The sequence below is a fragment of the Tachypleus tridentatus genome, chromosome 13, assembly GCF_004210375.1.
Source record: "Tachypleus tridentatus isolate NWPU-2018 chromosome 13, ASM421037v1, whole genome shotgun sequence".
Taxonomy (NCBI): domain Eukaryota; kingdom Metazoa; phylum Arthropoda; class Merostomata; order Xiphosura; family Limulidae; genus Tachypleus; species Tachypleus tridentatus.
In genome coordinates, this window is record NC_134837.1 from 95,085,928 (window position 1) to 95,230,106 (window position 144,179).

At 34.0% G+C, this 144,179-nt stretch overlaps 2 protein-coding genes and 1 long non-coding RNA gene across 3 annotated transcripts in view; 2 read left to right on the top strand and 1 right to left on the bottom strand.

Moving 5' to 3' along the window:
- The window catches only part of LOC143238707 (insulin-like peptide 7), an 18,990-nt gene extending 13,294 nt beyond the window's left edge, over positions 1 to 5,696 (top strand). The window contains exon 3 of the mRNA XM_076479172.1: positions 5,230 to 5,696. Coding sequence (XP_076335287.1) covers positions 5,230 to 5,417 — 188 coding nt within the window. The 3' untranslated portion in view covers positions 5,418 to 5,696. The remainder of the gene's footprint in view (positions 1 to 5,229) is intronic.
- A 7,864-nt stretch (positions 5,697 to 13,560) lies between these two features.
- Positions 13,561 to 115,683, bottom strand: LOC143236646 (uncharacterized). The gene is made up of 6 exons (XM_076475021.1): positions 115,279 to 115,683; positions 61,620 to 62,394; positions 57,150 to 57,408; positions 22,881 to 23,008; positions 20,229 to 20,296; positions 13,561 to 19,087 (listed from the first exon to the last, which is right to left on the bottom strand). Exons 1-6 carry the CDS (start codon positions 115,638 to 115,640, stop codon positions 18,943 to 18,945), a joined length of 1,737 nt encoding a protein of 578 aa, XP_076331136.1. The 5' UTR covers positions 115,641 to 115,683; the 3' UTR covers positions 13,561 to 18,942.
- On the top strand, positions 74,319 to 97,814 carry LOC143236647 (uncharacterized). Its single transcript, XR_013019640.1, has 2 exons — positions 74,319 to 74,553; positions 97,628 to 97,814. It is a non-coding gene; the product is annotated as an uncharacterized LOC143236647 (long non-coding RNA).
- Positions 115,684 to 144,179: the final 28,496 nt, after the last annotated feature.

A 144,179-nucleotide genomic window follows, 5' to 3' on the forward strand; every position in this document is an offset into this window, starting at 1 on the left:
TTACAATTCTATACCGAGAGAAACGGAGTTTGAAACTTACTTTAAAACATTGACAGCACTCAACAAACATTATCAGAAAAATTCATGATGATGAGAAACCCACTTGAAGTAAAAATGTATCTCAGGACAGCTGGTATGGGTAATAACAATTACTAATAAAGCAGAGAACAACGTTTTTACCTTCTTAGGTCATCTTCACGTTAAGAAGGTCGAAACGTGGTTTTCTGCTTTATTAGTAAGTGTTAATACCCATACCAGCCGTCCTGAGATACATTATCAGAAAAAGCGGTTCTTATGTTTTTTTATTAGTTTTTTAGTTTGATCCTGAACAGTGGACATAGATAGTTTTACACTTTCCGTCACTCCTAAAACTATGATAGGCGTCAAAGAAATAAGATAGGACTTTAACATTTTTAGTAGATTATTATCTCAGTAGAATATTATCACTTCCATATCATTGAAGAATATTGGATGAATTGCTTCATACTGTTGACACTTTTAAGAACACTTTTTAAAGGCGGTTTTACTATTTTGTCCACTTACTAGAGCTATATCACTTTAGAGGGACTGAGAACTCCCTGTAACTACTCCAATCACTTTAAAGGCAGTTTAACCGATGATGCACAAGTGTTAACCTACCTAGGATTAGTGACTAACTCGCCTTGAATCGGAACCGTAATGAGAATGAAATTAGATCAGTTCTCTCATAGATTCAAAATGGTGTATAACATATAGCTGTATATTCTAATAATATGTAATTGTACATTATGGTGTGGAACGTATAACCATGTTCTTAATTATATGGTAACTACTACCGAATGAAATTACCGCATGTCATTGGAAGAAATGTTTACAGTTGTAAGGTTTATTAAAAATACTTCCCCGGTTATACGAACAAAATTTACTTTTAGTGTAGACCATGCATCCTGGAAGTAGCCAGAGCTTTGTACACTAAGAATGTATAATTTTACACTGGAGAACAATGTGCAAGACTACAATTTCACTGCACTATATTATCTATGTCAGGAACGCAGATTTATATTTAAGTTTACTCACTATTGTGTAAGGTCACTTTATTTCCAGAATGCCCTAATCCAGTGCATAGCGTTTCATGTGAAAAACAAAGATGCTACAGTGATTTCTAGTTGTCCTGGAAATTAAAATACGAATAAAATATATGCGTATTGAGAACAGCAAATGAAAGATCATGATCTAATTTAACCACTTCTTGTTCAAAAAGAAGCTGAAGCACGAACTTCACAGTATAATGATAGTAGCGCAGAAGTGTTGTGATTGGCACTTCTGTGAAGGAACAGGTCTACAATAAAGGATGCCATACTGATGATGTAACTTTTAGAAGAGTATAGCATGTTTGTGAAGCGAGTAGTGGTTAAGGGATCTTTGAAGCAGGAGATTCTCTGAACATTACATGATGTGCGTATTTCGCGTTACAGTCAATTTACTGTTTACATTCTCATTAGAATGTGGAGAAATTACGTACACACTGTATAGCATGTGCTCCTCTGAAGAAAAGTTTGTTACGTCTCAGGAGATACGCTTCAAAAAGCTGGTATTTGCTGAAACACAATGTATTAAATCTAGCGAAGAAACCCTCTTCAACTCGCTAGTACCTGTCTGTTGGTCTGGATAAATGAATTACTGTCAAGCATATGCTTTCAAATTTTATGAGCTTGTCCCGTCTGACGAAGAAACTAAATGGAAGTACTTAATGGGATAATAACCAGCCACACGTCATTACGGCGAACAAGCAACATTAAATCACTCTATTGGTTATTTCCCAAACAGTTGGACAGAAAATGTGCGCTTCCTGTTGATATAATGTGTGATTCAACTTCTAGTGCAGATCTCCCAGAATTCGTGCCAGAAAATTTGAGTTATTAGTCATATTAGTAAACACACATACACACGCATGAATATCTATGATACCAAATAGGCAAATTTGTAAAAATACGAACAACGTTATGAAAAGAGAGTGAAGCAGATGCATTGGTAATTCACGTGAGATGAGTTCGAGACTTGTAAGTATAAGATGTGACAAATACAGACCACCAGAAAGTTTTAAATATAAATCTATATCTGACATCTCGTAAATATTCTGTGTAAAGGTGGCTCTCACCACTTGTATGTCTGAAAATATTAGACGATTAATTAGCTTTATGTAATAGTACTTACTGTCTGGCTAGTGCTCAGTATAAAGAATTCGGTATACACTTTTGTATTGAAATTCACATTTGATGTAATTAAATGTAGGCTGTTCTACGATTACTGACTAGTAAAGGGAAAAGTCATTTATTTCACTTTAACATTTTCTCAAAGGTACGTCTTGTGACATTCTAACTACTTTTACGTTCTATTCTAAAATCTAGGCTCGTGACAAGGTACAGGCAATGACTATCACTGACCTCTCCCTTATTTGTACTTTCAAAGCCATTGCAAATTAATGTTACCTAATCCACTTCTGTATTTTCGTTTTTGCTGAGGTAACAAGTCAAAACAGTTGTTTCGAAAATGCTACTGTAAAACTATATTCAAGAGAAGTTCAAGGATATTTTTGAAGTACAGGCGAAGTCTGGTGCTCCATGTTTCCATACTCATGGACATTGATCAGATACTTCTTCCACTTGTGGTAGAAGATTTAACAACAACAAACTGCACTAAAACAAAATGGGAGAGGGTTCGATACTTCATTAATTGCCCTCTGTTAAGTTTACTCCTTCCCCTAAGCTGGTGTATAAATGATCATTGGTTTCAAAATTCAGTAGCTAGTCACTACAGTACTAGCACCAGAATAAGAAAGATCACAAGTGCCAATTGTGGGATGCAAATTCCAACAATATCATATCAATGTCTTTCTACACTTTCAGAAGGAATACTACTAGAGTACCCATACTGCTCAAGCCAGAGAGAAGAAGGAATGTAAAGAAAATATTCTAATTTTTGAAAATACATAAGGTATTATATATAAAACGTAGTGTTTAAACTTGGCAATTAGTGTTAAGTATCCAATCCTCATGTCTTACCCTTAACATGCTTCAAAGACATGAGGATTGGATAATTAACACTAATTGCCAAGTTTATTTTGAACAATGTGAGTAACTGCCGATAGGTACAATCTAAACAGTTAAACTTAAATAACTATGTATACAGCAATAAGAATCCATTACATAAACGTATTATATACGTATTATATAAGGTATTTTATATGAAACGTAGTGTTTAAACTTATACTATGACTAGTACCAATGCAATTTAACCTTTCATAATTTAAATATCTGTTGTTTGGAAACTTACTGTGTCTTATTTATTCTAGTACGTTCCTGTAATGGATTCTTATTGCTGTATACATAGATATTTAAGTTGAACTGTTTAGATTGTATCTAACAGCTCGGGATAGCCAGGCGATAAGGGCACTTAACTCGTAATATAAGGGTCGTGCGCTCGAAGCTGTATGGGCGTTATAATACGACGATCAATCCAACTATTCGTATCCCAACAGTTGGCGGTGGGTGGTGATCACTAGCTATCCTCCCTGTACTCTTCCATTACTAAATTCTGGATGACTAACGCAGATAAGCCTCGTGTAGCTTTGAGCGAAATTCAAACCAATCATATTTAATCTTAAACATGAATTTTCGTTAACCATTATCCTTCATTAAAGTTTTTAGTTCTTAAGTCCTTCGTATTCCAAAATTTAGTTTTGATTATTAAGCCTATTTATGTTTTAATTAAGTTTTAATTTTCAAACATTCGTCTAAATTTTAACACCCGCTATTATAATAAGTTTTCACAATAAATGTTATTTTCTTACTTTGAATTTAAGAGTTAAAGCACATTATCTTATAATTTGATGAGGTTATGCGTTATATAAGATACCATGTGATATATGTACAGTAAAGTATAATACAACGTTTTCTAAATTGTTTATATGGGTCATTCCAATACTATGTTATTTGGTATTGCCCATGCATATTTATCTCACTGGGTGGTTTTCATCAGGTCAAGTGTTGTAACACTACATGAAGTCTCGTAAGCCATTACAAATTTCTGTCGTGGGGTTACTTCTTGGACCAAGGACTCGTTATAAATCAGTTAGGCGTATGTCGTTAAGTCATTTATTAATTATCATCACACAAACCTTTGGATCCAGTTTTGCCGTAAAGCCTTAGATTTTGCAGTTATTATAGTTTAATAACACCTTAAAGTAATTTAGTTTTGTATCCATTGTTGATTCTTTTAAGCTGTCCCCTTTGCTCTCAACGTTTAGTTTTTAACGACACGAATCAGTTTGTTTGAATTTCCCGCAAAGCTACACGAGGGCTAGCTGCACTAACCGTCCCTAATTTAGCAGTGTAAGACTAGAGGGAAGGCAGCTAGTCATCACCACCCCCTGCCAACCCTTGGGCTACTTTTTTACCAACGAATAGTGAGATTGACCGTCACATTATAACGCCCCCACGACTGAAATGACAAGCATGTTTGATGTAACGAAGATTCGAACCCGCAACTCTCAGATTACGAGTCGAACGCCTTAACCCACTTTGCCATACCGGTTCCGACACGAATCAGAAACGATTTATTCTTTGACCGAAATCGACCGAAAACTGGCCTTTAAATATATCACCCAATGAAAAACCAATTAAAATTGTTGATCGTGTAACTTATTGTACACTTATTTTTGTGTTTGATAAGTAGTTTATAAAAATCGTTTCTTAATATGTAAGAGCTTTGAGTATTGGCAGACCCCCAATGTTAGAAACCAGGTTTCAACACCCGTGGTGAGTAAAGTATCAATAGCTCATTGTGCATATTCATGCTTAATTAAAACCAAACCAATGTTGGTAACCAAGACTAGAAAAATAATTATATCTGAAGATAACCGCAAATATGCTAAATCGGTTTAAGCGAATTAAACATCAGTAGGTTTCATTATTGGATTCACTCTGTTTGAAAAACACGATTCCAAGTAAAGTGTGCGTAAACTGTTCATTTAATTGAAAAAAAAAAAGTGTTTTGTTTGTGGGATTTATCACCTTATTTCAGCTACACTTAACGCTTAACTTAATCTATTTTTCATGAATGTACGAAGCTTTATAGTTTTGTTAACAGTAGTGGTTAAATACTTATTAGTTAGTAAGCTTTCTATTAAACTTGTATTTCTAACAGAACTATAAAGATGATTCTATTAATTTATTTTTCTTTGATTTACAGATCAACATTCTCTGTTTGAAAACCCACGAAAAGCTCATATTATTTTTCAGGACTACACACCCACAAAAAGGCGTCGGAGGGGTATCAGGAAAGGGGGTATTATGGAGGAATGTTGTCACACCATCATAGGATGCTCTTGGGAAGAATATGCCGAGTACTGTCCAATAAATCGGCGTATAAAACATTAAATGGAGATGGCCAGCAGAAACTCATGATTGACATGAAAATGGAAGTTGTTACATTCATGGGTTTCCAAGTATTACATAAAATTTTAGTTTGTTAAATTATTTTTGCTTTTCGAATTAATATTTTAATAGCACTTTTTAAAGCTTTAAACTTTAACTTTATTTTAACAAATCAAGCTAGCCCGATAGTTACTAACTTTACGACCAACACAACTAAGTTTTTTCCTTTTTTTTTCAATTTACTAGCGGAAATGTACGTAATCAATAAATGATGAAAACAAAGGCCCATTTGTAGAAATGATTTATTCATTTTTAGGCAAAACTTAAAAACATATATTTTGTTACTATGAAACTTAACTGGTGAATAAATTAAAACCATGGCTACTGTATGTTTGACTGCTACTTTAACGATACGGACAAGTGACATGTTCAAGCATAATAATAAAACCAATACTGTTGAGGTATCTTTTTCTTCATTGTAAAAACATAGCAACAACAACAATAAAAATTTGTGCATTGTGCAATATTTATAATATGTTCAGGATAATAACAAAACCAACATTGTTTAATCATCTTTTTTCTCACTGTAAAAATACAGCAGCGGCGAAACAAAACGAAATTATATGTACTGTATACGAAAGTTTGTTTGTTTGTTTTGAATTTCGCACAAAGCTACTCGAGGGCTATCTGTGCTAGCCGTCCCTAATTTAGTAGTGTAAGACTAGAGGGAAGGCAGCTAGTCATCACCACCCACCGCCAACTCTTGGGCTACTCTTTTACCAACGAATAGTGGGATTGACCGTAACATTATAACCCCCCTTCCTCCCCACGGCTGGGAGGGCGAGCATGTTTGGCGCGACTCGGGCGCGAAACCGAGACCCTCAGATTACGAAGCGCATGCCTTAACGCGCTACGCCATGCCGGGCCGTATACGAAAGTACAAGGTGCATCTGGAGGTTTACGTGAAGACTCACCTATTTTCACCAATCCTAATCTCATTTTGAATTCTGTCTTTTTATCTTCTACTGAAATATGTGTTTTGTGCATAAAACGATGGTAATAGTCTTAGGAGACCGGATTTTTGTAATAGTTATATGTTTTCTTTAAAACAAGTAATCTTATAATATTTTATTAAGATGAACTAGATTCAAGAAACATGTAATTGCAATAATGCTACATTACATCTATTTGTGGAGATAGATAAAAATATCCCCCGCTAGTGCAGCGGTACGTCTACGGATTTACAACGTTAAAATCAGAAGGTTCGATTCCCCTCGGTGGGCTCTCCGCAGAGAGCACGAGGTGGCTTTACTAAAAGAAAAACACACACAGATATAATACGGAATTAGTATAAAAGTATATGTTTCTCTAATAATTTCCATATTGAAAAATGACATTTAAAACTTTAATTAGAGATTCGTTGTCAATCAGGAATAAGACACTGGTACCTGTTTAGAAAGTTAATTACAAGCTTTTTTGTTGTTGGCACATAAATCTGCAACTTCAACAGTAAAAAAAACAGTAAATTTATTTCCAAAACTTCCAATTTATAGTTTATGTAATGCTATAATCTAACACTTTTCTAAACAATTTGTTTCTTTAGTTACTGAGTTACTTCCATTATTTTAAAACGATGTAATTTACTTAGTGTTTAGTTATTTTTGGATACAAAACCGCATTGTGTAATCTACTGTGTCCATTGCGAGGAACTAAATCCCAGATTTTAGCGTTGTAAGTCCGTAAACTTGGCGCTGCCTCACCGGCGGACCAATTTACTTAATGAGTAGGCCCGGCACGGCCAGGTGGTTAGGGCACTAAATTCGTAATCCAAGGGTCGCGGGTTCGCCTCCCATTCACACCAACCATGCTCGCCCTTTCAGCCGTGGGGGCGTTATAATGATATGCTCAATCCCACTATTCGTTGGTAAAAGAGTAGCCCAAGAGTTGGTGGTGGGTGGTGATGACTAGCTACCTTGCTTCTAGTCTTATACTGCTAAGTTAGGGACGGCTAGCGCAGATATCCCTCGTGTAGCTTTGTGCGAAATTACGAATAAATGATCTTTAGGAGTAAAATAAGGGTTGAAAGGGCGAGAATGTTTGGTGTGATCGAGATTCGAACCTACAACCCTCAGATTACGACCCTTAAACTCCTGGCCATACCGGGCCAATACAAAAAGTAAAGCGAAGTTACGAAACATAGTGAATATACACCCCTGTGCAAATTAATTGAACCAAATGGTCATTTCAGAATATTTTCAGCATGGCGGCCAGTGTAGGCTCGCTGGATCCGCTGATTTCCTTTAATAGTCATTTTTTACACAGACGGCGTCATTAGCTGTGTTTTGCAGTACGGTCGATCTATTTTTGGGATATATGATGAAATTTTAAGGAATGTTACATCATTCGAAATTGCGTTAGAAGGGCAAGGAGACCAGTCAAAAACAACTTCTTACCAACTCAATGAAGAAAAACGGTATCAGTGGGATCTAAAATACAAGAACTGGACGCAAGAACAATGGAGGAAGATGTTATTCAGTGGCGAGACTCATTTTTCTTCGTACAGGGTCAAAGAAGTCTGCATGTTTGCAGATCTCCAGGTGAGAAACTTCGAGAATCTCACATCAATCAGTTCGTAAAACATCTCTTGAAGAAGATGTTTTGGGTCTTTTTCAGCTACTATGTTGTCGGAGGCTTACATATTGTAGAAGTTATGATGCGAGGACCACAGTACATCGAAGTTTTGCAGAGAAGAGTCGTTCCAGAATTGAAAAAGAGATTTCCAGATGGATCTGGCATTTTTTAGCAAGATCTGGCTCCGTGCCACACATCGAAACTTGTGAAGAAGTTTATGATTACAACGCAAATAAAGGTGCTTGACTGGCCTGGAAACTCTCTGGACTTAAATCCTATTGAAAATCTTTGGGGATTTGTAAAGAAAGACTTTGGGGAAAAGACTGTACTACGAAAGATAAGCTAATTGAGGTGTGGCACCGCGATCCAAAAATTAGTAAAGATTGCAGTCAACTCGTGGACTCGATGCCAAAGCGGATTAATCATTTCTAAAACTGAAGGCGGTCATATCATGTATTAATTTGTGAGTAATTTTTGGATTCTCAGAAAAAACACGCAAAAAAATTGAAAAAATCGTAATTTTCCGTCTTTTTTCAATTAATTTGCACAAGGGTGTAAATATTTCATACTCAGGTATATCACATATTTCATTTACTAAAGAAAACGTACTGTGTGGAATTTCGAATTTTTTATTCAAGATTAAATTAAAATAATTTAATTCTGTTTTTATTTATCTATAAAACTTTAAAAAATAGTGCAAATTGAATTTTTCGTTAAATAAGCATGCAGTACCGATATACAAGATGCAAAATTTTTCTAAATTTTCTGTGTCATAAAAGCGTGACTGATCTGTCTTGAGAAAATAAAAGAATTGTAATTTTCAGTTTGAAGCCCTACGGACACACAAGCATAAACAATCAGATGAGAAACTTTTAAGGACTACAATACAGATGTTCTTAAGTCAACCACTGCATTCACAGTCCAAAGTAAAAGCACATTCTTCCTAGTATTACGGGTAAATTCGCTAGCGTATTTTTGCAAACTAACTTAAAAAGACCGAGCGATATCACTTTCGGACGTAAGTTGCCGGAGGAAAGAGATATCAAGCCAATAAGAATTTCGCACGAAGAAAGCAAAACATCCATTCTTATATTTTGTAGTAATTTTCCTAAGATTCTTTGATGTATCTATTATTGTTTCCTGAATGTGAATTGAAATATAAACATGCCTTTTATGTATTCTAAATTGCTACTAAGTCCAGAAGCAACAGCTTTATTTATCAATTACTAGTAGAATTTTTTAAATTATTTATTCACTTAACAACTTGTACACAAAGGGCTAAGGAATCACGTCAAAGACTGAAACAGATAATCTTATCCAAACAGTGACAGTGACTATGACTCTTATAACACACCTACAGCTGAACGTGTGTGCATGTTTGCATGTTTCGGAAACCCTTATAAACTTAGTTGGGCTAGTTTGCAATTTGTTGGGGTTAATGATACACTGACCTAAATAATTAAAAATGATATAAAAGAGTCGGTAGGCTATATGTATGGATGGCGAAGGTACTTAATAGGCATAATACCAAAATGTACGGTAAAACTCAACAATGGCAGGGACTTTTACTTAAAAAAAGATCATTGTCGAGATGACACTACAACTACTTTATCACTAATGTCAGTTAAACCTAAATCTACTATTATTGTTTAAGTGCAGTAAATGATGCCATCACTTACTTGTAATTTCTAGTAGTAATTTTAAAAAAAAATTGTGTGTGTGTTTTTCTTATAGCAAAGCCACATCGGGCTATCTGCTCAGCCCACCGAGGGTAATCGAACCCCTGATTTTAGCGTTGTAAATCCGGAGACATACCACTGTACTAGCGTGGAGCTTTTAAAAATTCACAATTCTAGTGTAAAGAATGTTATCACTATCCCTTGAAGTTAACATTTTACAAAAACATGGTGTTACTTTAATATAAAATCTTAAGTACAGGGTGAAACAAAAATTCCCAAACAGTAATAGACGGATATTAGATGACTGATACATGTATAATACCCAATGCTTTGAACATTACATAATCGGTGCCTTTTGGGAGCCAACTTCTATATTACCTATAAAATGAAGAAGTAAGCATGCAGTATACATAATGCGAAATTGTATTACACAGGTTCATAAAATAAATTAACTTTCAGTCAGGAGAAAAAATATCACAAACCAGTTAACGAAAAAACATTTTGTGCATGTAAAATGATGTAGGGATGGCAGCGCCAAAGATAATACAAACAAGATACAGGGATGGTATAGCTATGCACAGATCATCCATATATGACTTTCAGTATTAAAATTTCATGTTCACTGTAAAATACATACTAGACTCTAATATTACTGCAGTTGGAAGATATATATATATATTCCTAAGAGTATGTAGTTTGTTTATCATAATGTCATGATTATATTAGGGTAGGCAGCATTGTAGTATAAAGAAAATCAAACCGAGTGAAAGCACGTGAATATTAGACTCTCGCTACCAAGTCGGTCCAACTGACCTACCTCGTAAACTTTATATAGTTGTCCATCTTACATTGTAACATTCAATTTTAATATCGAAAGTCATGTAAGGATAATCTATGCATAGATGTATCACACCTATATTGTGTGCATTCTCTTTGCTATTGCTATCCATACATCAATTTACATTTACAAAAATGTTGTAAAATATACAACTTAATCATTTAAGTAAAAACAACATTTAATTAAGTAGGTTGACCAGGAAACCCTTAAAAGTCCAGCATATGCTGCACATTTTTCAAATACAAAGTTCTAGTAATAAGGCTCAAGAAAAAAAAGTTCAGAAATATTGTAATATAACATACGAAACATTTCCAGTCAATGTATTTCTTGCAGCCGTTTTGTGACAAGTTGTTTTTATCACTTGAATTGGCACTCTTCTCCCGATTGGTTGGAGGTAAAACGTTCCTTCAAAATGTCACCAGTTTGGGAGCATTGTTCAAAACTCAGTTACCTATTACCAGTTCCCAGATACTTTTCAACATACAACATTAAACTTGTTACCGAAACAATGTTTTGATAACATGCTCGAATATTTAGTTTTGTAAAATTTGAAACTAGTACTCAAACTACTTATTTATGTCTGAAAAGGTAAAGATATGGGTGGGTTATACTTTACATATATTTTAATATGAAAGAAATTATAAATACTTTATTCGCAATCTTTTTAAAGTTTCCACTGCTAGTTGTATAAAAATGTAAAATCAATATATTTGATGTAGAAATTTTTGTTTTTTTATTTCGCGCAAAGCTACAGAAGGGCTATCTGCGCTAGCCGTCCCTAAATTAGCATTGTAAGATTGGAGGGAAAGTACCACCACCTATTGAGTTACTATTATACCAACAACTAGTGGTAAAGTCACATTATGAAGCCCCCACGGCTGGAAGGACATGTTTAGTGCGACAAGTATTCGAACCCGCGACCCTCGGACTACGAGTCGAGTGCCTTAACCCCCTGGCCATGCCGGGCCTAATGTACAAAATATAATTTCGTTGATACAATAAAGTACGATATAACCGAAAGCTAAAGAGCATTTTTAATGAATGTTGTTAAAGAAATATATGTGAGAGAAACACTTCTTTGATCTTTATAATTTTATTTGTTTTTGTTTGTTTGTAATTAAGAACAAAACTGCCCAACAACTTATCTGTGTTCTCGCCACTACGAATATTAAAACCCAGTTTCTAGCTTTGTAAGTCTAAACAAATACTGCTGTGCTACTGGTGGTCAATGATTTCCTAAAGTTTTTTTATTATTTCTGTTTGTTACTTTGTATAAATACTTGATTCGTTTTTATTTGTTTGAGTGTTAAAATGAGTTGAAAGAAAAATATTGAGCCATTAAAGTGCTACTCTCGATAAACGATTTTGATAAATTGTTTCAAATCAATTACATGCACTACGAATAAAAATAGTTCTTATATCACAAAACCAACAACAACAAAACAGTCTTAAAACTAAGTTTTAATTCGTGAAATAAAATTGATGAAATGTTCATGAAGATATTAACCTCTAAGAAAATGCACAGCTACACCAGTCACCCCCCTCTCCTTAAATTAAATCTTAAATCTGTCCTTCTGATGGGTAGTAATAAATGTACTTTCCAGACAATTAAAATATAAGTTTTGCTTTCAAATGTATTTTATATTTTAAACAATTCTATGGGGATTACATGTCAACAACAGTCTGTATTTTTGTTTTTCATGAAAGGCATACGAAATTTACAATATATGTAGCAAAGCTATGTAAACTATCAGATTAAGTTTCTATTAAACACACTTCACGTTCTTTAAGCTAACAAAATATTATAGTCAATAAATAATACCAACTGAAATACAAGGATATTTAAGAGTAATGTCCCATATGGGAACTTTAGAAAAGTGGCGAATTAGAGACGTCACTAATATTCTTTGGTTTAGTCACAGACTACAATGATCTGTGCTTCACAGTCATTGACAATATATAGAACGTTTGTGATGCTAAAGTTCACCACCTTCCACGTGGTCCCATATAGAATATAGCTTTTGAATGTTGTAAAATGACACAGTAATAGAATAAAACACATGGGAAGTGAAAATGACAAATCACAATTTAAAGATCCAGTAGCTTGAGTGTTTGTGAAATATATACATTCCTTTTTCACAGAACTGCGTTGCAGAATAGTTTGGATTTTCATATAGTTATTTTAAATAAAATGACCTACAATATTGTAAAAACATTTAGTTCAAGTATGTTTTCAAAGAATGTACACTTTTTTATCAGTAACAATGAGATGGGCTTACTAATTCATCAGATGTTTTATAAATTAAATGAAAATGTTGAACATTGTTCCGCATGTAGGCTACCAGATATTTCCAATTTCTATATTATTTTCAGCCTTCAAAGAGCAAAATTACTGATGGATTTGACACAAGAAATATGTACACAACTGTAAATATGGAGCATTACACTGTTTAAATGGAACCAATTGAGTGCATAACTTGGGGTTAACAAAGTCTGAAAAGATCGTTATGCTTTGAGTATTAACCCTTAAATGGCAGCCATCATCAACAGATGCTGCTACTTACAACATTTCTGCTGTTTAAGGGTTAAAGGTCATTAACAATGAGTACTGTTTCATTATGATACACAATACAGTTTTACCACACACTTCTGAAATGTATTTATATATTTTAACCACGTGTATGAATTATACATTGCCAACAATACATTTCAAAACACTTCATCTTTACTGCTTTGACAAAAGTGTTGCTATTATATCATTAGTTGTTTCAACTTACGCAAATTTTTCTGCAAGTATTGTTTAATACATAAGGCCAATTCAGAAGAGTTATAAAATAACATGCACATTTTAGTTTTTATGTGCTGATTTAGTATACACACTAGTTACACTGCTGAACAATCAAGTTAAAAACAATAACTAAATAAAGTTATTTTAGTTTTCCTCTTCCTGTTAAATTCTCAAAATGGAAAAATAAATAACAGCCACTCACAAACAGAATTACAGTCTATAATTTTAATTAACGCATTTAGACAATACAGCATGTGAAAATAAAGGTCCATCATAAGTTAAATATACAGCACAGTTACTGTTCCAGGTACACTTTCCTTCTTTGTGCAGGAACCATAACAGGCTAACTATAGTTTAACTTACCACAAATACAAACATTACAGGTACAAAATAATAACATAAAACTACAATTATATATATATATACATGAGGTTTCAAAAATAACATCAATATGGCAGTCATTTAAAAAAACCAAGCATCTGAAGTATCAACCTCCAGCAGTTACAAATATTGTACACAAAAGCAATCTTGCTGTTTGAACTTTCAGTGCCATACCCACGTTTGTTTGTTTTTTTTCAAATATGAGAGAACCTGGCCACTAGATACCCGTTCCAGACCTCACATTATACTCAAGTTTAGAAATGAAAAAGCCTCTGATGGTAGCTTTCCTTTCTTAGTGACCAACCCCAGTGATGCATGTGAAAATAAAACACACATTTTTATGTACAATTTATATGCCAACTACACAAACAATCGATAAACCAGCACTTTTAGGAAAACCCATTATTTTTGTACAAAACTACAAGTCTAAGGAGGAGATACAGTTGCAAGATATTATCTTGTGAATCACAGAAACATTGTAGCAGTTAGTAAGTACAAGGAAATTTCTAATTCCCAAATTTGCTTATTATCTAAATTTTAAAAAGGTGGTCCAGTTATGATATTATTATTTTAAACATGCAATAAAGAAAAGTCATACCTAAGTAAACACACATTGTTCTAAGACTTAAAATACATGGACACTCCCAAAGAAAAACATTACTTGTGAGAAACTGCTTGGCATCCATTGAATAATCTATACATGAGCAATAAAAACTTAGAAAATGCATCTTGATTTTAGATGAATTCACTGGATTTTTGTATCAGTTTAAAGTGAGATATACCTTATATGAAGTGCATAAATCAATTAGAACAAGTTTACTCTATTCTGGAAGATGTTTGAAAAAGTGTTTTGAGAGTTACACTGGCTTAAAATCTACTGACTAATGTAAGTTTTAACAAATCAAATTACCCTGAAATTGAGCTGTAGTTTGTTTTTTTAAACATTATGGCTACTCTTTACCAAATTACCAAAAAGCCTTTGAATAATAAAATTATTAACTTCATGGCAAAACTCATACTTGAAAGTTTTTATATTCATTATCTTTCAAGAAAGAGACAAATTTCTGTACAGTAACTGTAGCTTCTAAATGACTAGGCTTGCCTAATGTGGGAATAACTGTCAAACAAAAAAACCTGTGTATCCTACATTAGGATAAGTATTTCTAAAAAAACTGAGCTTGCTTACACCTTCTGAAGAGCTTGGTTTACCATAAATGATGGGCTCTTAGGAGGACATTTGTGTTAAATCTGTGAAAACTTTGTTCCCTACAGAATCTTTTTAACTGAAATTAATACCTTGGAAAGCTATACCAAACTAAAGTATCCATACAAGATCTTTGGAGAAATGATTTAGTCTAAATAGCAACAGTATGTTGACAAACTATATAAGTGATCTAAAAATGTTCCTGGAAGGCTGGACTTTTCTAAAGTACTATTAGTATAATAAAAACTGCATGGACCTAAAGCTACATTATCAGGTTTGTGAAGAACTGGACTTGTGGCAGTGAGATTAGTACCTCAATAAGCTACACTGACACAGAATAAGAAAATAGGACTTTTGAACATCGTTGATAGAAGGCAACTGCTGAAATAACAGCTTAGAATGGAATTGGTGTAAGTTTTCTGAAACAATAATGTAGGTTGAATGGAGTTTATTAAAATAAATTAAATTATTTTTTGAACAAAATAGACCTAACAGTTGATGAAACCTCTAGAAATGACCAATTATATAAATGAATGTAATCTCGATTAGGTTGATTAAGCTAGAGTAGGATATCTGATAGGAAAAATGAATTAGCTAAAATAAATAATCTACCTCGACTAAAACTGGCAGTGTTTTCATAGCTAAATCTTTAGCTTATAAATAAAGGCAGTACTTGTCTACATCATTTCATTTACTCTGAACACATTTGGGTATATTTCTACATTTCCCTTCCTGCTCCTGGCAGTGGGATTGTCTGCCTTTCTCTCATTTTCATACTCACACACACACACACAGAAAATAAGTGACTTTCATCTCCTCAGATTTACAAATAAATGATACTTCACACTAATAAACATGGTAACAATTTCTTTGTACAAGTTTCATGATTACCTCACATGCAGAAATTATTATTACAACTTTCGATAGTCTTAGATGTCAATATGAATTTTATTACTTGTGTAGTTTTCTTCAACTTGTTCTCATGAATATTTCCACCAAGTATAATCTCATTTACTACAGGGTAACACACGTAACAAAACATCACAATGAGACTGGTTGAAAAAAGTACATTCTTAACTGGCCTAGTTTTATCATCTATGCTACCCAAAAGAGATCACACTTTGCATCTTGAGTTTTACACACCATATAACATTTTTAATCGTAAACACATTTTAAGGTTACTATTTTAAACAAGTACACATTCATGCACATTAAATCATCAATGATTAGCTTAAAAACCTACGATAATAGCTTTACAAACCATAAATATCAAAACTAAAAGAATGCATACGTTGGAAAGAAAATTTTCATACCACAGAAAGAAAATAAAATAAATATAAATATCTCGTCATCATCAAGTATAACTCAAAAAGACTAAAGCAAAAATGGAAATTTGAGCCTATTGACTTACAGTGTCAACTGCAGAAGAGTGTAAAGGTATAGCAATGTTCCTAGAGCATATAGCATTTACAGGAACATTCATGTAACATAGCATACAAAGGTTATTGTATTTGCAAGCACGGGTAACACACAGACATAGTATGGTTATGCTATATCACAGGATTGATTTGTAATTTGTGGTACATATAGAGAAAGCTACTGATATTCATAGAATCATACCATGATTGTAGTCAACCCTTTTTTTTTTTACAAGAAATATAATGTTCTTTTCTTCCAAACATGTTACAAATTTCTTCTACACTTACATTTATCTGCAAAACTAATGAATTATCAATGTTTAAGAACAGTTATAATGTACTTGATTCTTCTTCATAATGATCCAGCTTGACATATTTGAAAAAATAAACAAAAACTGGGAATTCCTTTTACATTACACTTCAGCAGGTGACAGTAAAGGAGTTAACTTACTTTATTATGAATCATTGTAAGAAAAACTATTTTAAACTCTCCTTTCTAGCTTTAGAACATACTTGGCATCCCTCTAAACAAAATCAAAAACACTTGGTGTGACTAGCTAGAATCATGGCTAGTTGTCACTCAAGATCTTTGGCTGTGAAGATAGCAATATACTGAATTCTTAACAAATCAAACGTTGTTTTAATGAGCTGATCTTATAAAATTACACTTTTGTTAAATCTTCAACAGTAAAATACAGTTCAGAAGTTTATTTAATTATTGTAACATCAACAAATTTATCAAAATGAAATGTTGTGTTTTATATACTTATTTGTGAGCTTATCAGTCTGTGAAAATACCAACCTTGAAGTAAATTGGAGCAGCACTCTTTGTACTATTATCAGCTTGAGCAGTAACTTTTAATAAGTATACGCATAACTGATAAAGCTGACCCTAAAACAGGATAATTCTATACACAAGTAGCATGGTTCGTAACACAGCAAAACAATAGGATGGGTTATTGAAATTTATTTTAGAACAACATTCTGAACTCTGTCAAAATCTATTAGTTAAATTTACTGGTATAGCTTGTAAGTACAGCATTGAACTAAATTAACATACTTGTATTAAAATCATCTTAGTGACAAACTTGAGTAATGAAATTTGTTTGCTACAGATTAATACATTACAGGTATTAAAAATGTAGTCTTATAGCTTCATGCATTGACTTTATTAAAATGTTTACTCCTTTGTAACCCACAACCATCCCATGTAAAGAAACATACATATGGAACAGCATATCAATAAAACAAACTACTGAAATTCTTCAAGAAGTGAGCACTTATGGTAGCTATGTATGATAAACTGTTTTCATCACTTCAGTTAAGGTAAGTAAAACTGGTTAATATGAATAGAATGCAACATAATGTGTAATACAAAACTACTAGTTAATTAAGATATACTTCCTAATTCCATAAGAACCCAAATCCAAATAAGGACATTACTATGAATTAAAAGTTAGCTGCCTAAAGAACATTATAGTAGCATGATTTAAGGTCAGAACATCTAAAATGTCATAGACTGAGCCCCTATACATAAAAGCATTTTAAAAACATTTTTTTTTTACTTAGAAAGAACTGAAAGTAAACTTAGAACATACTGCCTACAAAACCTATGTAAAAATTAAAGAAAACAAACTTATTATTATAACATTTATGATTTACTGCTGTAAGAATATTATTACTTATCTACAGCAGGATAGAAACATCCTTTGGTACCTTAAAATGCTGTAAAGTTAGAATTCTCTAAGGTTATAATGTTCTTGGTGTGCTCTTGGGGTGGATGATGTTTAAAACCTGATAAAGATATTTATATAAAATCCATAATGTTTAAATACCAAAACAGAACTATTCAACAAGAAATTCTATCTTTCCAATGTCTATGTTGCCTCATAAGTAATATTAAATAAGATTTTAAGATACTATCAAAATAACTCATAAGAAACTATAGTAAAATGGAATAATTACCCAGAAAACTGAAGTAATCTTAAAAACACAAAATTAGGTACAAGCAATAATAAACTTTAGAAGTAAGCTGAAAAAGTACATTATATATCTTGTTGGTCTATATTTCAGTTACATTAAATACAAAATCCAGTAAACTTTCTTTGCAAGTTATGCCTTTACATTATACAATATTACAACAGGTTAGTGGCATTATTAAACCTTATGTACTGCACCATTTAACACACTGTTATTAAGGTAACTTACTGTATTTTTACATCTTAATGTGTCCATATTATCTCCTTAAATATCCTGTTTGATTAAGAAGCTTTAACATCTTGCATCAAAATAAAATATTTTGTACATAACCATTAAATCAATTAATTTAGAAAATATGTTTATTTTCAATCTGTTTATTTATAAGAATGCTAACTCTAGGTGTGGTGATAATACTCACAAGGCACCACACTAGACACTTTAGTATGGTAATTCATGATCAAAACACAACTGTTTTTACAGCATTTACTTGTTCAGCAACACCATGTTGCAATAGTATAGCTTGAAGAGTGAGATCAAGTATTTACTGACCACTAGAGACAGTAGGGAAATCAGAGAAATATACTGTAATTCTATGTTAGCATCCCAGAATCACTTTCTTTTGCATTTCCGTGGAGCAAGTGTTGACAGAGACGGATGTAGCATGTCTAAGGCATCACGAGGTAGAAGTGTAAATGGAATGGAAAGATGGGACATCTGGGCAACTTTTGACTCGCACACCCATTCATCTGGGAAGCTGAAAGACCAAAAGTATTTTAAAGATACACATCTGTGTGTGTGTACATATATATATACACACATGTATATATGCAAAATTACTTTTCTTAATCCAGATAAAATTTCAGAGTTTTCTCATATCTGAATAATTTTCTGATTAGGAGGTCATAAATAATGGCTCTGACTTCCTTATGCACGTGTGTGTGCAGTTTAAAATTTAAAATGTTTGGAATTTGTTGCCTCAAATATCAATTTTCGGGTAACTTAAAACTCTGCATGCATTATTGAATGATAATACAGCAAGTTCAAATGCATTAACTTCAGTTCTATCAAATCTAGATACTAATTTTTCTAACATCAATTATCTAGGACTCACTCAAAGTTCTCTAATTTCTAAAGTGGCCTTGAAAATCTTGAAACTAGTCAGCTGAAATATGCATTACCTCTAAAGTGATTTTCATTAATTATAGACTTTTACAAACCTGCTTTTTTTCTTTCATGTTTGCAATAATAAGTATATGAAATATCTGATACAATAATATTTTACAGAACACTTAAAGTCAGTAGTTTTTTAATTATATATTTTGTACCACAAATCTATAGACATGTAGTCAAGTAAAACTATGAACTTGTTTAGCTTCATGTAACTTCACTGACACTCTTACAAAGTAAACTATTGCCAAAACTACTTAGCAAATCTGGATTTAAGTAAATAACCAACATATACATACAATACATATCTTTATACATCTTTTTTTGCAACAAAATTATTTTTTTTCTATTTCTCAACAATAAATACTAAAAATACTAAGTCTTGTATTATATACTAAACTCTTATACATCATGGAGATTTCATGACTTCTCAAATTACCACAAAATCAGGAAAAAATAAGTCAAATCATCATACAGAAACAAAACAGCACAACAAAATTATACTAAAAAATACAAAATATCAAGTATATATTTTATTAATACTAGTAACAGACTAAATCTATAATGACAAAAAAAAATGAAGAAAAAATATAATAATAATTCTGGATCACAACTATCAGTATTTTTTCTTTCAAATTGCCTAGTTAAATATATTCTGTATAGCATATCAAAAAGAATTAACCAAGTAATGTATTTGTTTTTCTTCAATAAAAATATAACAGACTTACATCTGTTCTGGTAACCAATGCAACAACATTGTGATTTTTCCAGACTTTTCTACTCGTTGCCCCTGAACCTAAAAATGAAAATGACTGAATGGTAATAATATAGCAGTATATCTTAAACAGAAAAAATATACAACAACTAACTTAAGACACAGATAACACCTAAACTGTGAACTAGGTAAATTTGAAATGCTATTACACAGTTTTCTTAGAAAATCCACGTTGGTGAAGTAAAGAATGGCATAACTATATATGCACATTAATATTAACTGTTTCATTTTACCTAAAATAATACCAGATCTAGTGTCTTTGTTCTTTACAAATAAATGTGATATAAGTACTAGTTCTCTTCTACAACTCTAAACCTAACAGAAAGAAATACAAGCCACACCACTGAATGTTATTTAAAAATATTACTTCATCTATTGTCTTTGCATTTTTATCACTAACAGTGATAAAGCAATAGATTAGTACTTACACAGATTATTTAATACATAGGATTTGGTAATTCTAATAAAAAAGTAAATGCTAAAGTAATCTTTCATCAGAGGGGCATCACATTCACTTCACACATGTGCACTGCAAATTTTTATACGATAAGAATGCTTTGTCGACTTACCAAACATATAAATAAAGTAAAGTGTATGGAACTGTAATCAGTGTTGTAATATACAGAAAAGTAATAGGTATACATTTTTTAACCAACTATTTCAAGAATGGATGATGAGAGGTTCAGAATGTTTAACAAGCTTAGATACCATTTAAGAGTAAGAATGTCACTGCTGGACATGTTCTTCAATCATTGGAATAGTGGTTCAAAAATTTACCAACTGTTTTCTCAATATTTTATGTTGGTAAAGTCCAGAAGTCTAAGTTTTTCAAAGAATTTATCTGATGCCTGAAAGTTCTTGTTGAAGAAAAAAAAAAGGGATAAGACAAAATGAAAAACTCTAAAAATTAGCAAGAAATTTAGCAGAGGTCTCATAAAATCATCTAACATCAAAACCAGTCATGTGCTACATAGTACGTGCTCAAAAAATGAGCACGTTCCTTTACAAAAGTCAGAGACTGAGACCAGAGATTAACAAGGTGTAATCCCAAGTAAATAACTGTTACTTTTGTAAACATTTGCATCTTTTCAAATCATAATCCAGTCTTGAAGTTACTGAGTTTTGAGCATTACTCAAACAATGGTAACATATTTTATGAGCACTTTACTTCCAGTCAGTTATGGAAGAATATAGAACTAGTAACACATTCATGAACACTTTATCTCCAGTCAATCCCAGAAGAATGTAGAACTGGTAACACATTCATAAACACTTTACTTCCAATCAGTCCCAGAATAATGTTGAACTGGTAACACATTCATAAACACTTTACTTCCAATCAGTCCCTGAATAATGTTGAACTGGTAACACGTTCATAAACACTTTACTTCCAATCAGTCCCTGAATAATGTTAAACTGGTAACACGTTCATGAGCACTTTACTTCAAGTCAATTGCAGAAGAATGTAGATCATGACAAAACATACTCCTTGTCGTAAGGTGTCTGACCCATAGGGCAAAGGTGGCAGAGATAGCCCTCTATTTTTGTCAGTCACCATTATGCATAAAATATAATTCTTCAGTGTCCTTTCAACCTATAGGAAATTAACTAAGCCTTTAAGTTATGTTCACATTTTTCATGCCACCACCAAGAGAGAGTTAAAACATCAGTTATAACTTCCATACTTTTATGAGCTTTTAGAATATGTTATCATTGGACCTTAGATGAAGAAATTAAATATACTTATTCAATCTTTAAATGGATACAATATCCTGGGGTTTTTATAAAAAAATATCCATCATAAAGCAAGTAAGGCATATTTCAGGAACAACGGCAATTCTTGGAATTTAAAAAACAATGTTAAGTATACAAGTACTACTTTGTTCGGTCGTTTTCATTTCTTTCCCCACCCAATTTTAATCCAAGTTAGTCAGTCATGCTTCTTGCCACACAACTGATAAACAGTAAGAAAAGTGTTATGGAAATATTTCGTACTTGTATGCCGGAAAATGTTTGAAACAAGTACAGTGTACGTTGGACTTATCAGAATTTCCTGTATCGTTCACAAAAACGGCTTACTGTCTAGTTTACACAGATTTCCTGTGCATTTAAAGTTTGTAGAAATACTACTTTTCCTCTTGACAAAAACTAAGATAGAAGTATGAGATACGAACTTTCATTTTAAAACAATAATGGATCTTTTGTGTTCTTTTATCATAAACAATAAAATGTTCTGATACTAGTTAAGAAAACACCCCCACAGTTAACCTTTACCTAAAAAAATGATAAATCTACATTGACATAAATATCAAATATTATCTTCATTTTTATATTCGTACCTTTATCACCAATTATCAGTAATAGAAATGTTAACCACACATCTGCCCGTTTCATTCATCGTGTAAACTTATACGGCTAACAACAGAAATATTAACTGCAAACTTCAAAAAAAAAAAAGAAAAAATATTTTCTATGTATTTTTATCCCGAACAAAGATGGTAACATAAAATGTTATACCTTACAGAGATACAAAATTTTAAAATGGAAAAACAAATACAATACCGTAGAATACAGTCAAATTGATCCTAAGAGATCTGAGACTTACAATACTACGGAATGTGATTGTTCCAGGTGTCTCCTGAACATCCACCTGAGTAGCTGCATTCATTTCCATAAGTTCGTGTTGCACATGTTCCATTACCCCAGCGTCAAAAAAATCTTCAGTTTTGACAGCTTAAAAAACACACAAAGAAGTATCTGTTTGAAAACTAATTTCAATTCCTTTTTATTATACATCGATATTGCATTTAGATTTACGGTTGCTTTTGTGAACGTGAAAATATTAATTTGTGGATACGGCATATGCAAATATTATATAAAGGTTTAATATAAGAATGAAAAACTGAGATCGCAACCAAATTTAAAAAATAATTAACACGCATTTCTTTATATTTTAAAAATCAAAAAATTGCACAGTAACATAACAGTGAATTTTAGATTTATAAATAAAGATATCATAGATACTTTAAACAAACTTATATTACTCTTAATAGATGGCGCGGCAAAAGTGTGGTTTGTTCTTTAAAATAAAATTTATAACGTTGTTTGACATAAGAGGGTAAGGATCACCTGCCATATTTAACATTTTATTAACGCCTTAAAAAATTAAATGTCTTTCTTAATCTTTAAACTGCAAAAAAACATGATGACAATTACCAAATTGTTTTCATAGTGAAAGCTTAAATCAACATCACAGTTCATAATGCCGATTATAACATGTTACTCATGTTGAAAACTTCCCCTGAGAAATATTTTAATAGATATAGCAATAGATTTTTTGTACTTCAAATACTTACAAGCCAACAGTTTCTCCACTTTTTTTTTTAACTAGTATAAAATATTAGCCTTCAGCTATGGGTTCAAAGGCCATCCTCATGATTCACTGAGGCTGTAATTTACTGATCAAGCTTCTCCATTATCTGTGATTACTCTGGGCGGAGTATGGTTTCTTACCTCAAAAGTAAAAATTATATAAAAGTTAAAAACACGTGCCCGTGGTACATGAACACGCGTGTAAAATTTCATCCAGCTAACTTTTGAATGGTAGTACGAAAACAGTTTCAAACATGGCCTCCTCAGGATCTCGTGGGAAGCTGGAAATAGTAAATCCAATACCAGATTCGGGTTCAGCGACTCTGAAAACCTACACTTACACTACCATCGTGGCTGTGTAACCTTTGGGCGTTTTAGTCCACCTTCGTACCCCAATGATAAGGAGTTTACGTCATACTTATAACGACACCCTCGAGTCCGCCTAACAAATTTGGTCCTACTAACTTTAAAGCTGTGTGAGGAGTTAGTTGAAAATACAAGCAAAGTTACGTGCTGAATTAACGTGTGACATTAAACGGTACACTTAGATTTGGTACGTTTCTCTAGTCTTTCTTTAAAAGGTTATGCGGTACACTTACATATCTGTTATATTATTCCATTCACTATTTACACAGTTACATGATACAATTACATGCTTATTATATTTATCTATACTTCATTTAACTCTTAAAATGACTGTCTAACAGCAATTTATAACACATTTACTAAAACTGATGCAATAACATGCAAAGAACATGGTTCAAGAACTGATGATAAGTTATAAGGTTTAATAATAATCACTGGCTTTAAACATTTGTCCTAAAATCAAGAAAAACAAACGATGAACTGCAAAAAATAATAATAAAGAAACATATCACATAGATAATAATAAATACAAACCAAACTAATGATGAAAAACATCTTGAGAAAATATCACCATCTCTGGTTCATTACGGAAACATTAATAGCTTAAAAAATTAGTATTGGAATGGTCAAAACTGACAAAGAGAACTATAATGAAGAGACGTTATAAAATGACAGTAGTTGATAAACCGCCATATGGTTAATTACAATCCTTATCAGTACCTATACCCACAGTTTGTGCACGTTACCCCAATGTGTAAAAAATAATTAAACGAATAGAATTAACATTCAAAATCTTCTGCATTATACATAAGTGTATACAAGTGAAATAAATTAAATACACATTCAGAAACTTCTGTATAAAATACAACAACAACTTAACAGCTGTGGGCTCATCCACCTCACAAAGTGATTCAAAGGACCACTTCTGTGTTTTTCATCTTGGGGATTAGGTTTTACTGCTATAGTTTGACATCCTAGATTAGAAACAGAGCTGTTCAGATGGTCACATGATTTTTGTTTGCGCATGCACAACACAATAGAGCAACCATCCGATCCTGTCACTAGGGTAAACCGTACAGGGGGATTTTGTTTTTACCAAAGGCATAGAAGTCGCTTGTAATAGTCGCATGATAGTATTATTAATACTGAACGATCAATATTGAACTTAAATCTGTATTGGAGATCGAACATAGTTTATTTCCTTCTTTTACTCTCACTCCCAAGTTCATTTAATAGCGTATTTTGAACAACAACTCAGAGCCTGTGATAAACGTACCACTACGGTTGGACATTTGTATCTGATGTTACATTATTAATGCTTAATGCATTCCGTACAAATAAATAATAATTTACAATTTAAAATGTTATAGGTAATACACATACATATTCAAGCTAAATGCTCTAATGTAAGATCAAAGACACTACAAAAGTAAGACAAAAACTTCAAAATTATACGTCAGAACTGTAGCCATACTTCACTTTTAAACATTCTGATTTATTTGCCACAAGTGTGTGGCAGTATATGCTTTGTAACGTTTTCACTGACGATAGTAATATATTTATCGCGTGTTTGTGCTTCCCTATGCACTTGAAAATGTAGTCGCCCATGAATGGGGTCATTAAGTCAGAGTTCATTTGGCATCATGAGATCGAGAAAGTATATTTCCTGGCTATTAATTATAACTCACCAAAAGCCAATGAGAAACTCTGAGATTGCTCGAAATTCCGTCAACTAAATAAATGAACCAGTTGGGAATTACAAACCGACTTTTATTTTTATTTCTTGTGCTTGAAAAAAAATAACTATAAACTCTATTGTGTTCATAATATCATCGCTGGCTTCACATATACACCATAAATTAAATATGTTTATCTAATTTGTACGACGTCTTATAACTCTTTGAAATGTTACATTCACGGTATGAACTGTTTTTACAAATGTAATAGGAATGTTAGCAATATCCCTTTATTCTGTAAATATCTTGGAATCATTGCTAAAAATAAACATAAATCATATTTTTAAGGCAGCCTTAACTCTCACATCGCTTACTACTATACTAAATATACTATATTAAGTTCTGATAAAACATGTAAGGGTATATATAGGTTAAGAGAGACAGGACAAACAAAACGTATTTTCACAAGAATTACAGTGAAGTAGTGTACCAATGTTTAGAAGACGTGTGAAGTAATGGACAGTGTTGAGTTTAAAAGCGGGAAGTTAGATTTTCTTTTTCCCGAATTGATTCGACAGAATACAATAGAAAGTCTGCTATTATGTATCTTTAATGTTATAAATAATACTAATAATCAAGACCTCTACTTTTGGTTTACTTTGTGAAAAACAGAAAAACGTATTCAATCAGTCCTTTAAAATATTTTGCTGCCTTTTATTTCTATTGTGTAACACCATGTTATTGGTAGTCGTTAGATGAAATTACATTGATGTTTCATTTCCGCCAAGTTTAGTAGTGTCCGCAGATTCGCTAATTGGTAAATAACATATGGACAGTAACTCAAAAACAGTGTGAAAGAAGCAGTAAAAAACATTGTAACACCTTATGTAGTTCCTTCTTTGCTTAAAACAGAACGCCAAGGGTTTCTAGTACGACAGCTGCAAGATAGTAATACAAACGATGGATTTTTTTAAAGTGTGATTACACAATGGGTTCAGTGTATGGAACCAGACCAATGAAGATGTGAAACACATAAGTAATCATTAACAACATATATACATATTTGTGTAAACTACAACTGGTATTGTCAGAGCATGTAAGATTCAACATAGTTTACTGAAAAAATTGTTAATTCCCTCCATTCATCCATTTCCTGAGGGATAATGTCATCCATGGTAACTACCCATGCGTATTGAAAACAAACCACAAACGATTTAGGGTAGTGTGTCATGTGCGATTCCACTGAATTAAAAAATACTTAGAAGATTGAAGAAGCGATCACTACGACAGCTAATCTGATCTCATTAAGTCGTGGCCCGGCATGGCCAAGCGTGTTGAGGCGTGCGACTCGTAATTTGAGGGTCGCAGGTTCGCATCCCCGTCGCGCCAAACATGCTCGCCCTCCCAGCCGTGAAGGAGTTATAACGTGACTGTCAATCTCACTATTCGTTGGTAAAACAGTAGCCCAAGAGTTGGCGGTGGGTGGTGATGACTAGCTGCCTTCCCTCTAGTCTTACACTGCTAAATTAGGGACGGCTAGCACAGATAACCGTCGAGTAGCTTTGTGCGAAATTCAAAAAACAAACAAACAAACTCATTAAGTCGCTACGGATGCTGGGTTGTACACAAATGGTACTGTTAGTGATAAGTGTTGTTAAACATCTTCATATAGCTACATGAATATAACGACTCTGTAGGAAAATATATTCTTTTCGCGTGAATGAGACCTGATAGACGAAATACGTGATGGATAAACTGTAACGAAAATCTAAAAATATATGGGTAACTGTAAGTTATTTATTTCTTCTATTGATAATTCTTTGGTTTAAATTTCTTAGTTTCTTAACGATCGTGTGAGCGTGTACTGTTAATAGTGGTGTACGGTATGCTAGTTCAGACATAATGGTAACAGGTAAGTACAAATACACTGAGAAAAACACAAGGACTTACACTTCTCGTACAATCGCCATGATGAAAAAATAATCAGTGATGTCGAGAAAACCCACTTGTAGAGAAATATATATGTAAAAACGGCTCGTTTAGGTTGAGAAAATATTTTACGTAGAAGAGCGAACAACGTTTCGACCTTCTTCGGTCATCGTCAGGTTCACAAAGAAAGAGGTAACTGACCGGAAGCTGACCACATGTTTGAAATGGGTTGTGCAACTGAGTGTCGGAACGTAGAGGGCGGTGTTAGATGTTTGAATATATAATTTTATTTATTTTATTATATTAATATAGGTATAAAGGCGTTCCTTTATATTGGTTTATTTTGGGTTTGAGTTGTTGTATAAGTAAGGCTTCTTTAATTTTGCGTTTGTTTATGTTTGTTTCTTTATTTAGTATTTGAGTGTTTTCTATGGTTATGTTGTGTTTATTTGACTTGCAGTGTTCGAAAACGTGTGAAAGTGACCATCAACTGGCATGCTACATTAAACCAGAGATTTACGGACTTATACAACGAAACATAAACCAAATCAATACTAAGAACGACAGAGACAAAAAGATCTGCCACAACAAAAACTAGAAAAATGTAAGTTATTTAATATTAGTTCACATCTCGCGGTTAGATCAAAATTATATATAGAACGTAAATATATATCGTACACTGGCCATTTTTAGAGCCCAACAAACACATATTTCTAAGCATAAACTTCACTTGCACATAAAAAAAAAAAAGACTGAACAAGTAACATGTCAGGCGAGCTCTCTAAATGCAAAAAGCTACCATATTATAGTTAGACTAAAAGGCACTGGGTTAGAGCAAGGTTATATCCGACTTTCAAACATGTTTTGTAAAAGTTATATTTGATTGTTATAAACAGTCGCAGTCGAAACAAGATACTCTGCAACAAAATATAAACATAAACATTGTGGTTAACAACAACTGAACAATGTTTTAAAGTGTAACTAACGTGGGACTGTTTCCATCAAAAATTGTTAGGATTCGACTAGCTTTAATATTACACAATAATAACCAAAAATATTAGACAAAAAAGGTCATATGATGGTAAAAAAAACACTTATCTCAGCTTAAAACAAAAACATAGCTTCGGCGGTGTTTAAACTACAAACTGTGAACAAAGAATAAGTGGAAGTGTGTAATATGGGTTTCACTCTTGTTTACATTGACGGTACTATAAAGCCACATGTGATATACAACCCAGACTGTCTTAGACAGTTCGAACTGCTAGAAGTTATGTAATAGTATAAGAAATGTTTTTATAGCAAGGGTTAGGCTTTAGGCTTTTTCTTTTTTTAGCACGTAAAATAATAATTACAATGACCTTTAATGTTATTGTCAGTAACACCAACCTATATTGCTACATTTCCACCATAATGAGTAAGGACATTTCCAACACTATAATGCAAGAATTCATAGGGCTCTTACTGTCAAAGTAAAATTGCTGAAACTTTAGCCCAACTGAGAATATTTAAGACTAACGCGACCTAAACTACAGGGTGCTTGGAAGGTCACTGTGCACTTATATATTTATTAAGAGACATGTTTCAATATAGAATACAGGACGTAAATATGAATGACAATTATAAACAATGTTGAAAGTGACCCCATTGGCATCAATACTGGCTTGGATCCTTCTTATTTTGTTTCTAAACACCGCTATCAGTTGCTGGCTTGAAATAGACTGAATAAAATATGATTACAAAACAGCACAGTAACTTTCCGAACACCCTGTATAAACGGACATAACCCCTTCAAGTGTGTTGTTGAGTTTACCACGTCAAATTGAGGCTATTACACTGATGAAATGTTGTCCAACCTGACGTTATGGAAGTTCTAAAACGTTGTATACAAGAAAGATGCTGCCAACTATACGTCACATTTGTAAAGATATGGAATATTTTCAGAAAATGTTTTTGGGGAAATTGGAACGAAAGTAATACGTCACTGTGTAAGTAAAGTCACAATACCCTTTCGATATCTGATGCGTTTGAAATTACGTTATTTCAAACTTTAATTTCTATACCTGATTCTTATCATATTGTATATTATATGATTAAGAACCTCATATAAATGTCGGTGTTTTACAATTTACTCACACTTGTCCAACTAGTTATGTTCCATATCTTATTCTTAATCTATATATCCGTTACGATAAATTAATGGGAATTATTCATTTGCAAATAAAACGGGTAATAGAAATGGGATATGAAACAAACAGAAAAATACTAATACATGAATAATAAAATATTAAATTTATTAAAATATAAAATGTTAAATATTAATATTTTACCAAACCAGATGGAGTTGAAAAACTGAAGCAAATTGCGGAAAGTTCTTTAAAATAACTCTGGGAAAAACAAGGTTCAGTACAACTAACAAAATAATTACAAATATACTCTTCAAAAAAAGAAACGCAAAAGGGATATTTTTGTTATTTTAAAGAGAAGTATATGTAATAACGATACAAGCTCAGAGTATGTGATGTTACACGTGTTAAGGCACTGATTGTCAGACCAAAATGACAATAAAAGTTGTGCACTTTGAAAACGGAGGAAAACATCGGATTTTTCGCCAAAACGCATGCGTGTCCAATAAATTTGTTTGAGAGATCTGCATGTTCTGCAAGTGTAACATGTGCAAAATCCCTATAAAAGTGACGAGTTCTCGGTTTCCATAGCTCAGTGTTAAGCCACCGACACGCAATACAGTTACGCCAAGACTGACTGAAGCACAACGCAACAACGCCATTAGTCGCTTGGAAGCAGGTGAATCTCGATCAGATGTTGCCAGAGCTGTGAATATCCACCCAAGCACCATCACAAGGCTATGGAATCATCACCAACAACATGGATCAACTTGTGACCGTCCACGATCTGGCAGACCTCGTGTGACCACGCCCGCACAAGATCGCTACATCCGGTTACGTCACCTTCGGGATAGGACCACCACTGCGACGTCTACTGCCTCAACCATACCAGGACTGCGTAGGATTTCCGATCAGACCGTACGCAACCGTCGACGAGATTCTTAGGCCCCATGTGCAACTCATCATGGTGAACGTCAACGACGTTTTTTCAACATGACAACGCCCGTCCTCACACAGCCCGACTCACCACTGTCTTCTTGAGACACCACAACATCAACGTTCTTCCCTGGCCCTCCAGATCACCAGATTTAAACCCCATCGAACATATTTGGGACGAGTTGGACCGACGTCTGCGACGGCGACAACCTCAACCGCAGACTCTACCTCAGCTTACAGCAGCTTTGCAGGCTGAGTGGACAGCCATTCCACAGGATGTGATTCGTCATCTCATCGCTTCCATGGGCAGGAGATGCCAAGCAGTTATTGATGCTCACGGGGGGCATACTCGTTATTGACGTTGAGTGACGTTAAACTTCAACTAGTGAGCGTGTTTGCAGACTTTGGATGTTCAGCAGTGAATGTGCAAAGTTTCACACGTGTCATACAGAACTACCCGGAATAAACTTGTTAACAATATGTCTCAAATTTTGCCTTTTGCGTTTCTTTTTTTGAAGAGTACATATACATATATGTGTCCACCAAGCCAGACAAAAATGTTACTTATAAAAATAGTTTCTGCTCTTTCGCTCAAATTAGAGGCTCAGATAAAGTAAACTATATAGGATTGAAAAACTTCTAATAAAATCACGGCGTATTCTTTCAAACATTAGTTAAAATATTTATATACCTTTCTATATCACGTTCCAACGTGATTAGTATTACAATTCCTGTTCGATTTCTCTCTCCTATACGTTCCAACCAAGAAACTACCACACCACCGAACAAAGATACGTCAACAAGGTTGGTTACTCAGCTAACAACAGTTCCACCACCCCAGCTTCGTTTAAGCTCCTGTCACAAAGGAAAATGCGGGACCTATCGTCTGTTCCATAAAATTTGAGTTTCTCTTCCATGATTTAGTGTTCTGTCCTTGTCTTTAACCATGCAATGTTGCGAAGAACTTCCATCAACATGATTACTTATTTTCATATGCATTAATGTGTGTGTGCTATCTATATGCATATGACTGAAAATATTTTACCTATTCAAGTTTCAGTCTTATTCCAATTAATGAAGTTTTCGCAGCTGCCTTGTCGTCACCCACAACTCGTTTATCTAAGATCAAAGTCAATGCCTTTGCATACAGACTTCCTTATTGTAACGAAGTGGGCGTCATCCAATCATTTTCTACGTGTGTTTTCTAGGTTTGAAACTAAGAGAAAACCACGTGATTCGCTGTATAACAAATAATTACTAGAACACAAGTTTGCTGTATAACTGTAAAGAGGGGTATTATTATGACAGCCCTTGGCACGTGACGCCCAGTCAAAGCCGCCAGCTGTCAACCTGCTGGATGTAATCACGTGACGAGCGCTTCGCTTGGCAAAGTGCCCAAGACACATTCACCCATTTATACACAGCTGTCAAGGATACGATTCTTCCTACTGAAAATAAACCACTGGCTTTTGTTTTTCGGATAGCATTAAACAATGAAACTACAAACATAAATCAGAAAGAACCTAGTAATCAGTACATCTAATTAAATATATGTAGTTGTTGAAAGTCAAACTCGAAGGAAGAGTATTCTAACTTGAAATTTATTTATTACACGAGTGCATTCACTATGTCTCAGGAATAAAATGTAGAATGGCAATATTCTAAGTTAAGTACTATAACAATTAAACCAACCCTGCAAAGTATAGACATATGCACAACGTTTGTATCGATGAAACATATTGAAATATTTTTTGTATTTTTAACTCTACTATCCCACAATTTGCACTATCTTTCACTTATAATCACGGGTTTAAGTATGTGACAAAGTAATGTAAGTAAGTACACAAGGTAACAATTCAAAACAACGTACGCTTACGGTCCATAATTTTTATCGTATTTGAAAAAAAAAACTTGCGTAGGCAGCAAGTGACAGCACAGATTAATAATGGAAGAGTTATACCTATTTATCCAGGTGGTAAGCACAGCCTTATAAACAGATCAACTCGTCTCACTCGAATGTGAAGAAATGAATGATAGCTTAATATGATATACAGATTTTAAACTAGTTCCTCAACTTCCCCCCTACCCGATAAAACAACACAACATAAAAACAAACAAGCAACAAAAAACAATAAACTGAAAAACTAGAAATTCAAAGATGCTACACCAAATTACTGTGACTTCACTTTCATAGCAATAATATCAGAGCTGCCACTTCGTGTGGCAAACATAACAGTGGAAGAGCATTCTTCTTCTGTTGAAATAGCAAATTAATTTTTTTTAAGGTGTGAACATAAGTTAGATGTGTGAATGCTTTGAAAACAATATTAATGTGAATGGCAGAATTAAATTATGTGTGAAAACTATACAAATCATAAACTAATAGGAACAACCGTCAACAGTGACAGAATTAGGGTTGAAAAAAACAAACGAGACGTCAAATACCAAATCGGATATTGCAAACACCACTGCTTAAACGAAAGGTCGATTCAGAATTTTCAATTACTGACAAAATTGTTTCCCATTAAGAAGCTCTTGCAAATAGTTTGAAAGAAATAGTTCAAAGATAAAAATCACAAATAATTGTAGAATTAGCCAGAAATATATTTTATTTAAAAACAGGTAATATTTTAAAAAATATCTTGTGTTTGTTTGTTTTGAATTTCGCGCAAAGTTACAGGAGGGCTACCTGCGCTAGCCGTCCCTAATTTAGCAGTGTAAGACTAGAAGGAAGGCAGCTAGTCATCACCACCCACCGCCAACTCTTGGGCTACTCTTTTACCAACAAATAGTGGAATTGATCGAACGTTATAACGCCCCCACGGCTGAAAGGGCGAGCATGTTTGATGTGAAGGGGATTCGAACCCACGACCCTGAGATTACGAGTCGAGTGCCTTAACCACCTAGCCATGCCAGTCCTATCTGTACTGTGCCCACAGCGGGTATCGAAATCCGATTTTAGCGTTATAAGCTACACATACTACCAAACTATCTTCAGGTACAATGTAGAAAAAAAATAAATCAGTGAGTTGGACTCACTGAATTAAAGTTAGCTTCACTTGTAACATACATTTGATATTTCAATACAGTAAAACGACTGGTTAAATGCCACCTTAATATAACAAAAACTTCTAGTTTTCTAATTAAAAATAACGCGTATCGTGAAAAATAAACGAAACAACAAAAGTAATAAAATATATTTTGAATCACAGTACTAACGAATAGTGGGATTGACCGTCACATTATAACGATTCCACGGCTGAAAGGGCGAACATGTTTGGTGCGAAGGGGATTTGAACCCGCGATCTTGGGATTACGAGTCGGGTACCTTAACCACCTGGCCATGCCGGGCCTATCTGTGTTGTGCCCACATAAATAAAGATCTAGATTTACAATAACTCTATCAGTTGTCTAATTTCGTTGAAAGTAAACCTATTCACATTTTGGTGTAATATAATCACAATAATTCATGTACATAACCAAAAATTCCTCGCGCTTTTATTATTATTTTTAAATTCTCCAATAAAAAAATGATTACATTTAATTATACTGCAAAAAACACAGTACGAAACAAAACTCTAACAATATTTTTTCTAATTTATTTTCGGTTAATTCCAATCCTACAAGCACTTAATTTAAGCTCTTAGGGTATATTTCCTACATAAGCTTTAACTATCTGTATTAACATCTTTCCTATGTAGTTATATAGCCACCCTAAAAACCACTCATATCCCTAGTTATGCTTGACTTAGTATAACTTTTAAAACATGACGTCTTCTTTAATGTTCAAAACAATTTACGAGAACAGCTTGCATATGCATTCCGATTCGAAATATCTATATAACTTTCTAAGCTCTTTTAACTTTTAATTGACTTTTCCGTGTGTGTGTTTTCTTATATTCACATCTTTCCTATGTAGTTATATAGCCACCCTAAAAACCACTCATATCCCTAGTTATGCTTGACTTATTATAACTTTTAAAACATGACGTCTTCTTTAATGTTCAAAACAATTTACGAGAACAGTTTGCATATGTATTCCGATTCGAAATATCTATATAACTTTCTAAGCTCTTTTAACTTTTAATTGACTTTTCCGTGTGTGTGTTTTCTTATAACAAAGCCACATCGCACTATCTGCTGTGCCCACCGAGGGGAATCCATCCCCTGATTTTAGCGTTGTAAATCTGTAGACTTTCCGCTGTACTAGGTGGTGGTGACTTTTCTGTTAAACACTCTATCAAATAGTGAAATATATTGAAATAAGTTACATAACTTCAACTTGACATTTTATCTCGATACCCCTACTTTATTTCTGTTTAAAAACTAAGTCAAATTCGCTAATTTTACTTTTGATCGTATCTGTCTCTACCATCAGTCTCATACATCAAGATAAATCAAGTGACTGTTTATGGTCTTAGTATTCCATTCATTATCAGTACAGTTCTGTGTTATCCATCTGAGTTTCTTTTACTAAGGCTCGGCATGGTCAGGTGGGTTAAGGCGTTCGATTCGTAATCCGAGGGTCGTGGATTCCAATTTCCGTCGCACCAAACATGCTCGCTCTTTCAGTTGTGGGGGCGTTATAATGTCACGAGCAATCCCGCTATTCGTTGGTAAAAGAGTAGCTCAAGAGTTGGCGGTGGGTGGTGATGACTAGCTGCCTTACCTCTAGTCTTACACTGTTTGTTTGTTTTGAATTTCGCACAAAGCTACTCGAGGGCTATCAGTGCTAGCCGTCCCTAATTTAGCAGTGTAAGATTGGAAGAATGGCAGCTAGTCATCATCACCCACCGCCATCTCTTGGGCTACTCTTTTACCAACGAATAGTGGGATTGATCGTAACATTATAACGCCCCCACGGTTGAAAGGGCGAGCATGTTTGGTGCGACAGGGATTAAAACCCGCGACCCCCGGATTACGAGTTGAACGCCTTAACCCACCTGGCCCTGCCGGGCCTTCTTACACTGCTAAATTAGGGACGGGTAGCTCAGATAGCCCTCGTGTTGCTTTGCGCGAAATTCAAACAGACAAAATTCTTTTACTATCGCCATCTGTAGTCAGTTTTGTTTGTTTGTTTTTACTTTTTTAAGATTGCAGCGTGAGCGAAGCTAATGCAATAAAAACGAGAAGGATTTGTTTTAGCCATATATAAAGTAAAGTAGCTGAAAAAGTTTAAGGTGCATTTTATATTTAACTGAAAAACTATTGCTATTCACTCGGTCAATACTAACTTCAAACTTGTTTGATCTTATGTATTTATATGTTTACAACGCATCAATTAAGAGCAATTGCAATGACATTGAAAATATGTGAAGAAAACGATAAAAAAAACGTTTGTATTATAATTATGAAAGACCGTAAGACATTTCTTACCTGTCAATTTTTTAAAGTGCTACTTTAAGAAAAAGTGACCATTTACAAACAATAATAAAATGTTTGTTTGTTTGTTTGTTTTGAATTTCGCACAAAGCTACTCGAGGGCTATCTGTGCTAGCCGTCCCTAATTTAGCAGTGTAAGACTAGAGGGAAGGCAGCTAGTCATCACCACCCACCGCCAACTCTTGGGCTACTCTTTTACCAACGAAAAGTGGGATTGACCGTAACATTATAACGCCCCACGCTGGGAGGGCGAGCATGTTTTGTCGCGACTCGGGCGCGAACCCGCGACCCTCAGATTACGAAGTGCACGCCTTAACGCGTTAGGCCATGCCAGGCCATAATAATATGTAAAAAAAAATTAATGTATAAACAAAAAGTTTTTATTATTGTAAGCCTGATAAACAGTAACATTCAAGTCAGGCCCAACCTTATTAGCCGATGGCAGCACAAATATAATGTGGTCCCCATAATGTGTGGCAATCACGGAACTATTCCGCATGATGTGTAGAAATCGGTACAGTAAACGTTCCTTATTCATGACCCCACAATAGTTCCACCATCACTACACATGCTACTTTACTATTTTAAATAGAGTTGGATCTGGTTCCTGTTAAATGGTTGTAGGAAAAAATGCTATTCATCTATAAAAGAAAAACTTTCTCCACGTGTCGTTGTTCCTCTAAACATGTTATAGCGTCGCTGCAGGCGAGCTGTCTTATTCCAGGCTGTGACTGAAATACACCTCAATGGAGCGTCTGGTATACACACCTTTCTTAGCAGGTCGTTTTGTAACCGTTTTTATATTAACGTGATTCCATTTATGACTGTGAATATCTCAAAGCAGATATCATATGATTGAGAAAGACCAAGATTAGCAGATAACAGTTGTCTGTGTGTTGTAGATGATCACCTTATCCAGGTGTCCGAACAACTATGCCATCAAGTGAGTGAGTTCAAATTCTGATGACACTTGGAAGCATTTTTACTGAGTTCACAATTTCCTGCTGTATGTAATTAAACGATGGGTCTCTAAATTAATAAAACATTCAAGTGTTTTATTTTGATCTTCTTAAAATGTATACGAGCAACTTAACAGATCGTACAAGTTTCACAATAGTGAAGAAAGATCAGTTGACATGTTCTTAAGTTTACGTGTATATACCTCCTGGAGAATATCGAGCATTTGAAACTGCAACTTGCTTCAAACTCACACCTAAGACAAGAAACCATTGTACACAGTGTAGGCTGAAGAAATGGTTATTCGCATTTCAAACCACATGACATGAGATGCCCAAGTAACATAAAAAGGAATGGAAAGGAAGCAATGATCTTCACACTACTGTAGCAACAATGATGTTGTTGTTGCGGGATCAGGCAGTATGATGTAAAAATGAATTTATTTCTGGAATTCTTCAGTTCATCACATGGCATTCACATATACATATAATACACGCATACATGCGACACATTTGCAAAATGTTTTGAATAGCGTAAGTACATATTGTTTAAACCATAGCCACAATTCTAAGTTAACTGACTGGTAAAAAGCTGTCAAAAAAAAAAAAAAGACTATATGTAACCGAAATTATAGTTTTTCTATGGGGCCCTGGCATGCTATGCATATAATTGAAAAAAGGCTGGTGGCATTGTTTCATAATAGTGATGTTGCTCTGTCACACTTAAATATATTTTCCATTTATTGTTAAATGATTTTGTGCGACTTAGGTGAAATAAAAAAATCAGTGTTCAAGTGCTAATGTTTAAATGAAATAAAATCGAGCAAGGGGCCTGGCATGGCCAAGCGCGTAAGGCGTGCGACTCGTAATCCGAGGGTCGCGGGTTCGCGCCAAACATGCTCGCCCTCCCAGCCGTGGGGGTGTATAATGTGACGGTCAATCCCACTATTCGTTGGTAACAGAGTAGCCCAAGAGTTGGCGGTGGGTGGTGATGACTAGCTGCCTTCCCTCTAGTCTTACACTGCTAAATTAGGGACGGCTAGCACAGATAGCCCTCGAGTAGCTTTGTGCGAAATTCCAAAAACAAAACAAACAAACAAACATCGAGCAAGGAAATTAAAATTAAGTCTGTAATCGCTTACTAAATGTTTATAGATTTATTTAAATAAGTTTTAAAATTGAAGGGCTATAAAACATCTGCAGAAGTATTAGTAGTACTATTAAAATAATCCACCTACATATTTTATTGTATCAAATCCTTCATACAATGCTAACTTTTGTTAGCCATATTTGTTGTAACCTACCCTCCTCAAATTCAAGTAAAACTTTACCAATGTCTCTTTAGATTGCACTAAAATAAAATATTTGAAATTCTTATATAATATATGACTTTAAAATATTCACACACACACACACAAAACCTTTGCGAATAACAACAAAGAAGTTAATAAACTTCTTAAGGTCCTATTTCTCTCATATTGTTTGGTATTTTTGTTTGTTAGGTTTCGAATTTCGCGCAAAGTTTCATGAAGGCTGTCTGCGCTAGCCGTCCTTAATTTATCAGTGTAACACCAGAGGAAAGGCAGCTAGTCATTACCACTCACCGCCAACCCTTGAGCAGCTCTTTTATCAATGAATAGCGAGGTTGACCGTCACATTATAACGCTTCCACGGCTAAAAAGGGGCGTCCACGTCTGATGGGTAAAGGGTTCGAACCTGCGATCCGCAATTTGCGAGTTGAGCGCTCTAACTACCTGGTCGTGTCAGGCCTATCATATTTTTGAAAAGGTCTAGCACTGGCTGATAAAAAAGATAAGCTCTTTCAATAATGTCCATCGGATTTTGCTTGATATTACTGTTATGCCAATGTTATGTAAACTTTTAAACTTAGTGAAAAGTGAATGAGTAGTCCGGGTTCCTTACGAGCTCCATACGATATTAACACAGTTATATTACATGTTTTTAATTATTCTGAAACTTAAATGAGTCTTAGGCATGATTAAACTAAAGTACCATTCGATTTTTGCGACCACTAGAAAATATAAAAGAGCGTGAGAGAGACGTTTTGTTTGTTTTGTTTTTGAATTTCGCACAAAGCTACTCGAGGGCTATCTGTGCTAGCCGTCCCTAATTTAGTAGTGTAAGACTAGAGGGAAGGCAGCTAGTCATCACCACCCACCGCCAACTCTTGGGCTACTCTTTTACCAACGAATAGTGGAATTGTCACGTTATAACGCCCCCACGGCTGAAAGGGCGAACATGTTTGGCGCGACGGGAATGCGAACCCGCGACCCTCAGATTACGAGTCGTACGCCTTAACACGCTTGGCCATTCCGGGCCGCGTGAGAGAAAGTTTGGTTTTAATTTAGCGCAAAACCATACGAGGGAATGCATCTAGTCATCATCACCCACCGTCATCATTTGGCCTACTCTTTTACTACAGACCTTCGCTTTATAACTCCCCCACGACTGATGAGGGTGGGCATGTTAAGTGACGAGGAATTCAACGAACAGTAGCAGGATTTTCAGCCAATTGCCATTCTTTAATAACTGATGTAGCGATTTCCCTGAAAGGGGGACGAAGGCCTTCTAAAGGGGCCACCTGTTTTAACCACTCGCACAATAATACAGTAATGTGATGCTGTCAGTCAATAGACACTAAAATGACGTCACATAAGGGACTCTTAACGTTGCAATTTGTATTGTCATAAAGTCAGTAAAATTTGAGTATACCTTAAATCACGAGAAGGATTACGCACTCCGTTGGCCACAACACAGTATGACATATAAACTTAAAAAACAATAAATATTTTGTTGTTGTTGTTATTAGTTAAAGGTTGTAAGTCCACAGACATACTACTGTGCCAGTGCGAAAGTGAGCAAAGCAAAAAATAAGAATATTTGTTACTGTTAATTTTGAATTACTTATCCTTGCAACAGAACACTTTCAAGGACCCTATGGAAGCACATTTAGTGCTGAATACTTTAAACAGTATCAATCACAGTTCTGCATGCGACGTTGTGCGATTACTCTTACAGTGACTACATCCAACAATGTCACTTACATTTACTGTTTATGCACGGTTTGCCCTAATATTATGATACTGCAGATATTATTTTTCTATCCTCCAGTTACCGATAAGGCATATAGTCATTACCATAGTAACGCATAAAATTACACAATTAACAAACTTGGAAAGTAGCATATCTTATATATTTATAAGCAGAAGTTAAGGTTTCGAATAGAGTAAGTTTTTTCTATAATGTGGGTCACAACGTCCAGCGTAAACCAATTTATACGTACGTGATGGTACCTTCTAATATGTGATCATATACAAAATACATTAAACTACCAAACTTTACCTTATATTATATTTTCTGAACAGGCTTATTCTTGTCCACAAATAATCTTACTTGTTGCTGACATTGGAATTGATGTTCAGTGAAATAGGTATGGTCGAACATTAACTAAATCAACTTATATCAGCGTGAAATTGTTTACATGTCCCAATAAGATTATTAGCATACAGACCTAAAACTAAAATACGGTTTGTTTTTTTTTGTTTTTTTTGTTTTGGGAATTTCGCACAAAGCTACTCAAGGGCTATCTGTGCTAGCCGTCCCTAATTTAGCAGTGTAAGACTAGAGGGAAGGCAGCTAGTCATCACCACCCACCGCCAACTCTTGGGCTACTCTTTTACCAACGAATAGTGGGATTGACCGTAACATTATACACCCCCACGGCTGGGATGGCGAGCATGTTTAGCGCGACGGGGATGCGAACCTGCGACCCTCAAATTACGAGTCGCACGCTTTACGCGCTAGGCCATGCCGGGCCTAGTTTTCTTATTATTATTATCTGTTTGCTTTCGTGCTAGAAGACCGGTAAACCTGCAATATTCCAACTTCCGACACACGATAGTCGAAAGTATCTGAGTTTATAACATTTCACACATTAATTTCCTTTAATATGATAATAATGCATCATTACGCCACGCATGGCTGGCTTAACAGCGCTCGCCATAGTGTGCGCGTGATACACGTGACTCATAAGTTTACAACCCTAGAACCCTAATTCACAAGTTTTATTAGACTAGGATTCAAACGTTGTAGAACAAAAGAAACGAACGCTTTCTAAACATTCTGTAGAATAGTTCACATTAAATATATATATATATATATATGTTCCGTAATAACACAGTCTTTAAAGATGCAAACAGACCAACGCTTTACCTGCCACCTACAACTTTTCAACAATACTACAATAAAGAAATTACTTATGCTTCAATAATAACCTGAATTTCTTACAGTTCATTACCTTAATGAACCAACGAAATTAATTTAATGCACTGGTAAGTTTGTTTTTTAATTTATATTACGAAAACATAAAACTGTTAATGAACACTCAAAATTAGATATACCGAAGTAAGCAATTAGTCGTTAATTTTTGTTTTTGTTTATAAACTATTTAGGTAATAAAACCGTTGTTCGTATATAGGTGTTCAAGTTGCAATGAAAGCCCATAAAAAAGTAGTCATGAGTACTCTTGTTAGCTACATCTTTTACGTTGTACCTTGTTGGCAAAATGGCGTACGACGTTAAGATAGGCCTAGAACGCCTGCACAAACCTAATTACCTGTCAAGTTTCTTCTCTCCCACATCTCAAGTTAAATCAAGTAGTAGTAAAGCGTGTAGAGTTGTTGTAAAGTTGTATAAGTCAGTATGTTTCCATAAATATCTGGATCTGTGTTTGCTGTTGCGCTTACAGAGTTACTTTGTACAAGTTGATTTTACATTAATCCTAACATTGTTGGTTAGGTTTGACCGTCATTTCTAACGTAGTACTACCAGAATTTAGAACAATGTACAAATGTTTGAGACTATAAAATTTAGAGGAGGAAATAAGGTAATTTGTTCTTGTCACGAGGTCTGGCAGTTGAATTATTTTCACCAGAGATGGGCATTTGGTTATATATGACTTTTTATAACCATAAATGTGAATTACTACAGGTTAATATTACATGATTAAGTTCGTGTTAAAAAGATGCTTGTGCTTCATTGTAACAATTCCAAATGTCTATTCCGTTGTTTTATGTTACAATTGTCATATTAATTAAATATATTAATAGTCTTTAGCAAGTGTTCAAACCACCATGGTAATGAAAAGGGTTTTTATGACGTTTTCCCAACTGTTAAGTCGCCATAACAACCAAGTGTACAGTATTATCAGTCAGTTCAAATCGAATAAATATATTTTTTAACATTTTTATCATAAATTATTACTGTGTGCTTTAATCCATGTGTAAATCATCATATAATAAAACTTGTAACATGTTACTAGGCTTATTTAAAATAAATCAATTTGAAGAGTAATTTACTAAACTTTACATATTATATGAAATGTTTGTTTCTTGTCTCTGCCTGCAGCGAGTATCGTAACCTCCTTTTAGCGTGAGTCACAAGGAAAATGTAATTGGAACAGAAGTATATGTTTTCCCCAAATAATCTTTATTTCGTTACGTTATAAGAAGAAATAAATCTTAAACTTATTCGCATATTCAGACATTTTGATATAGTGAACACCAGTTTTAGAATCTAATCAAATACTCACTTTATACAAGATCCGACAACTTCCTGAACATATTTTAAAACCCAAACAAGATAAACTAAGACTTGATGAGTGTATCATACATAAAAATTGATTATATTTTATCTGTTGTCAAGATGAATAGGTTTGTTTGTTTGTTTGTTTTGAATTTCGCGCAAAGCTACTCAAGAGCTATCTGCACTAGCCGTCCCTAATTTAGCAGTGTAAGACTAGAGGGAAGGCAGCTAGTCATCATCACCCACCGCCAACTCTTGGGCTACTCTTTTACCAACAAATAGTGGGATTTACCGTTACATAACGCCCCACGGCTAAAAGGACGAGCATGTTTGGTGCGAAGGGAATTCGAACCCACGACCCTCAGATTACGAGTCGAACGCTTTAACCTACTTGGCCATTCGGGCCAAGATGAATAGGAAGATTATTTGGAAGAACGTGATATCTTAATGATCTGTCATACATACATATATACATGACGTTAGAAACTTGGTGAACAAACACATCTCCTGAAATACGTGAAATATAGTTGATTTGTTTAATTGCTGAAAAAGACGCGAGAAACTTGGTTGACAGACAAGCACATCGTTCCAACAGTACATGTTTATGTTGGTAATTTTTCACATTGCTCTGTCAAAAGACGAAAGAGACTTAGTGGACACGCACATCAATCTTTCTACAAGTACCATAAATGCCTAATAGATACATCCTGCATTGTTCTTTTCATGCCAAAAATTACTTGTACACTTGGTCATTTTATTGATACTGTCATGTAATACTTGGTCCGATAACTTCTGACTATAATAATAGCTAGAATTCGGCGTGACATTGTCTCCTCATGATGCCAGCTGTCGTTCACATACTTCTTAGTGGAAAACGTATTATCGCTACTTTGTCACCTGCAAAGTTTTTCTTGTTTTGTTTTTTAATTTTACACAAAAGCTACTCGCGAGCTACATCTGCGTTTGCTATCCTTAATTTTCAAGTGATAGACCAGAGGGAAGAAAATTAAACAACGCTACCTACCGCTAACAGTGGGATTTGCTCGTCATTCGTGTGAGGCATTTTAGGCCCCGTATTGAGGATCGCGATTCGAGGGCAAAAACGTGTTAAGTGCTCTGATGGTAAATATATTTAAACAGCCGGTAAAATAATATATCTCTGACAGACTCTTCTTCCCCTTTGAAAGTGAAAACCTGCTAGTTATTTTACCCATTTCACTACTGAATAACCATTCCATGAACTATATTTCTGCATTTACAAATTACTTGTACGCACACTTCTCATATAGCTGTACCGTGTTTCTCCGAAAATAAGACAGGGCTTATATTAATTTTCACTCCAAAATATGACACTAGGGCTTATTTTCAGGGGATGTCTTATTTTGATATTTTAAAAAATGAAGTTACAAAGTAAAACTATTAAACTAACCATTTAAAATAAACTATTATTAAACTATTAAACAACTGATTAATACTTAAACAAACTAATTAACTAACTATTAAACTAATTAATAAATTATTTTTTTTATTTCTTTCCTCTTCCTGCCACTCTTAACTAGGGCTTATTTTAAGGGTAAGGCTTATATTAAAACTATCCCCAAAAATCACACTAGGTCTTATTTTATGGGTAGGTCTTATTATCGGAGAAACACGGTAGCAAGGCCTGCTACAGTTTAGATCCTGCATACTCCGGTTTGAGGTTCCAAACTGATATAAAACAGATATGACAAAAACAAATGAAAAATTGAAATAAAATACAACTGAAACTACGAGCAGTAATAATAAAGAGCTCAGACGTAAAGGTTTTTAATGCCTTAATAATAAAACTAATATTTAAACATTAATAATATGTGTGTATGTGTTTTGGATAGCACAGCAACATCAGGCTATCTGCCGAGTCCACCGAGAAGAATCGAACCCCTGATTCTAGCGTTGTAAGTCCGTAGACTTGTCGCTGTACTACCGGGAGACAAAATTAATAAAACGGTATCATGTGATTCACCAATTAATGTACAGTGGCGTATAACGGTAGCGAATACGAGTAAAATGATTTCGATTACCTTTCCAAAATCAGACCTTTACCCTAAATAAGTGAGTGCTCTTCCCCACAGTGCAAATGCTGTCTCCGGGACTGGGCCGCTGTTGGGTACTCACGCATCATCGTATACAAAAATTAGTTAAAAACTGATACGAATAATTGAAAGTGTTTTGTTTGTTTTGAATTTCGCGCAAAGCTACTCGAGGACTATATGCACTAGTCGTCCCTAATTTAGCAGTGTAAGACTAGAGGGAAGGCAGCTAGTCACCACCCACCGCCAACTCTTGGGCTACTCTTTTACCAGCGAATACTGGAATTGACCGTAACATTATAACTCCCCCACGGCTGAAAGGGCGAGCATGTTTGGTGTGACGGGGACTCGAACCCGCGACCCTCGAATTACAAGTCGAGAACCTTAACCACTTGGTAATTAAAAGTGTAAAGAAGGAAAACACACATGGTTAATAGAATACAGACTGCCTCTTTTCTGTCTGCAGAGTACGAGATATTCATCAAAACCTTTAAAAGGTTTACTCTATGTATCACAGCTATTTAACTACTGCTTATTCACAGAAATAAAGTCGTTTCTTTCTCTTAGTGTGGTATTTAATTATTTAGATGTATCACCGAAGTGAAACTCTTTTTTTTTTTTTTTGTTATTTACTGGTCACAACAATTTCAAACGTATCAACCAGAACTGAACTTGCAAGGTTATAGGTTATATGTGGACTAGGTTCAAAATCACTGTGGACACTCTTAAAACTAGAATTTTTATACCGTTTCACTACAAACTTGTTAAGACTAATTATCGTTTTAAAGTCCTGCGCTTTTTACAACACCAGAACACAAATTATCATTTTATCTCTCATGAACATAACTCGAAGTAAAGTTTTAGTTCAAGCCCTTTTATTTTACACCTTTTTAGCCCTCATTAATATTCCGCTAAAAACGTAATAGCAGAGTTTTAAATTAGTACTTAGCAAACACGGTATGTTTCAATGTTTACTGTCCTTTCAAATATTTTACTTTCAGCCAATACGATTCCTTAATGATGTTCATAAACTAGGGTAAACAATAACATTTTTTTATCCATCAGCAGCTTCGCTTTCAGGTATTATGTTACGTCAATTTTATGGTGACATGACAGAAGTTTAAATGTTACTGGATTTGATGGAGCACATCATATTTGAATGTACCCAAATAATTTTCAGAGCAAAATTCAGAACCGTAACTACGGCGGATCGATTATAACAACTGCTTCGGGAGTAAAAAATGGTATGGAACGGAAAAACGACCAAGGTGGATTACTATGGAATTTACAAGAGGACGCGAATAGAATGGCATGCCCTAAGAGCCACATTGTCTAGCTACAGCTGTGGTTTAAAAAATAAAAAAGAGCTTGTTTAACTCACAATCAACATATATAAAATCAGTATTTGTTTCCTCAGTGAAAGACAAAACATTTCAAATTTTACGGACCCCTTTGATTCCCAGATCCGGGTATACAGCCCAACAATGGCTGCTATAGTGGCAGTACGCCATTGTTTTCTGTAATCCGTTCCTTTATGACCAAGATAAATGTTGTCTCTTTTCCTGCAACCCGAGTCTGACCAATACTAGTTTTTAGCAAAATTTAATCACTTTAAGCAGCTGCACTACTTTACTGTTACTATCATAAAAAATGTTCTAAATGAAATCACTAAGCAAATATTTCTTGACATACAAACAATCCAAACTGAGAAAGTTCATCGTATATCAACCTTAAAAAAAAACAACAGATTGAACGTCTAATGCAACCGAAAGAATTATATACACGGGTAAGAGCTGTATTTGTCGTTAGGCACACAGCCAAATAATGTATTAGGGATGCTACGGGTATCGAAACCAGACTTTTAGTTATAAGCCCTCGGGCAAGTCCGGCAATGAAAAATCTAAACAACTATTCATTTATGAGTGACGAATGGTTTTATCTCTCTGTGTTAACGTCTTTACATCCAGTCCTATAGTTATGTTTAATAAATGTTTATACACATCTCCGCCATACAGTAATGCAAGTACTAGACTAATTTCGTTATGTGGATGATATGTTTTATTTCAAAATACAGTTTCAATAGTAAAGATATTTCTGGAAATGAAGAGCTACTAATTTACAACAGATACCTTCACAATAATTTTGCGACTTTATTATTAAACACCGAAATCGATTACAAACAAAAATTAGAGTGTTCCGAGAAAAAAAAAGGTAAAAACCTACTTTTGTTATTGCGAGCACACACGGCAACAAAGCTCGAGTACCTGTGTAACCTTTTCAGCCTTCGCATCGCTTTACTAAACCAAAATGTTCTGTGTACCACTAAGAAAATATTTGCGAAATGTATTAGTTTTAATCCTTGTATAAAAATATTCTTTGTTTTTAAATCTTCATGTACCAGTGATTTAAAATCGTTGCTCTAGAATGTAACGAAAATTGAAATTGAGATTTAAATTACCAACACGAAACATTTTTTTTAAGCAGTGCTCCTTCTTCGCATTTCGGCTATAGATGTCAGCACTGGCAAAATATAATATCATCTGGAGAAGTCTCAGCTGGTATAGATTTTTATTTCCACTTTCTAAAGTGACATAACTGTGACGTCACTGCAATCAGCAATCAAGGTGTTGCGATTCCCAAGTTTTCAGGTGGGCAGTATCCTAGCAACAGCGATTGAGAGCAAGGTCACCTGCGCACCAGGTGATACCACAGCAACTAGAGGGGCGTCTCGCACCACTTGTGTACACAGAGACAAAGAATAGCACAGGAAGTTACTATGGGTCAGCCAGCTGGTATTGAAGGTCCGTAGAAAGAATATTGCTTTCAGGCACTTTAAATAAGTAGTCACAGCTGGCTTACCTACAAAATAATACAAACGCACACGCTATTGTCCCAGTGAGACAAGGTAAACCGTTCCTGGTTGATTATAACAATAAGACCTATTACAGAGCAAATATCATAAACGATGGGCCAAAATGCAGGGCGTGCACGATATAAATTTCTATACTGTGTGTTTTCTTATAGCAAAATCACATTTGGGCTATCTGCTGAGTACACCAATTTCTATACTACCGTACATATACAAATGACGATTTTGGTGAACAAATGGTTAATCATTTTATAAGCAAAAACGGCTCGTTTGGGTTCAACCCATAGAAGGTCGAAACGTTGTTCGCTCTTCTATGCATATAAATTTCTCAACAAGTGGGTTTCTCGACATCACTGATTATTATTTCAAATGGTTAATCACTGACCACAGGTCATTATCGTTTGATGAGATAAATGTTGAATTTCATTCTATGTTCTTAACCATTTCTATTCTTTCATATAACAGTACAATTAATAATGCAAAGTGAGTGGGGAATATGGGTGCCTAAATTTTATGGATTAAAAACTTTACATCTCATTGTAGAGTTGTGAAGAATATCTAGCTAACCACATCCTAATGTGAGCGATACATAGACGTTCTCTCTGCTATTATAATAATTTCTGTCTAAGGTATTTTATCAGCAAAGTTGACAATTTAAGTTCTTTTGTGTGACTATGATGAACTTCACGTATCCATTGCCTCCAATGTAAAAACATTAACTGAAACATGTTACATCACTTACGTAAGAAATGTTAGTAATGCTTAATTTTTTCAGGTTGTAAACAGTTATTAAAGAATTTCAGTTAAGTTATGAATGGCAGAGCTACACCTGTTGCTCTTTCTCTCGAATATATGTTATACACACACACATGTGTGTGTAACATATTGTGACAGGCATCTCGTCCAACCGGTCTGGTCAGTCTATAAAGTAAAGATCATTGCCTGTCTACATCTAAGGTTTAACAACCTGCTAAATAAGAAGAAAACATTATTAAGACATAGAAAACATGCTTACATCACCAGGTCTATACATTATTTTAGTTTTAATTTGTATTCTGTACAAAACCTAGTTGGTCTAAAAATGGTAAAGTAAGTAAGACTAAAAGTTCGTTGTTAGGCCTAGTGTAAGCCTATTTGATTTGTCTTTCTGTACTTCCCCAGGGTTCCAGGATAGTACTGATGGTAGCAACAAGCGGTCTCGAGATTTTTCAGGCCAAGAAAAGAAAATGTTGATTAGAACTAGAACAACAAAGATATTACTCTCTGACAATAAAACTCACTTTTACTGACATCCATTATACTTACTGTTTTTCGTCTTTGTGCTCTACTACTTGGTTATATTCTATTGTATCTGTGTTTATTCAATACAAAACAACTTGTTTGTCGATATGCATTACACAAACCTCGTCTTGTTCTCACATTTGAAACTAAAAATTTTCTTTTTAGTTTTTTCTTCTATCTGTTGAGCTAATTGTTTTTCTGTCTTGACTTCACTGTTTTTTGGTACATGTTCTAATGCTTAGTGGTGTTATATCTAAATTAGAAGTTATTGTGATTACATCCAACAGAAACAGTTATAGTTATTCTGCCCACATTTTTGTGTATAACTTTTACAATGATTACACTCAACAGAATAGGTGAAGTAAAACACAATAATCAGTGATGTCGAGAAACACACTCGAAAACCCCTAGATAAAATAAGTTACAGTTCTGCATGCAACGTTGTGCGATCCCTCTATAGTAACTACATCCAACAATTCTGAATTATTCTTTATATAAGTAGTTCATATATACATATATATATATTACAAAATGTTTAATGTAAAACAGAGGAATTTTTCCTTGTTTTCACGTGAGATGTTGGTGATGGAGTTTATATGAGAATATTATTCATCATGTGACACTAACCTCTAAAGCCTAATTCACATGAAAGAAGATTGCGCTCTAAGAAAGTGAAACATATTAACTGAAGCCTATCTGAAAACTGATAACGTTTTAAACTACAGTTTTCAATTCGATATATGGTTTTTGTACTTTTCTTTTAATCTGAGGTGAGCGATACGTTTTCATACTGAAAATATTCAATGTGATACTAAAGAACTGCACTTTACACCACTATATTCTAAAATGTTATCGTTTTAAACGTAAATATCTGCCCCTGATATATTATGTTATTTCCCTAAAAGAGGACCTAATGCCGTCTAGAGGAGGTCAGCAATTGCACCACGATACGGTAATGCGTTCTTTATCAGCCGGTCAGTAGACACTAAAATTACGTCATATAAGGGACGCTTAACGTTGAAATTTGTACTGTTGTGATGTCAGTAAAACATGCGTATGCTAGAATTATGCACTCTGTAGGCTACAACGCACCATGAAATATGGACTTCACAAGCAATAAATAAAAATGTTTGCTACTCTTAATTTTGGTATTATTTAAATACTCTTGAAACATAACACTTTCGTGGACCCTGCGGAAGTACGTCTAGCTGTTATTACATTTTGTATAACCACATCTTGAATTTTATTATGCCATAGGTTTTTGTTATACAAGAGTTATGAATGATTGCCTCCATTCTGGCGACCATTAGAAATCAAAAAGACCGTTAACTGCAACTTAACTTCTCTACCAACTTTAACGCTGATCAGGTCAGGATATATTCAAGTACTCTTGCTTCAAATAAACACAATATTTTCGATGGACGAGGTTGATACCATTAATAAAAACGACGGAAACGTATTTACAAATAGCAGTTTTTAATCAATGTTTCCTTTCTTCTTTTTTAGTTCAATAATTTCCTTTTTATTAAGCAGGCGGTAGCATTGCTTATGTTGAGATGTCTCAGATTGTTCATAGAAATGGTATTCAAGTAACTCCTCAACAGATTGTCACAGCTTTACAATATTATATATTGTTTCCTTTTATAACAATATCTATATAATGACTGAATCGCAACTTCTGTAAATATCACAGTAAACAGTTCTTCTTTCGTCTACCTTTTTATTACATGATAACTCAAAAACCAAAACCATGGTGTCAACCAGTTTCACTGACATGACATAGTTTCAAATGAAGCATTCACTTTTATAAGAATTATTCATGGTAAGTAGTAATTAAAAAATAAATATATATTATAATTATAGTATAAACGTTGAAGTTAGTTTTCTTACAGCAAGGTGTTGTACCTTTACAAAGCTTAAAATCAAGGTGAAACAGGAATTGCCAGACAGTAATAGATAAACAATAAATATTACAGTTTGAATTTTATTGTATTTATAAGTTGCTTATAACTAGAACCTTTGTATATCAATTGGAACACTGCATTAAAAACGAGCAAATATATCAAAGATAAACTTTTCAAAAAAGGAAGTAAATATAGGGGATGGCTAATATCAATTCTTCAAAAAGAATACAAACAAGTTATGAGGGGTGGTATTTGTTTGCACGGTCTCTGCCTAATAGCACAGGCAAGAATTAACATACAGCGATATATATATTCAATCATAACTGAGTTTAATTTATCCTATTTTTGTCTGCTAACAAACCACTACACTGTGCACCTGTGATATTATGTAAGAATAATGCAAATACCATCTTTACTATCTTGCTTTCACTTTTTTTTTTTTTTTTGAGGGATTGATATTAACCATCCTGCATTTACTTTCCTTTTTTGGAAAAAATAAAGTTTGTATTTATTTGTAACTGCGATAAAACATGACAACCATAAATGAACTAATGATGCACATCTTGGATCATCTAATTTGAAAAGGAATGAAAGCACGTGAAGTAAGGAAGAAAAGGGTTCTACTTGAATAACAATAACCACAAAAACTATTTTATCTTAACTTTTACATATGCATAAAATGGATTATCAATGTATATCTATTTATCTATGTCAGCCTTTAAATTTTAAGAAATCTATACAGCGTAATAATAATAATAAACTCTAATATTTGTAAAGAAAAGATCATTAGACAATTAGTTGTCATTAAAATAATTAATTACCATTTAGTTTTTGACGTAAGTCATTCGTTATATATTTATAACATTTTTTTAGACACTAAATTATTAATAATGTTACTATGGAAACATGGTTGTGACAACAATTACTTGTTTTCAGTTGGGTCTACCACTCAGTTCCACAGATAAAGTACTATGGCAAGTCGTCTTGCTAAGTGAAATATCACAGACACAGTAACTAGCTTTCCTTCGCTACTAAAGTCGAATAATGGTTGCCCAAAATTATTCTTGATAAATCCAGCAACGATTCTGGCTACCAGAGTACATATATATTTTTTGTTATTCACATTTACTTAGAAGAAAATTATAAAACTAATGAAGAATGATATACGAAAAGCGCCAAACCAATATTCAAACTAATTAAAAGCGATGAAAGTAATACAACAATATCAGCACTCGAATGCTAACAATCCTTAAACAAAACGAAAGACACGAAGGTCAAAAAATGACGTAACAAAAGTACAGTTGAACTTATAGAATATACCCAAGTAATGAATAATGACTTCTAGAGTATTATGGGATGAAACAAACTAGTACTAATTAACACACTTTTGTGGAACCTTTCACGCGTTTGTACGATATATCGTTATTATTTTCTTAATGCGAAGCTACACACCCGATTATCTGCATTATGTCCACTTCGAGGAACCGAACTCCCGGATTTTAACGATGTACGTTTGTAACCTTACCGCTTACACATAGTTTTAAGATGGTATCACAAATAATGGTTGCCAGTGACGTATTTAGGTAGGAGCTAAAGGGGGCTCAGCCCCATGGCCCATATTTTATACTACGTAAAATTACATGGTATGTAGGACCCCCCACCAAGAACAGTAAAACCCTAAAATAGAGATATACGTGAAAGAAATACAACTGGTATTAACATAGCATGTTTCTCTAGCACTGCTCATACTTAGAATTGCATTGAGTACAGATATAATGCTTTATAAAATTTGTCCTCAGATTCGGTTTACAAAATGTGATAGTCGTATAGCAATTATCTGCGTACTTTTCCAAATGTTAAAAGATTTATGGGAATCCTGTAGTGACGGCAACGATCCCTCATTATATATAGTATCAAAATACCAACGTTCCCTCTTTATTATAAAATGTGGTAAGTACTATAATGTTATTCATGGTAGTAAGTTCACATAGCGAAAGTCACAATGCTAGTAGTAATGATACTGATGTCTTTTTAATCCCACTTACAAGGAATAACATGACGAAATTAGATTTTTCATTACTATGGATTAGAAAGATAAAGAAATGAAGTATTACTACTAGTCGCGTTTATAAATCTATTTAAAAATTACCATGACGAGAAGTTAATAATGATGCTTTTTATATTGTTATAAAGCGTATTAAGTCACAAGTATAAAAATAGCGAAGACACTAATTTCTTAAGCCTATTTACAATTATTATCAAATTAATCAGACAATGCTGACGTTCTTCCATTGTTATGAAGCATATAGGTCAAGTGATATAAATAGAAATGACGTTAATCACGTTTTAAGTCACATTAAGATGTCCGTTACAAAATGAGGTACTTCGAAGATATGCTTTTCTATTAGCTATCGTAACAGACAAGACAGTTCTTCCGTCTCTAATCAATAGGAAAGAGGCGTACTAACGCATGTATAGTACTTGACCAACAGCTACATTGAGGCAAAGTATTTCTAGCTCAAATTATAATCCTGCGATGAACAGATGATCATCAGGGGCGGATTCAAGAGGCTCCACCCAGCCTGGGCCCCCTATTTTTCGCCAAGCAATGTTTTTCTTATAATTATGGGCGAACTATTCTAGCGATAGTGGTTAATTGACACGCAACATTCGCTGGAAATTTATTTTAATCAAACTTTCTTACCAAGTTCTGTTACATGCCATTATAATTTTGGAAACAATAAATAACAATTATAATATTTGTGGTGTGTCTTAATTTGCAAATATTCGTGAATTTCTACAATAACTACAACATTAAAATAGCGATTTCGTAAGAACACTTTAAAAAATAAGGGTGTGCGTATGGTATGAAACTTGTTTTAAAATCCCCCCAAACTAAAAATTCTGGATCCGCCCCGAATAAAGGTTCTATATAAAATATCGTTTCAACATTGCTCATTCTTTAGCGTTTTCTTTTGAATTATCTCGTGAAAATAAATTAAACGTCCACTCCATGTAACAATAACAAATTAGCTTTATTTCCTCCTTAACGTTTTTTCACAGGCTTTTAAATTATGTAACTTATTGTAGGCCTACGTTTACAGCCACGCTAACCGCACTACACTTAGGTAAAAGTCAACTTACTTGGACAAAATAACTCAATATGCGCGATATCTAACAGTGATAAAAAGAAGTAAACTCACTGACTGATTCGCCCTAGCAGCTAAAAAACAACCCTTTATCTTCTTGACTGACTTATTGGTATTTATAATATAATCCCTGGTTGCCATGAGGGCATTCCTCCGCTGTTCTTGAACCACTGAATAATTGATTTCAAACTTGTACCTCTTGGCTGAGCATTTTTCAGATGAGTGTTGGGCATCTCTTCTTGAAGTTATTTGAAAATACAACATCCTGGATAACACTTTGCTATACTTTAGAATAATAGTCATTTTATCCTATGGTTTGCAAACTGTTTACACTCTTTCTTTTTTTTTAATGGCCTCTGGGGGGGGGGGGAGATAATGCGTCAGTATTTCCTTGGTTTGGTTCTCTGTAGCACTGTATGTACAATGTTAAAATTGTACTTATAGATATATTGAAGCCATCTTGCTAGTTAACATTCTGTATTACAAAAATTCACCAGGTATTTCAATGTTGCTTGATTTGTTTGTAGTATAAGCTTTGTTCTATATAAATGATAATGAAAATGACTCACAGCATACAATAAGACTTAGTAGATTTTCTGTGTGAACAACAAAGTTGTTTTTACTTTTTTGTGAGTGTTCTCTTTTAGGTAAGATGATCGAACCAGTAATTTTCTATCAAAGCTTATCATATATCCATACATCACATATGGTTATCCAAATCCAAATAATGATCATATTTTTTACAACTCAATCATATCATGTATTTATTAATCTACAGTGTACTGTTTTATAGTTAAAACTAACAAAATGGATGGAATGTCTAATGTTTTTGTTCTGTGGTATTCATTGCTATAGTAGAAAATCACATATTCTTTTTCATGTTGTACTTCTGATAAAGCTTCTCAAACTTCAAAAATCACTAGTATCTTTATCTAAAATGAGTGGATCTACCAGAGGTGAACATGCTGATACAGAAGTAGTGGTCAATTCCTTCTTCAGTTTGTTAAATACTTATTCACAATCAATAGTTCAACAAAAATTATTTAACTTTTTGAATAATTTGTGCAAAGGATGGGCTGACAATAGTAAGATCATAATCTATGAACTTCTTTTACCTCATGCAAGTTGTTTTGTGTAATACAACTTTGGACAGTGTTAGCCTGTCAGGTATGTCTTTCATAAAACTCACCTGCTGATGGAATAATTCTCACTTCTTGGTATTCATCTTAAGATTCTCTTTCATTGGCAGTTATAGAACCTTCTTTAGCCATTCATAAGCATTATCAAAGTTCAGAAAAAGCACAGTCAATTATTTGTTGGAGTGTAGCATGAGAATTACATAATTCAAATGGTACCATGACAAATTACCATAATCCATATCCTGTGGTAAAAGCTGTCTTCTCTCTAGTTGCTTTGTCAATTTTCACTTGCCAATATTCACTCTTAAGGTACAATGTTGAAAACTATTATGATCCAAATAGACTCAATCTGTGTCAAGAGATAGGCATTCTTCTTTGTAACTTTAAACTTTATTCATCTCCTAGTAATCCATGCAAAACCTTGTAGATCCATTCTTTTTTTCCCATGAGTACAACAGGTGATTCCCATGGACTACTACTTAGTTCTATTACTCCTTGTTCCTTCATGGCTTCTGCCTCTTTGAAAGCCTCAGTTTTTTTTGCAAGTAAAAGTACTAATCTGGCTAACTGATATATTGGAGCTGCATATCCAGTACCAATATTGAGAGATATTTTACTTCTTTAACCTAAATCATGAGATCTACTGGAGAAGATGTTTTGCTTTCCATGAGCAAGTTAGTTATGTAACCACTACTACTGATTAGTTGCAAGACCTTCATAGCTCTGTTCATAGGACTCTTGTAAACTGTAAAAGTTCATCAACAGACCTCCTATATTGTTTCTCAGAGTTGACTACTTCCAATGTTCTTTGATGTAACAGTAGTACCTGACAGCCTCACATCTTGCAAAATACCATCCAGTTTTGACTAACTGTATAACTTGTTGTGTTCATAGACCTATTGATGATATATTTATTCTTCAGGCCCACAATAACTCTACTAGCCTTTAAATAATCATATCACAGTGGAGTGTTTAACAATATTATACTGCAGTCAGTAGATGTAAATTTATTTTCAACAAATTTTGGTACAAGTATTGAATTTCTCAGTGGTAAAATGACTGCTCCCTTGTTGTCATGGTATGTCCAATCTCCAGTGTAATAAGTGCCGAATAATGCATAGGAATTTTCTGGTCACAGAGTGTGAAATTATTTGAAAATAGCCTAACCACAGATGCATCTCTCTGCATTAAGTCAATTTCCAAGTATATACTCTTTTTTGTTGCCACCTACCCATGCGTCATGAGACATACAGAAATTTCTTATAGTATCAATCCCCTTTTTTCATCATATCTGGAGGAAGTTTCCCACCTTTCATTACCAAATAAGAGTCCAACTCCTGTAGCTGTAATATCAGTGCAAATCAAGAGACTTAAGTTTAGTTCGTTTTATTTTTCCCAAAGCAATCAGCTTTTGCACCATGATTTTAACATTTGTTTATTTTGTTTACAAATTCCTTTAAATTATCTGGCGAAAATAAATTCAAAGTCCACGTAAAATAAATAATTAATTTTATTTCATTCTTAACGTTTCTTTGCAAGTTTGTACGTTTGGTGACTTGTTATAAGCATACCTTTAGATACAAGCTATCTGCATATTCTGGTAAAAATCCACTCATTTGTACAAAGTAACTCGGTACACTTCATAGTTAACACAGATCCAAAGAAAATATAAACACGCAGACTGATTCACTCTAGTGGCTAAAAAGTAACTCTTTATTTTCGTGATGTTTCACTGCAAATGTCCTTAGTGAATTAACTGGCTCATTTTTATTTATAATTTAATCCTTGTTATTTCACAAAACATCTCGTTTATTAATATTTATGAATATTTTAGGACTAGTTTGATAGCAACGTAATGTGTCCTCTAACGACTATCTAAATTACAACATAAAGATATATATATATATATAATATTATGCACAGACACATTGTTTAGAGTGAACCAGCACGTAATATTGTACGTTTCATGCTAAAAGTGTTTCTATATCTTCTGGCAACTAGTTTTAATGTGTTTGTGGTAATATTTCAAAAATCGATATATTATTTTCTATTATGTTGTGAAGTGAATTTATGGGAAAACTGTAAAATATTATTATGGATATTAGTGATGATTCATTACCTGCCCAACATCTTTGACGATATCGAACCTTTCTTTTTCTGACCAACTTACTAGGGCTTTCATCCTTGGCTCGGCCGTTTTTACTTGCGCTGGATGGGGGTGCGCTGTTGAAGTGAGAGTTGACATGCCTTTCTAAGGCACTCTGAGAAGTAAACCTTTGTCCGCAGCCGTCAACGATACATTTGAAAGGCTTGTTTCCTCCATGAGTTAACATGTGTCTATGCAGCCAACTTAGCGAGCATGATGGCCGATTGTATACCTGAAATACATGATTGAAGTTGTATACATATAAGTATAGATCCAGGAAACTTAATAGTTTATGGTGTGATCATCACATCAATGCAAAAACAACAAAAACATTAGAACATGTGCAATGGCCACTATTACCATACAGTTTTCTAAATATTTCCCTGATTAGTAGCCGAAAAGGTAAGATATAAATTAGTCGGTAAATCATACCCAATAAAAAGAAAGTGTAACTTAATAATTACACTTAGAATATTGATTGGACAAGTGACCCATATTTTGCATTAACATAAGCAAATTGCTTCTTGTATTTACAAGTTGATAAAAAGAAATACCAGCATGTGGTTCTAAGTACAGCTTATTATTAATTTCTGGAGAAGTAAAACACACTATTCTTGAACAAAATTACACTTCACAATTTTTGTCTCTTAGAAACCAGCTAAAGAAAGCAAAATAAGTAAACTCACTTTTCTTTTCAGTTGACACCATCATTTTGATACCTTTGTTCTCTCTCATCACTGTTATAATTGGTCAGCAAAGGATATTAAAGTGCCAATCCTTTTAAACTAGATGTTATGTATGACTGAAATATTCTATGAGGCAGAAGAGACATTATGTACTATAGAGAACAGTGAAACAAACCAATTAGAGGAAGGTAATCTTGATGACTCTCAGGACCAATTGTTGTCACAATTACAGCATGGAAACTAAACAACTGAAACATTCTAAATATTTTTATATCACTAAAGCAGACAGAAAACATATGCCCACATATTGCTACCTTATCCAAACCTACATAATGAACATTATGCTGTGACATGAAAACCTTACCCATACCAAGATAATTAGTGTTGCAATATAACGTGAAAATCTTGTATTTCTCAGACCAAAATAATCAGTGTTTTACTATAACACGAAAATCTTATCTTAACAAACCCAGAGGCATCACTATGTGATTAAAAGATTTGGAGCTTGGGCCCTGAGGTGCAGAAATGTTTGTCATTTCAGTATGATATCAAGCATGTTTTTCTATTCTGATTTTTCAAGGCACTGACTGGGAATTCAAAGGCACTGTCAAGAAGAATCAGGACCTGGAACTTGTTTGCCAGTGTTTCTGACCAAACCTACATAATCAGCGTTTATTATGACTTAAAAGACTTTAATATTATTAACCTTGGCAAACATAACCAGTCGTCACTAAACATCATAGTTTTTTTTAGAATTTTGTTTTCAAAGAAACAAAACTTTTGATCAAATACAAATAACAGTGGAAACTAAATCTTTAAATGATACTTGAAAAACCTAAAGTAAACAGGAAAGAGTATCTTATGAGGTACAACTAACTCAACTTATGCACAAGTATGAATGTGGTTCGCTCAATTCTAACTCTACAAAAAATTACAGAGGTACTATCTTCAACATTTTCCATATGTTGAAATTTTGTTTCTCATGCATTACTACAAATAAGTGTTGTAATTGGTTTGCAGAAATACTCAAAACTAAAAGCAAGATTAGTCATAGATCCAACTGTAGATAGCAAATGTCAAACACAGAAGTCAATTTAGTGAAAAATTTGGAAATCATTCTCAAATGATAGCATTTTTCATGACATAATAAGCCTTCTCTGTAACAAATGGGTATGAACTAAGTCAGACACTGATAAACAACTCTTACTTCATTTGTCTTTTTCCACTAAAATTAACAAAACACATTCTTGATATTTATCATTAATTAATTTTCAAAGTATGCATCATTATAATAGTACATTTTTTCAATTAAAGAGAATATATAATTTTTTAATAACAAGCAAATGTTAAAAGATATAAACATCCTGCTAGCCCTAACTTATTGTACATAAAGTTCCAACACTTACTACTCATAATTTGACTGTTGTGTTTATTATCAGCAATGAAATTGTATCCCATAACAAGAAATAATAACTATTTTAGATTAAGCATTTTAACTATTACACTACACGTTATACACTATCAATTTGAAATATGTACATACATACATGAGCATAAAAAATTCCAAAAACAAAAGTATATAGTTATAACTGAAAATCTATGCTTTCAAGCTACATTACACTTTCTTACAAACAGGAAAAAAACTAACACAAAGATTATAATATAAATACAACTATTTATATGCTTTAGGTCAATGAAATATAGATTTCTGTTTTTACTGGAAAAGCCTTACAAGTTATGAATTGACACAAATTTTCTGTGAAATGTGTAACATCTATATAAAAAGTTTTTCTTAAAACAGATATTATGAAACATTTGTGAAAAAAAGTTAGTATAAAATTGAGAATTACAGATTATTAATGTACACAATCAATCTAAGAATTTTGTAAAAAAAAAAAACTACTTTGGTTGTAAGTTCAAAGTTGTTTTGATAAAATAATTATAAAAAGAGTTTCTAGAGGAAATTGAAAATATAATCATTTGTTTTTACTGACAGATATACCTGTTATATACTTTTGGTCCATTAGCTATCTCTTGTTCCAGTTGATATGTACGTAAAACAGAATTTTGACATAACAGCTCTTGGGAAGAGTTTCTGACAGAATTCAGAACAGATACACAAAAGAAATAACTAGCTACAGGAAGGCTATTGATTTTTTAAATTTATAGCTGCTGTAATTTTATAGCAATGTTTTCTAGTTATATATTTTCAAATATGAATATTCAATGATAGAATGCAACTGAACAGGGTATATATTTTTAAAAATAGAAATTTTTAACAAACAGAAATAGCAAATCTGATTACAAAATATTCAGAATTTTAGATAAGAAAAACAAAATGGTTTAGTAGCCAATAAGACAGATAGATATGTTTAGGATTTTACTGAACTATGAAATATGAATAAAAGAAAAACAATTGAAGCATTCATAAATGAGATGAAAAATAATTAATCCTTTACCTCTTCATAATGAAATAATGTTACATAAAATATATTAATGCACTGTACAAAACAATTAATACAAAAATAGGAACTTGTAATGTTGTAGTTATGAGAAAGCAAACCAACTGGTACAAAATAATGTCAATCATTATTCTGTGGTTCACTGTAATGCAAATCAGAAACAATTAATAAAAATATTAGGAAGTTGTAATGTTATAGCTATGAGAAAGCAAAACAACTGCCATAACTCAGTGTCAATCATACCTTTTAGTTCACTGTTATGCAAATTATATATTTAATAGTAAGTCCTGTGGTAGAAGTATTCTGTAATAAGAATAAGCAGTGGTGAAAAAACCAACCTTTACCTCAGCTACATATTATGAGGATCACATTCTGTGACTCTGTGTGCTGTCATTTGCTCAAGCAATGCTTTGACCAATTTAGCATGTCATAGGTTAGCACTATTATCCATTACAATAAAGTCAGGGTGCTAACCTATGACATGCTAAATTGGTCAAAGCATTGCTTGAGCAGCAGAGAAAGGAGTGAAGGGTGTGAACCATGTGTCCATCAGAGAACAATTCAGTCAAGCAATGTTTGGACTGCTTTTCTAAGATGCACCACATTAACTCCAGATGCTATGAGAACAGCTTTTCAGAAGACTGATTAAAAATGACACCTCAACACTTATCAACACTTTGACTTGGAGCATTTTACATTGTTGTCAGGATACTCTTTATTTTTCATGGCTACAATAATGCATAGTGAAGTGAATTGTCATAAGCCATAAATATGTAAAGTGACCTCTGATAGCCATTCATTTACTAACGGAAGCTTATTATTAATGATATCAGATAACCATATAATTAATTTACATAACAATATGAGTCACATTAATTTATAACACACACACACAAATGTGTGTTTGCACATGTGCAATAATGATATGAAATTTTAGTAACATATGTTAGGTGGAAGTTATTGTGGTACTTATGTTTTAAATTAATAAATGAATACGAGCACAGGTTGGAAAAACTGATAAAAAAATGTTAAATATGTTAACAGTTTTAAACAGTGAAATTTTATTAAAACTCATTTTATCAAATAAAATTTAAAATAAGCTCACATAGATTTATACCTCAGTTCTGTTGTGTTTAATTTAACATTACTTCACATGAAATCAAACTCAAAATTGTTAACTTTTTAATAGCAATGCTTACATGACAAAGATGCAAAGCAGAAAATCAAGGGAAAATAATGAAAAATATATATACTCTATGATTTTCATATCATTTCACTCAAGTTATCATACTTACTTTACACCCTTTCCACAAACATGTGAAATTTTCTCCATCTTTCTGGGTTTCAACATGGATGATACGGATGTGCTCTACAAGCTCACTTGGACAGTTTACTTCAGTAACACAATTTAACCATTTACATACTAAGGGTGACTGGGCTTTTGAACTGGCAGTTGATTGGCTAGAAATTGATGAGGTGGCAGTAGGAGATTGGCTACAGTGTAGTGAGGCATTAATTGGTGATTGGCTAGAGAGTGATGAAGTACTGAGACCTTGGGAAGAAGATGAAGTGTGTGAATATACAGTATGAATATTTTTCACATTAGGCTTTTCCCATTCTTTAACAAATAATGTCGTGTAAGCAATGGTGGCATTATTCTTAGTCTCACTGCTAATTTTTGTCACAAAATGTCCCTTTGATGATACTTTGGAGGAGTTAATTTTATCACTAGAGTCCTTTTTTTCAACAGGACATTCAGTGAGATCAGACACCTTCTTAGGCTGTGGTTGATCACCTTGGAGGAGACTATCCTTTTGATTAGTACTCAAGTGTACAGACGTATCCTCCCGAGAACAATTTCTGACTGATAAAACACTATAGTCAATGCTGTCGAACTCCTCACTGCTATGCGGAGAGTTGTCGTTGGTTTCTTCTGACAGAGAAGCTGGCAGAGGAGGCATAGGTTGAGGTGTTCCTGGAGAAGCTGGGCATTCTGGTGAGCATGGTTCTGAAACACTAGTAGTGTCACTGGATTGGCAGGAGTCACTTCCACCACTACTTACTGCCACACTGACAAAAACAGGAAATTTTTGTTAGTGAGAATATCAGCATTAATAATCAGTAAAAATTATCTTTTTAATTTTTCTTCTTTTTAACCTAAATATCTCCCCTTTTAATACTACACATAATTTTACTTAACACTATGTAAGAAAAAATAAAGCTACTATAGTTTATTTCTTATTAATGCATCCTTAAGGTATTATTTAATTACTATAGTGTTTTGTGTAAAAGTAAATTAACTCAATAGTTTTCATAAATATATCAGTTCCTATAAGTTTAATCTAATAAAAATAACATTAAGAATAAGGCGACAGATCTGAATATGTCCTTTATTAAAAAGTAAATTTTACCTTTACACTTTTCTGAAAAAAAAATTTAATTAAGAGCAATGCATTTATAATAAATAAACTTAACATGTATATGCAAAAACACGAAAAAGCACCCACTCTGATCGCTAACAACACGCTCTACAGCCTCACAGTAAATTTACAGTGTGATAAGTTTCTTTAACTGAAAGACAATATACTGAATCATATGAAACATATTCGATACCTTTTTACAGATTATGACTACTGGTTTCATAATCCACTGAATCTGCATCAGGGAACTTAACAAATATGTCATGTAACTGAATTGCTATAATTCCATTTATTTTTCTTTCTCATGACAACACTTGTGTGTGGATTTTTTGAGGCGTTAAGAGGTGTTTGTTATTCTTTTTCAACTTGTGTAGTATCATATTAATGGTACCAGGAGATATGGCTGTCTCCATCGCAATTGCATTTTGAGATGGAGAATTCTTTTTAATCCCACAGACCTCACTTTGTAGATAAGGCTAGAACCTATTATGATCTAATACCGCCCCTATCTCAACGCGATCGCTTCAAAAGTAAGCCTTTGTTTAGTTACATCATTAATCACGTGACCAATCACATGATCGCTAAGCGTTCGTGATTAGTATCTCGATCTGATGCTGCGGGTTGTGATGCCCCCGCATTACAAAATTAAATAATAATTTATCAAATATTTGTTGTCGCTTTCTTTCGATGTTTCTTAGATTTGTCGCTCGCTCTATATAGCTGTCTACTCAGCTTACATGTAAATACGGCCATGGTTAAGTGTTGTGTCTGATCAGCTTTAAATGTAGTTTCAGCGCTTTTCTGAACCCTTTGCTGTTAGATATTTTATTTTTATAGAAAACATTGAACACTTCTTTTTAAAAGGTGTCTTGTTTTTGACTAAATATTTTAACAATAATGAGGAATAAGTATGCTTTCTGAAAGAATTCTGTGACATTTTTCTACAACTGTGATTCAACGCAAACATATTATCTAAATTTTATATATTTTAACGATAAACTTTTTATCACTTAAGTGTGAAGGTAAAGTGGTATTAGTATAACGTATTTAATTCTGAATTGTTAGGCCTAGCAATGCTGTCAATAGGTTACATGTTGATTATTTTTTCCCAGACTACAATAATTGAGGGCAGTGTAGATCTTAGGTGCTCACAGTTTATGGGATGTGAAAGTTATAAGAAACGAGTTTTATTTGAGAACTCATCACTGGCAAACACTTTTAAGGAAACTAGTAGTGAAGATATGCAATTTTGTTTTTAAAGTTTGCATTTTGAAGAGAAGTTGGAAACTCCTGAATAAAGAAGAGATAATAGAAATGGTAAACTGTGAGAACTTGCAGGGGATATATATACAGTCTAAAATTGATATTCATCTGCTAATAATAACTCTCAAAATTTATTCTCAAGACGGCTGATATGGCTTTTAAAACTTTAATTAAAATGAAGTAGAGAACAACGTTTAGACCTTCTTACGTCATCTTAAGGTTAACAAAGATAGTTTGCAACGTTATTCTGTACTTTGTTTTAATTAAAGTTTTAATACCCATACCAGCCGTCTTGAGAATACATTTTTACTTCAAATGTACTTTTGAATGACTCTCAAAACTAACTTTGAAATAGTACCATTATGACTAAAAGTAGTGGATTTCATTGTATTGGATAGGTTCAATGAAGTTACACATTTCAGCCATTACCCCGTAGAAATGAGGAACAATTTTATAAGACTATTAGAAAGTGTCTCTAAAGAATTTTTTTTTTTTTTTTTTTTAAGGACGTCATTACGAACAACTTGATGAGGTGTCTATGGGCTCAAGTGTAATTTAGGTAGAGATTTTGACGTAAAGTGCTATCATAAGCTAACCTTCACAAGTCAGTATTTTTATTTTGACATTTTCTACTTTTCGAATTTAAAAAGAGCCTAATTTATAACTTAATTCATCCAGCTTATAAAATAGCTCTTTTTCTTCTTTTCATGAAGAAATACAGAACATAAAAGTTGTTTTTTACAAAAAAATAATTTTCCTGAACAATTATTTGATAGTGTCATTAAGAATTAGTTAAAAGGTTTGTACATTTCTAAAACTAGTAAACAAGTTGAAAATAAAGAAATAGTTTACTGTATTTTACCATTTACTAGCATCCATTTATAGAATTACATAAAAATATTAAATCCATTTTGAATAACGTTGTTCCTCACATTAATTTTAAAATTGTGTTTAAACATTTGTTTAATTTAGGTAATTATTTTAAATATAAAAATAGGATCCCATTTACGCATGCTTTACATCATATATAAATTTACATGTCCAAAGCGTAACTTTGGTTACATGGGCTCTGTATACGACGTTTGAACTCGTGTATTGAATAGCTTGTGCATAATACAATATATAATTAGGTGTCCATGTTTCGCCACTGCTTACAGAACTCCAACCTAAATATCGTTTCTAAACAGTTCAACATCTTGGTAAAGTGCATGTAGCAGAAATGCTACACACGAATGAAAGTTTATGGATTAGAAGACACGCCCAAGATTATTGTTAATCAAACAGCTTCATATTTGAATATAAAGTTGATAAACATTTCCAACATTTAGAGGCGGTTGCCCAAACCATGGAATCGACACCGAAAAATGGTCATTATTATTACAATTTGTTTTAACTGGTAAAGCACAAAAACTTAAGCCGCTTTCCCTCTAGAAGATTGTACAGATTATGATAAGGTTAAAGCATTTATTCACAATGGCCTGGCAATGCCAGGTGATTAAGGCACTCGACTCGTAATCTGAGGTTCGCGGGTTCGAATCCCCGTCACACCAAACATGCTCGCCCTTTCAGCCGTGAGGACGTTATAATGTGACAGTCAATCCCACTATTCGATGGTACAACAATAGCCTAAGAGTTGGCGGTAGGTGGTGATGACTAGCTGCTTTCCCTCTAGTCTTACACTGCTAAATTAGGGACGGCTAGCGCAGATAGCCCTCGTGTAGCTTTGCGCGAAATTCAAAACAAATAAACAAAATCTGTTCACAAAGCATACTAGTTAGTACCGGAGGCTTATCGCCAAAAATTTCGAGGTTATTGTAAGTGAGGTAGGCAGTCAGATTCATATGGAATTTGCAAATGAAAAAAAAAAAGTTTATATAATGGTGTAATTCTGTGCATATTGGCAACAGTTTCGACAAACTAAGACAATTATGTTAGTTAAATAATTCTAACGTTGTACAAGTGACGACATCAAAACTTATTTGGATGTAAAGAAAGTTGAAACACTAAAGGAAGCAGCTGCTCTTGCTGATGATTACACTTTAACACATGAAACCACTTTTCATAAAAAAAAAAAGCCATCACAGCAAAATCCTGAATCTATTTAATCCATTAAAGTTGAGGATTCTTTCAAAAAATCTAGCTTCTTTAGTTTGAAATCTTCATATAATCGGGATAAAAGTTCATCAAAATAATCAAAGCTTGTCTTCCATTTTTCTAAAATCCTGATCATATTATGTCCAATTGTTGGCGATTGAAAAAAGAAAGAAGAAAAGGAGGCAACAACCAGAGCGTTCGTGTCCACATGTGAACGTAGTTTTACCAGATCACCGACGTTGTTGATTTGGCCACTGATATAAAAACTTGTAAAGCACAAGAAGCTTATCCAAAGGATGAGCAGTCAAGGAGGAAGTTAGAAATGTTGTGTTTGTTGGTTCTGTGTTTTTGACAAATGACACTGTCAGTGCCACACCCCTTTGTATTTTGTGTGATACTGGGGCAACTCAATCATTGTTGTTAGAAGGTATAATACCTTTGGATTTGAGTTCTGCTACCGGTGAGTCTGTTATTGCTTAGGGTATTGAGGGTGGCTTTGTTAATGTTTCTCTTTATAACATTTGTGTAGCATCAGACCTAGTTTTTTTTTTACTAGTTATGGTTGGAGTAAGATCCACTTTGTCTATTGGGAAACGACTTGGACGGGGAAAAAGTTGTTGCCGAATCCAGGATGGTTAGCGAGGTGATCACTGTTTCACTTAATTATAATCCTGATGTGTTTCCCTCGTGTATTGTGATCCACCCAAGCTCAGACTGAGAAATTAAGTAAAAAAAACAAAACAAAACGAGATGGACATATGTCTAGAGGATGACATTATACATTTGTCTCTGATATCTTTTAGATCCGACTGGTATCCAACCCAGTTAGATAGGACTGGTAACTGTCCTTCTGACGATTCCTCAGTGAGTGATAATGATTGACATGAAGGATCTCGTTCATGTGGTGAAGTTCTTCTGTTTGCTAGAGGCGAACTGATCGCCGAGCAAAAAAAAAAAAAAAAAATATCAACAGATCTCTTCAGTATTGAAATATGCAGTCCCAAAGTATGAACTGGAGAAAGTTCCAAATGGTTATTTTTTCCAAAACCTATCCCACGTTTTGAAGAAACTTCACTCGTGTAATTACTTATTATATTGGGTCTTTAGTAAAAACTCTATCAGGGGAGCAATATTTTTGGCTATCATGTTTGTATCCACTCGATTCCATAAAGCTATTCCTTTGCAAAACATTTCAACCCAAAATATTTCTAAGGATTTGATTCATTTCTTTACTTTTGTTAGCTTGCCCAAAGAAATTTAATGTCAGGATTGTTTCAACAAGTTGTTTATGAGCTCGGTGCTAAACATATCAAAAATAGTGCATACCATCCAGAATTGCAAGATTTTCTTGAGAGATTCCATTTTACACTTTGAAAAATATGATGCAGACTTACTGTCTTGGTAACGAGAAGTATTGGGATGAAGGAGTTAATTTATTATCATTACTTGCTGTTCGTGAGTCAGTTCAGGAGTCGCTATGATTCACCTCATTCAAGTAGGTGTTTGGCCATTCAGTGTGTGTTCCATTAAAGTTGCTGAAAGAACAATGGTTAGAAGATGATCTGAAAGAAATGGGCTTATTGGATTGTATTTCCAAGTCTCGGTCCAGACCCTTACGTGCTTGTGAATTTGAAGTTCCATCCTGGTGAGATGGTCTTAGCATTATTACCCACTATGTGACATCCACTCAAAGGTAGGTATCGTGGTCCTTATGAGGTTTGAAAAGTTAATGATACAGACTATATTGTAAAATACTTGATTGTCGAAAGGCTACCCAGCTGTGTCATATATGTTGAAGCCTTATCACATCTAAGATGCATCCGAAAATATTTATGCCGTTGGGTGCTCGTCTGATACTGATGACAGGTTCTTTGACTGAAACATCTGTAAATTTGAAAATATCGGAAATGAATGCAACATCAAATTAAGTAATTCTGACATTCTGGACAATCGAGATTCAAAACTTGGTCACTTGCTTCCTGAAGAGAAAAATCAACTCAATTCAATATGAGTGTAAATTTCCGTACGTTTCTAATCAAACAAACATTGCTGTTGATGATGTAGATATAGGTGACACTTCTTCTGTGAAACAATATCACTGTCGTGTGACTCCATTCAAAGCCGGTAAAATGCATAAAGAAATATTTTGCATGCTCGGATGGCATTATAGAGCCCAGTAAAAGTTATCGGCTTTCATCTTCTGTACTGATTCCTAAACTTGATGGTTGGTTCCTTTAGATTCTGTATAGACTTTTGCAAAATAAATGCTTTGAGAAAGACAGATTCTTATCCCATTCTAAGAATGGAGGATTGTATTGATAAAATTTGAAAAGCCAGACATATCACAGAGTGTGACCTCCGAAAGTGATACTTGGTATGTTGCTCTAATTTACAGGGCAAAAGAAATATCTGCTTTTGTTACTCCTGATGCAAAATTATACTAGAAGAACGTAATGTCTTTTCGAATGAAAAATTTTCAAGCAACGTTTCAGCAAGTGATGATTCAGTGTCTCAATAATCTGCAAGATGTTGGAATTTATAATAATGATACTGCTATTTCCAGTGACACTTGGAAAGAACAATTATGTGTATTACATGATGTTTTTAAGAGGCTTAAGAAAGACAGTCTCATTGTAAATTTAACAAAAAAGTGACATTCGTAGAGCCAAAGTTGTTTATTTAGGTCATGTAGTAGGCAATGGACAAGTTTCTTCAGTTCAAGCCAAAGTTGATTGTATTGTGAATTATCCAACTCGTATCAAAGAGAAAAGATTGAGATTTTTTTTGGAATAACTGGTTATTAGAGGAAGTTTTGTGAAAGTTTTGGTGACATCACTGCACCATTAACAAACCTACTGAAGAAAAATCAAAAGTTCAAGTGGTCTGAAGTATGTCAATTTACTTTCGAAAAGGTCAAATCTTTATTGTGCACCTACTCTCTATTAATTGCACCTGATATTGATAAGTCTTTCGCATTAGCTGTTGATGCCACCGATTGTGGTGCTGGTGCTATTTTATTACAATCAAACAACAAAGATATTAAACACTCTGTTTGTTATTTTTCTAAAAAAAACATTTTATTGTCACCAAATAATCATTCTACTCTGGAAAAAGAAACAGTGGGTTTAGTGTTAGCTTTAAAACATTTCGGTGTGTATGTAACTGCATACACAACAACCTATTGTTATTTACATTGACCGTAATCCGTTATGTTTTTGAACCAAATGAATGACAAAACCAGAAATGTATTGTTCGAAATGTGTGTGTGTTAAAACTGTCTATCGCCAATTTTTAATTCTTTATGGAAAGAGGTGTGACGAATTTACTGTCATGTATCTATTTTAATATCAATGTTTGTTTAAGTTAAACTTATATTTATAAATGTAGATGAATTGTACTGCTCCCAGTGTGACAGAGGTATGTCTGCGGACTTACAATGCTAGAAACCTGGTTTCGATACCCATGGTGGGCAGAACACAGATAGCTCATTGTGTAGCTTTGTGTTTAACTACAAATAAAACTTGTACTGTCAAAGCTGTATTGCAAAATTCCCGCCTATTCACTAAAGTTGTAGAACATTCTCAAGCGTAAGAACCAACAATATACGTGTGTATGTAAACATTAATGTATCGTAAGTACTATTGTGCAGGCGGAAATTTCTAGAAACACTTCTCGCGTTTATAGATGTAACCAACACGACGCTCCAAGAGACAGTATATATATTGTTGGTTTGCTATAGTTTGTAAACTATAAACCTCGGAATCTGTAACTGTGATTAACGCTTATCAATCGGAAAACTACAGAATTTGACCAGGAACGTTTATAGATTTCCAAAATTACAAAGCATTTACTTCACAGTAGACTTACAACGCTAGAAACTGGATTTCGATACCTGTGGTGGGCAGAGAACAAATAGCTCATTGTGTAACTTTGTGATTAAATACAAAAAAAAAAAGAAACGTCAACATCACAAAACTTTGTCACCGAGGGTTGGCTCACAAAGGATATAGGGGATAAAAATGAAAGGATTATAAATTTTATAAGTTTAAATTGACTGCTATGACAGGACACTTAGAAGACTGTAGAAAATCAAGATGTTTGTCGAAAAGAGAATATTAGAAAACCAGCATGGTTATATTGAGAAAGATTGGCTGAAAATGTAAAAGTTAGCACTAGGTATTTCTTTAAATATATGAAGGATTAAAGTATTTCTTTAAAAGTATTTCTTTACATGAAGTAATTATTAAAGAAGTAGGGGTTTTCAGGTGTAATGGAAGGGTCATATATGATGATTATGAGATGACTGGATTTCATTAAATTCTTTAATTTCTTAAATTTTTAGTCATGAAGATTTAAGCAATATACTTTGTTCTGAACAGTTTTTACATAAGTCTTACATCAAAGATGGAAGTAGGTTTTGAAGATTTGCTCAAAAATACTTTGTAAAATATTTCAAATGCTGTAAAGTTTTGTTGGATCGTCAACATAGTTTCCCTAGGGGAAATCTTGCCTTTGACAAATTTCACATGAAAGTCTTACTAAAAATTGTATGTAGGGGGATAAGTTGGTTCATTGGATAGAAGGTTGCTAGAGGGGAAAAAGCAGAGGATTATTGTAAATGGAATTCTGTCAAACTGAACTGATGTCACAAGTAAGGTACCTCAAGGCTCAGTGTTAGAACCTCTGCTATTTTCGATCTACATTAATGACACAGACAAGAAATGGTCAATAAATTATTAAATTTGCTGATTATATTAAAGCCTTGGATGTTACTGGCTGTGAGGAGGATGCTACTGCTTTACAAAATGATTTGGTGTATTGGTCAAATAAATGGAAGATAGGTGACTGATGTGCATAGTGTGAATTATAATTTTGATAGCAAGGGCATTAACTGTATACAGAAGAAAATAATCTTGATGTTATAGTTCAGTGTTTCTCAACTGGGTGAATGGTTCACCTTGGGGTTTTGTCTATGTTATATTTATTCTAGTTATAGGTTAATGTATATTTTACTCATAATAAAGAATTTTGCATTTTAACTTAGTACTTGTTTATCTTTTTCCAAACTGGAGTGAGTGAACTGTTGTGAAAACCTCATAGGAATGAATAATGTTAGAAAAGGTTGAGAAACAAATAGTATTTTAAGTTTTATTATACTTTTATATACAAAAATATTGAAAACAAGTCTAAAGAGTTTATAATTTCATGTTATAGTATTAGCTTGTTATGTCATACTGCAGTATTGTGTTCAATTTTGGGATTTGTATTTGTCAAAATGGTTTCAGAGAAGGGCTACTAGGATAATAGCTGAGATGGAAAGGTTGTCACAGAAAAATAAGTTAAGATCTCTGAAATTATCTTCTCTTGGTAAAAGAATGGTTGGAGGAGATCTGCTTGAGGTGTTTAAGACTCCTAAGAGAATTGATAATGTTGATGTATTGTGTTTTTCATACTTAATGGTGGACATGGTAGGACTAGAGGTCACAAATATGAACTAATATCAGGTAGAGTCATTTTCTGCTAAGACACTTTTATTTTTCTAATACAATAGTTGGTCTTTATAATGCATTACCTTCAGATGTAGTGGAAGTGATAAATTTAAGGGAAGGCTCAATAAATGTTTAAATGAGAAGGTCTGGTTTTGGGATTGTTGTTTCCTTTTTACTTTAATAGTTTAGTTGAGTAGATGGACCAACAGGTTCTTTTTTGCACTTAAGTGTTATGTTGTATATACATATATATAAAATATGTGTGTGTTTTATTTTTAGTACTTTTTCTGCATGAACAAAAAACAAAAAGGAAAAATTTAACCATTATTAGTGAAGAAAGTTTTGTAAAAAGTAAATATATGTTTTTACCAAAAACAATAACATCAAACAAGAAAAATGCATGCAAAAATTTCCAACATATGTATTAGTATTGTTTCTTGATTGAAGATCAATACTAAAGGAATATAAATAATGCATCCAGTTTGAATGAAAGGAAATAACAATGGAATACTTTTATGACACTTCTTTTAATAGCACACAAAATTCTAGACAGAGTTAAATAACAAACACCATATTTTATAGAAGAATGCCACATACCAACAAAAAGAATATATAGAATATACACATCAGTGGTTTCCAAACCTGGAGTTGCAGCCCCAAATTAGGTCTCAAGTTTGGTGTGATAAAAAATTGTATGTAACAAACAGATCTGATTGGCCAGCATACACAGACTTGAGATGTCTAACATGGAGTTATTTCTGTAAACAGTTGGTGAACTACTGCAAAACATCGTTAAATGCTGATGGTAACAGCAGTTATGAAAGTTGAGCACAATGAAGTTACTCCATATTAGTCAATATCCAACAGTTCCCCGCTGCTACAGCGGTAAGTCTATGGATTTACAATGCTAAAATCAAGGGTTCAATTCCCCTTGATGGACTCAGCAGATAGCTTAATGTGGCTTTGCTATAAGAAAACACAAATACAATATCCAATACATGTTCATACTGTTTCAATACAAAATAATAATGGATTCTTTCAAATGCACAGTCATTAGTAGAAACTCTTTCTTACATGTGTGTGTGTGGAAGTCACAAACTAATTTCTTGAATATAAAAATACTGCCAAATATTTTTGTTATTAAATTAATTCAGAATGCTATAACCAATATTTTTCAACAGATGTACTTCTGCAGTGTCTAAACAGGTACGTTTTACAACCAAGTAGTACCTCCAAATATTGGATTGTCTTTTTTCCAGGCGTGTATAATAAAAGAATGACAAGAAACCTGAGAAATGATATGCAGCTATCTCAATGAAATACAACACTGATTAAACTAACTTTAAGAAAAAAATATATTTATCAAATTTTTTTTAACTGGAATTTTAACATGTAGCATTCAAACTAAATTTGGAAACACTTTCTAGTCAGCAGCTATATTACATACATATATACTAGGTTACCAACGAGTCTATACAGCAGTGTTAACTACAGCATGGTAATTAGAGTTAAATTTAAACAGTATCTGAGACACAATCAATGGCTTTATTAAGTAACAAATTCCACCAGTATTTCAAAATTCAGCAGCATATTGTATAACAACTGTTATTGTGTGAACGCCTTTCACAAACTTGTGAAAGTTTATTATACTTAATTATACCTGCCTTAACACTTTTTTCTTACTTTTAGTACACCACTCACTTAACCTAGCCCCTTAATAACTTTCAAGAATTAGAAGAGTATATAATAACGCTATTTAAAATACTTGTTGACACTTGTAATGGCTAATCAACATTTCCTACATCCAGCTACTGGAGTACGTCTATCTGACCGAACAGTAAGATTTGACTGTTACCCTTATAATACAATTATAGCCCCTTTTCAGCGTGCCCTGACTAGAATCAGAAGGCTCGTAATTTTCCACAAAAACGCTCTCCCCACTTTGGAACTGTGGTTGTGTTAGATGAACGGCTGTTAAATTCCAGTATTCGTTCAGACAAAAGTGCTCCAATGGTTGAGTCAAACTTATTAACTAACTGCCCTCCCTCCATGAATACTAAACTTTCAATCAAAGTGTGCTACTAATCAAGTTTTCTAACCTTGTCGGTCATATAAATTGTGTTATGAAGTATACTTGCTTAACTAGAATTTGCCCAAATTTATGATAAATGTTTTAGATCAGTAGCATGCAAGTCCCTTTGCCTCTTACTCTCCTGTTTTTTGTCGGATATGCGAATGCTGACTGTATTGTTTTTAATATAGTCGTGTTACTCATTGCAGTAAATAATTTTCTCAGTATTTTCCCCCGAATATTCTGACTGACCGCCCGGATGCATCCTGTATCTATTTCCTTCCTCTTTGTCAGTTTGAGCACTAGTGATTCAGTTGAAAGTTTACATTTAATAACGTATTGGCATTTCTTGTTTCAAAACTTAGTAAGGCGTTGAAAGTGTGTGTTCAAAAATTGTCCGTTAAATCAGTATAGCCTTGAAACGAAATTACGTTTATTTGTATCAATATACCTATGATACCAGTACGTTTGGTCAGAGTTTATATGCTAAGTGCACTTTACGTATATCACTAATTAATTACCGATGCAATGTTATAAACAAGAACAAAACAAATATCAAGAGCAAACCAAACTGCTATATTTTAAGTACAGAGTTAAGGAGAAGAATGGAAGAGATAAATATTATATCGTGCGCATAACTTATTATCTCGTGTGCGCGAGACGTTATATCGAGCGCGCGACGTATTATTTCGTAAGCACGAAATATTGTATCGAGCGTATTACTTACTATCTTGAGATCAAAATATAATTATTTTGAGAGATAATGAGTCGTCTACACAATATAATGTTTTTATCCTCCATGTCTTTCTATAACTGACGTACATATCTCTGAATAACCATAAAAATAAAAGCCAGTGTCCATGGTATCAAATCTGTACTGTGAGGCTTCCAGGTAAGCATTGAAAAGCATGTAAGGATTTTAATGGTGGCGATTAGTCAGTATGTTGATGGAACCAGTTTATTCTAAAGAACCAGTGGAAAATAATTCTAGTGGCGTTATATATAACACTATTTTATTTTATTTTTCAGGTATACTTCGATAATTATTCTAACATTACAATTACACTTACTCAGTGTTTATGCTATTATTATACCACGCACAAGATGTGTAATGTACAGATGTCTGTTCTCGCTGACGAAACGCCCGAGATTCCAAACCGTGAATTTTGAACCACTTTATTAACCTGAGGTGTACTATGGATATTCAGTTGTCGCCGTAGGCTTATTACTATATCTGTAGAATAACTGAAAAACGAGGCTATAACAGTTTGTTTTTGTTTTGAATTACGCCCACAGCCACACGAGTCCCTAACTTAGCAGTGAAAGATTAGAAGGAAGGCAGCTAGTCATCACCATGCACCGCCAACTCTTGGACTACTCTTTTACCAACGAATAGTGGGATTGATCATAACATTATAACACCCCAACGTTTGAAAGGGCGAACATGTTTAGTGAAACAGGGATTGGAGCGCCCTAACCGAGGTCGTAACAGATGGTGAAATAATTTTCGAGGGATAGCAAAATGGCGTGGTCAGTTCATGCTAGATAACGTGTAAGCTTGAAATTGAAGACAACTGGTATAACAAATGTCTGTCCATATTTGGTAATGAATAAAGGTAATATGCTCGATTAAGAAGCGAATAGATACAGTGAAAAATAAAGCTTTACATGGGGCAGCAAAGTACAATATTTGATAGAACTTTATGTATTTATACTACGTTCCCACATCCATATAAATACACTCACACATATATATTTAGACCACCGTTGCAATGGCCATATTTCATATAGATAACTTCGTACTAGGAGACAAATGTTACATCTTTACTTCTTATCCAAGTTTTTATTCGCTTAAGCTGCGTGTGTGACACTGTTTGTATTTGAACCAGTACGTATGTATGCGTGTTATTATACAGCAAAGCCACTTCAGGCTATCTGCTGAGTCCACCGAGGGGAATCGAACCCTTTATTTTAGCGTTGTAAATCCATAGACTTACCGCTGTACCAGCGGGGGACTTGAACTAGTAACTGAGGTTTAAATAAGAGAGAATAAAACGTTGGAAAATTGTGTTGATTGCTCTGTATATAATAAAATGAATATGAATTGTGTTAGATGGCTAGAAACGTCAATTATAAATATTATGAATTAATAGATTGAAACAGAAGCAACACTAATTAGAAAACAAGGAACAATAAAATAAACAGCGTTTTTTGTTTTGTTTTTTCAGTTTTAAAATAATTCTGAAACATTTGTTACGCAACAGTTACGTTCATCAGTGTATGAAATAAAATACTTAACTTCATTACTTAAACCGGTTATGAAGTCAATCAAATAAACAAATTAAGGTACTCCTAAGCTTTATAAGATTAGGCCTAATTTAATCCAATTAAAATTTAAATTGATACAATCTGTTAACTCTAACGTGTTAATTTAAATAAACATGCAACTCATTAAAAAGAAGTTTTCCTTGTCTTATTATCAATTTAAATTATTTCATGAACTTTAAAAAGTTAATTGATGTTTCACTCGAAAGTTAAAGATCTTAGCTACTTACATTGCCCACCACGAAAAGTAATTGTTGAATATTTCAGTGATGTTAAGACCTACTCAACAATGACATACGGTAAATCTACATTTTTATTCTTTGAGCTACGTCACATTTTGAAATATTCTGCTTGCGAAATAAAATTTAGCATAAGCATTTTTCATGTCTGTTCTCCCGCCATTTCAAAAGTGAATGAATGGTGAGCTTTGCCCGTGTGTGCAGGTTTAGAAACGAAGCGCGGGAAGCGTCTACCATAAACGGGAGACAGAACAACGGTCGGGCAGACACCATAGTTCACAGAGTACATAATATTGCCAAATACTTTCCCTAAAGTGAATGTTTTTCTCTTGAAAACTTAGAAACAGCTCCTGGTGGATCTATTTTGTTTAATTTGAAATATAAATTTTCAAGTGTTGTGTGTGTGTGCGCGCGCGCTTTCTTATAGCAAAACCACATCGGGCTGTCTGCTGAGTACACCGAAGGGAATCGAACGCCTGATTTTAGTATTGTAAATCCGTAAACTTACCGCTGTAGTAGCGGGCTACCCAAGTGTTGTACTTATTACTTGTACTTACTGCACCACTGCTACTATACCAATAGTTTTGTGAAAGTACCTGTACGAAAACAGTAGTTTAAAAACAAAATATCTCTCTGTGATAAGTTAATTGAATATATATTTTCAAGGCTAGAAACTAGAAACATTTACAATATGAATCCACACAGTTATTTTTACTTAACATCTCTGTAAAGTTAATGGAATCCTTTTTAAGAATAAAACATACACACACGTATAATAAATTAAATATAAATTGTGTTAGATTGAAAAGAATAGGCTAGAAACGCCGATTACAAATAGTATGAGTTAATAGATTGGAATAGAAACGATATTATTGAGTTTTTAATAGAAATGTTGGGTGTTAAGATAGGGCAATAAACTTTCTGTGTAAGAATGTTTGGGCTAACTGAACATCAGTGAGAGTTATTTCTCCTACTCTACAGCAGAGATTAAAATACATATAAATAGATCTATCATCTGCGTATAAAAAGAACTACCATAATAATTATTGAGAGTTGCGAGTTTTCTCTGTATCGAAACGGTAATGCAAGATCTGTACTGAAATTGCTAATCGTATTATATATAGATATATATACGTATATACACGATCATTATGAGAATTGTAAACATCAGTTTAAACATTTTATATATGATCATAGAGGCTATTTACCGTTTTCACTGACATACGCACACGAGTTATTGAATAAAGAATTTTGATAATATAGATGTGTTTGTGCTGAATTTCGCGCAAAACTACACAAGGCACAAGCCGTCCCTAATTCTACAGTGCAAGACAAGAGGGAAGGCAGCTAGTCATCACCACCCACCGCCAACTCTTAGACTACTCTTTTACCAAATAGTAGTGGTATTGATAGTCACATTATAATGCACCCACGGTTTGGTATGACGGAAATTCGAACCCGCGACTCTCGGATTACGAGATAAGATAGGCAAGAAAAAACTTGTAAATTCAGTGAGAGCAAATTTAAGTTTGCATTGTTATAAGTTACATTTGTGATGTAATTTGTTTAAGTTAATCATTTGCTGGAGGACGTGTGATGTTAAAATCAAGTCCTAGAAGTATCTATAACAAGTGTAAAATATAAATACAACGTTCCGTGAAGGATTGAAAGGTTAGTTAAAGAGTGGGTTGATAGTTAAGGATACAGTTAAAGAGTGTGTAGACGTATTTTAAGGTAGAGATTTTTCAGGATCGAGTACTGAATCAGTAAGTGTGTTATCGAGAATTATTTGCATCTGTGTTTACTATCACGTTTGTTGGGTTATTTTGTACAAGTAAGCTGATTTACTTCAGTTAGTTAACATTATTTATAACGTAGGCCTACAAAATTTAAGACTGTCTGCAAATGTTCAAGCTTGTAGAAACGTAAAAAAAGAAAAGAAAATGTTTATTGAAGATGAACTGATTATTGAATTATTTTCACCAGATAATTAAAGAACATGTTTACAACAATATTGAATTTTATTACGGTTTCATCTTCCATTAACTGATTTTCATGTATATTGAGTTTTTTTCTTTCTTTGGTAATGAGAATCTGAATAACAAAAACTTATTATGTAGCACAGGCAATTACTTTTTATTATGAATATTTTTCTATTGTGGTTGGAGTAACAAATGAAACGTGCTTCGTTGTTTACTTATTCGATAAATTAAAAAATGCTAAATTGCAATATGATACTGACAGGTATTTATATAACTTTCGATACTCTTTTCAGATAAGCTTTTATTTAAAAAATAAGTTTGTTTAACATTTCGTTTTTGTTTCGGGTCGGACCATTTATTTATTACGGTTTACATTACACTGGAACCACGAACCTGATTCATTTAACATTACAACATTAAAATTCCAGAGAGTTTCCCTTAAGCTGGCGAGATAATATTTAACGATTGAATTGTAAACAGTTTGTTATGTTATCAAAAATAGTTGTTTTTTATGAAGAATCCTGGAGTTTTTCAAGTATCAGTTACCCCCTCGGTCTTCTCATTTTGTCAACAGACTTATCTGTTTTAAGAGTTGCTAGATTCATTACCTGATGATAAATTTGTGTTTTCTCCACTATGGTCGAGAAATCATCAATCATGAAGAAGTAAATTCTGACAGTTGGTTTAACTAGCAGGCTATACATCAGTTGAAGTGAAAAAGCTCGCTCGATTATAGTTAATGTCACGTACACATTATCTTTATAAGAGTTTCAATTCATTGCTGAATAAGCGATCCAGGTTTGACATCTGCTGGGTATGAATGATACACATCTTTAAGCTTGAGACCAGTGAGTTTTTTGGGTTTTTTACCTTACACTTGTAAAAAAACAAACAAAAACATGTACAAGTCATGATTTCAGGGTCTCAAAGTGACTCTCCAGCGAACATTTCTGCTGAACATCTCACTATAGAGGCATCTCATACTCTTGGAATTAATATCTGGCCATTTCCTAGGAGAGAAAACCGCAAGCACCGAGAATCGTGAGTGCTTGTCAGGAGTAGGGAGAGAAAAAGAACTTTTAGGGTGTGAGCCTTCCTGAAGGACTCTGTAGGATCCATTGAACAAATCTCCTGGAAGCTCGCGAGTTTTAACACTTTACGAGGAAGAGATAATAACGTATTTTTCGTTTATTTTTTGTAGTAAGTAAAGCGTCAAACAACAAAGAGAACGTTTAATATAAACAGTCACAAATAACAAATAGTCTTACATTTCCACATTTAAAAAGTTTTGGTTACACTGACATCACTACTGTTTTATCATTTAATATCTTTCATACCATGCAAGAAACACAAGAAAGAATTTTAGGCATGTCAAAATATCCTAGTATTAATCAAACATAAAGCTCCACAATGGGCTGTCAGTGCTGCGCCCACTGCAGGTATCTAAACTTGACTTTTAGCATTGTTTTTTGTCAAGCATAATAGGCTGTCTGTCTTGTACTCAGTACGGGTATCGAAACCCCGCTATTAGTATTATAAGCCTTCAGGCTTACTGCTGTCCCAGTGGGGGACCACATAAAGAAAGAGGATTACATGGGAATTCTGAGAATAAGGAAATAGGCTTTATGGTCGGGAGAGGATACAAAGGAACCCCCACCCTACTTTTCAATCTGTTTCAGTCAAAACGCATCAGAATTAGGAAAATGACTCTCAGAAAAAGTAGGAAAATGAATAGAATGTAATCTAGAACCAAGAGCCTCCAGGGCCCTAGGGCGAGCCCTGGACCCCGACTGACGGTCTGTGGTGCACATTCCCTCGCTTCACTCGGTCAAATAGACCTTGGGCTTCCCGCTTTTAATGTACAAAGATGTATATTCATTGGAACGAAAAACAGTGTATAAAGACGTCACACCTCACGCGATTCTTCAGCGAGTGCTCGTAAGCAATTCGTTTGTCTTTTCAACTGCAAGGAAAATAAACACAGTAGATAATACGAACTGAAATGCGTGCTATTCATGTACATAAATATAGGTTTCATTTCCTTGTTTGCTTAATTTTGTCCAAAGCTGTTCAACAGTTATCTCTACTAGCCGTCCCTAATTTGGGGTATTTTTTCACCAACGACTAGTGGGATTGACTGTCACGTTGTAACACACTCATAACTGAAAGGGCAAATAAGTTTAATGGCGATATTTGAACTCGCGATTAAATTGCGAGTCGAGTACACTAATCACTCGGACACGGCAGGTGTTTTAATTCCCTTAAAATTACATGCGTAACAGTATTTGTCGTTCGTTAATATTACTTTGTAAATATGTGGTTGGAGAAATTGAAGGAATAGTTATAAAAGCTATATAAATTGTTATCAAACTTTTATAAACATTACGTATTTATGTACATGTAAATATACACTATAAAGATAGTCGATAATACTTTTCATTGTTTGTTTGTTTTTAATTTCGCGCAAAGCTACTCGAGGGCTATCTGTGCAAGACTTTTGAAGTCACACTGTTTGTAGGCCCGGCATTGGCCAGGTGGTTAAGGCGTTCGACTCGTAATCTGAGGGTTGCGAGTTCGAATTCCTGTCACACCAAACATGCCCTTTCAGCCGTGGGGGCGTTATAACGTGACAGCCGATCCCACTATTTGTTGGTAAAAGAGTAGCCCAAGAGTTGGCGGTGGCTGGTAATGACCTGCTGCCTTCCTTCTAGTCTTACACTGCGAAATTAGGGACGGCTAGCACAGATAGCCTTCGTGTAGCTTTGCGCGAAATTCAAAAACAAACAAGCAAACACTGTTTGTTTGTTGTTAATCATAAAGCTACATAATCTGGGCTTTGGCCGCCGCTGATATTGATACCAGATTTTTAGCGTTAGAAATCAAATTAACAAGGACTTGAATGATTATACTATAGAGTTAGTTAATTTTCCTTTTCTGGTTAATAATACGGCCACGAAACATGGAAAGTAGCAGTAGTCGAAATGTGCAGTTTATTTTCTTAGACAGTGTTAAAACATTTCGGGTCACTGGTATATAAATTTTCAAGTATCATCTCCCAAGGTTTTTTTAACAACTGAATATACAGAAACAGTGATATTGGTTTCTATGGAATACACCTAATTTCTTGTTTCATGCATAAGTACAGTTAGATATATAACTTACAACAACTGTAACCTCCGTCTTCTCTTTTCACTTCTGGTTAACATTATAGAACAACAGTGGAAAATTTAGAGTAGTAGTTCTCTCCATGACATAATAAAACACCTGACTTTAAGAATTACATTACCTGAAATACTGAGAATCATAAATTACATGCTACCTAAAAGCCCCAGTTGAATCTGTTACGTCCCTCGAACTGACAGTAGTTAGAAGTCTTTAAAATAGCCCTAGTGGTGGTGACCCCCCTCATGGCCTCCTGTAAATAAATAAGAAGAGCAGTTGACTTGTATGTATTCGTGGTACAACATAAAATAACCCGTATAGAACAATTTAGAGGTCCTCCGTTTCTTTAATTAAGGAAGTTTCAAACATCAACAGTATGAAACCTAATTCCAGTAACGGTAAATACGTATAACTTTGTACATTTAATGGTACATGTTACAGTACAACAAGCTTCGTGATAGCAAAGTCTGGTGCAGAAACAGTTAAAATGTACGAAGTGTTTGTTATTATAACACGTGCTTTGCGTCATCACTAGAACAGCTTCGGCAAGTACAAAGCCTTCGTTCCAAGATTCTCAAAGAGATGATGGAAAGAGTGCATTCTTTTGTATGAACGAGATATATCTTCTACAGAATTTATTTCTGTGTAAAAACAACATCAAGATTAACCAAAACAGAAATGTCATATTTCTTCTTTTTTTTCTTTTATACGAATACACTTTATACACAAAATATTGACACTGCTTGATCAGACATGGTTAGGGTTATAACAAATCACTGTATGCATGTCTCTGGCAATGTTCATTTGCCCAAAACTGTATAATTTAAAAGTAAAAAAGAATAATGTGTAACGTTAAAGAATGCTTACCCCTGTCAAAAACAGCACAAGTTTTAGAGTGAACTAATTTTTAATTCGTCACTAAAGTGATTTCTTTTTATGACCTACATTTACCGTTTTTTTATGTCTTCAACAGTTTTTCCATCACGATTTCTAAAACTAAAGTTACAGTTACACCCAAAGTAAAGAAAATTCGGATATGCATTTTTTAAAAAAAAAAAAAAAAAATTTTATCTGTTCGAAACCTTTTAAAATACATTGCCTCCTTTTTTTTCTCTGATGATCCGCCACTGATGTACAAATATGTATTGAGGCCACCAACTGATGATGAAAATTCAGCGATTAACACATTTGTCGAAAACATATATTCAGAGATTCACTGGTGGTAAGATAATTATTGGTTTGGTTTGTTTTGAATTTCGCGCAAAGCTACACGAGGGTTATCTGCGCTAGTCTTTCCTAATTTAGCAGTGTAAGATTAGGAGGAAGGCAGCTAGTCATCACCACCCACCGCCAACTCTTGGGCTACTCTTTTACCAACGAATAGTGGGATTGACCATCACTTATAGCGCCCCCACGGCCGAAAGGGCGAGCATGTTTGGTGTGACGGAGATTCAAACCCGTGACGAGAGTTATTGACGACGTAAAAATCATTCACGCTATCATTTTCATAGTTTTATAGTTCTATCTCATAGCAACTAAATAACTTTGACTGGAGTGTGAGTTTCTACCTTACCCAAAGAATGATTTTGTCAAAAACAGAAATATCGTTGCTCGCTCATTTATATACACTTTCGATGGAATTATTGAATCTATACACTTAATAAATGGATGACATTTTCGGAATCTCTGTTTAGTTATTTTAGGCTATACTATTTTTAAGATTTTCCGAATTAAGTAGTTGTAAGTTTAATGCTGTATTGAAACAATTAAATTAAAATAGCTAATATTTTCGGCTTTTTCTTTGTCGTTTCTGAGTTTTCACTAGCTCCCTTGAGATATATATTTAAACAAACTTCAAAACTGGCTACTGATACCAAGTGAAATTCAAATTCTATCAAGGCTATTCTGCTTAAAAATGGTTATTAATCTTTAAACAACAGGAATGTTGTATGTAGCAGCATCAGTTGAGGGATCGCCGTTTAACGGTTAATGTTTTTCCTACCTTATTATTTCGGTGAAACAAGCCATCGATGCCAAAATACACTTGTTGAGATGTACTGGTATCATCATCATGAATGAGGGGTATGATCTTCAACTTGTTTTTTAATAGATTTATAAGATGTCACGTTGAAATAATACACGAGGATAAAGATGGTTTAGCTGCTATTTGTATGAGATAAATAATACATCAATTTAACAGTTTTTGTTGTTGTTGTTCGTTTGTTTGACGCAACACTCGCGCTTTTCTTGGAAAACCAATACTAACTTCAGTATAGATTGAGGCTCATTTGTAGTTTTAGAATATAAACTACGTGATAACATTTTACTTTCCCTGGTGGCAAAAGGTCAGCGGTTCCAAAATTAGCTCTAGTCGTTTCTAAGGGCAAATTTTATTATCTAGATTTATATACAAACTCTGCTTGAGATTGTAATCGCTACTAGATAAGTGTTTATAGACGAGCTTGCTCTTTCGTTTTCTTGTTTTATGACGTTATAAAATTTCTTCTTTATAGTCCAAGATAATACACCTTAAGGACTTCGTATCTTTCAAACAGGTTATTGACAAGAAATAGTTGAACTTTGATCTTCACCTTTTCTAAATAAGGCTTGAGAGCTAATCATCTTTGCATGCAAAAATGTACGGAATATTGTCATCATTTAGTCGATGCTTCTACCAATATATCTAAATTTTAAAAATTGTAGTTGTTTCGTTGTTGTTTATCTCAGATTGGTAAAGCTAATCGTTATAGATCATTACTTAAACCTGTTAATTATTGTATTTGACGTTAAGTTCATGGTAACTCAATGAACTGGGCTTCGTGAAAGTTCCCAAAAGCAGTCTTCTGGATAAAATTCCTTTGTCTTCTGTCATAAATTTTAGTTTCCTTGCATTATTATTATTATTATTGCAATACGATCTCTAAAGCTACGTCTATTCATTTGTAGATCCTGCTACGCAGTTCTGTATTGTCATTGTTTGTATGTGTGGAGTATTACATCAATTTTAAAACGGCAGTAAAATGCATAAGCTAAAACTTTCGATAAAAAGTACATCAAGATATCTATATCCAAATGTTCAAAAAGCATATAAAATACACCTCTCTTTCTATATACATATATAATTACTGCAGGGGCGTAGCCAGTACTACAATGTGTGTATGTGTGTGTAGGAGAGTTTTTTTTGTAAACATAAAATTCAAAAATTATCACACAAAAAATTAGAAGATGGTGCCCTTTTGGTCTTTTCATAATATTAGGGTGTCGTTCGATCCTTTCCCCAACTGCGAGTCGTGAGTTCGAATCCCCATCACATCGAATAATATGCTTGCCCAGTGAGGATGGTATAAGGTGATTATCAACCTAACTATTTGTTGGTAAAAGAGTAACCCAGTAGTTGGCGGTGGGTGGTATTCACTAGCCATATTTCTTCTAGTCTATCATTGCAAAATTAGAGACTGCTAGCTCAAATTGTCCTCGAAATTCAAAATAAACTACACCAAACTTTCCTCCCTCATTGTCACGCCTTTGGCTACTGGAATTTCATAGTCGAAAAAAACAACTGCAAATATCACTCGCTCATTTTCACTACAACTTGTACAAGACAACTTTATAGACAAATGATACTGGTCTCTTTTCTATGTATTTTTTTACGAATTGTTATGTACTACACTTTTAAATTATGTGATTTCGTATGACTTCTGCCTTCCTTCCTTGGCACTGTATGGCCAGGTGGTTAGGGCGCTCAACTCGCAATCTGAGGGTCGCGGGTTCGAATCCCAGTCACATCAAACATGCTCGCCCCTTTAACCGTGGAGACGTTATAATATGATGGTCAATCCCACTCTTCGTTGGCGGTGTGTGGTAATGACTTGTTGCCTTCCCTGTAGTCTTACACTGCTTAATTAGGGACGGCTAGCGCACATAGCCCCTGTGCAGCTTTGCGCGAAATTCAAAACAAAGAAACTTGCCTTTCTTTAATGCACGAAAATTGTGTTATTATATACCGATGATACTGCCCTGGCATGGCCAGGTGGATAAGGCGCTTGACCCGTAATCTGAGGGTTGCGGGTTTGAATCTTCGTCACACCAAACATGCGCGCCCTCTCAGCCGTGGAGGCGTTATAATGTTACGGTCAATCTCACTATTTGTTGGTAAAAGAGTAGCCCAAGAGCTGGCGGTGGGTGGTGATAACTAGCTGTCTTTCCTCTGGTCTTACACTGCAAAATTAGGAATGGCTAGCGCAGATAGCCCTCAAGTAGCTTTGTGCGAAATTCAAAAACAAACAAACTTGAAGAAAGTAAGAACTATTTAAACGACTGGCTATTTAATAGTGAAAGGTAACACTTCGATAGTTTTCAGTATACATGTACCACCATACTTAAAAACGTGCTCTTTTTGAACAAAATTTTCATACGTCTAAAACATATTCAATTTGGCTTCTACTATCATTATTATTATATTTTTCTGTTTTTACAATGTTTAATTGTCAGTGATGTCGAGAAAACCCACTTGTAGAGAAATATATATGCAAAAACGGCTCGTTTGGGTTGAGAAAATATTTTACGTAGAAGAGCGAACAACGTTTCGACCTTCTTCGGTCATCGTCAGGTTCACAAAGAAAGAAGGTAACTGTAACACTCAGTTACACAACCCCTTCGTAACATGTGGTCAGCTTCCGGTCAATTACCTTCTTTCTTTGTGAACCTGACGATGACCGAAGAAGGTCGAAACGTTGTTCGCTCTTCTACGTAAAATATTTTCTCAACCCAAACGAGCCGTTTTCGCATATATAATGTTTAATTGTATATGGATATTTTTCAGAGAATTATATTCCCTTTTTCAATCTCGTTCTGAAATTAGCATAAACATTTTTCAGTGTTTTTAAACCTTTTATAAGAAATTTTGTGTATTTTTTCATGCATCTACCTACGGATGAGTAGCAGATTGAACAGTGCCTATTTTAGTCACGTGGATTGAAAAGATAAAAAATCCATTGTTATTACATGAAATCTTAAACTTAAAATTATGCAGTTATGATTTTTTAAGGATTTTAGGTGTGTATATATATGTATATATATGCGCATGTATGCGCGCGCACAGTATATCTTACTAGTGACTATTTTACATATTAAAATCTAATAACTTCTAAATCAAGAAGATGAATAGAGATATTTTAAACTTTTAGATATTACACCGTCTCTTCATGAGGTTTGTCCATTTTGATGCACCATATCTTCAGAATTTGATAAACATACGTTGTGGAATTATTTATGTCTAGCAATAAAATATAGGACTAAATACATGTGTCCATTGATGCAGTTACAAAGTCAATGGTGTTTACACTTATGTTGGGTTGTCCAGTGCTATTTTTATGATACACCAATCATGTGTCTTAAAATATCGCCTTACTTAATGATGTTCACACATGATTGGTCTGTCGGTACTGTCCGCAAATGAGAACAGCTTTCAACTGCGACAAAACAGGATGTATTTTTTAGTTTCTATCATCATCATCTTGGCGTTGTCTGTTGACAAAACCTCAAATTTCAGTTTATGTCAAAACTATTGGTATATGGTAAAATTTGAAGGTTTTTAAACCAATTTTTCTTTATGGCACGTCGCTATTAATTTAAACTTAGCCACCTTTTCAAAATGAGTACAACCATTAAAAATGTCCTTACATCATAAAAAAAAAAAAAAAATAAGCATTCTAGCATCAACTGCAAACTGACTAAATATTATCTCACAAACCAGTCATGAAATTATTGTTGCATGTAGTAATGTTAAACAATGCAGATAGGAAGAAAAAGGGGAAAACAACTGTACCAATTGGAGAACAGCTTAAAAAGGTATAACTTGATGGAAGTTGGGACCAGTTTCTCCAATTAACTTCCAAACTGCGGATGAAAAACTGTTATGCAAACAAAAGTACAATAATAAAAAGGATTAAAACTCAAATCCACAACATCCCAAACTGCCTTACATTCACCTTCTGCAGGTTGGTTTAGAGACTGATAGTAACAAATTACAAAGTTAAAAAATCTTAAAGTAATTATAATAATAATAAATTTTACCTGTCCTCACAGTCTAAATCAGATAATATGTCCAAACATCAACTATCCATAAAATATAATTATATGTATTTGAATAAAATAATGAAACTATATTATCTTACTGTGCAAAAGACAAAAAGCAATATAACCTATCCAACTTCAATTATAAATGAAAGTTAACTAAGCAAGACTGCAACACAGACATAAATCATCATAATTTGTCATTTTGTAAGATTCATCTACAGTGGTGAACTGTAACTGAGCATGTACTTTTGTTTGTACAGTTTTTGTTTGTTTCGTTTTTTTAAACATAGAACCATTTTGGTTTATTTTGGATATTCATGCAAAGCAATAAAATTGGAGTATCTGTCCTAGTCATCTGTAAGTTTTAGTTGGTAGAATCGAGAGAATGCAGCTACTCAATAGCATCCAGTTCTTGGACTGATTTCATTTCATATAATAAGATAGTGGGATTTGACTCTCACTCTTAAAACGCTTCCATTTTTTGTGTCACATGACATCGATTTTACATTGCAGTCTGCTTTGTAGCCATTATTTTTAATCTGTATGACTATAACTGATAGAAAAGTTTGAAAAATTTAAAGGTGTGTGCGTTTAACTGCTAACATTGATATGAAACCCATATCAAGACAAGTCGTTAATGATACCAGCCTGTATGAGTCCTCCAGTAGAGATGAATGGATGCTGCTAATGAGCCATTGCTGATAGAACAGAGCCAGGGAGCACTGATACTTTATGGAGACATCTCTTTAGTGCACACTAAATTAGCAACATCCAACATTTTTCCCCTAGGGTTGTATGAATATGCCTGTTATATAACTACAGGAATTCAAACAAGTAGGTTTAGTTTTCTAACTGATACTGTTATACAGGGTGTTTGGAAAGTCACTGTGCAGTTTTGTAATTATATTTTATTCAGTCTATTTCAAGCCAGCAACTGATAGCAGTGTTTAGAAACAAAATAAGAAGGATCCAGACCTGTAGTGATGCCAACAGGGGTCTCTTTCAACATTGTTTATAATTGTCATTCATACTTACCTCCTGTATTCTATATTGAAACATGGCTGTTAATAAATATATAAGTGCACAGTGACTTTCTGAACACCCTGTACTAACAGGTGAAGCACATTTGGTCTAATCATGAACCAGATTGCAGATTTGAATGGTGCTGTGCATAGTAACCTGTTTGAAATGTTAGGGCTTGACTAGAATGTCACAGATCTACTAAGCTGGTTAGTTCACTTCAACAGCATGTTGGCTTGAAGATCTTGAGTGTGTAACTTACACTCAACTAGATATTATAGTCACAAGTTAAGTTTATTAAGTTCATTCCTGCAAACAGAATGAAAATCTTGTAGCCTATACTAATGGAATAGTGTTGCCATGGCTGTCATAGACCATAAAGATATCCTCATCGATATATATTCACTTAGGGTTTGCTAAAAGTGAAACCAGGCAGTTAGAAATATGTCAAGTTTGAAAGAAAGATTGAAATTACAAGCTTGCACAAGTTGACAGAAAAATGGAAACAAGCAGCTGCAGGTGCATTACCAGTTTAACAGCTTCCTGCTGTTGGGTGTCATGGTTTCAAAAAGCTGGTTACAGTCAACTCAAAGAGATTTGTACTTGCTGTTGTTCTAACTTCAGACGTTTCAAATGTTTCAAATGCGTGATAATTTTCCCATGTATTCTCATCTATAGAGCATTAAAGATCAAACTACCTTATTTCTAAGGATTATTTGCTTAATGAAATAGCTATTTCAAATGTTAAGAGCCACTCAAAGTACCCAATAGCTCTGAGGGAAGTAAAATGCATGTGATTTCAACTAATAAATTTACAGTTCAATGGACAGAAAGCATAAAAATAAATCTACAGGAAGGTAAATGTTGATATTTAATAAGAAATAAATAAAATATTAGGAACCAGTAAAAAATGTAAAATTGCAAAGTTTACAGTTTCTACAACTAGAACCATGACAAAAATAAAAGTTGAAAAATTTTAGAATTTTTTATTTGTGAAATAACTCAAATAAGCATTACATAATACTTATCTTTGAACTGTATAAAAGGTTTGAACATATAACTGTTGGATAGAGTTAGAATGTACAATTCGAATGAGTTGAGTGATCTTTTTGATAGAAAACGGTCTCAGCAGATTGAAATGTGACCATAATATTCTGGTGATTTTAGTGTAGGTGAACAATATCTATGACAACCTTATGATCAATTAAAAGTAAAATATCATACTGGTTAGTGATATTGCATTTCATGCAAACATATGGAGCCATACTATAAGATAGGTATTGATTCATAGGTTTGTGAGGCTAGAGAGTCTCAGAATATTACACAGGTGTAAAAATGGTGAACACCTGGGAGTGTCAGGCACAACAAGTAATTGTCACAAGAAATTTGTTTGGCTGCATTCAAAGCACGTTGTAGCTTTTGAATTAAACTAAAATAAATTTTTGAATGTGGATTGTGTTTACTTATTTAACAATTGTTAGTGAAGTGTAAACATGATAATTTATAATATTGTGATTGATTTAGTTTGTAGAAATCTGAATCAGTGTAGTAATGTGCTCCAAGACTTTGAATCCCTGTAGTATATTATTCAACTCTTAGTTTTAAGTATTTATTTTAGTTTGATTATCATGAGATTTATCATGCTGTATTTGCTGAGTAAGAGAAAAGTGTGGCCTTAGAAGGCAGCATGCTGTGTGGAATTTGAAAATACATGGTTCATATCACATTGCTGCAAAATCATGTTAAGTATTTTTGAGCTCTAAGTGCATTATAAAACTGAGAGTCAAATACCATTTTTTAAATAAAGTAGCCTAAATGTATGCAGTTGGTGTTATTAACTAGTTTCTTTGCCTCTAGTTTAGCAGTTTAAAATTATTGATGGTCAGCAAGGTTAGCCCTTGTGAAGCTTTGCATAATTATCAAAGATTAACAAACTTATCAAGTTTAATGGATATGTTTTATTTTATGAGGTCATTCTTTCTATTGTTATTGTATTTCATTTATTTCTCTTTTGTGTGTTGATGATCTTCCCATTACTGTTCCACTTAAGGAATTACCATTAATATTCTATACACTGTTTCTAGTCCTGTAAGAAAACTAAGCTGACTTCATGTTTGATATTCTGTTTATTTGAAAGTGTGAATTTTATTGCAAACTTGTATTTTGTTACAGTGCATTTTAATGTTGAAGTTAACAATTAGCTTAGTATCTTGCTAAGATGAAATTCTTAATAGATGTGATGTTATATTATTAATCTGTTTCAATAATATGAACTTGTTATTTTCTTCTGTTGGCCACTTTTGATTTGTACGAGTGAGGTCGTAAATGTGAAATGTGAGTGTCTTAAAAGTTAGGTTTTTCTTTCATAAGCTATCCTTGTACGTATATGTTATTAATATTGATTTGGCCCATTTTTTTATCATGTGAAGTTTAACAATATTTTATGCCACGTCCGTATTCCATAAAGGATATTAGATAGGTGTATATTTTAAGTGTTGTACTAATTGTATCGTTCACGTAATGTACACGTAACTTTACATTGTGTGAGTACAGTCACAGTCCATAGTTTTCGAGAGGAAGGTGAGAAGTTGCCCTCAATACGTTATTCATCTCTAGCCGATTCATTTTTGCTTTCTAGACTTACGGTGGGAACAGGATATTATCATATACTTGAGAAACCTAAACTTGAAGATTTATTTTTCAAGGAGTATTACATATTTCCTATCTGTAGCTGTTACAAGCTGTGATAAGAACTATCGCGGTGCAAGTAGCTGAATTAAAGCTATTTTGTTTTTCTTTACCGAATTTTAATTTTATGACGAGGACGAACCTGTGAAAGTTCAGTTAAATAGGCTTGAGGCTTTTCTGCATTTTTTCTCTATTAGTCCGTGTGTTCACTCTGTTTAGTCTTGTTTTAGTTTAACCTTTAATTTTCCTCCGTTAGTTATAGAACAATTCCTACTGCATTTTCAATAAAATCCTGCCAACTTCAATCATATTTAAGCTTAGTTGTATACAATCAACCAATCCTTCATTATACGAGTTCTGGTTGATCTAGCTTGACTTTTTCTTTAGTTAGTTATAATACATTTCACTTCTAATATAATTACTCAACTTCATTCATTATTAAACTTACTCTTACATCTCTTGAAAATCAAACATTTTTTAATGGTGTTGCATTTATGTTTTTGTTAAAACTGTTGCTGTTCGTTTCATTTTAAAAGTTGCAGATCTGCCTAGATATTTACGTTACTCAAGTCCGCGAATTTCGATTTATTAGGCCTACCCTTCTGTTCATGTTTCAAAACGTTTTAGCCAAATCAACATATAAGTTATTAAGCACGGAACTAAATTTGGTTTTATATAACACAAGCACTGCAGTCAATTATCACTACGCTAGAAGTCGATTCGGTCCTGAACATTGGTGTTTACCTGTCGTCTTGTTTTAACACGATAAGAAACTAGATTCCTCATATTCCAGTCTTTTAGAGTTCGAACAAAACTACTGACATACTGATTATACACAGTTGGATTCTTACAACATGTGTACTGTGACGTTATTTAACAATTAACCGTACAGTCTGATCGTCTAACTTTGTCAAGAAAGAATAATGAAAATTGTTCATAAAAAAGACCAGAATGAGTTAAGAAAACCTTCACTATTTTATGTCTTTCCAGTAGACAAGCGACAGACATTACTAACTGTCACGTGAGGCCCTCAGCACGATGGCACGCACTGTAGTTTTTCTGTGCATTCCTCCTCAACCAATGACCGAACGAGTGCGCATCAAGCAGGGGGATCTCCGTACGGCAATTTAAAGTTTAAAGGCGCCAGCAGAATGAGTGACAGCACAGGGCAACTCAAAGCACCTGAAGCGCAAGTTACAGGGATAAAGCAGCTTTGCTGTGGTATATTTAAATTATTCTTTTTTGCTACACTGTACTCTGTTCTTGCAAGGCTCCTGTTAAATGAACTCGGGTCAAGGCCGATAAAGTGTAGGTACACACTGAAAACATAGCAACAACGAAACTTTCGTATATTATTACAAGTATATATATATATATAAACGACACTATCCGAAACGTCGGACATCGTTTAGCATTAAATCTATTAAACAAAAATTACTAAATGCATTGATTAAGGAAATATAAATGTTATGTATTGTATTAAAATATTTTAGTTGTGAATTAAAAAAACTGTAAATTCAACAATCTGGCCTAACCCAGATTTATGTAATTACAATAATTCGAACGCATTTAAACGATTTTTTAGAGACCTATAGTATTTACTATACCTTGTTTATAAAAATTAATAAAATCAAGACCTAAATCTTCAGAACGTAACTTTATTAGTTGAATATTCCGCTGTGACAACTTCCTCAGTTACGATGCTCGTATGGTCTTGTGGTTAGGGCGCTCTACATGCAATCTGAGGGTCGTGGGCTCGAATTCTTATTACTTAATATCGGTTGTTTGAATTTTGCGCAAAGTTATACGAGGGCTACCTGTTCTAGCCGTCCTGTTTAGCAGTGTATGACTAGAGGAAAAGTAGCTAGTCATCATCGTCATTTCTTGGGCTAACCTCACCAATAGGATTGACCGTCAAGTTATAACGCCCCCCATAACTGAAAGGGCGAGCATATTTAGTGGGACGGAATTTGAACCTGCGATTCTTAGATTGCTGGGCCATCACTGAACATGATCACCGTTTCAGCTGTGGGAACGTTATAATTATTCAGTTAATCCCACTTTTCATTGATAAAAGAGTAGTCCTAAAGTTGACTACCTGCCTTCCCTCTGGTGAGTCTAGTCCATACTAACTAAAATAGAGACGGCTAGCGCAAATAACCCTCGTGCAGTTTTGCGAACAATTCAAACAAATCACCAGTTATAAGCAACTCTAATTAAATAATGCATTTACAATAGAACATCAATGTAAGTACCAACATGGACATTGCCCTGAAAGGGGTCAGTGCGATATACTCTGACCCTAATGTAATATTTAAATTGATGTGCATCCGAAACTGCAACCATCTACTAGGGGAGAGGAAGAAGTCCTATGGAACTTGACCTTCTAAGGTGTATAAGATCTAAGTACCAGCAATGAGACAAATAAGTTATAAAGGGACTTAAAGCACGAGGAAGGTACACAGATCCAAAGGCGACATGTCAAGTTCGGTGACAATCAGTTCAGCAGTTCGCAAGTAAAACGTGGACACACACTTAAGAGTTTTGGCAAATGTTTTTCTACATTGATTGTTTTTGGAAAAAATCTTCAACTTATGCTATTCTAGGTTGTTTTTGTTTAGCAGGAGAAAAACTATGTAAAATCGTTCAAAGTTTATAGTTCTAAAAATTGGGTTACTCTTTTACCAAGGAATAATGGAATTAGCCGACACATTATAACGTCCCCACGGCTGAAAGGGCGAGCATGTTTGGTGCGACGGGGATTCAAACCCGCAACTCTCAGATTACGAGGGGAGCAGCAACTTAATCACTATGCCGGACCTAAATGTTTAGTTGAAACTGGAACTTTCAGTCAGAAGAGCCAAGGGCGTGCCGAAAAAGTGACTTTTAAATCCCACTGTTCGATCCTACAAGAGGTGGTTGGTTGGGGGCGGTGTTTACTAGTTGCCTTCCCTTTAGTCTTTTACTCCAAAGTTAGGGACGGCTTGCGCAAATAACCTCAAGCAGCTTTTTCGCAAAATTTAAACAACAAAGAAATAAAGACTTCTAGGATTTAAGTATATTCCCCAGCTCGTGACGTCACGTGTAAAACCTGAATAGTTGTCCCTAATTTTAAACAATTACCCAGATGGCAGGCAACCAGTCAGCGGTATCCTCGTCTTCAATGGACTTTTCTGTTTCTTTAGAGTGAATGACATGGTTTACTGTTAATTTTAAAACATTCCCCTTGCTCTAAGTGCAGGGCGTACGCAGAAGCACCTCATCTCAAATTCCGGACTTTCTGATCTGCAGTCCAACACGGTTAAACACGAGATCATCCGAAAATGTTTAGTAACTGACTGGATCAGGCGATGCACAACGAGCTAAAATGTATTCCTTACACTAAGGAACCGTTCATTAACCTAAGACACAAGGCACCAAATTTCTTGATTCATCATAAAATACACAGAACACTCAATCACTTCCAGTCTTAAAGAAGCATGACCTCAAACTTGCAGTGTCATAGAGGTTTGTGGGTAACTGAAAGTTGCTTAGTCAGGTATCATTAACTAAGCCTAACCAATTTTGACTTCAATGATATTCCAGTTCACGAGTTATGACTGACTACTGAGAATGAAATGGGTCGTTTGTTGTTAAGCGCAACGCTACACAGTGGGCTAACTGAGCTTTGTCCACCACAGGTATCGAAACGTTATTTTTTATCATTAATAAGCTTTCTGGCTTACTGCTGATTACTAGCAGGTGAAGAGCGCAATACATTTAAAATAAACCATGAGGTTTGAAAGGAATAACTTCTATATCATTGCAAGTTATAACATTATTCCAAAAGTCAACTAAATCTCCCCATTTTAAGCTATTCATGTTATAAAGGCGTATGTGGTTTGTTATAGCACAGCCACATTGGACTATCCGCTGTGACCAGAGAGGGAAATCGAACTTCTGATTTAGAGTTATAAGTCCGTAGACTTACCGCTATCCCATCGAGGGACTTTTTATAAGGGTACAATGTTATCAAATGTAAGAAAGAGTTTCAATAGTAGTAAAGACTTCATGATCATGATCTTACATCAAACAGCTCATGAAAGAATTAGAGTAAAGAATACTCAAATGTTTAAAAATAATTTCCTCACTATTGTTTGTTTTTTGAATTTCGTGCAAAGCTACACGAGGGCTATCTGCGCTGGCCGTCTTTAATTTAGCAGTGTAAGACTAGAGGGAAGGCAGCAGGTCATCACCCCCACCGCCAACTCTTAGGCTGCTCTTTTACCAACGAACAGTGGGATTGATCGTCACATTATAACGCTCCCAAGGTTGAAAGGGCGAGCATGTTTGGTGTGACGGGGATTAGAACCCGCGATCACCAGATTACGAGTCGATTGCCTTAACAACTTGATCATGCCAGACCCTCCTCACTGTTATTAGTTTAAGTACGTGCGTGATTCAATGCATTGAGAAACTACAATGATACAGTTTTAATAGTTAATATGTACGTCAAACACTTTATTAATAATTATCTAGCTGGTGTTCCTATTCAACACGCGGAAAAAATATAGGGGTCCCGTAGGTGACAGATTCAACAAATCCCTCCATCAAATTCACACCACGGAGTACTCTTAAAGCTACATGCCATGATTGGTGACACTCGCTCCAGTGGTTCGCCAGTGATAGGCGAACACACACCCAGACATATAAATACTCTTGTCAAATAATAGCTTTGCATATATCGTGTAAATGAACGTATCTTGCAATATTAAATGTACAAGTACACAAATGTCGTTACCTGCTTTAACATCGTAACTAAATCTTTAAATGTGCGTTGAATAATATAAGAAAAGTCTGTTAGGCTGTATTTCCTGATAATATCAGGATCCTTTTCTGGTTTTAATCAATAATTTATTATATGCTAATTTCGCTCTTTTTTCAGGCTACAATTACAGTTATACAACCGAATACATAATAATTAACAATGTCGACAAATAACGAGGAAAGGGGGAGATAAAGTAACAAAATTATACAGTTTGTTTGTTTATAATTACGCTCAAAGCTACACACAGTTGACTTTCTCTGCGTTATGCCCATCACGAATATCGAAACTTAGTTTCTAGCGTTAAAGTCCGCTGACATACCCGTGTGTCACTGGCGGGCAGAATGATACAGACTGGAACAAAAGAAACATCTACTGAATTATACTGATAATGGTATAGGAATTGAGTTTTTCAAAATATTGTTATTGTTACAATGCACAAACCACATATATTTACTGAAGGAATAATTTATGAAGCAACGTCTAATAATTTTAATATAATATAATGTTTCTTCTAGTAGTCAAAATGTAGTCATTTCTACTAAAACTTGAAATGCTTTCAACTGATATTGACCAAATTTGATATACAGGTTGAATGCCTGACAAGAACCAATTTGTGAACTTTTAATGAGTGTAGTTCAAAGTTCAAGGTCATAATTAAGATCAACAACTTTCATTATAATGGTAGTATTGTTTGTTTTTGAAATTCGCACAAAGCTACTCGAGGGCTATCTGTGCTAGCCGTCCCTAATTTAGCAGTGTAAGACTAGAAGGAAGGCAGCTTTGACTTTGAAACCCTTTAAAATATTTAACATTGTCTAAGGCTTCAACATGTCAAGATTGTTTGAGATTGACTCAATTAGCTGGGACTAATTAACCAACAGGGTTTACAAAATAGAACTACAGTTAATTTCAGTTTTGACGCATTTAGGACATTCTCCATAGTTCATTTAGTTTACAAAAAAAAATTTTGGTTGAGATTGATCCAATAGGCTTGGAGGAGGTAGGGTGCAAAGAAACACACATTTTGTCTTTATATATATAAATAGATGAAGTTACCAGTAGCAATGGCGCTTTTGTATTTTCCGCTGAGAAAAATCCAAGTGTTTTATTAATAAGAAGAAGAGCATAAGGAGTTGTTTCTATAGTTAAAGGTTATATATATCATCCGCTCTGTCTAGCGAAAGGAGAGTCAAATATTCCATAATGCACAGGACTCTAAGATTTTTTTGGTCTGAATTACCTACCTCTCTTACCATAAGGACAATAAACAAATAAAACAACTTTGTGATAAGTATCTTAAGAGTAATTTTGGAGAAACGTACAAATGGAGATGTTTAGAAATAGCTTTGGAATAAGACGAACTCTTGCAAATTATTGGCATATACAGTCTATACAGAATATTAACCTCTATTTTTAACGACTGTTAAAATAGTACGGTATGTAAATAATATTTTGTTCCAAACTTTTGGGGCAAAAATACACAAAGGAATACCTTTGAATCCATTATTTTGAACTGAATGACAAGAAAGAAGGTGCTATTTGTTTCGGAACTAAAATCAAGGAAAGGATCACATTTTTCTGACAAAGGTTTAGAGAAATTTTTTCATTACGTTTTAATATGCTATTTTGATATTACTTTTTATTACTTGAATATTTTATATTTAGGGTTGTTTCACTTGCACTAACATATCATCTGCGCCCCTGGAAGTAATGCAGTGGGTGATCTGTAAAATGGCTCGAAATAACGATGAAGTTCTTGGAATGTAAAAGAAACTCGCCATAAGTCCAGATGATTACTACGACAACAGATTTCAGGCCACTCATCCTTGACAACCAGAGTTACCATGGTTCACCGCTGCTTCAAAAACAGATTTATAAAACGAAGTACGTCTCCTAGGGAGTACTGAAAGGTCTCTGTGGAAAAACGTGTCTAAACATTAAGTTTATAGATTATTATGAAACATCTGTATATTGAGGTTGTAGTTAATACATATTATTTCATTAGATAAAATGTTATTCGCATATCTAAACAAGTGAAAACTTTGGTACAAAATGAATCATTACTCCATTTATTTAACATGCCCCTGGGGTAGGAGAGGTTCGTTGGGTTCGAGGGTTGAGGGAAGAATATTTCCGCTGATTTTGACCTCTTTTTTTTATTTGTTTCCGCTTTTCATTATTGATCTGCTCTCTTATAATCAAATAAGTAGATACAGTTTGATAACAGTGAAATCCATTGAATATCAAACTTCGTTTATAATTGATAATCATATCTGGAAAATGTTAAACAGTTCTTTAAAATGCATTTGATTTAAAAGTAATTAAATTCTAATGCCAGTTGTGACCAATCTTCTTCACAGCGCTTAAGTTTTCATAAAAATGGTAAAAATAAGAACATTCCGGGATTCCTTATTATGCAGAGAAATAGAAAATGGTTTTATATATCACAAAAATATGTCTGTTTGTTTGTCTGTCTATTGTCTAACTACTCTTAGATCGCTGTACCATTCTCAACCAGACTTTGTGGGATAATAGTTTGGAACAAGGATTAAGCTATTGGGAGGTCTACAATTCCCGTCCACCCTAATTATTGCTGTTATTGAGCATTTATTATTTTTGACATAAGTCAACGTTAACTACATTGATAGATGGCGCCACAAACTTACACACACGAAAAAAAACTTTATTTTGCTTTACTACAATGTACACATAGCTTGAGAGAAGGCAGACAGACGTCTTATATATTTCAAATAATGCTCTAGCATGGTCTAGGGAGGAATGCAATGAAAAAGGGCTGCCACTGTTGCAATAACACATAAAATCAGCTCTACTACAACATCCACCATAAGACTAATATGAAGAGCTGCTTTTGGAGTTATACCAACTTCCTACTTTGAGCAATGACCTTCCAACGTCGGCTCGTAATAGACTTCTGCAGCCAGTGAACTACAGTTAATTAATAACATGAATCAGTATGATGCCACTGCATTGGCCGTTATATCTTCGTACAAAGTCACCCTAACCATCACAGAGTATCTACCATGTTTTACGTATGTACATATTGAGATCTTGAAGCTTATATAAAACTTTTGGTGAGGTAATAATAAATACTTCAATAATATGTTATGTTATAGGTAAATGTGTGATTGTTTTGATTTCTGTGTTATTCAAAATCGTCTTACTATAATGTGCTTAACCTTCTATCAACCAAAATTATTACTGTACTACAACTTTATATCGACTGTGGTTGTCAATATAAAGTTGAGTATCAGAACTACATTTTGACATTGGTTGGCATTAGGTAGGAAGTGTAATGCCACCAAAAGTTAATCGCTGTTGCGAAGAGTATATAACGTCCCTTTCGGACGTAACAAATTCATACACTCAGATCAACAATGTACGTTCAGATCGGAGACTTAGAATTTCAAAGACGTGGATATCCCCTGTAGTTAATAGTATTGGGCGAATCAATTTGGGGTACCAGTATCATCTGATAAAGGATTTGAAACAAATCTTATTCTTCCCGTAGTAAACATCGCGCAGCATTTTTTGACAAATGAGAATCTGCGAACATAAAAATAAAGGACGAAAGCTGCCCCAGGGAACTGTATGTTACATAATTAAGAAAGATCTTCGTCTGAAAAGGTGACATAAATTACTTGTATAGAATTACTTTTATGACATATCAATTGTTGTACACCCCACCCACACGGGTGTTCATATTACGCCATACAAAGACATCATACCATTCAAGGCTCCAGATTCAGCATTTATGGATATCTGTGTGACCTGACATTTGAAAGGGGCGCTGTGAAACCGTCGTTCTCATACACTAGATGCAATATGGAAAGTATGCATGGTGTAGTGAACGCTTTTGACACGACAGCCTTGCGATTTCCACTTTACAGTGGAAGATATGCTGCAAGGATATTGTCAAAATGCAGACGATGAGATAAAGCATTATCGGACATGATAAAATAATTTGAAAATTTTTGAAAGTTCTGTGCTATTTTGTTAGCGTGAGCATTAGTATAGGAAACAACAGGTCTGATAGAGATATCCGTTTTGTGTAGTTTTAAAAAGAAAATTATATTTTTATTTAATTAATGTCTTTTTTCTGCTTCATTTCTCCATCTTACTAGTTAGTATTTCAACCTGAAAGACACCTTATGTGAAACATGGGATATAAATGTTCGGGTTCAGTCACAATCATTTCTAATTTACAACTGCTGATTAGTCATCAATCTATGATATACCATTGGGTATTCATCAACCCGGCACATAAACCATATTTCCACCCATATTTTCCTGAACAGCAGTTACTTGTAGTCTGTGCTACATACGTTCACCTGTAGCATAGCTGGAGAAAGTGGTATTCATGTTATTCCAAATGAAGTCATAATCGCAATGCCTACACATTTTTGCGTGATCGGAGTGTTGATTCGAGCATTGAGAAATTATCGTCTTCGTACAATAGATGAATTGTGGAAAGCATGCAGAAAGGAGTTTTGTGGTTTAGACACGCGTCTTTTGGAACTGAAGCTACGCTGCATGGTCATTTTCAAAATAAAACGTGACGACATGATAAGGATTAAAATACGTTGTAATATAGCATACTCAACGATCAGTGATTACAGTGTATTTAAAACAAATCTGTATAATCGAAAAGCTGATAGTCGTAATAATTTTATGAAATATATTTTATGCTCTTATTAATAACGTAAACGAGTTTTACAATTAAACTGAAAAAAATTGCTCCTTACGTTAACTGCTTGATAAAACGTATACATTTAAAATGTTTAGCTTTTATCTTTAGAGAGAGTGATCGACGGTTTTTGAAATCTTTCTATACAAGTTTCTTAGAGGTACTCATACACGAATAATGATGTGATTGTAATACACATATATATATATATGCATTAGTGACACGATCTCATAACTGTATCTAAGTTAGTATTTTTATTTAATTACTAGCCATGCCTGATAGTAAAAGTTCCAGTTGGGAAACCGACTAATGTTTACAAGGTAGAGGTATTACAACAGAACATAAAACCCTAGGGTCATTGCACCCGTATATGTAAAAATGTATGGTGAAAGTATATGATATTCATACAAAATAAGTAGGTACTAAATTTCCCTCCATCCACCAGAGATTAAGATTTCTTTAAAGAGCTATTTCCTTTTCCTACACAAACTAGAGTACATTTTACAAACAAACCACAGAAATGTGCATATCTATTACATATCAAGTACAAGTTAACAGCTTATAAACTTATAAACAACTCGTTAGGGTGCCTGTACATTTATAGCTCTACAGGGCAACTTCTTTTTTAAAAGATTACTTCCGGTGTCTGGTGTCATGAATACCATACATATTTTTACCCTGCTATAACGCTTCCTTTATTCTTTTTTGTGACCTAAATTTAAGGTTTTGTAAATCTATATTCTTTTGTTCGAGGATACAGTAATTTCACCCTCAAAAAATATTAAAAGATGCTCAATTATCTACATTCTAAAGTTATGAAATATCACATTCTGTGAGGGTAAACCCGTAGGGCTAGTTGTTAATAAAACTTTAAAAATAGCTTAAGAAAATTGGACATAAAGAAACTGCGTATTGTTCTTATGATTATTTAACTAATTTTCTATATGCAGGTTATACATTTCAGGAGGAATATTGATCCTGGCCTATAAGCAGAATGTTTGAAAAGGGGATCTAGTTTGCGAGATCAAAACCCAATACATATGGTGCGAAACACAATTAGCATGCTAATGCCAAGGGGGGTCTATGGACATGCGACTATTCCAAGCTAACACTTCTTCACCAGAAGAATGTATACTATATAGAGACTTTGAATACCATAAGTTTGGAAGTTGTTTAAAAATTTCCTAATTATTCACTATTTAACGAACATATTTTGAAGATCTTAATGAAAACTCCATATAATTTTTCTCAAACTTTTATCTCAAGTTTTATAAATAAAATATCATTTACATCCTGTGACTCTAACTTAACAATAGCTTCATATTTATGCCACATCTAACTGCCATAACATGGACCACCCACACTATAGTCAACGTGTTGTATTCCCTGCTTTACGAGTATACCGGGCGTTGGAAGCTAAAGTCACGAATATGGTTTTCGTTCTGTACCACATGCTGCAACTGTACCATCATGTAAAGCTCGTAAGAATAGAACTTAACTCAGTGCTATACAGAACTATATTGTTGGATATTGATTGTTCAGTATAACTGATCTGTTATTTGACAAAAACCCTTATTACCATAGAAACTGTTATAATTTTTTTAATCACCTTCTGAATATTTGTTCATACACATTTGATAAAGTAAACCGTTCTACGGTCATGAACAGCTTATCAAAATAATACTGCCAAAGATTCTTTTCTGTGACTGTGTGATTATTACATGTTTATCTGAACAAAACGTGTCAGTCACGAGTGGTTCACAATAACTATGTTAACCAGAACTTTTTACCATATACTATTCACTGTAGGAATTTAAAATAGTTGCCATCATTTTCACTATAGCTGTTTTTAGTGAATATTCATCAAAATTGTTCAATAGTTGTTTGTAGTAATGATGCATTTATTAACTATTCACTATAAATATTCATAAACAATGTTTACTAGAGCTACTGGGAACTGAAATCGCACGAAAACTATTGTTCATATTACGCGAAGTTTCTGCCATTAGACGTTCGCAAACACACTGGCAACAATAGATATTGTAATAAACGATTCGCTAAGGCAGATAGATACCACTCAAAGGACATTACCGTTTGATAATCACTAGTGTTCTCGAGCGTATGACTCTTAGATATTCACTAAACTATCATTGAAAACGCATCAGATTCACTAGATGTTAATCACAAATACATGGTGTTCGGAAAGTCACTGTGCACTTATATATTTATTAACAGACAAAACTGCACTGTGACTTTCCGAACACCCTGTATAATATCAATCATTTTTCAAAACCATATTGTTAATGAATGTTAAATAAAACTAATGTTACCGAGTATAAACTAGAATTACTGTTAACGATTGTCACATACAACATTAGTATATTTGAAATGTTTACTAGCGGTTGTTTTTAAATATTAAACAAATCTTTTATTGATAATCTGTAAACGATAATTATCAAAGAGATAAAGTCTACATAAGATGTAACACCAGAAGGGTCGTGAACTACGTTAACCACAAACATATCCGTAAATAATTATGTATACAGTTATGCAATATAATATTCGAATTAAAAGACAAATGGAATTTTTTGTTTCAAAATGTCTGGCAGAAAATCTCTACCAACATTTCTATTTCGTTATTATGTATGACAAAGCTACTTAAGATATCCTTCGCCATCATAATTTTGATGGTGTGAGAAAAGGGAAAGCAGCCAGTCACCTAGCCATTATACCATCCACACTAAGGCTGTATCTTGTAATGCACTCACAGCTTTAAAACGGAGGAATATTTCGTAATATCGCGCAGTTTCGAACCATACCCACCAACTCCGAAATCAATTCTCTATAACAGGGTTAGCCAGTGCCCAACAACATTTCAAAAAACCTTACGGCTTTTGTAGCATGACGAAAACGCCGCGAAGGCAAATAGATATGAAATGTTTTCAAGAGCTTGCTAGAAATAAGATCTGGCTGCTCTTACCCAACAACGTAGATGCTGTTCTTCTGTGTCAGTACACCAAGCATAGCTTCTTCATTAGATATATATAAATTCTATAGGTAACACTACTATCGATGAAAACAGGACAACAAGACAGCTAAAACAAATGATGAAGTAGGACATTTAGACACCACTTGTTTATTATAAAATATGGAAATAATTACAACAGATATGTTCCATGTATAATGCTATATAAGCAAAAGAAGACTTGTATATATTTAATACATTACAAATTTAACTTTATTATATTATAGCTTGAAACACTATTGGCTATCGTTGGACCTAGCGGGGATCCCATTTATCTGGTTATAAATGACGTTATTAAAGAGGTAATGGTTTAGTTTTCATGCTATCATTTATGCAAATTGTTAGAAAATTGACTGCATGAATTCAAACCTGTCCTTTACCCTAGTATATGAACTGTATCGATCTAGGCCAACTGTATTTATATGTTTACCAATTTAAATTTTCTCCATTATTTCACCTGTATATATCTAGGCCTACTACATTACCAGTTTAATTTATTCCGTTATATGTATTTTAAGTATGTTTTGAAGTTTTAAAAGTTTTAACAACACTTTGAAATTATTAGGTTTCTAAACGTCGTGTTTCTGGAGTTTTTTTTTTTTTTAGTTATCTGATTGTCTGGCTACCATTATCGATCTACAAGTGTTAATGACGGCTGATATTACTCCAAAATGCAGTATACAGTACGCAATATTGTGTTATCTAATGTGATGTAGTATTTTTCATAGCCAGTTAATGTTTTACCCAGTTTCTATAAATATACCTTTATGCAATCAAAACAAAAAAATCATTTGGCCAAATTCGAATCCACATTTTCGCTTCGAAAAACATCTAACAAAACATTTTGTAGGTCGACACTGTTTTCATATCACCTAATCCTCATAAACACATAAGCCATTTTGTTTGTATTTAAGTGCAAGGCTGGCTGTCGGTATTCTGTCCACTACGGGTATCGCAACCAGATTTCTAGCGTTGTAAGTCCGCATATTACCGCTGTGCCACTGGAGGAGGAGTGGTCATATACGTTAAGAGAAAGAGTTAGACACCCCCAGGATAGCATCCGTTCAGAACTCGAAAGAAACAGTGTTCATTAAACAATTCTGGTGAGAATAACCTACGAGTTTCGTCTTCCAGTTTAATTAGCTTTTAATTTAGACAGAATAAGAGGAGATGGAGACACAGAGCCACTACACTAGGCCTGAGTATTGTAAGAAAGGCTCTATTAGAATATAAAAATTCTGTGGAAGATCTTTGAAGTGCTTTTTTCCCCTTCAAGCTTGGATACCTGTCTTTTCCTCTAATCATTATTTACGTCACAGGTACTATGCTAACCTTCACAGGAATCACTGATATTTTTCCAGTTTCGCTAAGTGATGATATGATAATGGAATTAATGTTCTACCGAAATTTCGTGTGCAGAAGATCGTTCATTCAGTCCATCATATACTACGCATAGTTAGTCCTACGAATTTAATCATAGAGTTTTTATATTCATAGTTCTTACTTTATTAACATGTGAAATGTAAACCATGGTTACTTACTGCCCACAGTGGCAAATGCCCTAGCTTTTAACAGCATACATTCGTTTGAAATGTCACTTATTTATTCCACGTGTATTTGTGATCAGATTAATTTACTTTCTGACCAAACAAAACCCTCTCTAGCGCTATAAAATAAAATAAAAAATAGAAACAGGTCATAAAAAACTTCAAAAAAACCCTTTAAGTTTCTTATTGAAACAGTTAACTTGTATGTATACACCTTAATTAAAATCTATCGTTTAACAACAGTTACTAATCTAGTACATAAATGAATTCAAAATGGAAATTTGAGTCCAGTTTAATGGATTTTAATGTATAAGAGTTAACTTCCTAAACTTTAACTACAAATCTGCTACAATTCGTATTTTTCTTTTACTTCACCTTTGATTATTTTGTCATTTTTCGAACACTGAAAGAAATGAATTCAGCAAATGTACCATCACTATATTTTCTAGCTTACCCAAATTGTTTGCTTACTATTTAAGACAGATTTTCTTTTATTATACAATTTACAGCAACTTTCAACTTTTACAGTTTGTTTAATCTCTGTTACACGGTGACTTATCTTACACACAATATGTATTAGTTATTACTCAATAATTTCAACCTTCCACCTAAAGTGCTCACTATTTATTACACAATAACCTTGGCTTTTACATAATTTGTTTACAATATACTCAAGTACCACACGGTTTCTTTACTATTTAGTATGCAGTAGTCACTAGTTATTTTGTAGATCAGATATTAGTCTGTGAACAAACCAGTTTTATCTTGATTTACTATAGTTAGTCCGTAAAACCATTGGTATCGGTTCTATCTTGGGTAGCACTTAATACAGTGCTATAAGAAACGGAAGACTGCTGATATCAGTTTTATCTTGGATGGTACTTCATGTGGGAAGGTTCGTAGAACTTTTGACATCTATATTCTCTTTGGCGATATTTAATGTAGTGTAATGAATGACCCTTAATAACACTGGTTTTACCTCAGATGGCACTTATGATAGAAATAAACTTAGGACTAAGGACATCGGTTTTCTCATGGGTAGCACTTACTGTAGTATTATAAAGAACGCAGGACTTCTGACATCGGTTTTATCTTATGTAATATTTAAATACAGTATAACAGGGAAGGAGAAGGTAGCATTGCTGACACCAATTTTACCCGTACGACTACTTTGCTAAAAACAGGAATTAAACGAATCTCTTGCTTGAGGTTTTCATTCAAGAGTTTATTTCACGTAACTACACCACTTATTGCGAATGCATAACGTCATAAGAGGTGTGAAACTTCGGTGTTTGGATAGTATTACTGGTTGATATTTTGAGTTAAATGAACGAGAACTGTATTGGAATAACAACACATGGTTGCGGTTCGAAATAATCACTTTCCGCATATTCTAGTAGGCCTTCATTATATGTTCAAGTTGTATTTGATAACCGTGGACCCCAACAACCATGCGTAACCTGCGAATGGCCTTGAGATACACAAGTCACTGCACTGTGCTCAAACAAAGCTTACATTTCACCTTCTGAAACAGAAAAACAGCTCCAATTGTTTGGAGTGTTCAAATTGTACCTAAATTTAAACAAACAAAATCCCACTCCAAACGCTAATAATTATATTTTGAAGGCGAAATGTTAACGAGGACAAATCAGCAAATCCGAACATCTGAGGAAGAACATAACATTGTGAAGGCTGAGTTCAAGATAAATAGGTCAGTCAGCGGTTGCTAGAGTAAACAGTGTTTACACGCAAGGAACAAATAGGTCACATGGTTCCCAACTTGACCTCGACTGAAGAAAGAAGAAGAGGAAGAAAGGTCACGACCTTCGTTCTTGTTTGTCCACATGAAAAATACTACGCAGCCAGATCTGAACGACCTGTTCTAACTTACTTTCCTACGCAACTGTGTATATGCAAAAATGAACTTGTTTTTAGCATAATTTTGTTGTGATATTCTGGTCTTGAAAACAAACGTCAACCTACAGAGACATTTAATAAATGTGTCGTTAGACAGAGAGCAGTTTCTAATTATTATACCTTTAGAAACTAATAACATTTGAATAATTATTTTTGCACTGTTTCCTAACGTTTGTCTTTATTTCTTGCGTATTTCAGAAGCAGAGCAAACTTGTGGCTTTTAATTATCTTATAGACAACCACAAATGCAGCAAATTTAATTCGTCTGATGCAGACTGTAAACAGTTTTTGCCTGTGATAACAGAGGGACGTAGATTACCAACTGTCCCTGCTTCAGTGACAATTTTTATATTATGTTTAGAAAAACATGGTGACTAAAAGGCGTTGTGTCTTTACATTTTTGTATGCTTTTACTGATATATTCGATCATCGTTATTTGACTTTTTATACTTAACATTAGTTCTACAAACGCCAACGTTCAGACCTTATAATAAACGTAACCTTTGAATGTGACGAAAATTTTCACGTGATAATCGCTGCTAGATGTAGAACGAGTAGGTTTGATTAATCGTGGAGACGCGAGATACAAACTTTCACATTCAGGGCAACTACTGTTCGTAATTGTGCTATATTCAGGAGTTATTGATTCTAATCCAAGAAAAGTAATTTTGTTGCGTATTTAGAAAAAAATAAAAAAACTTTATAGACTTGGAGTACCTTTCAAAACTATTTTATTAAATATCATAGTTTCACGGAGAAGACGTCTTTTATGACGTAAATTACTTCTTCGAGATGCAAAAATATCATATTGAAAATTTACAAGGTCACTTAAGAGAAACTACTATTCATGTGCATAATAAGACAATTTTAAATATAGCTCAGGTTGCATAGGTCTGCATAATATAAAATATTGACGTTCCAAAATTGGTAGATAGAGTTAAATATTAAATTTGAGCAGTAGTCGGTTGTAATTCTACGAATATTTAGTGAACGAAAAAAAGAATATGTGGTAATGTGTTAAACACGCTGTATTGATCCTAGACTTGTTGAGTAAGTATTCTAAATAAAAACATGTTGAAAATATATTTTAAAGATATGCCTACGCGTAAGTATAATTTGTTTTGGAATTTCGCACAAAGCTACTCGAGGGCTATCTGTGCTAGCCGTCCCTAATTTAGCAGTGTAAGACTAGAGGGAAGGCAGCTAGTCATCACCACCCACCGCCAACTCTTGGGCTACTCTTTACCAACGAATAATGGGATTGACCGTCATATTATAACGCCCCCACGGCTGGGAGGGCGAGCATGTTTAGCGCGACGCGGGCGCGAACCCGCGATCCTCGGATTACGAGTCGCACGCCTTACGCGCTAGGCCATGCCGGGCCTACGTAACTATAAACATTACTTATGTTGTCATTTGACCGAAAGGGGCCGAAGAGCGCCTATAGGGGTTAGCTATTTTAACTTCTCGCACCACTATATAGTAGTACGTATGGTGTCTGTCGGTCAGTCAATTAGTATATAATAAAATGATGTCACACGAGGGATGCTTGAAATTGCAGTTTGTACCGTTGTGACGTCAGTAAAACGTGCGTGTGCTATGAAACACGAGAAGAATTAGACATTCTGCAGGCGACAACAGAGCAAGACAAACTTTAGAAGAAGAAATAAAAATATTTGTTACTCTTAATTTTGGATTTATTTACTCTTGAAACAGAAAACTTTTGGGTTCCCTTCAGGAGTGCCTCTAGTTCTATATTATACGTTAGTTAACTAGCTGTGCAAATAGGAAAATACTAAGATTTTAGGATAAAATAATAACGCCTAAATGCCCATTGAATTTTCACCACATTGGGTGGAATGTCATGTTCAATTCTCTCAATTACTGATATTAGCTTTGAGAATTTGTTTGTTTTGGAATTTCGCACAAAGCTACTCGTGGGCTATCTGTGCTAGCCGTCCCTAATTTAGCAGTGTAAGACTAGAGGGAAGGCAGCTAGTCATCACCAGCCACCGCCAACTCTTGGGCTACTCTTTTACCAACGAATAGTGGGATTGACCGTCACATTATAACGCCCCCACGGCTGGGAGGGCGAGCATATTTGGCGCGACTCGGGCGCGAACCCGCGACCCTCAGATTACGAAGCGCACGCCTTAACGCGCTAGGCCATGCCGGGCCCAGCTTTGAGTAAAAAACGAAAACTTGTCACTGCGTTAAAATAGCAAGTATTAAAAACGCGCTCAGACAACAAGTGATGCACTAAAATGGCTTAAAGTTTGTCATTCTTACTAGTTAATTACAGGTCGAAATACAAAAATGAACGAGTTAAAGTTGGGCTTGATTTATATGTACGAACAATAGGTCAAGTATTTTGGAGTCGAAGCCAACATGAAGTTTACAAGAATAAATTTAATAGAAGTCTCGAGTGACTCAGGTTTTTTGTCATATTAAATAACAGTGAATGTACTCCAGTTAAAACTAACTGTCGGAATCTTTTAACTTTAACTACAGCAATAAATATCCTCTTAGTTCTATAGCTAAAAATTAAATATCGAACACGACAAAGAAGTAGAACAGTAGAAGTACACTTTAACACAAAATAGCAAAACAAAATTGAAGGTTGATCAACGACATCAACAATTAATTATTTGAGAAACGTCAACACGACTCCGTAAAGTATTTTAATTACCAAAGTTCATCAAGCTAGCAGATTTATGTAAATTCAACTGGAGTAATTTAAATATTTTCTGGTGTCCTATAGTTGTTGTTTTCTTTAACGTTTTTGAGCCTAACCTTCTGTAGTCAATACAATTTCCATCTAAATAAATAACAATTAAGATTACAAATTAAAACCAAATGTTACAGTCGTATCATTAACTCTGATAATACAAAACTTTAGTAAACATATTTCTTTGGTTTGAAGAACTCTGTAAAGAAATATGAACACAAAACCATGTAATAAGTTCTACAATTAAATATGAATATGAAACCATCTATTAAGTTCTACAATTAATGATAGAGTAGAAACAGACGTAACTAAAGTCGTAAAACATTAAAAATCATGGAAATAATGAGATAAAGTTTCTGTTTAAAATTTTAAACGAAGCAAAAAATAAACATGTAGAAGATGAGCTCTTATGGACAAAAAGCTTCCTGTTTTTTGTCAAAGTAATTTGTCCAAATTAAGGAGTCAGGACGTAATGTGTCAAAGGTTAATGATCCATTATTTTATCATTTTTGAATAAAGCAAAGAAAGGAAATGTTACCAATGTTCACCAAATGGCGTTAAGATAATTAGAAATTATTAAAAAGTTGAGCTAACAAACGAAAATACTGTTATAAACGATGAATGGGTAAGGAGTAAAAATGTCCAACCTTCGTAAGAACAATATATCAAGGTCTTTTAATTTATTCTGTGAATATCGCAAAAGAAAATTAATGGAATGCAACATCTGCTCATATGGAAAATGAAAAGTGATTCGTTCTTACTGAAGGACAATTTTAAACTCGGTATTAAAAATCAACAGGTGTCGATAATTACAATTACGGTTTACTGTGGTTTGTTTTGAGTTTCGCGCAAAGCTACACGAGAGCTATCTGCGCTAGCCGTCCCTAATTTAGCAGTATAAGACTAGAGGGAAGGCAGCTAGTCATCACCGCCCACCTCCAACTCTTGGGTTACTCTTTTACCAACGAATAGTGGGGTTGGCCGTAATATTATCACGCCCCCATGGCTGAAAGGTGCAATGAGGATTCGAACCCGCGACCCTCAGATTAGGAGTCGAGCGCCGTAACCACCTGGCCCCGCCAGACTTACAATTACGGATAATATACAAAACCACTACGTGAGAGAGGGTAAGTCAAAACGAAACGAAAGGTACATTAATATATGTAGTCTTTAAAATGGTTGAAACGTACAAGAATGCAGAACTTAAATAGCTAAATGATGCAGTTAAAAACATTTACGTAGAACAGAGAATGAAAGTAAGATTAATAACTAGTTCGATTTTCACCATTATAAGGATAATTTTACAGAAATAACGAAAGTTGTTACAGCTTTTAAAACAACAACTTTTGAAGTCTTTTGTTTGATGTAAGATGAGTAAAACAAACCTCGTGCATAATTTATGACAGCGTTCAGTGTTACTGTCAGATTAGCACAAGAGGAAGCGATAAAGCCAGCCAATGAATTTTCGGTTTCTACAGCTTCAAACTTTTAAATTTTAAAACTCGGCCACTGCTGGCATTATCACCATCAAAAATTTAGCAGTAAATAAGACAGTTCTGAATTATAGTAATGAAGCTTTTTCTTAAATATCATACCATGAACCTTTTATTTTCGCATTCGTTCCGAGCCTTGGTGAGCATTAATTATATTTATTTTAAATATGTTAATTTTATTAGCAATAATCATATATTAGCACACACAATACTTTAGAATTATGAAATATAGAAAAGAAGATGCATCTAATAAATAGTTAAGTGATTTACCTCCTTCAAATAAAATGCATATAATTAGACGTTCAAAGTTTAACGCAATCCACATTATTAATATTGATCTGAAAATAACGTGTAATTTCAACTTCTCATTATTAACTGAAGAACTACGTATACTTTGAACTACTTGGTGTCAACTGAGCTACATTTGCTTTCAGTTACTCCATGTTAACTGCAGAGCCATGTATACTTTGAATTACTTGGTGTTAAACAAAAAGTACGTATACATCCAACTAGTCCATTTTGACCGAAGAGTCACAAATAGTTTCAAATATTTTATAGTAATTAGAGAGTCGATTATACTTTCACTTACACCACGCTAACTGAAAAACTAAGTTTAATTTTTCATTACTTTATGTTAACTTCAGAATCACGCATACGTTCGAGTATTTCACGTTTTTTGGCATATTTTCAAGTTCTTCAAAACCACATCAATGTGCAACTTTAAAGTACTTCAAGTTTATTTTACAACAATGTGCTTCAAACAAATTACAATAAGCTGGGATAAATGTGTACCATTGGGTGATTCATGATAACTATAAAATAGTATATAATTCGCATTTAGTTGATACTAATGTGTAACTTTAAGTGATTCATGACCAGGAGGAAACAAAGAGTATAACTTCAAATAACTCATGTTCAGCTGAGGCCAGAATGCTACTTCAAATGATTTATGATAGTTAAACAACAATGAATAACTTCAAATAGCTGACTTTCACTTGATAGCAGAATTTAAAGATTCGTGATAACCAGCAAACAAGAGAAACTTCAAATAAATCAAGTTCAGCTGAGAACAGTGAGTAACTTTGGTTGATTCATGGTCAGTAGAGAAGAATGAAGAATTTTATATTCACCAAGTTCAGCTGAGAGCAGTGTGTAACTTTAGTTGATTCATGGTCAGTAAAGAAGAATGAAGAATTTTAAATACCCCAAGTTCAGCTGAGAGCAGTGTTTAACTTTAGTTGATTCATGGTCAGTAGAAAACAATGAGTAGCTTCAAATACATCAAATGTGGAGCTAATACTTTCGTGACAGCTAGTGAACAGTGAGTATCTTCCAATGAATCACATTTGCTAATGAGTAGTTTATAACACACAACTAAAACAGTTTACATTTAAATGGGTTTGATGTATATTTTAGTTATTCACGCCTACTTAGTTCGTCTAAACGTAGATTATAACTTTGCTACAATAATTAGTACTTATTATATTCCGCTTCTATATTTGTGTTGATTTATGGTTGCCTAAAGTTTAAGATGTGATTTTTTCCTGTGTAAATGTAATTCAGGTTTTTCTTAAATTCTGTATAAATATCTTACAAGGTTAATCTTTGCTCACCCACACGAAATTTATAAATTTACCAAAGAAATTATAGTTTACATATGTTAAAAATATAAATTTTAATGAAGTAATTCGCCATTACTTAGGCTTAATATATTGCCACGTATTCGTTAACATAACAGTTGTATGTCAAGTTCTGTTGAATGAATTGTTTATCTCAGCTGAAGCACTTCTTGATGGTCTAATTGATATTTTAGAAAAGCAAATCTCAAACACAATCGAGAGTTTGTGTGGACTGAGAAGTGTTGCAAGTTATTGTGGATTACGAGTTATCTTAGAAAATATTGTTAATTACATGAAATGTGATCCATCTTAGAACATGTTATAAATTATAATGAAATGTGAATCGTCTTAGAACGTGTTATAAATGAACATGAAATATGAGCCATCTTAGAGCGTGCCAAAATTACAATGAATCATCTTAGAACGTGTTGTAAATTACCATGAAATATAAGCCATCTCAGAACGTTATAATTTATAAATTATAATAAATTATGAACTGCTTTAGAATTTGCAGTAGTAATGTGACGTAGTGAAAGTAAAGATATTTATACTGAGGCAGTTAGTTATAGACTAGCTTTTATAATTATTTTCATACTATACATTTAGCTCCGAATATTTTAACTTTATTTACACTGTAAACAGTTACAGTAAAATGTTTATAGTAACTCAATGAAATAATAGCAATATTTATGTATTTAGGAAATGTGAAACCTTTGCGTTGTTCTCCAGCTCTGACAAACCCAGAATGATATAATAATAATAAACTCGTTAATATATTTGTTTATTTCAAAAATCGATTTCCAACAGTTTCAGTGAGGTTGGTTTAAGAACACGCTAAAATTAAAGCACTTCGAACCATTAATTAAGTAGGCTCTATAGTGTTTTCTAACTTGCTTCCTTATACAGTTTTCAGCTAGTTTTACTTCTACACACGCATGCATATATAATCACATACATAGCATATGTGTGTAAAGTATATACGTATGTATAACATATATATAGCCTACGTATCTGTATTACATATACATAGTGTATTAGGCATAAATAGTGATTATCCAAAAAATACTCATATTAACACGAGACTTTACTGGCTAACCCTTTTTCCATCGTCCACCGTTTGGCACATAATTACAGTTTTGTTCAGTTTTCTTTGAATTTAACTTCAACAAATAAACCAGCTGCTCCAATTTGTAATATATTCTGGTCTAAATTTTGTGCTAGTTATGATAATATAAGTACGAGAAAGTGTAAAACAGCTATTAGTTTTAGTACGATGTGTTACTTCAGAAGTAGTTGTATGTAACGTAACTTAAAGCGATCTAAAGGTCTTTAAGAATATTACACTTTGTCTGTAAGAAGTATAGTGTATCCAAAACGACTACGTGTAAGGTAGCAGAAATCTTTCCCATGTTTCAAAGACATTTTATCTGGTTTTTATAAAGGATAAAACAGCAGTAAATGTGCATATTAAACGTAACAGAAAATACGATAGTAAAGATTTAACTAACATTCCAAAAAACAGTTATCCTAAAACGTATGGGAAGAGGGAGCAAAGACAAATATGCCATATCCAGTGCCAACAAGGCCTTTCGCACAATACCAGAACTCACAGACCAGCTGGGATACAACAGACATAGCAATGGTATTCATAGTTGCCGGTCTCGTGCGTATCAAGTAGTGACGGACTGCTGAGGTGCAACAGAGCAAAAATCTATTAACTAATACTTATTGTATTCTTTAAGCCATTTGATACTCAAGTGTTTATAATCAATGAAGTGCAAACAAGCAGAGAAGGTTAGTGGTATTTTAGAGCTATCTACCCCGTGTTTAGTGGAAATTATTAATTTAAATTCACTTGTACAAATTAAGTCTTCTCACAACCTCGTTGAAAACACTCATAATAAGCAACAATAATAAATAACTTCATACCGGTTCCTGGTAACGAGATTTTCTACATAAAATAAAAACGAAACATCTATCAACAAAATATTTGAATCAATATGTTATTTGAACCACATTCTTCCATTTGGTAATTTTAATGAATTGGGGCCACTCTATAACAAACTACTCATAACCAAAGTTTTCTCAAATGGTACAGCTGAGTAAACTTTCTGATTCTATCACGAATTTGGTTCTTCTTGCATAAAACAATGCGACTACGACGTCAAACAGCCTGTGAACGGAAGAGGGAGAGACGGGGTAGCGGGAGCTAGACAAAGGAAGTCACTGTCAATGTTAAGTTTCTGAAGGGCAGTCGGTCAGATGTTAGGCCTAAAACCTACCTGTCTGTACTTGGAGACCGGTCCAGCCGTGGTCGTCGCTCAGCGTAAACTCTGACATTAGGATAATGAACTCCTGATCTCAGTGACAAGGGCTTACTTGTTCTCTTTAACATATTAAACTCCTCAGGTAAACCCAGCGATGCTTGAACTTTCCCACTGACATCATTCAATCGCACGAAACATTTAGTAAATCCACTTTCTGATTCACTGATAAAAAGTTTGGAATTCTCTCCAAAAGAAGATCTTTGTTTTGGTAGACCGTTCTTGCGAGACATTCCGAAAACGTGGAGCTCGCCTTCACTGCCGGTCTTTACCTTCTCTTCTGCCCCGCTTGTCTCCTCCAAGCACCCACAGGCCGCCATCTTGCACGCGCACGCATTCACACTCACTCTCACATGGAGACGTCACTGCTTCTGTAGGCAAGGGTATGACGTCATAGTGTAAACACCCAGTTCAAACACACATGGTGGCACGTGACTGGTGGGGGAAGGAAGAGCTCAAATGAGAATCTAGTCTCAAGATACTGCATGGTGAACTTTGACACAAATCGTAACAGTGAAGGTCAATGTATAGAGACAGGCAGTCAGAGGCACATAAAATCTTTCATGTCACACGTTTATAGATAAATTTCGTGAATTCACTTTAGCTACTGTACATATATTTACAGTTTTTCAATCAGAAGGACACAGACTCCAATCTAATATCACAAAAATATAATTTTGATGCGAAGCTTACAAACGAAGGATAGACTATAATGAATCTTAAAATTAAGAAAACAAACTGAATTATTCAAAATTACACATTTATTTTACAGCTTTGATTACTTCGTAATTATGGTTTGCACTAACCTGACCTTTCACTAACCAGAGATCTACCTAATAGTTGTACATTATTCAGTTTTAACGAACCCAACATGCGTTAAAAAATCATACCTTTGTCTGTAATAGACTTAGTTTTTTTATCGACACAGTGTTACTCTTGTATAGCCGAATAGTGTGATTTAACCTTCAACTCTTGAAGCCCACCCACAGCTCGAAAGTGCATAGCGCGTGTTTTTTGTTGTTTATTTCGTGAACGAGACGCGTGCCATGAATTCTGAGATTCACATTCTCGGGACAATAAACATACCCAGCTAAAATTGCTCACCTATAATTAAATACAAAGTTCAGGATTGTAGAAAACCTATATCTTTATCGTTACAGTTTCGTTCCAGCCTGTTGGAAAACAGCAATTAGGTAGCATGTAAAAGTTTATGTTAATATTTAAGCTATGTATGTACGTATATTACTGTAATAGTTATCAACAATAAAAAACGTAACATGTGATTTGATATTGCAAAGTTGCGGAAGTATTTTCAAGGTAAGTAAACGTTTAATTTGTAGCAATGGATAGATAGGTTTGGTTTTGATTGTTTTGAATTTCGCGCAAAGTTACTCGTGGGATATCTGTGTTAGCTGTCCCTAATTTAGCAGTGTAAGACTAGAGGAAAGGCAACTATTCATCACCACCCACCTCCAATACTTGGGTTACCCTTTTGCCACAAACATCGGGATTGACCGTCACATTATAACGTCCCCACGGCTGAAAGGGCGAGAATGTTGGTGTGATGGGGATTCGAACCCGCGACCCTTATATTACGGATAGATATAGGAAGAATTAAAGTAGTGTTTTTACAACTGTAGTTGTATCTAAAGAAACTTTAAATTGCAGCATGTTTTATACGAAACACATAGCACAGCGGTATGTCTGCAGGCTTAAAATGCTAAAACCCGGGTTTTGATGCCCATGGTGGGCAGAGCACAGATAGCCCTTTATGTAGCTTTTTGCTTAATTACAAACAACAACGAAACAAATTACAGCGTATTTTATGCACACACACACAAAAAGACATTTTGTGACACAGGAACACAGCTATATTGTATTAAATATATAGATTGTCCCAAACAAACGGAGGATAAATTTTATTTTTGGGGCTTAATCATTTTATTGATATTTTAGAAATGTCTATTATGCAATTTTTAGAATAGTGGAAACAGGAAACTGCAGAACATCAACAACTTTCTTAAATGAATTAAAATAATCAAGTAGAACAGTGTATTCTATATTTATTTCGGTGATTTTCGGTGGGTTAAGGAGTTCGACTCGTAATCTGAAGGTTGCAGGTTCGAATCCCCATCGCATCAAACATGCTCGCCCTTTCAGTTGTGGGTGTGTTATAATCTAACGCTCAATCCCATTATTCGATGGTAAAGGAGCAGCCCCAGAGTTAGCGATGGGTGGTGATGACTAGTTGTCTTCCCTCTAATCTTACACTGCAAAATTAGGGACGGCTAGCGCAGATAGCCCTCGTATAGTTTGTGCGAAATTCAAAACCTTTTTTTTTTTTATATACGACGGCGTTTGTCTGTATTGTGGTTTATAAAGTCCACAAAGGAGAGAGATATTTATTCGTAACATCTTTTCAAGAGAGTGAGAGTTTATTTTGTGAACGGTGTAGTGTAACATGTTGTTACAGTATCATGCCAATATGGAGAATAGTAATTATTTTACGAATAGTTGAAACTAAAGTATTTCAGAAAGTCTATGTAACACACAATCAAATCGTTATAAATGGCTTTTGATTTTTACATAAATTGATCGCATCATCAGTGTTTATATGACTATTGTAAGAACCTTGTCCAACTTAATTATAATTCTGAAATAGAGTGTGTGACTCAGGTACTTTGTGGTACTGGTTTAATCAATAGCTTGTTTTTCAAGCCACTCTGTACCTAGCACCAACGATGTTGACACAAAAACCATGCAACTGGCTACAATGTCGAAGATATAGTATGAATAATATCGTCTTGATACACGATAATGAACAGTTAGTGCATACCTTGAAAAGATCAAATGAATATGACAACGGTAACTGAAGTTGCTACCAAAGGTTTGGCAAAATTTTCTGTGTGGAGCTAATTAACGTTCGCTTGAATAACGTGTTATTCGGAGACATAACTTGTGACGTCAAGTAACTTCTGACACCGAAGATGTTCTGACAACATTGTTTTTAACGTTGTTGTATTTTTAAGAAACACATAGAAGGTATTTAAAGACCCCACCAACTCACTAGATTTTGATCTATCATGCTAGGTAGCCTAGACCTTGCTTTCGCTATCATAATCCATTTTGAATCGAAATACCATATAGTTGATCTTCATAAAAATAAAACTTGTTACTCTGTATGTGGGGGATTTAGATTATTTTAAACAACTGGCTTCTCCACCGGGAAGTTTATGGACTTAAAACCCTAAAAATGCAGAGCTCAATTGTCCACGGTGGACATTGTGGATAGCTGGACGTGGTTTTGCTTTTTTTAAAACAAACACAAGCGGCTCCGACTTGCCATAACTAAAATGTTATAAATTCCGATTCTTATTTAATTGTTTTCCACCATTTTGTTGTAACAACGTAATAAACATTGTTTACATAAATCAATTTAAAAATTCGTGTAAAAATTTGATGCACTTCACCAAATTTTGGTTAAATGATACTTTGTTCACCTCTCTATATAGAATTTTTGCGTCTTTTTATAATAAACATGCTCGCCTTTTCAGCCATGGGGACGTTATAATGTGACGGTCAATCCCACTGTTCGTTGGTAAAAGAGTAGCCCAAGAGTTGGCGGTGGGTGGTGATGACTAGCTGTCTTCCCTCTAGTCTTACACTGCTAAATTATGGACGGCTAGGGCAGGTAGCCCTCGTGTAGCTTTGCGCAAAATTCAAAACAAACAAACAAAGCGTCTTTTTATAGGCTCTCCTCAGTCTGATAAATGTAAAACACAAACACAAAAATGCAATCAATTGTAACTAAACTTGACCATAAAATCACTCATATTTATACAGAATTTAACTTTGCTTTCTGCTTCAGTTGTTAAGTACAGGAATCGCATTGACTTTTATATCTTTTTTATTGTTAACTTTAGGTAGTCTCAAATATAGACGTCGACTGTGGTACCCAAGGCCAAGTTAATAAAGTAAAGAAACTCTATCACCCTTCTTTTCCTTTGTTAAATGCTATCATTTAATACATTGTTGTAAAGTGATCTTCAATCTGTAAGACCATTTTTCTTTACGCAGTGACTATTAGAAAATACAATAATAAAATAGACAGTATGTTCTTTATATATGCAGAAAAAGCATTCCAAAATATCTTTTCACGCTCACCATGCTAGACTATGCTAAGCGTTACAAGTTACAAATAATTCATACATCTAAGTTATTTATAGAGATTACTACAGTTTGTTTGTTTTGTATTTTGCGCGTAGATACTCAAGAGCTATCTGCGCGAACCATCCATAATTTAGCAGTGAATGACTGGAAAGAAAGAAGCTATTCATCAACACCCACCGCCAACTCTTAGAATACTCTTATACCAAAGAATAGTGGTATTGATCGTCATATTATAACGGCTGAAAGGGTGAGCATGTTTGGTGTGATGAGGATTTTATATCGTGACTTTCAGATTACGACTCGAGTGCCCTAACCACCTGTCTAAGTTAGTACAGAATAAAGGGTATAACGTAAAGTTTTAAATGTTGTTGTATGAGTTATATGAAGGGAAATGCATATAACATTGTAGGAATTAAAAAAGGTTTCAGACTTGTTTACGTAGACTTAATTAATTAGTGGTGTGAAAACGTTTTGCAATATCACACACTTAGTGTAAAAAGTGAATTACTAAAAGTAGGTAGAGTCAATGTTTGTTTATTTGAAGCTAAGTAAAAAACTACACAATGGGTTCTCTTTGTTGTGCCCACCACGGTCATCAAAAGCCAGTTTCTAACGTTAAAAGTCACACTGTGCCACTATTGGACGATAGAATCAATTACGTTAGATAAGAAACGTTCTGAAGATGAGAAGCACACAGGTAAAGTTATTACGATGTTTTTGTATTTTCTGAAATAATGTTTAATCTTAGTTACCAAAAATCCCTTAGGAAAGACTGAAGCAAACAAACCATGATGCCCTGTCTGGAAGTTTATGGAAATATTGACCTATAGAATAAAAGAGATGCGTGTACACTTAATAAACGAGAATTCTTTTATGGTAGATTTCTCTTTTTCCTGTGTTGTATCTTGCTTTTATTTTTTACTTTTATTTATCTTATGTCATTGTCTATTGTGCTTGAATACTGTCAGATAATTACTAGTAACAAGAATCTGACTTTGTTGGATAAGAACAATATGGCGGTTTTGTTTGAGGACTTTTTAATAATTTTCTTTTGCGTAAAAGTAAAGTTCTATTTCTTTGTGAACATCACACGTACGGTGAGTGAAACTTTCGGCGTCATGAGTAGTGGAAAATGTTTGACCTCTACTTCAATGAGGTTCGTGACTTTTGTGGAGGTTTGAGGGTCGAATCACAGAGTTATATTTTATAAATAAGGTTTATACGTTATTGCCTAAACTCCCCATGAATAAGGTAATTGATTGGTGTAAAAAAGTCAGACGACTGATTTATTAAAATAACGTGACAAAGAAGTAAAATAACTATGATTTATACGTGAAGGGAATGATAAGGCTCGTTACGTCTACACAATGATGTATATTTTACTGTACCGCCATCTCGTGTAAAAGATTAGAAATGTGTGTTTACATTTAGCAAATACATCCTCTTTTTAGTTTTTCGGTATAGATTTTGTTACAAATAATTCTGATTTGCAAGTTACTTAAATACAATTGATAATAATTAGTGAAGAAGTTTTAAAGCGGGGGTGCTTGGTTAGACATACAGATTTTACAACGAGAGATTGAAAGTATAAGAAAGAAACTTCTAAAAGCAATTCAACCAGTGGAATGTCTAGGAGCATGATATCCAGGAAATTAATATATTAGGTTGAGGAATAATTCGTGAGCGTTTTTAAATAATTTCATTCAAGCATTACATGCAAGACTATACAATACTTCAATGCATGAACACATTACACCCAAAACATTTATTATGATACTTTATTTCATGTAATACCTAGGTATATAGTATGCATTGTTGTAAACGAAATTGCAAGAAATTAAATGCGAAAAGCAGATGGTGTCGAAAATGCTCGATTTTGTCCACTTGACATTCCATTTAATGAGCTAAAAATGAAAGCAAAAATTAAAGACATATGAAAATCAAACATACCATTTATTAGAGCAAAAATTTATCTACCAAATGACATGAAATATTTTGCGAAAGCGTTTCATTTATGAATATATTTTTTTAACTTGAAAATACGCTCACGAATTATTCCTCAACCCAATAATAATATAATTACGGTTAGTTGATATATAAGCCATATATGTAAAAGCGGGTATACATCAGCACGCCAAATTCTGACGCTTGTGGTTAAAATCCATTTCGTAAATCTATTTCATATTAGAACAGTTGTTATGCAACTGAAAGGAAACGAACAACGCTTTTGTCACTACTTTGTCTGTCGTATCTCAGCCGGCATGATGATTCGTGGTATTGAGGGAAAGGCTACTTCGACAATGGATCGTACGGTAGATATAGTGTGTTTGATATATTATAAAGTGTTCTTTACTTTCAATCATAAGTTGTTAGAATTCTTGTGAATGTAAAGAGTGTTGTACACAAGTTGTGAAATGGTTCGTCAGCAATGAGTTTAGACAGCTCAGCAATGTATACAGCATGTTTGTTTTACAAATTAGCGCAAAGCTACTCAAGGGCTGTTTACGTTAGCCGTCCTTAATTTTAAGTGATAGGCTAGTAGGAAAGCAGCTAGTCAACGCCGCCAACTCTTGGGATACTCTTTTCCAACAAAACGTAGGATAGACCATACATTGTAACGCCCTCAAGACTGAAAGGGCGAAGATATTCAATGACGGGATTTGAATTTGTGGCCCACAGATTGGAAGTCGATTTACTTATTCACCAGACCGTGGTAATATAGCATGTGATAAGTAATTAGAAATTTAATGTAACTGTTTTATTGTATTAATTGCTAGGCTCGGTATGGCCAGGTGGTTAGGATGTTCGACTCGTAATCTGAGGGACGCGGGTTTGAATCCCAATGACACCAAACGTGTTCGCCCTTTCAGCCGTGTGGGCTTTATAATGTGAGAGTCAATCCCACTATTCGTTGGTAAAAGTGTTGATAATAGAGCAGCTCAAGAGTTGGCGATGGGTGGTGATGACTAGCTTCCTTCTTTCTGGTCTTTCACTGCTAAATTAAGGATGGCTAGCGCAGATAACCCACGTGTAGCTTTGCGCAAAATTCAAAAAACAAACAAACATTACTTGGTATAGAGTTTCACTTAAAATTCTGACTTCAGAGAAACAATAATCGGTTTTCCTTACGTAAAGATGATAGGACGTGCTGCTCCTTTAGGGATAATACATAATATCAAATTATTTTTCATAAAAGAAACTAGCGGCAGCCTAAAGTAATTTCTCTTGATGTCGTTTTAGATAAATTCCGAAAGTTTTGTTCTTTGTTTTCAACTCTGATTGTTAACTGAAGGTTTGAGCAAACTTTATAAGTTTTTCTCAAACTCTGAAATAATAATAATAACAATCTAAACTACAGTGATTAAGTAGATTATTTGACGTTTACTAATTTTCTGCAACTTGTGTGTACGTGTGATGTTTCGCTTTGGGTGCTATAATGTATTAACAAATATTATATTAAATAAATATTTGGTTTCACTTTAACAGTGAGAGGTATTGATGCTTGAATTAACGTATGAAAATGAAGAAATGAAAAATGTTGAGGGAAGAATTTGGTAAAGGAAATAACAGTATGTTTACATTTTAATAGTTAAACTTAGAGTAGTTATTGACATAAAAATCGGTAAATTTAAGTTAGTTTGCTTAGAAACAGAAAGTTATAGATCTGTCCATTAGACGGGAAATTTTCATGTCTGTTTTAGTTGGTTTATCTTAACAGTTTTGAATAAGAAGGGGTTAAAAAGGATGGCTATGTAACTGTATCGATTATTTAACGTTTAATATTAAGTTTTATCTAATAGATTTTATATTGTTCAGAATTTTTTAGATTATTATAGCAATTTAGTAGTCAAAATGTTTTACTTCTAATTCGAAGTTTAAACCTTTTTTTTGTTTAAACTGGTTTAGGGTGGACATAATACAGTCAGTTTACGTTTTCCTTCAGGCAAAGTGGAATATTGTTGCATGCATCTCTAAGTCAGAAATATTTGGTTGATTGCACGTGGAGCTTTGAATAAATTACTATTGCCGAATAAGAAATTGTTAAGAAATCATATTTTATACAGACTTTGATCAGAAAGTAAATGCGCTGATGAGATTAAGTAGTCGTTTATAGCTAGATAATAAATGTTGATGTAATATATTTCTGAAAATAAACGTGATAATAAAAATCAGTTAACCCTAAAGGTATTATCACTTATGTAAATATTATACCTAATAAACACAATATGAGTCTAATTAGTAGTATAAAGCTGGTATTCCTTCTAGCCAGGGTACAATGTAACCTTTAATATCAATTCCAAAGTTCCCAAACATTCATGATCCTAATCAAATTAAAATTGCAATCTCTAATTTCATTTCCTAAAAGCACTCCTAATTATCAGTAATTCAAAGATTTAGTTAATTAAAATCTAACTTAAATAATTGTTAGAAATCTTAACAATAAGCACCTACTAACTGAATGTAATAATAGGCCCAAGCGAAACAGAAATTATCTTTTTAGGCCAAAGTGAACTTTGTAGCAAGGTGGACAAGTGTTTTATTGTTTTCTGTTAATTGAGTTGTATTTTTTTAATAATCCAAGAGATGTCATCATGATACTCATGGACATTTTATTATATTTATTAAAAGTCAAAATGGCCTCTCAAGAGAATAGGAAACTGCAGAAAAACAGACGAACAATAACAACAAAAACATTGTATCTATTCTATTACAAAGTTCAACATCGGTTTTCCATGATTCTACTGGGCTGTTTTCATATCGTAAATAAACAGAGCTTAAAATATTAAATGATGAGAGCACAACTATACAATTAATGCTTCTGGAGATTCAGATATACTGGAATATATATTTACTGCATCTGTGTTCTAAAGTAATATATGTGTTAAATATACACTTCTCGATCAATTTAAGTATAGTGCGAGTGTTCAATTTGGTTATTGTTAGAAGGGACAACTTATACCAAGCTTGTGTACGTAACTATTTACGAATCGTACGTTGTGTGGTTCAGTTGTTGTGAGTTGGCGATTGTTGTACTATTGCGTTATGTAACTAGAACCTTCTATGTTTTCGCGTTGTTTTAATTGATTATTGTTGTGTCATATTATCTCATAGTGTATGGAAAATTCTAGATTTCTGAGTATGAATACGCGTTAAACATGTAGTTCAACATAAATATACAGATATGGAGTGAGTGATTGTGAGTTTAGCCATAAAGAGTGTATAGAATCGATTTTTAAAGTGAAATTATCATAGATTGTGTTGTAATAACAAAACAGAAAAGAATAACTTCTCGTGTAAAACTGCGTTCTGAAGTATTCGAACCAGACTGTGGAATTTGATGAGAAATGAGACAATTAGTTAAAGCTCCGGAGACAATTGTGATAACCAACAGTGTAAGGAAAAGTTTGTATATTTGTGACGAACATATGTTTTAATTTATTACTTTAATACAAGTGGAATATGTGCTGTTTGTTTATAGTTTAAATGTATCACCAACAAGTTACAGACACTTAGTATATAGAATGCTGTCCATAGACAAAAATGACAATATGAAATTTGAAATTGATATAGATTTTAATTGTGACCACGCTCCTATTATGATTTCTGAAAACAATGTTAATACACACATACAAGCAAGTAGCAAGGCTAATAAATTAAACATTAAAAATAGTAACTGCGAAGTGAAAACTGAATATGAAGATTATGAATCTGTTGCAATTGAAAGTTAAGAACAACTGAATTATTTTCTCTGTTATTATTATTTAAAGTATAATTTAAATAAAATAATGTTTATTTTATTTGTTTTAGTATTAAACACAAAGCTACATAATGGACTATCTGTGCTCTGCCCATCACGAGTATCGAAACTCAGTTTCTATCAGTGTAGTCCGCAGCCATACCACTGTGCCACTGGGGAGCAAAGAAAAAACAACTTAATAAAAGAACTTGAGAATAAGTACAAAATAAAAAGTCCCTTATAAAATTGTACACGAACAACCTGTGAATTCTAATTTTAAAGTCCCCGCTAGGACAGCGCTAAGTCTTCGAACTTACAACGCTAAAATCAGGAGTTTGATTACCCTCGGTGGACACAACAGATAGTCCGATGTGGCTTTTCTATAAGAAAAAACAACAACACTAATTTTAAAAATGATCGTAATAAGCAAAAGAGAGTTAAGAATATGATAGTTGAATAAAAAATTAATAGTTTCAGCAATTGTTTTCAAAAGTTATATTAATGACAACATACAACATCCTTATCGTTTGCTCAAACACAATAATACCATTACAAAGGTAGCCTTAGACAAAAAAAAATCCTTTAAAAAACAACAACAAAAATATAACTACACAGAAAACACAGACAAATTCAGCCTCGATGTAAATTCTAATGAAACTAGGTTTACTTGTGCTGCAAATATATTGTAGAAATAACAATTAACAGCACCTTTCCTGCTAACATAAGCAATAATAGTAGTTTTCTTACAAATACAATAAACAATTAATGTTCTTAAAAGTTACTAAAAATATCAAACTTCTCACAAGAGGGAAGGAAAAACTGACCGAAGAATTTTATGCAATCTTTTTTACTTTATACTTAAAAGCAAGTTAGTTCGAGAGACTACTATATTTGTTTGTTTGTTCTGAATTTTCGCGCAAAGCTACACGAGAGCTATCTGCCCCTAATTTAGCAGTGTAAGACTAGAGGGAAGGCAGCTAATCATCACCACCCATCACCAACTATTGGGCTATTCTTTTACCAACGAATAGTGGGATTGATCGTCACATTATAACACCCCCACAGCTAAAAGGTCGAGCATGTTTGGTGTGATGAGGATTCGAACCCGCAATCCTCGGATTGCGAGTAGAGTGCCTTAACCACTTAGTCATGCTGGGGGCATGAGTACTATGACCAATGTAATTTTAAAGCCTAATAAAGGTATAAAACACTGCTGGCCAAAATCTTAAGGCTAATGAACATAGAGAAAACATATGCATTATAGTAGAGCTTCGAAAGATGAAAATAAGAAATGGGGAAAATAAAAATAAAAACTGTTTTAGCATTTAATAGGGAAAATGTGAACACTATGAAATTAGCCTAAGCACTAGTTGGTTAAAAGTTTAAGACCATACCAGAAAGAAGTCCTAAATAGGGTAGGAAATGCCCAACAAGAGGTCTCAGTAGTGAGTTGCACGGCCGTCACTGCGAATAACTTCAAACATTCGCTTTGGCATGGTCGATATAAGCGTTTGCAGAAGGCTGGCTGGAATGTTACTCCAAGTGGTGAAGATGGCTTCACAAAGATCATGCACTGTTTGGAATTGACGTCCATTTCTATAGACTTCCCTTGCCATCCACCCCCAAACATTTTCAATGGGGTTCAGTTCGGGCAAACACGTTGGATGATCCAAAAGAATTACGTTATTTGCCATGAAAATGTCCGTAGTCCTGCGGGTATCGTAGATTGCAGCATTGTCCTGCTGAAAGATCCAGTCATTTCCACATAAGCGAGGGCCTTCAATCAATAAGAATGCCCTCTCCAACATGCCAATGTAGCCAGCTGCTGTTTGACGCCCCAGTATAACCTGAAGCTCCATTGTTCCATGGAAGGAGAAAGCACCCCAGATCATGATGGAACCTCCTCCTCTGTGTTATGTAGAAAATGTCTCCGGTGGGATACCCTTATCGTGCCAGTAACGTTGGAAGCCATCTGGACCAGTCATGTTAAATTTTCTCTCATTAGAGAACAAAATCTTCTCCCACTTTTCTACGTCCCATGTTTGGTGCTTCTCAACAAAGTTTAACCGGGCTGTTTCGTGGTGTGGAAGGAGGCGTGGCATTTTAAGACGTTTACGGTTTTTAAAGCATTTCTCTCGTAGATGCCGTCTTATTGTTCTTGAGCTGCATTATGCGTCCGTAAGGGCCATAATCTGGTTCGACGATCAGCTGGTGTCTTGCTGGACAACCCGTCGAATCCTACTGCTCAACGCCGGCGAAATTTTCTTGGGCCGACCACTTAAAATTCTCGTTCCGTATCCCTCAGGGTCTTTTAAGAAAATTACAACAGCAGCTTTACTACGCCCAGTCTCACCAGCGATGGCACGTTGAGAGAAACCTTGCTTTTGCAGCTCGACAATTCTGCCACGTTCAAACTCTGTCAACACTTTAGCCTTTGCCATGTTCTTACCCAATGTAACACGGGAGATGTTGACAACGCTAATGCTTGAACACAAATGACTAAATTTCGTTACGTGTTTACCGATTAACGCTTCGTTTCAGTATAATCTTAAACTTTTGACCATAATATTTAGTCTAATTTCATAGTCTTCACATTTTCCCTATTAAATGCTAGAAAGTTTTTTATTTTTATTTTCCCTTTTCTTATTTTCATCTTTCGAAGCTCTACTCAAATAAGTAGTTGAGTCTAACAACGGAAAATGCACATTTTTTCTTTATATTCATTGGCCTTAAGATTTTGGACAGCAGTGTATATCCCACGAACTACTTTAAAAAGTTGTAACAAGGCTCAAATAAAGAATATGATAAGTAAACACCACGCTTGCTCAAGAAAAAAATCACACAGACTATCTAATAAAGCTTACTGGAAGTATAATTGATAGTTCAATCACTATTTAAGTCATGGCTGGTGTTTTCTCGGAAAAGAAAAAGCCTGTAACAAAATTCAACATGTAGATTGAAATTTGAAACTAATTCTTGGCTTCGGTTGCTTTGTAAATTAATAAAATAGGTTTACCGTTTCATCTCTAATGGAAAATGAAAACCAGACAGATGACATATATTCAAGCTGTTATATTTATGAACGAGTGTTTCTTATTATTTCTTAGCATTTTTACATCAATGACATTAAACTCGTTTATTGACAAAAAATGTGTAATGCCATAGGCGTAAAGAATATTAAAAAGTTAATAGATACTATCTGATACTAGGTATTTTTATTCATCATTTTTCACAGAAAATGGCATTAAAGTAACAAACTTAAAACATTCTCATGTGGCTCTACATTAATTCATAACGCCAAAAATCGGGGTTCTAAACCAACTGGCTCAGCATGGCCAGGTGGTTAGGGCGTTCGACTCGTAATTTGAGGGTCGCGGGTTCAAATCTCCGTCACACCAAACATGCTTGCCCCTTCAACCGTGGGGGCGTTATAATGTGTCAATGAATCCCACTATTCGTTGGTAAAAGAGTAGCCTAAGAGTCGGCGGTGGGTGATGACTAGCTGCCTGCCTCCAGTCTTACACTGTTAAATGATGGACGGCTAGCAAAGATAGCCCTCGTGTAGCTTTGCGCAAAATTCAACCAAACGAATTTTAATTTTCTTTGGTGTATTTAAAATTTCACAAATTCAGTTTTGACTTTCAAATTTTGTTCGACTATTTTCTAAACATTTAAATGTAAGTAGGTGTGGAAGCTGTTAGTAGAGTACAGAGGTTGAGTGTGTTATTATATTCCACGTCGTTACGTCCTACCATACTTTATCTGGCTGCTGTGCATCTTCACAGCAGCGCAGTTTCACTGGAGAAGGTTCCGTTGTAGAGCGGTCACGTTCGAAGCCCACCATTCTTCCCTATTAGCGCTCTCTTTCCATAAGCCATCTAATGTACGAGAACATCGGTTTTTCAGCGCACGTTTCAACAGTCCGATCGCACAGAAATCCACAGGCACTGCTTTCGACGACTTGACCGGTATGGTATGTATTTTATGGAATAGCATGAATATCTGTTTGATTCTCCAGCTGCTTGAGTTATGTACAAAAGAAAAAAGAAACTTTGTCTGGTTTTTGTCACAATTCACAGGTCTGTAAGATATACACTTGTGACAAAACACAATGTAAACTACAGGACTTCGTATTTTGATGAAGAAAGGTGATTCTTTTTGGCAGTTGCTGGGTGCTTTAATCTGATTTAAGAGTTGCTAGATTACCAACAAAAAATGTTCACTTTAGTATTTACCGGTTTTTTTTCGACCTTATTGATTTTTGAACTTATGTTTGTAAAATAATGTTATGCCTAGGTTTTGTTTTGTAGACAGTGAGTCAGTCTTAAACTTTAAATATGAGACAAAAATTAAAACAATAATAGGTTTGTTTTAAACTTCGCTCAAAGCTACACAAAGGCTATTTGCGTTAGCTGTCCCTAATTTAGCAGTATAAGACAAGAGGAAGGCAGCTAGTCATCACCACTCATCGCCAATCCTTGGGCTATTCTTTTCCCAATAAAGAGTGGAAATGATTGAAACATTAAAACGCCATCACAGCTGAAAGGGCAAACGTGTATCGGTCTGAGAGAGATTCGAACCTGCGACCCTCAGATTAAGAGTCGAGCGCTCTAACCACCTGGCCAAATTAGTACAGAGTGAAGAGTGTAACATATTTACGGTACGTAGACAGTGTAGATTAAAGAGGTTTCTTATATTTAGAACTAACCTCTTTAAATCATGGGTCTCGAAAATTCGCATAGTTGTTACTAAAATGGTAAGTGAAAAAGAAAACAAAGAACAATTATCATATAAGTAGATATAACAACCAACTATAAAAAATACAGCATAACATTTGGACTTTCGCGAGCCTGATATTAATCCAAAAAGAATATCTTTTCTCATTGTCCTACCAAACACTTAATATATTGTAAAGATATTAATAACAACACATTATAATTTTCAACTCTCTCTCAATCAATGTACGACAAATGTTTTTACTACTATGAAATAACGTTGAACTTTCAATAACCATAAAAATATTAAAGCTAATTAAATATTTTTACTAAAGGTTATTTTCAAAGATCTTTTATTTCCTGATAAGGTACAGGAAGGCTCTCTAAAGTTTTACATATGTCGGAGTTACCTGTACTATACTTATTATAATTCTGCATTGATTACCGTAGTTACTGTTAAGTGCAGGGTTATGTGATGGTTTATAAATACAAATCTTATGGACTGGTTTCTCACCAGCGCTTGTGTATTTACACTTTATAGTAATCTTCTCTTCACTGGTATAACACACCGGACATCATGAGGTTTTGCACTACAGAAATATTCTCTAACCTTATAAACCTGCAGCGGAAACACTGAAGGCTTATAACACTAAAAATCGGGTTTTGATACCGCGGTGGACAGAGCGTAGTTAGCCCATTGTTTAACTTTGTGCTCAGTAACATACACAAACATTCAAGTGAAACTCAGTAAAATATAAAACCTGAATGATACCACGCTGTTTAAATGTTTTTTTTTAAATATGACCGATATATCTGTAGTTGTATTTTAAAGTAAATTATTATATATCTAGACTTCAGTAAACGAATTGACTAGTCCCCGCTAGTACAGCGGTATGTCCACGGATTTACAACGCTAACAGCAGTGTTTCAATTCCACGGGCTCAGCAGATAGCCCGCTGTGGCTTTGCTATAAGAAAAACGAATTGACTGTAGGATTTAATTAATATTTTTTATAATTATATTCAGGCACCATGTATCATTTAACTTTCACTTGTATAGTGCACTATGTAAAGTAATTGGGGACATCTGGTTTAGATATTGCTCCTGTACAGACACGACAGTTGGTGTTAGATAACTGTTAATGATTGATACGCTGTAACTAGTCAGTTTAAGGCTCATATTTCAATATCTTTCTGATCTCCGTTTTCACTCACTAACTGACAACCGTTTCGAGTTTTCGTTTCGCTCGCTGTCTGATATGATTTTGTATTTTAAACAGAAAGCAAGTCGTTTACGCCAAAAATAAAAAGAAAAGTGCTTTATCTCAATAATTCAACTATTGATCCTGTTAGACGTTCATACATGAACTGAAATCTTACATGTTGTTAGTAAAGCACGTGTGACAGCTAGAACACAATGTTTTCAGATATATTAGAGATTTTCCCATAAGTATTACACTTAACAAGAACCTCTTGCTACTATTGTTTCTTAGTTTTGAGATATTATGATATTTTAAAGAACTAATCACGGTTGATAATGGTTTGAAACATCATTAGAAAGTGCTTCCATATTGTGCTGGGCCCCTGGCGGTTAGGCTTGAGGGTTTATGACTCTAGAATTCAGAGTACCATCTTCGCAATGTACGTAATATTTGTACAGGTTTACACTCTAAAAGTTTCCCGCTAGTACAGTGGTAACTCTGCGTATTTACAACTCTAAAGTCCGGGAGTTTGATTCCCGTCGGTGGACTCCGCAGATAGGCTGAGGTGGCTTTTGCTATAGAAAACACATGCACTATAAAAATTATTATTGTACAAATTTTGGTATTAAAAGCTGCTTTATTAATAGAGAATAAAATCTCCTTACAATGTTGGTATTTATTTTAGAAATCATCAAAAACTGTATAGGAATGATAAATATGTTATTTTCATTTAGCGTAGCAGTGGTCTGAAATATATTCTAAGAATACAGTTTTTGAGCAGATGACAATAATTCACCTGTTGTGAGAAATTAAAAACCTTTTTTGTACAGTGGTAATGGTAAATATTATGGTTGATTATACTCACTATCACTGGTAATAATGGTTTGACCTATTATTGAAAAGTGCATTCTCTGTACGGGTGACAAATCGTTAGATATATTACTAGAACGTGCATCGTCTTTTCAGGCAGTTAAAGCTAGTTTGCCTGTTAGTTAACAGAGAATTAATCTTCTCTGTTAATATACAGTTTAAATCACACTTCATAAGCATGACTTGTATACTCTTATGACGGGCTGCTCCGGATACGAGCCAAAGTTTAATAGATGGCTTTATGGTGAATTCTCAACCAATGGACAGTGCACTGATGTCATGATTGTTCTTCTTAACTTGGCTGTATAAATATTTTTCACATTTGTTACGATGAAAGATATTTGTCCAATTGAATTTTAAATGATTTATATAGAGCAAAAGGAGATTTGGAAGTAGAAAGTTCACTGATCTCTATAGAATGTACAGTTGGTAAAATAATAATGTGTACAATATATGATAATTATTGTAGTTAATTATGAGCGTAGGATGGTGTGCTGCGCCATATTTACGTACCAACGATACGCGATAATGAAGTTGTGATGTAGTTAGTGCTTCCCGAATATTTAAGACAGGAAATACTGCAGGCTTTATATAATGTACGAACTGTTGCGAATGTTCAAAAGTAGTTTTTGTCTTATCCTTTGGCTGAAACGTTAGTACAATCCATTGCAGAAGTGCCAGCTGAACAATGGATACTACACTTTAGTGTAACTGAAGGAACCCGCACGAACAAAGGAACATTCGACATGTTCTTTGCCAAACTGCATTTTGTAGATACATCAACTTATCTGTTTGAGATCAGTGTATATCTGTATCACAAGGGTTGTAGCTACACCTAGGACCAACTAACCCAAAACATCATTGTGATGAAGTTGAGATTATCTCTTGGTATCAATAAGGTTATAATAAACGGTCAAGATATAGAAAACCGACGAAGACTCACAAACTACCAGTCACAGCTCGTAATCAACAGCTGTTTCTGTTTTCATGAGAAAAATTGGTGAAGAAAATGGAATCAAACAGCCCGTTCGACTACATACTACACAAAGTCTTTCAGTGCAGTTGCAATAGAAGTTTCTTTCAAGGATTGTAGTGTGGGAAGACGACGTCGAAATGTGCACACTTTGTGTATTGACGATATTTTTTATATAGAAATTATTACGTAGTGCATTCTCTTTACACCAATATTAGTTGCTAATAATTGGAGTTAACAGCAACATATGCACTTTCTTTATATAAAAGTGATAAAAAGTTGAATTTGGAGCAAGAAGGTCGAGTTAATGCCCTTTATTTTAATTTTTCAGACAAAGTTCATTATAATCAGCCACTTCGTTTTCTTCTCTGAATCTTGAAAACTTTTACATTTGAGATAAGCAAATGTTGAATTACAAAAATACCACTTTTCCGTTTTTTATTGTGGAATTAAAGGAGTAACTTACATACATACATTCCCAGGGCCACATTAAGGGGTGAGTGAGAGTGATAGAATCAGACCTCCCAGACTGAAGAAAAACCTAAAAAATCAAAACCTAAACATGTCATTAAAAGCATATGTTTGCAACTCTGTTGTTATGACAACAGCGATTTAAGTAGTTCCATATACACCTATCATTTTGTAAGCTTTCATTAATACGTTTTAACGACTCATTCATCCATAAAATTGCTTTACTATTTAACAAAAAAGTTCGCTGTCATTATTTTATATTTAACACAAATGTTTGAATTAATATTTTATATATTATCTATCCATTTATTGTGTTTTTGTGTTGCTCAAAGTGTAGTTAATATATAGTAATGAGTTGTAATTGAATTATTTATGAATTTCACTTCTGAGGCCCCTAAGCCCTTAATCCAGCCTCAAATATCCTTGTAATTGTAATAGATTAAAGTGAGGAGGAAAGTTATTCATTACTCTTTTATTTATACGAACCATTGCTAATAGTGTGTAAGATATCTACACACACACATACATATATAACGTTCTTCAGTTATATTTCTTATTTATTTTCCAAGTTGTAAAGTATGGAATTAATATAAAAATATTTCATTTCGTTGTACTTCCATGTTAAATACTAGAAAATTAACGGTTACATTTTGACCGAGGAAACGTGAAGCAATGAGCTAAAATGGGATGGCACTAATTTTAACTCATCTTGATTATACAAACGTTTGAAAGGCAGTATTTTTAATGCAGCCAGTACGAATCTTTAGATATAAACTGTAAATAAAACAAAAGTGAGTTTCGGTAAGTTCTCAACTGCATCGGTTTTAGTTTACATCCAATAACTTGTCTCAGTATATACTAATAAGTCCCTCGCTGGTACAGCGGTAAGTCTACGGATTTCAAACGCTAAAATCAGGGGTTCTATTCCCCTCGGTGGACTAAGCAGATGGCCCGATGTGGCTTTGCTATAATAAAACACACACATATACTAATAACAATGAATTAAGTGATAGAAAAATTGTTCATTTTTCTTCGCAATTGATGTCTGCAAATCGACCAGTAAGCAACTTATCCTTGCAGTAACATTAACATAGTCTGAGTAACTTCATAAATTTTTGAAAAATGAAATACATGTTGGATGATGTTTTGTTTGTTGTTTTTGGAATTTCGCACAAAGCTACTCGAGGGCTATCTGTGCTAGCCGTCCCTAATTTAGCAGTGTAAGACTAGAGGGAAGGCAGCTAATCATCACCACCCACCGCCAACTCTTGGGCTACTCTTTTACAAACGAATAGTGGGATAGACCGTCACATTATAACGCCCCCACGGCTGGGAGGGCGAGCATGTTTGGCACGACTCGGGCGCGAACCCGCGACCCTCAGATTACGAAGCGCACGCCTTAACGCGCTAGGCCATGCCAGGCCCGCGTGTTGGATGAAATGTCGACTTCTTTTCAGCCATAAATGATTTTCATTTTTATAGAATAGTGTAGAGAAGGGGACAACGAAACAGTTTGTAATGTTTCATTAAGTATACCGATAAACAATTGTTAAGTATTGTAGAGAAAAGGGAAATAAAACAGTTTGTAATGTTTCATTAAATATACTGATAAACAATTGTTCAAGTATTGTAGAGAAAAGGGAAATAAAACAGTTTGTAATGTTACATTAAATATACTGATAAACAATTGTTCAAGTATTGTAGAGAAAAGGACAATGAAACAGTTTGTAATGTTATATTAAATATTCTGATAAACAGTTGTTCAAGTATTGTAGAGAAAAGGGAAATAAAACAGTTTGTAATGTTACATTAAATATACTGATAAACAATTGTTCAAGTATTGTAGAGAAAAGGACAATGAAACAGTTTGTAATGTTATATTAAATATTCTGATAAACAGTTGTTCAAGTATTGTAGAGAAAAGGACAATGAAACAGTTTGTAACGTTACATTAAATATACTGAAAAACAGTTGTTTCCAGCGTTGCAAAACCCCAGACATATCTTTGTATCACTGGAGGGCTAATCAATAGACTACCAGCATTATAACAAACTCATTTAAATTACTTAATGCATTCTCTCTGTAGTTTAGTAAGATTGAATAAAATTTTAAATTGTCATTTACCTATAGGCCCAATCAGCACGTATATCCCAATATTTGAAAATGATGTAAATCTTAAATGTTCGTGTTTTCTCCATGCGATCTTTTAACCACCTACCGGTGGATCCAATATAACCCATGGCTCGGCATGGCCAGGTGGCTATGGCACTCGACTCGTAATTTGAGGGTCGCGGGTTTGAATCCCCGTCACACCAAACATGCTCACCCTTTCAGCCGTTACTATGTGAATGTCAATTCTACTATTCGTTGGTAAAAGAGTAGTCCCAAGAGTTGACGGTGGGTGATGATGACTAGCTGCCTTCCCTCAAGTCTTACACTGCTAAATTAGGGGCGACAAGCGCAAATAGTCCTTGAGCAGCTTTGAGCGAAATTTAAACCAAACCAATAAAACCTATAGAACATTATGATATTCATATACCATATTACAGTATAAATTTTAAGATTAATCGATGCGTTCCTTCTCCTGAAACAACACTGGAATCTTCATACAGGTTTCTATTTTAAAAAATAGCCTATTTACCTGCATGTAGCAGGATTAAAGAAATTTTTTGTTTAGGAACATTCCAATTATTTTGTGAAAAAAACACGTTTAAATAGTCTAGAATAACACGATTTATAATGATTTTCAGTAAATGTTTCTGAACATTTATGTTTTTATGAAGAAAACGTACTTACTGGTTAATTTGTATGCCCGGTTAATCAATATTGTACAACTTTTTTCTTTAATGACAATGATACAAGTTAATGAGTCCTCTAAAGAAAATTTTGACATATTCATTTACCATTTTTATTGTCATTAAAAAGGTCTAAAAATGGAAACTAGTAGTTTTGTTGATATTTATCAGTAAACTTAATATTACAATGTCAACTATTCATATAGTTTAAAACTCTAGATGTTTAGTGACACTGAAGATAAAAAAGATATCTAAACATATTGTGTAACATACTGGTACTTGTGAGGGCAAATTAGCGAGTGAACTTTTTCACTACGGGATTGTTATAAAGTTTCCTTGCTATAACTTAATAGGGCTACCGTATTTTCACGAATATTTACAGATTATTACGCAAAGCATCAGATATTTAAATGTTTTAAAATTTGTTAAGTAATGTTTTTCTCGCAATTTTTTTTTCTTTTCTGATGTTTACTTTCCAACACACAAGATAATTTTGATTTTAAGATTAAAAACTTTTATGTATCAGAAAAGTTTAAAATTTCGCACGAGAAATCTTTATAACCTCCAGTAATTAGCAAATATTAAAAAGAAAACTATATTTTACCTGTTATTTTTACTTTGTGTCTCTGGTTGGGTCGATTTGACAAATTTCGTAATCACCGTAAAAAAATTTGTATGTGCTAACGATTTTTATTTCATTGGCTTTTTGACTGTTCCTGACGGACACTACAGAAGGTGCAATGACGCGGTGCACGTGCGCTCTTGTTACCTCATCCAAGAATATAAAACTAGCCTTCACAAAGTGACTTGTTTTGATTGTGTTCTAGTGGATCAGTATTTTGTAAAATACTGTCACATTTCAGATATAATACATTATATATGCATATGCATTATTATTTACAAATAAGTTATTAAATTTCAGTTATGTTTCTTAAAACATAGTTCAGTAAATAAAGAAGCATAGAAAACAATTATATCTTCTAGTTACGAATTTTGTATTTGTTCACTGCTTGCCGTAAGATGCTAAGCCTTATCAAATTTCGTATGGAGGAAGTAAAACAAAATATATTTTTTATTTATTTTAGATTTTATATGTGTATTTTGAAATAACAAAATATCATAAATTTCTATATCAATACCACAGAATTCTACTATAATTTATCAAGTTTAGTAACTAAGTTCTATTTAGGTCTTAAAAAATACGACTTTTCGAGCTCTCTAATGTTTTTTTTTTTTACCACTTGAAATTTCTCAAGAAAAGAAAAAAGTTCCTGCACAAACAGTTCACAGAATCTGAGAAAACCATTAGGGAGACATTTTGAGCTTTCATTGGTTTTACATACGTCATTGGGCAAATGAGGTATACCTAAACTAGTATTTTGAAAAATGGAAGAGGTGGGTGAGAACATTTTGGTTTATTTAATAAGTATATTAAAATCTCAGAAAACAGAAAAAAGACAGGAGGTTCTAAACTTATACTCTAGTTGGTCAATAACGTCAATTTGAGTATCCAATTCGTAAGAAACTATAGACTTTCTATTTGGAAATCACAAACATCTAACTCGAACAAATGTTTCATTCAACATACCACATGAGACACAATAATTGATGTTTAGAGTTTTGTAATATTTACTTTTAAATTAAGAAATTAATTAATGTATAATACTAAAATTTAAATTATAATCTATAATTTGATATCAAACGTACTGATATGCATTCATAGAATAGTAGTTCAATAAAATTTTGAATGTAACTCTACAAACCCAATGACATGGCCTTTGACTCGTAACAATAGAAAGACCCGTCTAGGTAGGGTAAATGGACTAATCTAGGTCCAATAGCAACAGAGAGAGAGAATACTAATACTGAAGTATTAAGTCAAGTAAAACAAAAACAAAAGGAAAGACTTTGTTAAAAACAGTGAATCCTAACCTTTGACTAATGTTAGTTTGTTATAAACAAAATAAAAAACGCTGCACCATTATAACCTGTACCCTGGGGATTCTTTCAATTAGTCTAGCCTTTTTTATTTTTGTTTATAAGAAACTATATATATATATATTTATATATATAGTTATTCTTTGGAGGGAAAATTCACAAGTTTCTGAAACACGTGCTTGGGAAATCCCATTTCATCATTATCACTTTGATACAAAAATCGATAGTTTCAAACTGGAACTGAATGAGTAAAACGGTGAAGTTATTTATTTATTATATGTCATTAGTCACGTGAAAAAGTGTTATATAGTAGAAAACATTACTTAAAGATGAATAGTAAATAATCTTTTCTGTTGGCAGGCTAAACGATATCTGAATTTTGTATATATGTACATATATATATGTCATGTTTTTTTAGTTTTGGACCGTTCTTCTTTCAGGGCAAGTATTTCTGTGAAATAAAACGTTTTCAGAACCCAGTGAAGCATTGTCCAATTGTTAAACGCATTCACTTTGATTGTTTTTGCTCTAAATAAAAATGACTTTTCACTCTAGTCACGTTCGATGGTGTTCATACTCTTTTATAGATAGAAAATTTTAATTTTACTTTGAGATGCAATTTGTAATGTTCCTCAAATTATTTCAGATTTCTACTAAATCTGTTAAGGAAACAAGTATATTTAAAAATGTCACTGTATATTATACTTTTAATGCCATCACCTAGTACGATATGCCACGATATATTAAAGACAAATAAATATCTACTAAAGTGTCCTGAAGTGACAACTATGCTATTACAACAATGAGAATGAACATATTGAGTAATACAGAAGTTTAGTATTTTATATTAAAGAACTTTGAAGCTTCACTGCACCATTCTCGTCATGCTCTATTTGACGATTGCTTGGTCTGTAAATACACCCTAGCAACAGAGCACTGCTTATTTCCTTCATAATAACTTTTTACGTTCTCTCATACAACCATCCTGTAATCTAATTTAGTGTTTCTCCCAATTGCTACCAATGCTATAATTACCAACATGTCAAGATGCTTTTCGTCAGTTATCTCATTTATTTTTGTTCCCATCTACATTAAACATGTCATCCATGTGCATTATCTTGCACTTAGGTTCACGATGACCGAAGAAGGTCGAAACGTTGTTCGCTCCTCTACTAGTGCCTTCTCTACCCATACCAGCCGTTTTTAAATATATAATTTTCTCTACAAGTGAGGTTTCTTGTCATCACGAATTATACTTAATATTTTATTTACGCAAGGCTAGCTCACGTCTTACAGCTGTTTCTTTTCCAAAAGTAATTTTCGTAGATAAGTCACATTTATGTTAAAATTACATCACCTTCAGTGGCTCGGTGAAAAGTGATTTGTTTGTTTTGAATTTCACGCAAAGTTACACGATAGCTATCTGCGCTAGCCGTCCCTAATATAGCAGTGTAAGACTAGAGGGAAGGCAGGTAGTCATCACCACCCACCGCCAACTCTTGGGCTACTCTTTTACCTACGAATAATGGGATAGACCGCCACATTATAACGCCTTCATGGCTGAAAGGGCGAGCATGTTTGATGTGACGGGAATTCGAATCGCGACCATCGGATTACGAGTCAAATGTTTTAACGACATGTCCATGCCGGGCCGCAGTGGGAAATAGTTAGAAATGAGTTTTGGTATATGTGGTATGTACAGCACAGATAGTATTCATGTAACTTTATGCTTAACAACAAATAAATAAATCTTTCAGTTTTCTCTTCCCTGAGATCTTAGTAAACTTCATGTACATTGTTGTGTTTTAATAAAGTAATACTGTTAGTAAAGTTATAGAAATTAGCTGAAAGATCAAGATATTGTATTAGCTGGAGAAATATATAGTCTTTAGTTAGGCTTAGAGTATAAGTTAAACATACATTTTCTTGCATTCAAATTTTGTGATAAAAAAGGGAAAACATTTAAGTGTCTGGTACACATAATTAGTTAATATTAAAGCAGAGAAAACTCATATTATGATATATCGATGTTTCAGAAAATCCTCATTATTTATAAATAATTTGTATAATGACAAATAACAGTTGGTTAAAAACAAAGCATTCTACCTTCGAAAACAGTTATGTTCGAGTTACTAAAGAAAAGAAAGCAAGCAGGCCCATTATTAAGTTTACCACTTTGTTGGAAAATTATGATTCAAAAATAAAAGATGATATTCTTCAAAGTGTAAATAATTTGCAATTAAGTCAAAGAACAATTGTCCACAGAATGCTAGAGTTAGGGAAAGACATAGAAAGTCAGTTGCTTGAACAATTAGTAAAGAACTATACGTAGAACCAAAGTGCTAACGTTCACTGCTACATTGCTTTAATTTGTTTATTTGCTTCGCTTTTCTAAGAAATATTGATGAGGTGTGAATTCAGCGAAACTAGTCTGTGATTGGTTACTTCAGATGCAAAAGAAGAGATAAGGTTTCTATGTTATAGTTTCTTCATTTAAATATTTTTTGTTGAGAAAAAGAAATTAAAAAATAGTTACAAAGTTCATTTTGGTGTTTTGAGCAGGGAACTACAATAACCAGGAACTGATTCTGTGAATTCCTGGAAATCAGCTGTCCTAGATATCGGAAATTTTACTGGAGTTTCAAGTTCAAATATATCTTCATGAGGTCTTCCTTGACGGTTCTGTGTCTTAATTACACAGGATTTACTATTTTAGAATATTGCTTCGTTCCAGTAAATTGTTTAGCCTGCGAGGAGTCGGAGACGAACATGCTGTAAAGCGGGCCTCTAGCCCCGACCCCATTCTAACATTCATCCTGGGGCTGTTAAACTAATCTTCAAGGATATCAGCAGACACTGACCACTCACACCAGCAACTTTACGATGCTATAACCTTGAGTGACAACTTAACATTTCGTCACCTTTCAAATAGAGGAACAAGTATTACTTTTTAAGAGCACGCACAAAATATGTTTCAGGACGCGAAAAAAACAATAATTTTTGTTTATTATACAGGATATTCTTACTGACTTTTATCATATTTAATACATTATCTAACTCAAATCGCTTATATTTTAATTACATGCTTGACCTGTTGTAAAAGCTACGACGTTATTTGTTTTTTCCAAGACATTTCCAATAAACTCATTGGTTAACACAATTTACTGTGCAGTAGGGAATTAACGGGTCGTTTGAAATATAATTTCATTACCTTGTTCTACTCAGAATGACAAATGTCTATATTCTACAACCCCCCCACTACCACCACCATATAAAATATAACGCTTCTTACTACGAGGGGCTTATTCTCTTATCAAAAGTCTCCCGCTGGTACAGCAGTAAGTGTACGGATTTACAACGCTAAAATTAGGGGTTCGATTCCCCTCGGTGGACTCAGCAGGAGCCCGATGTGGCTTTGCTATAAGAAAAACACACACACACTTTTATAAAAATTTCAAGACGACTCCTAGCTATGCAGTTTTTATTGTATTTTAAGCTTTGTTTAGATTGAACGAGCTATTTGAGTGATCTCAACTATGTGTATGCACAGTTTAGAAAAGTTATATAAAAAAGTAGGGAGCGCGAATCTCTTCTTTGCATTCTTATGAAAGTCTTCTAAACTTATAAACCACTCGTCTGGATTCAAGGAATGTATAGAAAGAACACAACAGTCTTTCTAGTTTGACTTGATTTGTTTGAAGTTCAGCACAGAACAACGCAAGAATGTATGTAGCAACGTTAATAAATTATATACTAAAATATTAACTACGAAATGAAAAATAAATATGAAAATTATGAATCTGTTACAACTGAAGAGTAAGAACAACTGAATTCTTTTCTTCTGCTCTGATTATCAAAAGTATAATTGAGATAAAATATTCTACTCCCATATATAAACAAAAGAATGCTTATTTTGGAATTTAGTTACAAAGTTACACAATGGGCTATCTGTGCCCTGCCCACCATTAGTGTTGAAACCCCTATTTTAACGTTGTAAGTTCGTAGATATGCTGCGGTGTTATTGGGGGGGGGGGAGTCTGGCTGAAGACGAGAAACAGCTTAGGAGGTTTGGAGTTTGTTTTTGTTGTTGCTCCTGTTTTTTACATACTGTTTTGGTTAAAATGACACCGACACCGAAAATCACACACGTGTAAAAATCTTGTTAGTGTTTTCTTAGAAGAACAGCTTTTATCACACATGTTGATAAAATCTAAAAGAACTGGTTCATGTAGTATTGAAACGTATCAGATAGGTCACAAGAAACTTACGAAGTTACTGAATTATAGAATCTCTAAAAATAGAGACATAGCATTGCGGGTTTTAAAAAGAGTTATTTTTTTAAACGTACGTAACAGTGCACTGTGTAGAATAAATGTTTTCATTAATAAGAAATGAAAAAAAAGAAGACATTAAAATCAAAAGATAACACAAGCTTAAACACCCCCTTCGTTGGTGGTTCAACGCTAAGTTCATGGATTTAAATGCTAAGATCAGGATTCGATACCTGCGGTTGACATAGCATAGATACTCTATCACGTAGCTTGGTGCTCAGTAACAAACACATACTTTTAACAATGTTATTATGTTTAGCTAATGAAGAATAAATAAAAATGTATTTTGATTCACAGATCTTCTGTATAGATAAGATTGTATTAGTAAGTGGAATTAGTACCATCCATGTCCAGCACAAACAAAAACAAACAGTTTAATTAGAAAAAAGACCTAAAATAAATTACACTGTCTTCCCAATCTAGATTCAAAGTGAAATAGTCCACCATATTAACTGAAACTTCACACAAATTGAAGGAGGATTAAAAAAAAAGAAGTGTAAATAAATATAAGTAAACATAACTTAGAAAGTTATTTTAATAATCTAACAGTAATTTGCAAACGTAATGAATTTTTTGGTATAAATATCAAATAATCAAAATTAATGCACGTATAAAACAATGATAATGTTATTTCATTAAACTATAATCATGACTTTAAAAGTTATAGTTCTACAAATTTTAAAAGCAGAAAACCTTTAATTTAGAGCTAATGTTGTATCTATCATTGAATGTAATAGACGGACTTATTATCGAACTTTTACAAAATGAAGAACTCAATGATTTAAAACCAGTATTGTCACGAAACAACTTTGAGAGTTTCGATATAAATGAACGGTTCAATAGTGTACAAATAAAAATGTTACTTGATTTCTAATTAGTTGTTTTCTTGCATGTTATTTATCCTAGAGTAGGTGGTTTGTGTGCTTTGCTGGCGATAACACTGCCTGAAATCCAAATAAATTACTTTGTAACAGGGTGAAGGGCTGAAGCCAATGACTAAGCCCATGGGCTTTTCATAAGCCCGTTACAGATTGTTAGTTCATGCAGGCAATCGATCTTCTTTTCTAGGCGCAGACTTAGTAGATAAATATCTTACATTATTAACTAATGCTTGGAATGAAGTATACCAAATGTATTAATGCTATAAAAGGACACGCTGTTAAAATGCCAAGAAAATGGAATGTTCAGTTAAGAGTAAGTTATTTCAAGCCTCAACTCTCATTTTACATCTTTAAGCAGATGGCCTCATATAGACAGTTGGCATTTTAGGGCAATCGCAGAAGGTGTAAAATCTGACCCAAACAAATTAGAAGTTTATAAAAATATCCAGTATTTAAATCAGTAAAAGATATCCATGTATATTTTAGGATTTTATTGAAAATTTATCTCACATTACGGGAATCTAGAAAAAAACCTTAATGGAATTAATTAAGAAAGATGTAACAAAGAAATAAAAGACAAGAAGCGTTTGGAAGTTAAGACTCTTACTATTGAAGGCACGAATTTTAAGTTACCCCGACTTTACCAAAATGTTCATTTCAAGCATGGACGCTTCGAGTTTTGCTCGAGGCACAGTTTTGTCTCAGTTAGATGAAAATGAAAATGAACACCCTATATCTTATCAGAATACATTGCTAGGGAAAGCTGAAATGAATTAC

What these genes read in the sequence shown, in the direction of transcription:
- LOC143236646 (XM_076475021.1), bottom strand. Translation starts at nt 115,640, where the DNA reads ATGGCGGCCTGTGGGTGCTTGGAGGAGACAAGCGGGGCAGAAGAGAAG. An exon ending in GTTTGTGGAAAGGGTGTAAA is followed by an intron (nt 57,409 to 61,619) that starts GTAAGTATGATA and finishes CATGTATTTCAG; the next exon opens with GTATACAATCGGCCATCATG. An exon ending in CATTGGTTACCAGAACAGAT is followed by an intron (nt 19,088 to 20,228) that starts GTAAGTCTGTTA and finishes TTGGTCTTTCAG; the next exon opens with CTTCCCAGATGAATGGGTGT.